At 35.2% G+C, this 136,855-nt stretch overlaps 6 protein-coding genes, 3 long non-coding RNA genes, 1 other non-coding gene and 1 pseudogene across 13 annotated transcripts; 7 read left to right on the forward strand and 4 right to left on the reverse strand.

The window, feature by feature from the left end:
- The first annotated feature begins 18,495 nt into the window (after positions 1-18,495).
- LOC142627434 (leucine-rich repeat protein 1-like) lies at positions 18,496-20,983 on the forward strand. The gene is made up of 7 exons (XM_075801298.1): positions 18,496-18,631; positions 18,742-18,874; positions 19,020-19,091; positions 19,565-19,708; positions 19,825-19,905; positions 20,632-20,684; positions 20,795-20,983. The coding sequence occupies exons 1-7, from the start codon at positions 18,562-18,564 to the stop codon at positions 20,839-20,841; spliced, it is 600 nt and encodes a 199-aa protein (XP_075657413.1). The 5' UTR covers positions 18,496-18,561; the 3' UTR covers positions 20,842-20,983.
- A 6,323-nt stretch (positions 20,984-27,306) lies between these two features.
- On the forward strand, positions 27,307-29,913 carry LOC142627436 (leucine-rich repeat protein 1-like; annotated as a pseudogene).
- A 4,467-nt stretch (positions 29,914-34,380) lies between these two features.
- LOC142628906 (uncharacterized) lies at positions 34,381-36,511 on the forward strand. The gene is made up of 3 exons (XM_075802936.1): positions 34,381-34,664; positions 34,784-35,424; positions 35,670-36,511. Exons 1-3 carry the CDS (start codon positions 34,381-34,383, stop codon positions 36,509-36,511), a joined length of 1,767 nt encoding a protein of 588 aa, XP_075659051.1.
- Positions 36,512-57,946: 21,435 nt separating this feature from the next.
- LOC142626656 (leucine-rich repeat protein 1-like) lies at positions 57,947-60,116 on the forward strand. Its single transcript, XM_075800367.1, has 7 exons — positions 57,947-58,090; positions 58,358-58,490; positions 58,639-58,710; positions 58,982-59,125; positions 59,222-59,302; positions 59,801-59,853; positions 59,937-60,116. The coding sequence occupies exons 1-7, from the start codon at positions 58,021-58,023 to the stop codon at positions 59,981-59,983; spliced, it is 600 nt and encodes a 199-aa protein (XP_075656482.1). The 5' UTR covers positions 57,947-58,020; the 3' UTR covers positions 59,984-60,116.
- Positions 60,117-69,261: 9,145 nt separating this feature from the next.
- On the forward strand, positions 69,262-72,825 carry LOC142626655 (leucine-rich repeat protein 1-like). The gene is made up of 7 exons (XM_075800365.1): positions 69,262-69,642; positions 69,819-69,951; positions 70,719-70,790; positions 71,777-71,920; positions 72,065-72,136; positions 72,225-72,296; positions 72,405-72,825. The coding sequence occupies exons 1-7, from the start codon at positions 69,564-69,566 to the stop codon at positions 72,478-72,480; spliced, it is 648 nt and encodes a 215-aa protein (XP_075656480.1). The 5' UTR covers positions 69,262-69,563; the 3' UTR covers positions 72,481-72,825.
- A 2,261-nt stretch (positions 72,826-75,086) lies between these two features.
- LOC142626657 (uncharacterized protein At2g33490) lies at positions 75,087-83,143 on the reverse strand. 2 transcript variants are annotated; one of them, XM_075800369.1, is made up of 11 exons: positions 82,779-83,143; positions 82,143-82,215; positions 81,197-81,274; positions 80,402-80,463; positions 80,246-80,314; positions 79,223-79,251; positions 78,874-79,081; positions 78,490-78,783; positions 77,363-77,407; positions 75,950-76,959; positions 75,087-75,367 (listed from the first exon to the last, which is right to left on the reverse strand). In XM_075800369.1, exons 1-10 carry the CDS (start codon positions 82,890-82,892, stop codon positions 76,000-76,002), a joined length of 1,932 nt encoding a protein of 643 aa, XP_075656484.1. In that variant the 5' UTR covers positions 82,893-83,143; the 3' UTR covers positions 75,087-75,367; positions 75,950-75,999. The 2 variants fall into 2 exon arrangements, with proteins under 2 accessions (XP_075656484.1, XP_075656483.1); XM_075800368.1 differs by having other exon boundaries at positions 75,087-75,373.
- A 6,420-nt stretch (positions 83,144-89,563) lies between these two features.
- Positions 89,564-91,973, forward strand: LOC142629691 (uncharacterized). 2 transcript variants are annotated; one of them, XR_012843096.1, is made up of 5 exons: positions 89,564-90,622; positions 90,727-90,783; positions 91,077-91,191; positions 91,264-91,416; positions 91,610-91,973. It is a non-coding gene; the product is annotated as an uncharacterized LOC142629691 (long non-coding RNA). The 2 variants fall into 2 exon arrangements; XR_012843095.1 differs by having other exon boundaries at positions 89,568-90,783.
- Positions 91,974-93,261: 1,288 nt separating this feature from the next.
- On the reverse strand, positions 93,262-102,352 carry LOC142627386 (pyruvate dehydrogenase E1 component subunit beta-1, mitochondrial). Of its 2 annotated transcripts, none has more exons than XM_075801231.1 (16): positions 102,160-102,352; positions 101,888-101,958; positions 101,693-101,746; positions 101,024-101,104; positions 100,908-100,934; positions 100,732-100,794; positions 100,505-100,591; positions 99,724-99,849; positions 99,410-99,543; positions 99,253-99,325; positions 99,076-99,141; positions 98,369-98,407; positions 98,165-98,289; positions 97,961-98,075; positions 93,823-93,928; positions 93,262-93,671 (listed from the first exon to the last, which is right to left on the reverse strand). In XM_075801231.1, the coding sequence occupies exons 2-15, from the start codon at positions 101,936-101,938 to the stop codon at positions 93,860-93,862; spliced, it is 1,110 nt and encodes a 369-aa protein (XP_075657346.1). In that variant the 5' UTR covers positions 101,939-101,958; positions 102,160-102,352; the 3' UTR covers positions 93,262-93,671; positions 93,823-93,859. The 2 variants fall into 2 exon arrangements, with proteins under 2 accessions (XP_075657346.1, XP_075657347.1); XM_075801232.1 differs by having other exon boundaries at positions 102,089-102,173.
- An 11,352-nt stretch (positions 102,353-113,704) lies between these two features.
- On the reverse strand, positions 113,705-118,297 carry LOC142629732 (uncharacterized). The gene is made up of 2 exons (XR_012843107.1): positions 117,980-118,297; positions 113,705-114,339 (listed from the first exon to the last, which is right to left on the reverse strand). It is a non-coding gene; the product is annotated as an uncharacterized LOC142629732 (long non-coding RNA).
- Positions 118,298-118,475: 178 nt separating this feature from the next.
- LOC142629731 (uncharacterized) lies at positions 118,476-120,097 on the reverse strand. Its single transcript, XR_012843106.1, has 2 exons — positions 119,729-120,097; positions 118,476-118,961 (listed from the first exon to the last, which is right to left on the reverse strand). It is a non-coding gene; the product is annotated as an uncharacterized LOC142629731 (long non-coding RNA).
- Positions 120,098-121,277: 1,180 nt separating this feature from the next.
- TRNAL-UAG (transfer RNA leucine (anticodon UAG)) lies at positions 121,278-121,357 on the forward strand. Its single transcript has one exon. It is a non-coding gene; the product is annotated as a tRNA-Leu (tRNA).
- Positions 121,358-136,855: the final 15,498 nt, after the last annotated feature.

The raw sequence follows: 136,855 nt of genomic DNA on the forward strand, positions 1-136,855 counted from the left end.
GTCACCTTTGTTGATACCGTATTTTGTCCACCCTCAATTTGCGCATCAAACCCCGAAAAATTCAAAATATTACTTTCTCTCTATGGGGCCGCAAGAACATTCAAAATGACGTGGCACACCCTGTTCGAACACCAGAGCACTCAAAGTGCCTTCTCCGGCTAATATGACCAAAATGCCTCTAGTCAACCCTGAGTTGACCGAAAGTCAAACAAAGTCAAAATCCCCCTCAAAACGGCACCTTTCATAGTTTTACATCAAACCCAAGCTTATCGGAGACTTTTGGCAACTTTGACTAAGTTTGACCTAGAGTTGACTCCTAGTGGGCCCAAAAACTCTAATTTTGATCCGACCATCAGAACGGGTTGAAACCAATGCAATTGCGAAAATTATCAAATTCTCAGTCCAACGATTATTCATGGGTCGAAATCGGAGTTAGAACGGCGAAGATATCATGAAAACCGAGCTAACGCATCGATCGATGCACCGCTAACTTTAGGGAGCCATAACTTTTCATCCGACGAGGTTTGCAGGTGGCAACCCTTGAAGGTGCGCCGCCTCGTAATCCAAGCCGCGGCTATAAAATGCCCTAGGCACCTCCAAACAAAAAACAAAAAACAAAAAAAAGAAAAGAAAAAAAAGAGAGACTTCCTAGCTGCCTGCTTTCTGCCTGGACAAATTTTGAGCTTTTCTCCTCTCTTCCAAACACAATAAACACATCAAAGCCTCTTGATTCTTCTCTTCACCAAAAATACAAGGTAGTGTTCATACCTTCCATCTTCCTCTCCTTGGTTCCATACCTTGGATTTGAGGTTTAAGGGGTATGGATGTAGCTTTTTAGCTACTATCCATAGCCCTCTTTCTTTAAATCTTTTTCTAGCATTTATCTTTCTCTTTTAGCCTTAATAACATGATTTATTGCTTTATCTAGCATACTTCTTGCTTTATTTTTCTTCTAGCATACTTTTTGGTTTATTTCCATATGCTTCCATGATTATTCATGTGCTAGTTGCCTTTTCTTCATGCTTTATGCTTTATGCCATGTTTAGATCCTTCTTTCTTATGTGTTGATGTTTGGGTCTACATGCTCACATGCTTGATATTATGTCTCCAGCTATGCCTTGCTTAGATCTACATGTTTGTATGCATGTTCTATGCTCCTATGCCTATGTCCATGTCGGTCGCATGTTTGTATGCTTGGATTTGTGTTCTTCCATGCCTTTATGTTTACGTATACATGCTTAGATGTATATCAACATGCTTACATGCGCATTTCCATGCTTATATGTGTAGATCGGTGTGTTTCCATGCTTAAATAGATGTTCTCTACATGCTTTAAGCCATCATCTATGTGCTTGCGTGCTTCACGCCATTTTATGTGCTTAGGCCTAGACCTTGTTTGTCATGCCATGTGCTATTGTAGCCATTTTGTTCCTTTTATCACATTTTCTTGTGTTTTGGCCTAATAGTTAGAACCCGATCTAGACCCTATGGTCTTTGTCATCGTCCATACACCAAGGCTCACATCAAAGGGTTTAGATCATCCTATTTGCATGTCTATACTTGCTTGCTTCTATGCTTTATGCTTGTGTTAGCCTCTCTAGTTCTAGGCTTTGCCATGTTTGGCGCCCTCAGCGGGCTTGACCTTATGTGGTTATGTCTGACGCCCATGAGGTCTTGTTCGTATATAACCATTTAAGAGGCATCTTCAGAAGCCGGGTTGCTTCGTGCGTACCCTTCCCTTTTCTACTTCGCACGATGGTATGCTTACCATGCTTATTTGTGCCATCCATTGGTTTTTTATGTATCTTTACAAACTTGCTTACATGTGCATGCATGAGTCTTGCTTGCTAGTGTGTCGTCCATGCTTTAACACAATGAAGTTATGGCATTCGATCCAAACCTATATTTGTCCCTCGCGGAAACCACCATTTGTTTGCTTTCTTTCTTGTTTGCCTTCTCGCTTGTTTGCTTGCTTTCTTGTATCTTTGCTTGCCTTCTTATTTCTTTGCTTGCCATGTCTATCATGTTTATCTGCTTTATGCCTCCTTCATATGCTCTTTGCATCTTTTCCTTCCATTGCTTGTCTGCCGGTTTCTTGTCTTTGCCTTTGCATGTACACACATGGAACGAGGACGTATGGAGCTAGGGCACGATCTCCCAGAAGCAAGCAAAAAGGGCAAGGATGCGAGCATGTGGATATAAGTCAAGCGACTATGTTCTGTAGATTTAGGGGTCTAGCCTCTCTCATTTGGTTATGTACTCTTTTAAACCCCCTTCCTTCCTTCCTCCTTTCTTTCGTAGATGGGTTGTATCAAGTATATCATGCCGTGTACCATTCGTCCTCATTTCTAGAGTATGGTGACCCCTGTTTACTTTCTTGCACCTATATTTTGGGCCATGCTTTAGGGATGTAGGCATTTACTTTCCTGCATCTATATTTTGGGCCATGCTCTATGGATATAAACATTTACTTTCTTGTTGTGTGAAAGCATTGTGCATGATGTATGTATATATATACCTGCTCGCCTATCCCGATGTGATTGTCAAAGTCCATGTCATTTAAGGCAAAGCGATGCCTAATTTCCCCCGTGAAAGTAAGGTGACATGTCGCCGGATTTTTGCCTTGGAAATATGATACTTTTCCTAAATGCCTTAGGAAAGCATAGATTGGGATCACACCCATTCAAAAGCCAAACCTCAAAGCCCCCCATGCATGCAAAGCCCTGAAAGCCAATGCCAAAATCATGTTTTTTACTGCCAATCTCCGAAAATTAAGGTTTTATCAAAACAAAGGATTGTCCTTGGACAGGCGTTGTGGGGTGCCTAACACCTTCCCCACATGTAACCAAACTTTCAGACTCAAGAATCAAGATTTTTTGCCATTCACATTAGATTAGGAAAAATGCCCTTTTTCTTAGCCTAGGATCGGTAACAAAATCAACTAGAAACAGGTGACCAATCACACCTTAGAAAAACCAATGATTGGTGGCGGCTTCACTTATCTTTGTTAATCACTTAAAATTTGGCCAAGATTCCTGCCACATCTCCAAAGGTAGACCTACCTTCCTCCCAAGAGAGAGAGCACCCAAAGCTCCGTGCAAACCACACCATCATCAAGAGGGGCCTCCAATGGGCCCCGCAAGCACGAGAGCATTACCATGGCGGGTGGTCAAACAAAAGCCCGATCTATTTTCCAGTCATTCAAGGCCCAAGCGTCGACAACCTTGTCCAAGTCCTCTTTGGGGTTTAAAGGTTTGTGTTGGACTTTCCTTCTCAAGCTGAGTGTTTGAGACTATGGTGTAAATGATCCAATGGACCCATTTTGGAGTAAAAATCACGGCCATCAATACAAAATTTAAGAAATTCCAATTAACCCTATCATATGTCACCTACTTCATATCTATCTTAAGGGCCAATTTCGTTGCTTCAGCCAGAAAAAGGGCCAATTTAGTTGCTTTTTTTTTTTTGATTGAAGGTTTCATACAACTCATGTGCAAGAATGATATTGTCTATAATGGATGTACCCTTGATGAAAGCATTTTGGAACGGGTATATTAATAAATCCATGAAACGTTTTAGTCTATTAACCAAAATTTTAGAGATGATTTTGTAAACAAAGTTGCTGCAACTAATTAATCTAAAATGAGAAATCTCTTCAGGTATATGAAGTTTACAGGGAAGAGTGATAAAATTGTGATTGAGCGGCTTAAGAAGAGCACTTGAGTGGAAGAAGGACCCTAGCAAAGTTATTTTGGTTAGAGCTTTTAAAACAAATAGAATCTCACACTTGGAAGGGAAAAGTAGTGGAAGTTGTTCACATTTAGGCTTTAAAGCATTCACATTAGTTCAGGCAAAAAAATTTGTCTATCTTAGCCTAAAAATTTACTTTTTCTATTTTACATACTCATTTTTCAAAACACCACCAATCAGATTATCTATTTTACAATATCATTTTTTATTTTTTTAATTATTTATCTTTCTTCACATGCTACAACTGTTATTTACTATCTTCTTTCATCCTTAAGATACGTAAAGAAAGTATAAAAAATTAAGTGCAAAATAAATAGTATTAATGTAAATTTACACAGTTACTATAGTAACTTTGCAAATTTACATATTTTTAGCTTGATTTGTTAGGACATATGTGTTCATGTTAGGAACATATGTCAACATTTTATGTAATTGGCTAATCCTTTGACAAAACGCACTTTACTTGTATTTGGATAGATCTAGGATGTGTTTAATGCTTTAACAAACAAGGTTTCAAGTTCAAGTGTTAAAGCCATGCAAGTCTGTCCAAGAATCAAGTAAGAAATGATGTTCATTAAAGCTCGATAGCTAGTATCTATCGAGGTTTAAAAAGCTGTTTCAGCCCAAGGCTCGACAGCTGCTTGATAGATAGGGTATCTATCGAGGTTTATGAAAAACAAATTTTTAGTTCTGATTTTCATCCAATCCATGAATGTATGTTTGGGCTTTCTTTTCTCACAACCCTAAACATATATAAGGATTATTTTAAGGGCCTTCACAGGTTGCATAGTTGCACAAGAGCACAATTGCACAAGTGTGAAGAAAAGTGTGACCGGAAACCTAGTTTGGCCTAGTTCATCTTGAAGAAGCTAATGTGTTTGTACACCGTAGGGTTTTGTGACCAAGCATCTTCATAATCTTCATCGTGTGATGAACTGAAGAACTTTGTAGCCAACATGCTTCTCAAGTTGGTGATAAAGTCGTGTACTAGGATCTACGCATCTTTTGGTTAGTCACGTAATGGGAGCCATGCAATACAAGGAGAGATTATCACTACAGAACAAGTCTAATTGAGTATTGGGGTAAGGGTTCAACTGTAGGTTGGTATAAGGTACTGAGATTCATTTACTTGTAACCGCTTGTTTTGATAATAGTAGATTCAAAATCACCCGGTGGGGTTTTTGCCTCGGAGATTTTCCCCATTTGTAAACAAATCACCGTGTTAACTTTATTTTCCGCTACATTATATTTTAGTTGGTGATTTGTTTGTGTTACCACGTACATTGCATGTTAATTTGATTAATTAATAAACTTGGGTAATTAATTCATCACAAGGGGTCAATACATTCTTGGCCTATCAAGTGGTATCAGAGCAAGCACACTCTGATTAGGGTTTAATCTTTGCTATGTGATCCATTGACCCCTGTTTTTCATGGATAGAGGACAGTCACTCATTGTACCTCCTTTATTTGATGGCACTAACTATGCATACTGGAAAGTACGCACGAGAGTTTTCTTGCAGTCTCTAGATGAGAAAGTGTGGCAACTTGTGGAGATAGGCTGGACCAAACCGAAGGAAGTGCCGGTTGACTGGGATGATGCAAAGATCAAGGTGGCAAACTTCAACAGCAAGGCATTGAATACTTTATTCAGTGCGGTCACAAATAAAGAGTTCAAGAAGATATCTTCCACTTAAACAGCAAAGGAAGCATGAACCATTCTATAGACAACATATGAGGGAACCAAGGCTGTCAAGGATTCGAAGCTAAAGAGGCTCACTACAAGCTTTGAAGAGATCAAGATGGAGGAGGATGAGTCGTTTGATGAGTTCAATGCCAGGCTTAAGGACATAGTAAACTCATTTTTTAATCTTGGGGAAACCATTCCCGAACCCAAAATTGTGAGAAATGCTCAAATCTCTGCCTGAGAGATTCCATGCTAAGATCACCGTAATTAAGGAGTCAAAGGATATTAACAAAATTCCATTAACAGAGCTAGTTGAAAATTTGCAGACTTATGAGTTGGGTTTGTCTAGGATCAGGAAGTCAAGCAAGAGCAAAAGCATGGCATTGAAGGCCAAAAGCAGTGACACAGATGAGTCTTTAGACGATGATGATTCTAAAATGAAGTCCTACATCACTAGGCAATTCAAGAAGTTCATAAAGAATGCCAATGCAAAGGGCTTCGACAAGGACCATAGGCAATCAAATTCTTCTCAGTCTAAGAGCCAAGACAAAGGGAAGAAGAATGCTAGGGATAGCAGTCAATACACTGTTCCCTTAGAACCCAAGTGTTTCGGGTGTCAAGGTTTCGGTCACATGAAACAAGAATGTCCTACTTATCTTAAGTCCATTGGGAAAAGTAAGGCACTTGCTTCAACTTTGAGCGACACGAACCTGAGGGTGATTTCAACAATGAAGATGACGGAATCTTAAATGCCTTCACCGCCACTGTCAATCCTACTAAAGGGATTGTAGAAGATGTGGATAAGGAAGAGGACTTGATGGAATCAAAGTTTGAGAAGATGGATGGGCAAGATGACATCCACACTGCCTATGCAAAGTTATACAAGGTCTCGGAAAAGCATGAGAAGTTGTATAAGTTGGCTACCAAGAAGCTCAGTGATGTGGAGTTTGAACGAGAACAACTCTCCACAAAGTTTGATGAAGCCAATCAGACTATTGGAGCGCTGAGGTTTGAAAACAATTTCTTGGCTGAGAAGATTAAGAAGCTTGAAGCAGATTTGTTCTAAGTTAGAGCTCAGTTGGAGAGGACCTCAAGTGCAAAGTTTGATAAGATGCTCAGTATTCAGAAATTTGCTTCCGACCAAACCAGTTTAGGGTATGATTTCTCTTCTCCTAATATTACTTCTTCTAGTACTATTTTTTTTGTTTCTCTTGCTAATAATATTGAATTTAAGAATAATGATGCTAAAACTTTGATAGCTAGTGAGAACATAGACAAGGGTAAATCTATCTTAGGAGCACCCGATAAGCTTGCTAAGAAAAAAACCAAAAACCCTAGGGCTAAGAAGAGTAATGCTCAAAAGTTTAAAAAGAAGAAGCAACATCTTTGTCATCATTGTGGAGCAGCTAGACACATTCGACCTAATTGCTATAAGTGGCAAGCCACTCAACAGAGCAACAGCATGGTCTCGTCTAGAAACCTGAGTCAGTTTCCATCCTCTCTTGCTCCTCTAGGAGATTTCCTTAAAGCCCTCATGTTCCTTTCGAACTTGAACGGTTGCAATTCTTCCCCCTCACCACCGGTTCAATGATTCGTCAAAAGGAAAGATACTTCCAAGGTGTGGAAGGAAAAGGGCACCAAGTGATTTAGTCACTTTTTTTCTCTCTCTCCCCTTCTTGTTTTTGCTTTGCGTTACTTGTGTGTTTAGTTTTCTTATTTTGAGTCAGTCTAGTTTTTATGTGTTGCTTTGTTTGTCATGTTTTTGTTTGTTTTTTTTCTGTTTTTTTTTTTCATTCATAAAATTAAAAAATTGAAAAATTAGAAAAATACAAAAACAGTATGAGTTTGTGTACATTGGTACTTATGTACATTAAATGGGCAATGAAACAAAGTTTTCTAAAATTTGTATCTCTTGTAGCTTAGATGAGCATCTCTATGCACAACTAAGCAAGTGAGTATTGTGGCTCTTTGTTTATGATGAGTAAGATTAAGTTATCTCTTGTACTTAACACTTGTGTCACTCATTTTAATAGGAAGGACTAGAAAATCCTAAGAGAAAGGCATAAATAACCATCTCACCACTGTTACCTGCCAATCATGAAATGACATCTGTATGCTTTGGCATAGCAAAAGTGCAATGTCAAAAAGCTTAACATAATTGGGTATTTATTCTCTCTCTCTTATATGTCCATGCATGATATGCTTAATGAAAGAAAATTATGCAAAGAAAATTAAAGCAAAGAAATCAAAATGCTTTAAAATATGATTGCAAGCGTGTATTTTAGAAGATGTGGGAGTTATCAGATGTATCTCGAAGGTGATAGTCTCCATCAAGAAGTTATGATCATGTGTGAGTTAAATTGATTTACTCATATCTTAAATCGTCATAACATAGAGACACTTATGCAATCTTGCGACGTTTTTCACACACAACACACAATATTCTTTGCTACTTTTGATACATGTGCAGGTACAAAGTGATTTGGCCATCACAAGGTTTCCATGTGTTAATGTATGCTCACTAAACTGTCTTAACTTGTTTTTGAAATATAAAATTGGTTAGACTTGTTTTGTGTGTGTGTGTGTGTGTTTTGGATCTAAATGCATGACATTTTTTGTTGTGAGATGATTTTGAGAGCTTGAAATGCTGGTTGGATCATTGGTTGAGTTGCATGTTTGATTACATTCATGCCGTGTTATTCTCTTCTTTGAAAAACTATTTTTAAAGCAATTTTGACAGCTCCTTGATACCTCTTGACAGCTAGGCTATCTATCGAGCTCTTCAACTTCTTTTTATCGCAATCTCGATAGCTTCTCGATAGCTCTTCGATCCATCGAGAGAGTTTCTGTCTCTTCGGTAGATTCTCGATAGTTCCTAGATCCATCTAGCATCTTTGCTGTGGAAATCTCTGGACAACTCCTCGATAGCTATTTCTCACTGTTTTAATTCTCGACAACTCTCGATAGCTCTCGATCCATTGAGAATTATGAGATTCCTATAAATAGGATCAACACAATTTTTGCTCATTTCTCCCTGATCTCTCTCGACAGAATCAGTCTCTTCACCTCCCAAAACCTCTCTCACTCACTCCAAACCTCTTCCCCACTCATTTTTCAGTCTCAAGATCTTTTTTCTCTAGTATGATGCTTTCTCACTCATTAATCATGCATCTTATATCTTTTAACTTTTGGGCTTTTTGAAATCTTTTGGGATTTTTCAAAATTGTTAAGGTTTTTGATAAAATTTTGGGATGGGTTTTGTTTAAATGATCTTGTATCATCATGCATTGCATCACATATGCATTATAACAATGATTCTTGCATTTTAGATGTGTCTTTACTTTGTTGCAATGTTGTGTGCTGGTAGGTTCGGATTGAGCTAAGCCCATGATGTCTTTACTGTTGCATATCACATGCTCATGCATACGTACCTTCAATTCTTTATATTATTATATATTGATTGTGTTGGTGTTTTTCTGCATGTCTCTCTTTCTCTCTCTCTCCTTCTTTCAGTTAGTTGCTCTATGGCACCTAAACAAAAATCTACTCCATCTCGGAACCCTCTTCGTTCCGGGGCATCCTCTTTTGATTCTACCCCCTCCCACATTTGGTCCCGTGATGATAAAGCGCGCAAAGACTTTTCAGAGAACTTTTCTAGACGAGGAATTCATTCGGAATGCCAAGTCATTTTATTTGACTTCTTCGATACTGACCTACCCACTGTCATTCACAGTAAGGGTTGGGAGTCACTGTGTGGCACCCCAATCACTTGTCCATTCGTGATCATTCAGGAGTTCTACTCCAACATGCACGAATTTGATAATTCAGTACCTCTCTTTGTTACTCGCGTTCAAGGTATGCGCATCGTGGTCACTCCAGATATTGTATCTGAGGTGCTCCATGTCCCGAGGGTAGCGCATCCTGACTACCCTAGCTGTGATCGTCTAAGGACAGTGTCCAAAGACGAGCTCATGTCGTCTTTCTGTGAGCGACCTTCTGATTAGGGTGATCGTCAGTTCACTCCTTGCTCGACCTTTGCTAAAGGTCCGAGGTTCATTAACATGGCAATGACTTTTGTTCTACATCCATTGTCTCACTATAACTCCATCACAAAGCCCCGTGCTCGATTTTTGCTTCCCCTTTTAGAGCATTCCCCTCTCATTTCATTCTATCCCTCATAGATGTGTATAGGGATACGGCGACCAATGATAAGCTCATCTTCCCTTTAGCTATCACGCGGATCATTCACCATTTTTCTGTCTCTTATCCCAAGTCGGACCACTTCTCAGTGATACGTGCCATAGACGCCGCTACCGTTAAACAGAGCGAGGCGTAGCTACGATCGAGATGGCCCGGGACAGCGATTCCTCTAGCTTCTACTGCTCCATCTACCTCCGCTCCTTCTTCTTCCACGGGTGGGGTGACTCTTGAGGACATCATGGCACTGCTTGTGCGCATAGATGCTCGCCTAGACACTCTCAATGATGAGTTGTGTCAGGTGAACACCCGTGTTGGTCGTATCGCACAACGACAAGCTATCATGGGTGGTTTTGTTGCTTCCTCTCCATCTCCACTGGCTTCAGAGGATGAGAATGATGATGGCTCCGGCAGTGTTGATGCCAATGAGGACGATGGTGCTAGCTTGCCCAGTGATGATGAGATGTCTACTTGATGTACTTACCCTTTGTCACTCGTGACAAAAAGGGGAAGTAGTCTTGGATATGAGAGTAGTCATACTCATAGGGGAAGGGTTAGTATAGGAGATTTTTGTTAAGGGGAGTGTTTATATTTTTTAGGGATGTAGTGAAGACTTATGTATCTTTTTCTTTTCTTTCTCTTTTAGATACATTGTTCATGTACCTTAGATCTTGTGATCACTTTGTGATAGCAAACCTTGTACTTGTTGATGATATATATACATTTGAGGTTGTTATTACAGTTCTTTCACCTATCTTTACATGTGTTGTTTCTTTTCTCTCTTTCTGCACATGATTCTTATATCTTGTATGCAATCTTTTATTTCTGTTTCACACTAAGATGCCTTGATGAGTTTTGTTTAAAGTGTTTCAGAAATACAGGTTGTCAAAGTCTTCATTGCCATGAACTCTCTTCTTGCAACATTTTTCAAGAGTTGATGTTAGGATATATATTATTGTATTCAACAAGTGAATATGAGTTGAGTGATTTATGACTTCTCTCATATGTTCATTTGTTTGTTGTGGTTCTGTCACGGATTGCCAAAGGAAGAGATTTTTAGGACATATGTGATTCATGTTAGGAACATATGTCAACATTTTATGTAATTCGCTAATCCTTTGAAAAAATACATTTTACTTGTATTTGGATAGATCTAGGATGTGTTTAATGCTTCAAGAAACAAGGTTTCAAGTTCAAGAGTTAAAGCCATGCAAGTCTGTCCAAGAATTAAGTGAAGAAGTGTTGTTCATTAAAGCTCGACAACTAGTATCTATCAAGGTTTAAAAAGTTGTTTCGGCCTGAGGCTCGACAGCTACTTGATAGACAGGGTATCTGTCGAGATTTATGAAAAACAAAATTTCAATTCTGATTTTCATCCAATCCGTGAATGTATGTTTGGGCTTTCTTTTCTCACAACCCTAAACATATATAAGGATTATTTTAAGGGCTGTCACAGGTTGCATAGTTGCACAAGAGCACAATTGCACAAGTGTGAAGAAAAGTGTAACCAGAAACCTAGTTTGCCCTAGTTCATCTTGAAGAAGCTGTTGTGTTTGTACACCACAGGGTTTTGTGACCAAGCAACTTCGTGATCTTCATCGTGTGATGAACTGAAGAACTTTGAAGCCAACATCCTTCTCAAGTTGGTGATAAAGTTGCGTACTGGGATCCACGCATCTTTTGGTTAGTCAGGTACTGGGAGAGGAGAGATTATTACTACAGAACAAGTCCAATTAGGTATTGGGGTAAAGGTTCAACTGTAGGTTGGTATAAGGTATTGGAATTCTTTTACTTGTAACCGCTTGTTTTAATAATAATGGATTCTTAGGAGTGGTGACCTTAAAATCACCTAGTGAGGTTTTTGCCTTGGAGGTTTTCCCCATTCGTAAACAAATCACCGTGTCAACTTTATTTTTCACTGCATTATATTTTAGTTGGTGATTTGTTTGTGCTGCCATGTACATTGCATGTTAATTTGATTAATTGATAAACTTGGGTAATTAATCAATTAATTCATCACAATGGGTCAATACATTCTTGGCCTATCATGATTGATATGGTTGATTTTGGGGTTTAGATGTGTAAACTGAGCCATTGTTTATTTTGCATTGTTTGGTGCAAAATGCACTATGGTGACAAATTTCATGATCCAATGGACCCATTTTGGACTAAAATTCACAACCATCAGTGCAGCTTTTGAGAAATTCCATATAACCCTATCATATCATATGCCTTGTTTATATCTATCTTAAGGTCACCAAAGTTGAATTTCCTTGCTTTTTTTTTGTGAAGGTTTCATACAATTCATGTGCAAGAATGATATTGTTTGTAATGGATCTACCCTTGATGAAAGAATTTTGGAATGGGGATATTAATGAATGCATGAAAGGTTTTAGTCCATTAATCAAAAGTTTAGAGACTATTTTGAAATCAACGTTGCTATGACTAATCTATATATATATATATATATATATATAAATGGAACCCTCTAAAACTCTCACAATTTTTCACGTCAGCACAATATTTAAATAAAATTATTTTTGTTTAGTCCAAATTTAACAAGGAGTGAAACTCTATCTCTCTAACAAGTCCAACTTAATATCAAACTCATCATTTTTTTAAACAAAATTATTTTTTTTAATCCAAACTTAACAAGGATTGAAACTCTACCTCTAACAAGTACAACTTAAACTCAAATTCAAACATTGATAATTTATCTCCAAATTTGCGAGTTTAATCATGAACACTATAAAAGAAATGCAAACTCCAATATTCATTTAAAACAATTTTCCACATCATTATTCATTTAAAATTCTTTTAACCAATATTTTTTTATTAAAGTTTTAAAAGCCAAGCATTCTATTTTTTCTCAACGCAAGCCCGCTAATACCTTCCCTCTCTCAAACGTTTTTTTTTTTTTTTTTGCTCCTCTCTCTTCCTTTTCTATGTTCATCTCAGCCAAAGCCTACAATTCAAATCATACTAATTTGATTCTCTCTACCAGGATAAGTAGCTTTTACTTTTGTGCTCAACGAGAAAGAGCCAAATGTTAACCTTTGGAGACTAAAACATATTGAAGAGGTAAGTGTAAGGAAACTTATTTGGTTTTTAGTTTATTAATTAATAATTAATTGATTTTTAATTATTGTCCCTCCTCAAACCTAAACGTTAGAGGTTAGAATAATCATCTCCTCAAACCCTAAACGTAAGACTCTTCCCTTCTCTTCCTTGCTCTATGATAGTCCCTACATTCCAACCAACACTCCCAAATCAATGCTTCTTGATTGCCCATCAGACTTGATGGGAGGCCTAGGATAAGTATTGTGGTGCTAAAGGTGGTGCTTTTATAAATCTAAATCTACAACTAACAAACCCTCTTCAAACTAAAGAGTTTAAATCAACTATTACTCAACGACATAGAGTTTCAAATTGACTACTACTTAGTAACATGGAAAGTTTTGAACCAACTATTACTCAACAACATAGAGAATTTTAAACCAAACTAAAGAAGTTTGACTATTAGTTGACCTTCTAATAAGTTGTCACATAAGTTTTGGTTGTCTCACAATTTTACTAATCATTTTTTTATTAATTTATTAATTATGTCAAAATGAGAGTTTTATACTGACCACTACTCAGCAAACTGAAGAGTTTTTACAAACCCTTTATTGACGCTCACTTTGGCAGGAAGGCCCAACAATATGGGATGGGATAAAGAAGAAAGACTTAGCAAATTGAGAAGGAAACTATCCAGCCCGTATGGCAAGAATGATGATCCATAGGCCCGCAAAATAGTAAAAGGGCCTCAAGGAAAGCAAAACAAACCCAAAAGAGCCCAAGGAAAGAAGTAGTAAACTCATGGGCATTATGAGAAATGGAAAGTAAGCAAAAAAGGGCTGGGGGAGCCCAAATGAAGGAACTAAGTAAATGGAAATGGTGGAAAAGCCTATAAACCCCAAAGTAAAGAATATGGTAATTTGGGCCAGAAAAGCCCAAAAGACTTAGGAAGAGCCCATAGGAAGGAAGGATTGGAATGGGCCGAGGATGCCCAAGGAAATGAGGCCAAGGATGCCCAAAGGAATAAAACGGGCCGAGGACACCCAAAAAAATAAAATTGGGCCAAGGAAGCCCCAAAGGAATGGAATGGGCTAACGAAGCCCAAAACAGCGTAAACACAGGCCCAAAAATAGTTTTGGGCTACTAGAACCAAATGGAGGAAAAGTGTACAGCAGGCCCAAAAGAAGGCCCGGCACGCACAAGTCAAATGACAGTATGGCAGAAATAATGGGGCAGCGTGGCAAAGGTGCCAATTGACCTACACAGAAAATAAAGGTTGAAATGAAGAGGGAAAGGCCCATGCCTAAGCAAGACCCAACCCAGGGAGGAAGCAAGGTATAAAGAAAGGAAGCCCAATGACTCATTCACGCCACAAAAAGTCAAGAATGAATAGCAAAACGCGCAGCAAAGGCCAAACAAACCACCAGGTCATGGCAAACGCATGAGTGGCAGACAAGCCATAAACGTACATAAAAGTGGAGCACGCACAAGGGTCAGACACCACCAACTTGTACCCAGCCAATATAGGAGTGGTGGGTCATGGGTCAAATGTAAGAAAGGGTATGGTCTGGCGGTAGGGAGAAGGGGAAAGCCTATTCTGAGGTTCCCGCTCAAACTCTTTTGGGGAAAATGTCCTGTTGGGATGACATACCACTCAAAAGAGGGAAAGATGAGCTAGAATCACTAGGTCCATGCCATAGGGTTAGTAAGAGAGAATGTCCACCTTTATCTGGATGGAAATGCCATGGAGAGCAAGAAAAAAAAATAAAATTCTTTTGTCTAGGAATGGAATGGGGCACTGCCAACACAGGTAAGTGGTGATGGCTAGGCAACCGACAAATCAGTGGGTGGTTTAGGAAGGATGCCCACACCAAGAAAAAAGCAATTAATGAGTAAAACTATAAAAATTCATCACGGCAGGCAATATAAAAAGGGCCTTTGCTATACACGGTGGGAGCAACAGGTGACAGAACAAAAGTAACGAAGGAAACAAAATAGAGAAAAAGAAAGAAAAACACGAAAAAAATAAAATAAAATAAAATAAAAAAGGAGAGAAAGAACAGAGTGTGTTAGTAGGCATGGACCAATAGGCTATTTCCTTCTCTCCCTCTAATAGCCTGCTCTCTCTCTCTCTCTCTCTCTCTCTCTCTCTCTCTCTCTCTCTCTCTCTCTCTCTCTCTCTCGTAAGGAGTAAGGAGTAAGGAATTCAAGGATAAATCCATCTATGCCCATTCTCTCAAAGTGGGTAATTTCTACGGAAGGACTTGCTTGTGAGGTTACCCACATTGAAGAGTGGTTCCCTTCTTGGACTTGACTCTATTGAGAAACCAAGCACAGCAAACTAACCATTTTCCTTTTCTTTCTTATTGATTAAGCATTAATATTATTATTTCCTTGTCTGTTATTGTTGTTATTAACTCTTTTCTGCCATATTTATATCACTACGTTACCCCCTTTTTATGCATTTGACTAAGTTTTTTTTTTTTTTGTCTTTGGCTGACAGTAAGCGTATTCTTTTTATTTTTGCTCTATTGCATTTGTTTGTCGTAACTCTTTTGTAACAACATCCTCTGCCGTGGGTACATGTCCAAGGTCACAACAGAAGGGTCTTATTTTGTGCAAAAGCTGGCCTGGGGTGTGTTGCAACCAAGCCAGTCCCAACTCCCCTACCAGAATCAGTGGACCGTGACGTGGAAGGAGACAACCCAACCTAAAAGTTACAAAAAGGCCCACCACACCCTTCTTCTTATGAAGACACTAGAGTTTTTACAGATGGAGTAAATGATAAAAAGAAGCTAAGAGGTAATGGATGTCACTAAAATATCTTGATTTTTTATTCTCATGTATATCTTTGTTTTGTTGGATGAATACTTTGTGTTATAGAATGTTATTTTTATATAACTTTATTTGCATTTTTTCCCTAAAAGCCTCGGTGAAATTTCGAAATTTCTTTTTGTTAATATTGTTGTTGTATTTTGTTTCCATATTTTACAAAAGTTTAAATATGATAGAAATATAAATAGCACACCTTTGTTTCATCTTTAAATATATATATATATATATATATATATATAATTTGGTTTTTTTTTTTCAAAATATGTGTATCTTTATTTCATATAATAATTATTCATTTTTAACTAATATATGTATAAACTATACTTTCATAAGATTTTATCTCCTGCATTGCATAATTTAGCGACTAATCAATCTAAAATGAGAAACTTCTTTAGGATAGAGAGTGATATAAGTATGATTGAAAAACTTAAGAAAAGCACTTCAGCGGAAGAAGGGCCCACAATTAGCAAAGTTACTTTCACTGGAGCTTTTATGGGTGAGTTTGGTTGGGCTTTTTGAAAAAGTGCATAATGAAAAAGTTGAGTTTTCAAAAAGTGCATAATGAAAAAGTGCTTTTTTAAAAAGCTGAGTGTTTGGTAAAAGCTGTTAAAAAGTGCTTTTGAAAAAACTGAGTGTTTGGCTAGCATTTATAAAAGTTGCAGTTTGAAGGGTAAATTACCAAAAAGGACAATGTAGATATAAGAGAGTTTATTTCATACTTAAATCAACTACTTCATATACTTAAATCAATTTTTCTCTTTCTAAAAATTTTTTTTTCTCATCAATATTAGCTAATAATAATCCACCACTTAAGATTTATTGTGAAATTATTGTGATAATTGATACTGATTTTAATTTGAACGTATTATTACAATTATTTTTTTCTCTTTCTAAAAAATTTATTTTTTCTCACCAATATTAGCTAATAATAACCTACCACTTAAGATTTATTGTGAAAATATTGTGAAATTATTGTGATAATTAATACTAATTTTAATTTGAACGTACTATTACAATTTTTTTTTTCTTTCTAAAAAAATTATTTTTTCTTTCTAAAAAAATTATTTTTTCTCACCAATATTAGCTAATAATAACCTACCACTTAAAATTTATTGTGAAAATATTGTGATAGCATTTCCTTATTTTAGGATGAGCCCAACGGATAGCTGAAACGCCCATGGACTTTTTGTTTATGGAGCTCCAGACCTCCATAAGCGTTTTGGGCGTTTTTGCCTTGGCCCAAAACGCAACTTTTACCCAAAAGTTGTGTTTTTGCCTTGGCCCAAAACGCAACTTTTACCCAAACGTTACATTTTTGCTTCACCAAACGCTCAAAGAAATCCAACTTTTAAATAAAGCTGCGTTTCAGCCCCTAAAAGCCCAACCAAACGGGCACTAAAACAAATTGAATCTCATTTTGGAGGGAAAAGTAGTGGGAAGTTGTTGGCCTTTATTGTTAACATATTGGCTACTGCCCTAATATTACTCTTAAATTAATGGACTGGTAACTTGTAAGCTCTCTCCAGCAGCGGGTCCAACTGCAAAAGAACGTTCCTTATCTTCAAACCAGAAACTTGTCCGAATGTATAATTGTCGATTTCCAGATATTATGATATTGAATTATTTTTGACGAACTTAGCTATGGCTTTAATCCTATTAAAATATTCATCTTAGTCAATCCTGGCAGGCAGGGGCGGCTTCAACCTGACTTGCAATATATATATATATACTTTGAAAAAAAATATTATACTAACAAAAATGTTAAAATCCCTAACTTGAAAATCATAAGAATTTGGGTACAATAAAAATAAGACTAATGCTACATTCACAACAAATCTTATATGTTAAACTATTACCAATTCTAATTTGGACACAATACTAACATCACTTTTTAACCCACTAATAATTGTTTGTCACATTAGATTTGTTATGAAAATATTGTGGGATGTAACATTACTTCAAAAATAATTTTGGTCTCTCAAACATAATTATTTACCGTTTAAAAAATAATTAATTACAATAAAAATTAGCCCAAATAATAGCAAAAATAACCCAAACAAAAATAAGACTAAACCAAATAATAACAAGTGAACAAATTATTAGTAGAAAGCCTATTCAAAAACAAAAACATTGCCCCATTGGGTAATAGTATTCAAACAACGAAAACTGTTATTTAAATACAACATATATTTTCACACACTTTTTTACCCACATGTATTTCCACAAAACTTAAACAACGTTACTAGAAATCTCTTGTCAAACGGGCCTAAAAAACTCTAATCATTAAAATTTATAACTCGTCCAACTCATTATTTAAAAATAATCTCTAATTTCATTTTCTTTCTTTAAAAATGTACCAATTAAGATAAATATTATGACCATGGATTTTCCTTGACTGATGTGTGTAGTTATGCTCTCTTTGGCTTTACAATTACAATAATTTTAATTCCTAATTTCATTTTCTTTCTTTAAAAATGTACCAATTAAGATAAATATTGTGACCATGGATTTTCCTTGACTGATATGTGTAGTTATGCTCTCTTTGGCTTTACAATTACAATAATTTTACTCTTTTTAGCAACTAGGTTCACCGTTATAGTAAATATCATCTCTCTCTCTCTCTAATATCATTCAAGTCTCTCTCTCACTTTGTTACTCTTATCTGAGCATTTTCGTTTTTTTTTTATTCTATATCAATCTCTTTTTTCTTTTGTTCTAGTAGAAAAAAAAAATTTGTAATACTTTATGTATTTGTATTTTTTTTTTTTTTTTGGTAATATTGATATATTTAAATTAAATTTTTATTAGATTTTGTGTAATTAATTTAATTTAAGTTTCTTTATTTGCCGCCACTGCTGGCAAGCAGCTCAGTCAATTGACTTGACTAGTCTTTTTTTTTTTTTTTTGGAGAAGAACGTTGACTTGCCTAATCTTAATCCTTAATGTGGTCCATTGATCAATCAAGCATAAGGTTGTTTATAAAAGGAAAAGCAGAAAGTTATCTCGACAACGTTGGTTAAATATAACTCCTACACCATGCTTACTCGATGTTTGGTTTGTTTCGTATTTGCTGTTGCTATTGCATCTGTAGATTGCAACTCGGAAGGTATGGAAATTTAGTTCGTACAGCTTTCTTTTTAGTAATTTTGTTTTTTCAGATATCAAGCAAATTGTGTGGATTCTCAAAATTTTGAAATGGGATGCTCTTTTCAACAGGGGATGCTCTTATTTCGTGGAAACTCAAATTGGTAGATCCTAACGGTATCCTTCAGAGCTGGGATCCAACATTGGTCAATCCATGCACTTGGTATCACGTTACTTGCAACCTCAATAATAGCGTTACAAGGGTGTAAGCATTCGTTAACATCTTCTGTTATTTTCACCAAGTAGCCCTATGAGCGGAATACAAGTCTACTGTCGTACTTTTATTACACTTAATTTGCCGCGCAGGCAATTATTTTTACTAAATTAGTTTAGAAGTTTAAAATTTGTGGGGACCTTGGCAATGCTGGACTTTCGGGACCACTCGTTCCCCAGCTTGGAACCTTGGCCAATCTTCAATATTTGTAAGTGGATTTTCGCTTACAGTGTTTGATTACCAAGAAAGTTTTACCGGAGAATATTTCTCACGAGAAACAAGAAAAAAAAAATTAACTTATACTTTTTCTTGTAGTAATAAGAGTAGACAAAGTATTTCATAAAGGAAATGCTAAGCAGTGATATCAGGAGATAACATATGTGAATAGAAAAGTATGATTAAAATTAAACAGAGCCTTTATGTTTACTCCATTTAAAATCATCTTCTGAATCTGTATGTATAGAAGCACTGATCTTTCATTATTCAGCTTTATTGCAAAAAATAAAATTTCCTGAATTTTGATGCTAAAAAATTGACCTATAATTCTATTAGACTGTCTCCAATTGATGCTTAAGTTGAACCATCTGAGTTAGAGCTAAGACCAAATAAATTATGCATGATGGTTTGTATATCACTACCTGACTAAACATCCTTGGAATAATCGTGTCAATTTACTGGTAGGGAGGTATTTGGCAATAATCTTACTGGCACCATTCCAATCGCGATTGCTAATCTAACGAAGCTTGTTAGCTTGGACCTCTATCAGAATCAATTTAATGGGCCAATCCCTGAATTTCTTGGAAACTTGGTGTCCTTATCGTTTTTGTAAGTACCTATCCATTTTCCTTTGAAGTTTGAACTACAATTCTAAAGTAAAAATTAAATGGGCAAAAATAATTAGAGGAATATTGTCTTAAACTAAGATTTTATATTGTTTGCAGGAGATTGAACAGTAACAAGTTTAGTGGCACATTACCAGTAAAGGTCATTCAACTCGTCCGCTATGGGAATTTGAGGATTTTGTGAGTAGTTATTCCAGGTTCTTGTTAGCTTGAATATGATATTTTCCTCCCATAAAAAAAGAAAAAAAAAATTTTGACATTTCCATTTTAATCAATTTATATATTTTTTGAAATTTTAACTTTTATAAAAAAATTGACCAATTTATTTGTGAGAAAAGCTGCAATCAGTTCATTTTATGTCATTGATAGCAACCCACGCATTAATATACACCACCCCCCCCCCCCCCCCCAAAAAAAAAAACCACCACCAAAGGATTTGTATTATTGAGATGCAACGATGGTGTTTTGCTACGAGAACAAAATACAAAACATTCACACCTTAAATGCTTTGCTGAAATTGAAGAGAGAGAGAGAGATATTACACAAATAAGCCCTTACCCCCTTCTTATAGAAACCAAAAGGCACAAACTACAAAGCCAAAGAATATAACTCTTTCGTAATAGGTTAGACTAAGCTCACTATTAGGCATACTCTATATAGGTTTGGTTTGGTCTAATATTTCTAACTACTATTTTACTCGAGGCAAATGAAATTTCATATGAGAATTTTCTTTCTACCAACAAATATTTCATAGATACTTATTTTACTTGCAGCAAATGAATTTTCATATGAGTACTCTCTTTCTTTTCTCTATTTTTTGGATGAATATTATATTAAATTTTTTATTAATTGTGTGCCTTGGTCCTGGTTTGTCTTATAGTAATTGGAATACTATGTTTTTATCAGGAATGTATCAGATAACCAGCTAGTAGGGACTGTCCACCGTAAAACTACATCTGGTACACATAATATTTTCTATTAGCTTATCACATTTTTTTTTAATTCAAATTTTAATCCTATATCAAATTTATTAATCTACAACTATCACATTTTCTTTCGTGGGCTGTAGGGTTTGCAGTTACTAAAATAATACAAGATCCAAGGGCTCAGAAGTAAATGAAGATTTAAATTACAATACCTTCATGCTACCATGTGGCTTTCAAATAAAATTGGGATTTTTGAAGCCCAATAAATCATGGCAATAAACCCCTATACATAACTGTTTTGCATCTATGATTCTATATATACTTCTTTTTTATCTTCAGGGACCCTGATTGGTTAATGTAGGAAGTTTATATCTTTGCGTAGCTCACTTTTCCTATTAACTTATGATGAGTGTACTATTAGGCTATGCCCAAAAATTGTGGACTGGATGTTGGTTAATCGGAAGAGCCTTACAATAATAGCGAAATCAAAGCAAAAACCTTTGATTTCCATATCTGATCCACATAATGGTGTGATTCCATTGGTTATGAATGTCCATGGGTTTTGGCAATACATTTTTCAAAGTGAATACAAAGGCCCCAGACAACTAGCAAAGTTTCTTTGGGTGGAGCTTTGAAAACAAATTGAATCTCAGTGTGGAGAGAAAAGTATTGGGAAATTATTGGCCTTTATTGTTAACATATTGGCCAGTTTGCATTATTCAAACGAAAAGATCTTTTTGACTCTTGCTCTTCCTTTTTCCAATCTTATCGTGGTGATCTTGAGCCCACAGCAAACCTTGCCACTTAAAACTCTTTTTGGATAAAATATGCATATGTTGCCTCTCCTTGATTTTTATTTTCTATTTTTCCTTTCTTTCTTTCTTTCTTTTTTTTTTCTTTCTTTTTTTAAGTGGAAGGTATGGAGGACTCTTTGATCAGCAAGAATATATGAAATTATGACCCCAGATGGAATAGAATTGGAAAAGAAGTAAGAAGTTTCTTGCCCAAATTCAAGTCCTTGAGAATATAATTTTGTTGAAATCAATTGATTTTGATGATCAGTGAACTAGGAAAGTAATATTAATGTTCATAACTTTCTTTCACAATTGGTAACTAACAAATTATGATCAAAGCCATGTTACCTTCTTTTTTTTTATATTTATTCATACGATTGCAAGAGACTTTACTAGTTAAGGCAATTGAAACTCAAAAGCATCACTTCTATAGAGACTACTATTATTATCACTTTTATTAGTACAATCTCAACAAGTATAAAATAGAATGGGACGATACTATGTCCATAATATTTTTACAACAATTTTGTAACAAATCATAGGTGATAAATTCTTATTAATTATAATCTAAATCCACTATTGATATTATATTTATATCCACCAATAAAAATGTCTCTTAAAATGTGTTGGGAAAATGTTATTACGTACCATTTTTCAAATAGATCGTGATGAGCCAATAATTGTTGACAATCAAGGATTTGTTGAGACTGATTCTCATTGTCTGTGTTGACAATGTTCATGTTTTAGAGAGAGGTTAATGGTCAACCAGCCTATATTCCCTTTACTTTTTTACCGTAGGGTTAATTGGCACTTTGGAGAAACCCGTGGAGTTGTTATACACTCAATTTAATGATCATTAATTGAAAGGAAATGGGAAGCTAGCACTGTTGTGTTAGGGCTTTGGCTTAGTCAGTCACTTCTTTTAAGGAGATGAAGTTGATCATAATATGAATATCTACATACATAGGATTACAAAGGCTCTGGCGTGTCCCACACCCATTAAAAAACCAAACATGCACATGCACATGCACATGCACATGCGCATGCGCATCTACTAAGCCTTTGCATTGAATGTTGAAGTCAAAAACGAAGATAAGGACTCCCAACAACAACAATAAATTAAACCATACGTTAAAAGACGTGTCTCTCACTCGCATCACATGCCAATTACCATTCGACTTTCTATATTATTAATTTAGGGAAAGTCAACAAATGCTCAAGTAGTTTAGAAAATATTTTTTGAAGTTTTTCATGGAAAAATAAAAATTAATTGATTTTTTTTACAAATATTTTTTATAAAATGTTAAATAATTCATTTATAAATATCCTAAAAAGACTCGTTAACCAAACCTATTATTAATAGTCATGATCCTTCATAGCTACTATACCAATGGATTCTAAAAAAAAAAAACTACTTTACTTGTATGGGCTAAAAATTGAGCAACCTAATTTGGGTTGGGCCTCTATCCAAGATAATTAATTTATAAGAGATGGCTTTTTGGGTTAGCAGTTAAGAAATAGAAAAGGACTCAAGTAAAGAGAAGAAAGTTTAGGATAGATAGATTATTGACAGAGAATATCTTTTATTTATTGACTTCCCCTTGGAATGTCCGAGGAGAGTTACTATTATGGTGTGAATACAAGATAATGCTCTCTTTACTGTTTACAATGATCTCTCTATTTCTCTCTTTTCCAACCAATCCCACAACATGTGGGATATTTTCCTATTTATAACTCTAGTGCTTCCATCTTAGTCATCCACATATAGAGTGGACAGTTCTTCAGGCAAGATACTTATCACATACTTCCCCTCCCTTCATTTTAAGGCTAAGCTGAGTAGGTAACAGGCTATTGGAACAATGTTCAAAGGGGTCATTCAGCCATTAATGTGGCATGTATAGTTGGTATAATGCATTTAATGTGAAGGGGACAATGGCTTCGTAAGAAAGCTTCGTCCAAAGCTTATTTAGACTAGTTACTATTCCTTTAGCCAATCATCATTGTTGGCATGGCTTGACAATCCTCAGTCTTCTTCTTGATACCCCGAGCTTCTTTCCTTCCTTAGTGTAATCCTCAGACTCATAATTTCCTTAGATTACTTGGGCTCAAACCTTCTTCAGAAACGCTTATATAGACCCCTTTCGGCTCCAATCCAGGCCTAGTATTCTTTAGCTCATCCTAGCCCACACAGTACCAATAGGTCCATTTATTGACTTGTTAATCTGGAAATGTCCTTCTTCTCACTGTTTTAGGTAGTGCAATTTTGCATTCAGAGTGTTATATTAAAAATAATTTTAAGTTATCATGCTTATCACAATTTTTGATATGATTTGTTGTATTTGAAGCAACATCATCATTGATATTATTTTATCATACATCTATCATAACAAATCATATAAGCATCACTAACATATTGTTACAATAATATCTACTTCTACATGGTAAAATTTTTATTAGCTTCTTAAAGTGATGTATTTTTTAAGATCTTAAAGTGGTTATAAAGCTCATTTTATTTATCTTAATTGTAATTTGCAGCCAACAATCTCCAAACCCATAAAATAAACAAATAATCAAATGAAGTGAACATAGAAACTCATATCTGCAAAGAAATTATGTAAACAAAAAATCATTTTTGTCATTTTTTAGAAAGAGGAACAAAAAGATGCAAACATACCTTGCCCCAACTCATTTATTGATATGATGATTTGAATCCTATCAAAAAGATATATATATATATATATATATATATATATATATATATATACACTTTTTTTTGGGATGATTCTAGAAAGATGGAGTTTGGTAGGAGAGGGTTTTTTGCCTCTTTGGAATTGTTAATTTATGTCTCAAATGTTGATGTAAAACAGATTTTTTGTTTTGTTTGAACCATTATTTTAATTTATTTTTAAAAGTTTGTTAGTGAAATGATGACTGCTTAATTTGAATCCTTATATTATATATACAACTATAAAATTAGATATTGAGATTTAAAAAACTCTATGTCATAGATTTTTTTATGAAATATGTTATATCAATCATTCACTCTTTACTCACAAGTTTATACCTAACGGCTAGGGGATCTTATTTAATGAAATTCTATGAATCTATGATTTAGAAAAAAAAAAATTTATTATTATAAACAAGACTATCCAAACCTCTTCGAGTATCAGATTATTCACTTGGTCATGTGCAATTCCTCCGTCTCACACACACCGGGTTATTATAGGGAGGAATCCCTTGGGGGTGGCCTCAAGATGCTAGTAAAAGGTCTCATGGATATCATGAGACCTTAAGAAACTGTTAACGTGTAATAGGCTTGTGGGCTTTTGGCTCACTTTACTTGTCTTGCTTGGCACACATACTTGTACATCATACTTACCTATTATATAAAGTAAAGACACCCTTGTATATGATATTAAGATTGTTGACACTTTAGTTGAACTTAATGCGCATCTGACTCCCTTACCTAGGAAACTACTGTCTAATCCCTCTTTTTATAGATGATTGGTAGGCAACTTATTTTATCTTACTGTCACTCATCCAGACATTTCTTATGTTGTTCACCCGGTGAGCCAATTTCTGTCTGCTCCACAAGCGACTCACTATGCTACTATCCTACGCATTCTTCAATACCTAAAGGGCACTTTTTTTCATAGCCTTTACTACTCTACATAGTCTCCTCTTATTCTTCGTACATTCTATAATGCTGACTGGACAAGACATCCCACTAATTAAAGGTCAACAACTAGTTATTATTTCATTCTTGCTTCTTCTCTAATCTCTTGGTGAAGCAAGAAACAAACCATTGGGGCCTGCTCCAGCAGAATATTATGCCCTTGCCGATGCCACATCTGAACTTCTTTGGCTTCTCAAGGATTTAGGTATGTCCACATCCTCTACTACTTTTCTTTATTGTGATAACTAGAGTGCCATTAATATTGCTTACGATGATGTTTTCCGTGAACAAACTAAACACATCGAAATTAATTGTCATTTTGTCTATTATCATCTTGTCCATGGCACTCTCAATCTCCTCTCAAGATGAACTTGCAAATATCTTCACCAAGAAACATCCTAAGAGACGTCTTCGTGCTTTAGTTGACAATTTCATGTTGATCTCACATCCGCCTTAAGTTTGAAGGAGGCTGTTAATGTGTAATAGGCTTGTGGTTTTTAGGCCCACTTTACTTGTTTTGCTTAGCACATATTTGTATAGCACACTTGTCTACTATATAAATACACACTTATAGATGTTATTACTTAAGAAATACAATACAATTTTCCAGTATTTCTAATAGAACCGATCCAAGTGGCTCCTTAAATTAATGGACTAGTAAACTCCTTCCAAAATCCCGCAGCATATTTTGTGCTTTGAAGTTGGAACTGGAACGGATTTCCTCTCAATACAATATGTTATGTGCTAGTTTGGAACTAAAAATGACATTCTTTTCTATCAAACTAGGAACAAGTCCGCATATATAATTTCAATTCATAAAAGGCGAAAATCACATTTTAGTCCCTACATTTTCAAGCGATTCCAACTTGAGTCCCTACATTTTATTTTTACCGTTTTTAGTCTCTATCCTGAAAAACGCTTCCCAATTTGGTCCCTGCTGTTACATCAGAGATGGAAAAAGGTGACGTGGCAAACGGCAGGAATAAAAAATATTAAATTATTGTCCACGTGGCCTATTTGCCCTTAGTTAGTTCCATCCCCGCCCTTACTTAGTCACGTGGCCCTCACATGACAGTCCTTAACCCAAAAAACCCCAAATTAGCTGACCATAGACTTGCACAATCCCTAATCTCTTACCCATTGCTCATCACATGACCATAGACTTGCACAAAAAAACCACAACAAGAGAGGAAGAGAGAGAGTGAAAGTGAGACACAACGAGAGAGAAATAGAGACACAACAAGAGAGAGATAGAGATAGATTGAAATTCTAGAGCAATAACAAAACACAACATCTCAAAATTCCCAAATTCTCAAAATTCCCAAATTCTCAAAACTCAACAGCTAAGATTTAGACCCAGAACGATTACCCAGCACTTAAAAATGGCATTCATAAGAGAGAGAGAGAGAGAGAGAGAGAGAGAGAGAGAGAGAGAGAGAGAGAGAGATATATATATATATATATATATATATATATATATATATATATATATATATAACCTTCGCAATCTGCTTAGCACAAACACTCCGAAGCTATTTGGGATTGTGCCAATTTGTGGTTTTTTTGTGCAAGTCTATGGTCATGTGATGAGCAGTGGGTAAGAGATTAAGGATTGTGCAAGTCTATGGTTAGCTGATTTGGGGTTTTTTGGGTTAGGGACTGTCACTTGAGGGCCACGTGACTAAGTAAGGGCGGGGATGGAACTAACTAAGAGTAGATAGCCCACGTGGACAATAATTTAAATTTTTTTTGTTTCTACCATTTGCCACATCACCTTTTTCCGTCTCTGATGTAACGGCAAGGACCAAACCGGGAAGCGTTTTTCAAGATAAGGACTAAAAGTGGTAAAAATAAAATGTAGGGATTAAAGTGGGAACCACCTGAAAATGTATGGACTAAAATGTGATTTCTGCCTTTATAATATTTTATCATTTTTTTACGGATTAACCTATGGAGAATAGACTTACCTATTAATATATCCATCTTTGTCAATCCTGGCAGGTAAGTTTGCACATTAATTGACTTGAATAAAACATAATCTTTCTTCAAAAATACAAAGACTAAATCTTAATCCCATCACTGTATTATGTGCTCCATTGACCAAGCACAAGCTTGTTTATATAAGTGAACAGAAAAGCTATTCGAGATTACTTCTTTAACGTTGCTTAGACATAAATCCTACATGATGGTTACTCGATTTTTGGTTTGTTTTGTATTTGCTGTTGCTATTGCATCTGTAGATTGCAACTCGGAAGGTATGGAAATTCAGTCCATGAACTAGTTCATAAATTTATAATTTTTTCAGATTTCCTGCAAATTGTGTTTACTTTCCAATTTTGGAAATGGGAAATTTTTATGAAGCAATATCAGGAAAATCATGTTTTTTAGTAAACAAGAAAATCACGTTGTTTAATAATAAAAATAAATAATTAACCTAGAGGCCCTCTTATAGAGGTTGGTATTTGGTGTCATAAGATATAACTGTGACATAATAAAATAATTTTTCTTTTTATAGAAACATGTCTCCCAATCTCAGTTAATTTGCTTCATCAGCAGGGGATGCTCTTCATGCGCGGAAAGCCAATTTAGCAGATCCCTACAACGTCCTTCAGAGCTGGGATCCAACATTGGCAATGCTGGACTTTCGGGACAACTTGTTCCTCAGCTTGGAACCTTAGCTAATCTTCAAAATTTGTAAGTTCATATTCACTTCCATTGTGTTTGATTATCAAGGAAGCTTTATTGGAGAATATTCTCACCAAAAGTGAAAATAGAAAGAAACTTAACTTCATAATTTTTTCTTGTAGCCTTATGAGTTGAAAGAAAGGTACTAAATAACAAGAAAGAAAACCTATTCGATCTATAATTCTATTAGAGAGGTATTTGGCAAATAAATTATACAGGATGATTTGCATATCATTACCTTACTTAACTTCCTGGTTATAATCGTGCTAATTTACTGGTAGAGAGGTATTTGGCAATAATCTTACTGGAACTATTCCAAGCTCGATTGGTTACCTAACGAGGCTGATCAGCCTGGACCTCTATCAGAATCAACTTTCTGGGTTGATCCCAACATCTCTTGGAAACTTGACGTCCTTAAGGTTTTTGCAAGTACCTAACCAATTTCCTTCAAAGTTTTGACTGCTTAGATAAAAGAAGGGGCGAAATAGTGAAATTTTGTCTTAAACTATGATTTAAAATTGTTCGCAGGAGATTAAACAGTAATGAGTTGAGTGGCTTAATACCATGGGAGATCATTCAACTCGTTAGCTATGGGAATTTGAATATGTTGTGAGTTAACTCATTCTATATATAGTTATTCCACAATTCTTATTAGCTTGATGAATTTGATATTTTCAATTTAATCATTTATATCTATTTTCACTTTTATAAAAAGTTGACAATTCATTTGATGTTTAATCTAAGAAAAGTTTATCTCTAAACTAGTTTAGAAAAAAAATTCCTCCAACCCACTATTTGCATTACAAAAAACGAGGGTTATAGCCGCGTTTGGAAAACGCAACTATAAACCCTAAAAACGCAACTATAGGCTATAGCCATGTTTCCAAACGCAGCCTATACTGCATGACAATAGCCCCTATGCAGGTCTATATAAACGCGGCTAGAGGTCCCCTATAGCTGCGTTTTTCACCCCTTTATAAATTGAGACCTATAGCTGCGTTTTGTAAAAAATGCGACTATATAATTGCTTTGGGCTGCATTTAAAACGCAGCTATAGATATAGTTTTGGCTGAGTTTTAAAAACGCAGCTATAGGTTTTTTTTAAAACCAAAAAAAAAAAATTCTGGGTTTTTTTTTTCCCCAAAAAATTCAAAATCAAACACAACATACTCACAATACAAACACACCCAGAAATTCAATACCAAACACAAACCCAAAAAATTCAAAATCAAACACAACCTACTCACAAAACAAACATATTCAAAAAATTTAAAATCAAACACAACATACTGACAATACAAACATAACGTGCTCCAAAATATAAAAGCACAAACCCATAAATCTCCTCTCATTCAACAAAACTAACCCAATTATCAATTGATAAAACCATCCACAAGTATTTTTAGTTATATGACCTATTTAATGTCTATTTGGAAATAGTTTATATAGCTAAAATTAAAAACTTTTTGCTGAAAGTACTATAAATAAAGCTAAAAAGTAACTGAAAGTACTGTAAATAAAGCTAAAAAGTAGCTAAAATAGTACAATGGAACTCATGAATAATACCAAAAAGTGCAATGGGGCCCATAAATAGTAGCAAAAATAAACTGAATAATAATAAAAAGCTAACTTTTTAAGCAATCTCAAACACACACTTAATGAGTTATATGATTTATTTAAATAATAAATATAAATGGTATGGCTTAGAGGAGATTCCTCCAAATTAGGTTGTAAGAAAACTCTAATGTTAATTTACTCCAAGCAAATGAATTTTCGCTTGAGAACTTTCTTCTTCTTTTTTGTCTATTTTTTTAATGAACATTAGATTAAAGTTTTTAATTAATTGAGTACTTTGGTCCTTTTTTTAAGTAATTGGAATACTATATTTTTATCAAGAATGCATCAGATAACCAGCTGGTAGGAACTGTCCATCGTACAAACACAACTGGTACACATACTAATTTCCCATTTGCTTATCACCTTTTCTTTTTAATTCACATATTAATCCTATATCCAATTCATTAATCTACAACTGTGACATTTTCTTTCGTGGGTTGTAGGATTTGCAGTTACTAAAATAATACAAGATCCAAGAGCTCAGAAGTAAATAAGAATTTGAATTACAATACCGTATGACTTTTAAATAAATTTGGGATTTCTGAAACCCAATAAATCATGGCAATAAACCTCTACGTCTGTTTTGCATTGAAGCCCATTACTTTTGTCAATAAATTTATATATACTTCTTTTCTTTTTGACCCTGAATTATGATGTCCATAACATAATTGCTTTTTATTTTTAATAAAATACCTTCCCTCCCCCTAATTTTTGCAAGGGCGACATTGGTAAATTCATTTTTATTGTTTTTGGGCCCTGGTTGGTTAATGTAGGAAGCTCAAATCATTTGCTTGGGCTCACTTTTCCTATTAACTTATGATGAGTGTAATATTAGGCTAAGCCCAAAACGTATGGTCTGGATGTTGGTTACCTCTCTGGAGGACCTTATAATAGTTGAAGGGAAAACTCTTGTTCTTCCTTTTTACAATCTTTTCATGGTGATCTTGAGCCCACAGCAAACCTTGCCACTTTGGATAAAATATGCATATGCTGCCTCTCCTTGATTTGTTTTACTCCTTTTTATTTTTAAGTGGAGGGTATGGAGGACTCTTTGATCAGCAAGAATATATGAAAATATAAGCCTAGGTGGAATAGAATTAGAAAAGAAGTAAGAAGTTTCCTTACCCAGATTCAAGTCCATGAGAATATAATTTTGTTGAATCCAATTGAGTTTGATGAGTGAACTAGAAAACAATATTAATTTTCATTTTGTTTTCACAAATGGTAACATAACAAACTATGATTAAAGTAATGTCACTTTATATACGGAGAGACACACTTTATGTGCTCAATGGATATACGCTCAATTATGTTATATTAATCATTCATTTTTCTCATTATTATTCAATGTAAGATTTCACTCACACATGTATTCTCAACAATCTCTCCCTCACATGTGAGTCTCTCCCTCTCTGTGGACTTCAAGACCTCTCCTTGGGTCATAAACAAGTATTATTCGCTCCCCCTTGCCTCATGGGCTTTTTCCTTCACTAGTGCTCCCATCCATGGGCCTTCACGCCTTCACATGTCACCTCGCACGTCTTTTAATCCTCCATAGGAACCTCACACCTCACCATTGTCTAGCAGCATTGGTAATAGTACTCATTTATTTGCCTTTTCCAAGATCGTTTGTGTGGGCTTGATGGGCTTTCTCGTCCCTACTCCAACTGTGAAAGGGACTAGCTCTTCTCCACTTGCAAAAGGGCTTCAAGTACACACAATCTATTCCCACTCTAACTACGAAAGGAACCTAGATAACCTTACCTCCTTTTTCCCTTACCACCATGGGCTCTAATACCACTTGTTGGAGATAAACACCTTTGGAAGCTTCCTTGAATAATTAATATGACATATAAAGACACACTTTAACCTAAAGGTCTAAGCCCAATGTATATGTGCTCAATTATGTTATATTAATCACTCATTCTTTTTATCATTATTCAATGTAGAACTTCACTCACACGTGTATACCCAACTAATAATGCTACATTCAAAATATTTTTACAAAAATTTCATAGCATATCATATGTGACAGATTTTCATTGGTTCTAATCTAGGAATTGGTATATGGTGTACCTGGCATATATGCCGGGTCACTCACACACTGGCGGGTCCCACACACTGTGGGGCCCGCCTCTGTGTGAGAGACCCGGCATATATGCCGAGTACAACATATAATTTTCGCTAATCTAGACCATATACTAACATAATTTTTTTTATCTACTAATAACAATCTATCACTTAAAATTTATTGTGAAAATAATATTATATACTACTGCTCATATAGATCGTGATGGGCCTATACTTGTTGACAATGAAGGATTTGGTGAAATTGATTCTCACAGTCTATGCGTTGACAATGTACATGTTTTAGAGAGAGGTTAGGTCAACCAGGCTACACTGCCATTACTTATTTACCGTAGGATGGGACCTTAGAGAAATTCGTGAGGTTGTTATTTAAATACACTCAATGATCCGTATAGAAAGCTTTTATATTTGAAGAAGAAGAAGAAGAGCTTTTTAGTGTTTCTTCCACCCTTTTCCCAATTTAATGATCATTAATTGAAAGAGAATGAGAAGTATTGTTTCGTGAGAGAGTTGTGTTAGTGCTTTGGCGTAGTCAAGTCCCTTCTTTTAAGGAGACGAAGTTTTTGATAAAGTTTTAAGGATACGAAGTTGATCATAATATCTACAAAAGATTACAAAGGTGCCCTGGCGTGTCCCACACCCATTAGAAAACCAAACACGCGCACATGCACGTGCACATGCACATCTACTAAGCCTTTGCATTGAATGTTGAAATAAAAAACGAAGATAAGCACTCCCAACAACAACAATAAAATTAAAAATTAAAAAAAAATAATAAAAAACGTAAAAAACAGTCTGCTACATGTGAGCAATTTTGTCAACAAATGCCTAAAGGCATTCATTTATAAATTATTTTTAAAACCTTTTTACAAGAAAAAAAATAATCAATTTTTTTAGGAGTTTGGCTTGTTTTAGGTACTTTTTTTAATTGGACATCTCATTTTGTTTTAAATAACAATAGCAAGAGGTAGTGGGTTTTAATCTCCACATTTTATTTAGTTAGTGAATGATTTGGCAGTTTCACATTAAAACATCTCATGGTAAGATTTCATATATTTGGGTGTTTTGTTTTTTTGCTTTTGTTGTCAATAAATAAAATTTTATTTTCATTATATTTTGTATAATTTAAGTTTCATAATGACCACTCTAAAAGAAATTCTTAGAGCCGCTACTTGCCGAGAATGCTTAGCAAGGTATGGTAAAAATTTCGAGGGACTATCAACAAGTCACAAAAGGCAACATCAGAATGGGGCAACAGTTACCTCCACTTTAATTGTAGAATGATTAGCCTAAATAGTATCACAGATCCAAGATCCCACTCAAATCCACAAAAGGCAGGAGGAGACACTTGATGGGATAGCCACCACCTTACCATCATCACATCCCACTGAAGATGGAAAACTCCTACACTATAAATAGGACCTTATCCCCAATTAAAGGGGGCTTAGAAAAAATTATTAGGAGAATATTGAGAATTTGGTGTGAGTATTCTCAGTTCCATAGTGATCCAAGAAGTCCTAACTATAACTTCAAATCTCCTTTAGCCCCGTCAACGCTAGACCAAATACGATCAAGCCCCACCATGGTCTGGGGGTGGTTCGAACCAAATCAAATGGTGGCATGGAGCCACATTTTCCCTCTTACTCCCAAGAGCAAGAAAAAGGGGTTTCTACCTTTGACAGACCCGGCCTGGCTGAACTGAGAAAACCCCTGGTGGAGATTCCCAACGGACATCCCATCAAGGGAGGAAGGAAAAATTCTGGGGTGGAGAGCACTGTCACCAAATTCGCTGGAGCAAATTTTGCCAAAATCAAACCTGTTGGAGGGAATAAAAACAAAGAAAATGTTAGGGAAACCAATCTCAATGACAAGTTTGATGGGTTGTTTGGAAGCCATTTCTCTAATCCAAATATGTGGGGAAAGTTTCCAAACCAACCTTCTAATAACATCCAGGAAGGAACCGATGGGATAATGGAGCATGCGATATGCTTGTCGAAGACTGAAGAATTGGCCACGGCCAACATGAGGAAATTGAGTTGGAAATTGCTGAATCAAGCAAGGAACCAACTTCAAATTAGTAAGGATCCGAAATTTTTTCCATCCAATATCAATGAATATCATATGTTGGAATTGTAGAGGGGAATTGAACTCTCGTTTCAAACCTACTCTGAATGACCTTATCAGAAAGCACAACCCACCTATGGTAATTATAACTGAAACCCGGATTGGAGGGAACCGAGCCAAGGATATCACTGATACTCTGCCTTTTGATGGAGCAATTCATACAGACACCATTGGCTACGCCGTAGGACTATGGCTCCTGTGGAAGTCTGAAGAGGTGGAAGTCATTCAATTGGCAAAAACTGAGTAGGAAATACATGTCATTATTAAGGTAATGTCCTCTAATCTTTCTTGGGTTTTAACTTGTATTTATTCTAGTCCTATATTTGTAGAGCGTAAAGTGTTATAGGGCGATCTCTCCAATGTTGCTTCCTTGCATTCTCTGCCTTGGTTGATGTTGGGTGATTTTAATGAAATTACTCTCTATTAATGATAAGAGTGGGGGCAACCCGGTGAATATGAGTAGAGCTCTCTTATTCAAAGACTGTCTGGACGCCTATGGTATGATAGATTTGGGTTTTCATGGAGCCCAGTACACTTGGGTAAATAAGCAGGAGGTTGGTCATTTTATTCAGGAAGGGTTGGACAGAGCATTTGCTAATTGTGCTTGGTCCAATCTGTACTCGGAAGCCACTATGAGACATTTAACTAGGATTTACTCTAATCACTGCCCTATCCTGTTATCTCTAAAGAACCCCCCCCCCCTGAACTTCACCTTCCTAGACCTTTTAGATTCGAACCAGTCTGGATGTCTCACCCCTTGTTTGGGAAACTTCTTTCGGATAATTGGATGGAGCATCATGAGTTGGATGGAAACTTGCAGAATTTTATTGAAGCAGTGAAGATATGGAATAAGGAGGTTTTTGGGAATATTTTTCAGAGAAAATCCAGAATTGAAGCAAGGCTTAATGGTATCCAAAAAGCTTTAGCCAATGGCCCTAGTAGCTTCCTCATTAACTTAGAAAAGCAGCTTAGAGAGGAGTTTGGGGAAGTTAGCAAACAGGAAGAGGAGTTATGGTCTATCAAGTCTCGGTAAACTGGCTCATCCTAGGTGACAGAAATACTGCTTTCTTCCATAATTCCACTCTAATTAGAAGGAAAAGAAATAAAATTTCCTGCCTTTAGGATAGGACAGGTAATCTTGTCCACAGGGAGGAAGAGATCGTCGTTTTATTGAGGGAAGGTTATTTTGCTCTGTTTGAAACTGGCCATGGTATGGCGCCGAGGGTTCCTTGGAACATTCCAAGCTGGTCTTACCGTTTATCGAAGGAGGAAATGGCAGTTCTAGCAGGGGAGGTGACTAGGAAGGAGGTTGAGGTTAGTCTATGGAGTATGAAGCCTTTCAAAGCCCCAAGCCCTGATGGGTATCATGTTGGGTTTTATCAGAGAAATTGGCATATTGTTAAAGACTCAATTGTTAAGCTAGTAGCTAAAATTTTTGAGAATGGGACAATGCCAAACCATTTAAATAAGACCCTCATCACTCTGATCCCCAAATGCCCAGGGGCTAACTGCTTGGGCCTTTTTAGGCCCATCGGCTTTTGTAACACAATTGACAAACTTGTCTCTAAAGTCCTTCTGCATAGACTGAGACCCATGCTGAACAATCTTGTTTCTCCTCTTCAGACTGCCTTTGTTCCTGGGAGGAAAGGTATGGATAATATGATTATCGTTCAAGAGCTCATTCACTCCATGAAACTGAAGAAAGGAAAGCAAGGGTATATGGCAATTAAGGTGGATCTAGAAAAGGCATATGATAGAATGGAATGGCACTTTATCCGTGATATGTTAAGTATGTATAATTTTTCCCCTAAGTTGATTAGCCTCATTATGCTGCATCTCTGGTTCCTCCATATATGTGCTTTTCAATGGAGGTTGTCTAGAGCCTTTCCTCCCATCCCGGGGTATCAAACAAGGGGACTTTCTCTCCCCTTATTTGTTCATCATGTGTATGGAGTTATTGGGCTTCTTGATTGATGACATGTGTGCAAATAACCTCTGGAACCCCTTTAAGGCATACCTTTTGTGAACTTTTAGGGCAGAAAGTCAACTTGAGCAAATCTAAAGTGTTATTTTCAACTAATGTTAATTCGGATACCCGAGAAACCTTAAGCAATATCCTGGGAATCTCCTTCACACACAACTTTGGGAAGTATCTGGGATTTCCCATTAAGTTGGGGAACTCCTCTTCCCATGATTTTGATTATATTCTTGACAAAGTCCAGGCTAAGCTTCAGGGTTGGAAAGCCAATCTGCTCTCTATGGCAAGGAGGCTAACCTTAACCAAAGCAGTACTTTCTGCCATCCCATCCTATGTTATCCAGGGGTGTTTTCTGTCCAAGGGGTGTTTTCTGTCCGAAAGATTCTCACTAATTTGGATAGGATTAATAGGGAATTTCTTATGGAGCTCCACTGAAGAGAAAAGGAAAATGCATTTGGTGGGATGGAACAAAGTAACAAAACCAAAAACCAGAGGGGGTCTCGGCCTTCATGCAGCCAAGGAAAGAAACCTCACCTTAGCTGTAAAGTTATGTTGGAGGATGAAGAATGAAGGGGAGAAACCATGGGTCAAAGTACTAAAACATAAGTATTGCAGGAAAATGGTTTCTAGCAAAGCACCAAAGTCAAGAATGTGGGTTGCAATTAATAAAGGAGCCCCTCTGTGTGAGAAAGGGTTGAAATGGATCATTGGTTCCAACAACCAACTCTTCTTCTGGACAGACAAGTGGCTGGACTTTGGGGCAATTAGGAGCTGTGTTGAAGGTCCTCTAAATAAGGGAGAGGAAGGCCTTCGGGTCATTGATGTCCAAAATGATGGAATATGGGATTTACATAATATTTCTTTTGAGCTACCCTCCCTCCTGGTTCAATCAATCTGAGCCATCCCCATTCGGGCTGCTTCAAGAAGGGAAGACCACTTATGCTGGATTAATAGTTCGAAAGGAGATTTTGATTTGAAAAATGCATATATTTTAGCCATCGGCTTAAACCCAAATGAGCCCAAATTTGCAGGTAATTGGGTGTAGAAGCTAAAAACATTGCCAAAAATCCAACTGTTTGTCTGGAAATGTCTATTGAAAAGCATCCCCACAAAATCCATTTTAGCTCAAAAAGGTTTTCATGGGGACACATCCTGTGATTGGTGTCATGAGGACCATGAATCTATTGCTCATGTGCTCAGAGATTACCCGATTGCTATCAGGTTTTGGGCAGAGTCTGAATGCCCCTCGCAAATCCGAAACTCCTTCGATCTTGACATTACAGAATGGTTAAGATTGAATGCATGCTTCTATTCCCACATGCCTGGTAAGGACCAATAGTGGGCAATTTTCTTTCTCTTTGGAATCTGGAATCTTTGGCTTTTTAGAAATAAGAGACTTTTTGTTAGACCTTCCTCTTATAACCTTCGTAAGGTAGTGGAGAATCAAGTGGTTGAGTTTTTCTACTGTGTGATGGATCATGTAAATATCACAAGAACCTTGCGGATTACAGTGGGATGGATCAAACTGCAGCCTTTGTGGACCAAGTTAAATACTGATGGGTCAACTCTTGGTAGCCCAGGTCTTGCAAGTGGAGGAGGCATAATTAGGAATTGTCATGGGGAATGGGTTAGTGGCTTTGCAAGATCCATTGGCTTTACCACCAACCTTGCTGCAGAAGTTTGGGCTTTAAGGGACGGGTTAATGTTGTGCCTAAGACTTGGGCTTAATGCAGTGGAAGTGGAAGTGGATGCCTCATACATTGTTACTTGCAAATGCAGCAGTAAATAACAGTAAGATTGCCTTACTTTTTGATGATTCCAGGGACATGCTATAGAAAATTCCTCAATCGTGGGTTAAGCATTGCTACAGAGAAAGTCACAAGTGTGCTAACAGATTAGCAAGGTTAGGAACTGAAATGGAGGAGAGTTTTGTTATATTTGATGCCCTTCCCCCTATTATTGTATCTCTTTTATTTCTGGACAAGCTGGGCTCGACCCAGGAGCGTGTTTGTAATGAAGTGGCTTTGCCCACTTATGTTTTAATCTAATATCCAGTTTACCAAAAAAAAAAAAACTTCGGATCTCCTTAATTTTGCTCTTGTTGAATTACTATCAGAATCTTTTTATCCTTTGGTTTCTAGGTTTTTTTCCTTAGTTCTCCCATTGTAAACTTATTTTCCCATTCCCAACATATTAGTTGTGAAGATTAATTTTTCTTCAAATAAAACATCCCCCACAATTACAATTTTGATATATATTATTGTATTTGAAGCAAAATCATCACTAACATTGTTTTATTATACATCTATCATAATAGATCATATAAGCATCAACAACATATTGTTCCTTTAATATCTACTTTTGTATGGTATTAAAATTTTTATCGGCATCTTAAAGTGGTGTTTTTTAAATAAATAAAAAAGGATCTTACAGAGGTGTGTGGAGAGTGGAAGAGTCCCCATCTGGACCTAAAGCTCAAATCTCACATGGGCCCCGCGAAGTAAGATGGGCTGGGCAAGTGAACTTATAGGTAGGCCCAACGGGTTGCATAGAATGGAGGAAAGACGGCAAGGCCATCCTCAATAACTTGAGGAAGGTAGGAACCCTTGCAAATCATACCCATGGAAAAGGTAGCAGATTAGATGGAGTCAAGCCATGTCCAAAGCAGAGTGCATGGGAAACCCACATCTTATTTCCAAAAGGTACCAAGAACTTTAGGGAGTCTTCCAAAACCTACAAGAAGGTTGAAGATATTTACCTCCACATTAATGAGGGTGTTTTCACCTAACTCCTGCCACATTGAATGCAAGTAAGACAACATGAATAGTACAAACACCCCTAAAAGTCAAAATTTCAGGATAAGGGAAGGGAGGAAACCGATAGGAGGAGGAGAAAATATCCCTAAAAACTCAGTTGGAGATAGGACAGTTGTAGAGATAAGAATGAGGCATGTACCTATATAAGGGAGGAGAGAGGAAAGTAGAGGGGGGTGAAAGATTACAGAAAAAAGGGAAAAGAAAGAACAATTGTCTATCTAAGAGAGAGAGAAAGTGTAACACCACGGGAAAGAGGAATTCTCTTGTTGTAATATTCTAGCTTTGTATGAATGATATGGTGTGGATGAGATCAATTGTTTGAGTCTCCCATTATAGGGCACTCATTACTTTTTTTCCCATTTTATAAATAGATTGTTTTGTCATTAAGACTTTATTTTGTGAATCTCCACGGGGGACCACGGTTTTTAGTTTTTTTACGCCCACAATTGGCGTTGTCTATGGGAAAACTCTACTAAGTAGTAGGCTCAAGCATTGATTTGCCATTTCTTCTCACTATGGCAAATTGATCTCAAAGTGGTCCCGCCCACCTAGTACGACCAAGCATTCTAGAAGAATCTGTCCATGCGAATCAATGTGTGAGATCTGAAGTTCACAAGGAAACTCAACTTCAACCTAGCCACACCCGCAAGAAGAAAGGTCTACTACCAACACAAAAGATTCCTTCTATTCTAGTAGGGAGAGGGAAGTAGAAAGGTTAAGGGAGCAAGTGGCTATGATATAGAGGGAAGCAAAGAGGAACGACAAGCTTTTTAGCCGTAAAGACAAAGAGCTTCATCATCGAAGAGGACCGAGTCCTGACCAAGTCAGTCCTGAGGAGATGAGCACGTGGTGGGTGATAGGAGTAGGAAGAAAGACAAAAGGCAATTCCATACCCATGGTGAACAAAAGCAATCTCCCCATAGGAAAAGGACAGTCTCTCCACCCCATAGGAAGAATAGAAAGGAAGAGCAAGATAGGGAGAAGCTTAAAGGGCCAATTCCTCAGCGCTCGATCGTCCCTAACTCTCGAGTCCAAGTGATGCCCCAAGTTTCCGCTTATGATGCAATAAGCAAAGCTTTGCAGTAAATATCTCAGTCCCCATTCTCAGAGGAAATTGAGAAAACAGATCTACCCCGCAAGTTTACAAGGCCAACCTTCACAATATATGATGGCAAAATGGATCCCATGGAACATGTCAGTCATTACAACCAAAGCATGGCCATATATTCTAGAAACAAAGCTCTGATATGTATGATATTCCCTTCTAGCCTGGGACCAATAGCTTTGAGATGGTTTGATGGGTTGGAAAAAGGGTCTATCCGAGGGTATGACGAGCTTATTAGAGCGTTTGGAGCAAGATTTGTGACTTGTAGTAGAACCCCGAAGCCTTTTGTCTCACTCCTTACAATGGCCATAAAGGAAGGGGAGACCCTCAAAGCCTATTCGAATCACTACTAGGAATTATATAATGAGATCGGGGGAGATAATGGAGGAATTGTGGCCAGTACCATTAAAGTGGGGCTCCCTATTGATTCCTACTTGAGAGCTTCGTTAGTCTTAAAGCCAATTACGGATATGAATAAGTTAATGAAGCGGGTAGAGGAGTACAAGAGATTAGAAGATGACCAATTGCAGGATAAGGCTAAAGCTAAAGTACTTGCCGTGGAGAAGAAAGAGGTTAAGGCAGATCAAGCTCCCTAACCTCGAAGGGACTTTTTCCCTCAGGCTCAAAAGCCGAGATCAAAGATGGTTAGCTCATTGTACAAAGAGCCGTATACCGAATTGTGGAAAAAATAAATAATGAGCCATACTTTCGCTGGCTGAACAAGATGAGTAGGGATGTTACAAGAAGAAACCAAAGCCTTTACTGTTCGTCGTATCACCGAGACCGGGGGCACACAACCGAGGATTGCCAAACCCTAAAGGACCATTTGCACCAGTTCAAGAAGATAGGTTACTTAGGAGAATTCTTAGTACGGGAAGACTCCTGCCCACAAGACCTGAAAGGGGCTTGCACCTCAAGAACCTTGGCCTTAGCTCGGGGGCTTATAGGAGTAATACATACGGCCAAGAAGCGAGTTGAAGTTACAAAAACTCCACCTCGAGTGTTGGCCATAAACTCAGCTTATGACTCAGAATTTGATTTTCCTGTACCCAAAAAATGACGTTAGGAAGACGAAAGCATTGGCTTTACTAGGAAAGACCTTGAAGATATTGTTCAGCCCTATGAAGATGCATTAGAGGTGACACTACAGATTGGAGGCTTTGACGTTAGAAGAGTTATGATAGATTAAGGAAGTAAGGCAGAGATAATGTATCCTAATTTGTATGAAGGGTTATGGCTTACCTTTGATGATTTTGACTAAGTATGATAGCCCCCTGGTAGCCTTTAATGGAACTGTGGTTATGCCAGCTGGACAGGTGACTTTTCCCATGGAGGTGGAGGAAGAAAGGAGTTGATCGATTTTATAGTGGTACACTCTTATTCCCCTTATATAGTGATCCTCGGACGCCCTTAGATCCGTTCCATCGGTGTAGTACCTTCATCTCTGCATCAAAAAGCAAAATTCCCTACTAAACAAGGCGTTGTAGAAATACACGAAAATCAAAGTATGGCATGAAGGTGCCAAGTAGTCCTCATGGGGCACAAGTAGAAAGAAGAGACTAAACTAGTGAACTCCTTGTAGCAATTGCAGTCTCCACCTGAGGACATATGTGACCAATTGGAGAAGATATCCATCGACCTCGGGGATAAGTATTTCCAAGTAAGGGCAAGCCTTCCTGATTCGGAAAAAGTAGAGTTAATTTTGCTTTTGGTAAACAATCTAGATGTATGCACATGGAATCCATATGAGGCACCTGTAATAGATCCAAAATTTATATGTCATCGACTTAACGTTGACCCCTGATTCCCACCAAAGAAGCAAAGACCTCGAAGGTCCTTGGATGTTTATGTTGGAGTAGTAAAAGAAGAAGTGGACAGACTTAAAGAAGCCAAGGCAATCAAAGAAGTCTATTATCCTAAGAAGAAGAATGAAAAGTGGCGAGTATGTGTAGACTTCCTGGATCTTAACAAAGTATGTCTAAAAGATCCTTTTCCCGTGCCAAAGATGGACCACCTAGTAGATGCGAATTTCAGGCATCCTAAGATGAGCTTTTTTTATGCTTTCTAAGGGTAATACCAGATAGCATTGGCCCCTGAGGACCAGGAGAAAACCTCCTTTATCACCCCAACAAGTAATTTTCACTATAAAGTCATGTCGTTCGAGGTAAAAAAATGCAAGATCTACCTATCAAAGAATGGTTACTAAGATGTTCAAAGAACAGCTGAGGAGGAATATGGAGGCTCATATAGATGACATGGTAGTGAAAAGTAAGGCCATGGAGGATCATCTCTCTAATCTCGCGGAAACCTTTAAGACTATGTGAAAGCACTGATTAAAGTTGAACGCCTCAAAATGTGCCTTTGGGGTCAACTCGGGGAAGTTTCTAGGGTATATGATGACTCATTGAGGTATTGAAGTTAATCTGAATCAAATTGTAGCATTGAAAAATTTGAAGCCCTCGAGGAATCCTAAAGAGGTTTAATGGCTTACCGGGATGACTACGACTCTCAATCGATTCATTTCGTGATCCGCAAATAAGTGCCGGCCTTTCTTCCAACTACTGAAAAAGTGGAAAGATTTTCAGTGGACAAATGAATGCCAACAAGTGCTTGATGAGCTTAAACTGTATTTTTCACAAGCTCCCATTTTATCAAGACTGGTGCCTGAAAGGACACTATATATGTATCTAGCTGTGAAGGATCATGTGGTAAGTGCCATCTTGCTAAGACTAGATCAAGGAGTTCAAAAGCCAGTCTTTTATGTTAGCAAAACTCTCGTGGAAGCTGAGATGCATTACCTACCCTTGGAAAAAGTGGCACTAGCAATAATCCATGCTGCACAGAAGTTGCCTCATTACTTTCAAGCCCATACAGTAGTCATGTTGACCAAGCATCCCTTGCAAGCATTACTCAGGAAATCAAATTTCTCAAGGAGGATAACCAAATTTCTCGGGGAGTATAGACCCTAAACCGCCATTAAGGGTCAAGTCTTAGTAGATTTCGTTACAGGATTCACTCCCAGGCATCCTGAAATTTTGTAAGTGGAAGGAAGTAAAACAGTGGAACCTCGAGAAAGAATATGGCAAATGTATGTGGATGGAGCATCAAACTGCCGAGGACCAAGAGTTGGCATTATCTTAATCTCTCCGGAAGGAATTTGAGTGAAGAAGTCGTTCAGATTAGGCTTCCTAGCATCAAATATTGAAGCAGAGTACGAAGCTCTCCTGTTAGGCCTTAGAATGTCTAGACAAGTGAGAGCAGACAAAGTATAGGTACATTGTGATTCTCATCTGGTTGTTGATTAGACTACTAGCGAGTTTGAAGCTAAGGATCAAAGAATGATGAGTTACTTAAAGGAGGTAAGGATACTAAAGTATCAATTTAAGAAGGTGGAAATTTTACAAATCTCTAGGGGCAACAACAGCCACGTCGATTCTCTGGCCACACTAGCCTCATCAGTGGCTGATCCTCTCCCGAGGATCGTATCAGTTGAGCACTTACCTTTTTCTAGTGTTACTCCTTCTGATAGGGATTTAATCTTAAGCATACATCCATCCGTGAGTTGAATGGATCCTCTTGTAGCCTACCTCTGAAATCAAATTCTGCCAGAGGACAAGAAGGAAGCTGAGTAGATCAGACGTAGGTCTCTACGGTATTAGGTGTCTAAAGAAGGGAAGTTGTGCAAAAGGTCATATTCAGGACCCTATCTGCTGTGCGTGCATCCCAAGGTATTTGAGGTACTTCTAGAAGAATTACATGAAGAAATATGTGGAAGTCACACGGAAGGAAGGTCGCTGGTACACTGAGCCCTCACTTAGGGGTATTGGTGGCCAAGTATGCAGAAGCAAGCACTGGAATTCTCCAAAAAGTACGATCAATGCCAAATTTTTGCTCCTAGCATTCACCATCTTAGGGATCTCCTCTATCCTATATCCAACCCATAGCCATTTGCCCAATGAAGGCTAGACATAGTAAGGCCTTTTCCAAAAGCGACGGGTAGTAGAAGATGGCTCCTAGTGGGAACGAACTATTTCACCAAAATGGGTGGAAGCTGAGCCCCTCACCAATATCCGAGATACAGATGTTAAGAGGTTCGTATGGAAAAATATCATGACACGGTTTGGTGTGACAAAAGTTCTCATATCGGATAATGGATTGCAATTTGATAGCAAGGCTTTTCGACAGTACTGCTCGAAATTAGGTATCGTCAACAAGTTTTCTACCCTGTCTTACCCTCAAAGCAATGGTCAGGCTAAAGCAACTAACAAGTCTATTGTGAATAGTTTAAAGAAAAGACTAGACGATTCGAAGGGACAATGGGCAGAAGAGCTTCTGAGTGTGCTATGGGCATACCAAACTACACCACAGTGTTCAACTAGAGAAACTCCTTTCTCAATGACGTACAGGGCAAAGGCCATAATACCCGTGGAAACAGGGCTACCTACTTCTCAGACTGATGCGTTTGAAGTGGGAAAGAATGATCGGCTGCTTTGCAAGCATTTGGACCTAGTGGAAGAAAGTCGTGATGATACTTTGGTAAGGTTGGCTAACTACCAGCATAGGATTAGCCGAGGCATCAAAAGTAGGGAGTCTACTTTAGGGGATTTGGTGTTGAAAAAATTCTTGAGAAATACTCAAGACCCTGCCATGGGAAAACTTGGGCCAAATTGGGAAGGACCTTATAGAGTAACATCTATCGCTGAAGCTAAAGCCTATGGACTTGAAGACTTAGATGAAAGATCTGTAGCAAGGCCGTGGAATGTGTTTAATCTAAAGAAGTACTACTTTTGATTATTAAATAAAAAGTATGCATTACTCATGCTTCGATTTTGTTTAAATTCAAGGCACAACAATATGTATCCGAAAAGCCTGACATAGAACGTTGAAAATGTCACAAAGATATAAACCCCGTGGTACTAGACCCTGTCTTTGCCTCGAGTAAGTTTTAAACTAAGTTTTCTATTTTAGTATAACTTTAGAGTCACTAACAGAAAACAAAATTAAGACTTTACAAAAAGAAGGAAATAAACCTCGTGGTACTAGACCCTGTCTTTACCTTGAGTAGGTTTTAAACTAAGTTTTCTGTCTTAGCCTCTCCAAAGTCACTAACAGGAAAAAATAAATAAATTAAAACTTCACAAAAAAAAAGGAAGAAACAAACCCCGTGGTACTAGACCCTGTGTTTGCTGCAGGTATGTTTTAAACTGAGTTTTCTTAGGCTGACTTCAGAGTCACAAATAGAAAACAAAATTAAGATTTCACATAAAGAAATAAACAAGCTCCACAACATTAGACACTGTCTTTGTCATGGATGAGTTTTCTATTTAGCTTGACTACAGGGGCGCTAATGGAAAGCAAAATTAAAACCCAATGATACATGAGAGATGAGCTCTACAATAGAAGTTTATGTAGATATCCCGAGCAAATGATTAACCAAACTTCTTGTTTTAGTTTGATCTAAAAGTCAACATGCAAATTGTATTATTGTATCCTGAAGAACAAATGACGTTCCTCCCACAGAAGAAACCATGAATGTTAGCCATAAATTGTCTAACTCAGGAAATGTAAGTATGAAGCATAAATGGATATAAAAAACTAGAAAGCATAAGAGTTTAAAGTACTTAAAGAAATTAAATACAAAACGAAAACCCCCAACACCGGGCAAAACTATAGAAATGTTTTTGGAGCAACATAAAACAGAACAAAATTAAACACAGGGTGGCTCCTCGGTGGAAGTTACCGCTGATGGGAAATTTAGATCCCGGTTGATAGAGTTAACAAGTTTTAAACTCAAGTTGTTAATTAGATTTATTATGCATAAAACTTATTAAAACAAACATCAATATCATGCACAACGGAAAATTAAATAAGGCAAGATATGATGACCTAGGAAAACCAATGAAATAAACTAGTTTCACAGTAAAAACCTGGGGGGAAACCTTCCCCAAAAGAAATCCACTATAATAAAGAGAAGTTTCAGATCTAGTACAAAACCTTTGTCCCTAAACTCTATAATCCTCATAGATGAACTCACAGCAAAAACCTTCTACCACTTCAGAACCTCCGAACTCTTCAATATATGACTGTCACCCTTTTGATGCACGAATCCCAATACATGACTAACCAATGATGCACAGCTCCCAGTACATGACTAACTCACCAGCTTGAAGAAGAATGTTGGCTGCAAAATTCTTCACTTCACTAACAATAAAGATCAAGAAGCACTTGGTTACAAAACCCTAAGGCACAAAAATGCAGTAGCTCCTTTCAAAGAGAATAAGGCATCGATCACCTTTTGTATGTGTTCTCCTTCTATTCTCTTATGTGAAGGCCTTTAAAATAAGCTTTATATATGTCTAGGGTTGTGAGAAAAGAAACCCTACACATACATGTCAGCATGGGCCGAAAATCAGACCTGAAAATTTGAAGTTCGTAATTCTTGATAGATACAGCTGTCGAGCTATCTGTCGAGCCTCGATAGATAGTATTTGTAGAGCAGATGTTGAGCTGTTGTTGAGCTTTAATGAATCAGTACTTCTTCACTTGTTTCTTAGACAGATTTGAATGGCTTCAATACTAGACTTGAACTCTTGTTCTTTTAAGTATTAAACACATTCTAGATCTACTCAATTGCAAGTAAAATGCGTTTTGTCAAAGAATTAGCCAATTCTAAATTGACATATGTTTCTAACATAAATCACATATGTCCTAACAATCTCCCCCTTTGGCAATCCGTGACAAAACCACGGCAAACAAATAACATATGAGAGTCATAAATCACTCAACACATACTCACTTGTTGAATACAATAAAATTTATCTTAACACAAACTCTTGAAAAACTTTGCAAAAAGAGAGTTCATGGAAAGGAAGACTTTGAATGCAAAAACAATTTTTCAAAGAAAAGAAAAACAAGATATGAATGCAATCAAGCATGCTACTCAACCAAATATCCAAACAACATTTTAAGCTCTCAAAAATATCTCTCAACAAGAAAAATGTCATGCATTAAGATCCAAAACACACATACTAAACAAGTCTAACCACTTTTATATTTCAAAAACAAGTTAAGACAATTTAGTGAGCATACATTAACACAAGAATTCCTTGTGTTGGCCAAATCACATTGTACCTGCACATGTATCAAAAGTAGCAAAGAATAGTGAGTGTTGTGTGTGAAAAATATCGCAAGATTGCATAAGTGTCTACATGTTATAACGATTTGAGATATGAGCAAATTCATTTAACTCACACAAGATCATAACTGCTTGATGGGAACTACCACCTTCGAGGTACATCCTATAACTCCTACATCTCTTAGAAGACACGCTTGTAATTATATATAAAGCATATTGATTCTTTTTACTTTTATTTTTCTTTGCATATTTTCTTTTAAGAATATCATGCATGGGCATATAAGAGAGAAAAAAGAAATACTCAATTATGTTAAGCTTTTGACATTACACTTTTGCTATGGCGAAGCATACTGATATCATTTCATGATTGGCTGGCAATAGTGGTGAGATGGTTTCTCTTAGGATTTTCTAGTCCTACCCGTCAAAAAGAGTGATACGAGTGTTAAGTACAAAAAGATTACTTAATCTTACTCATCACAAACACGAGCCACAAAGCTCACTTGCTTAGTTGTGTCTCATCTAAGCTACAAGAGATACAAAATTTAGAAAACTTTGTTTCATTAGCCATTCAAGGTATACAAGTACCAATGTACACAAACACACTGTTTTTTTTTTCCTTTTTTTTTTTAAATAAAAACTAAACAACCAAACAAAAATAAACCAACAACATGAAAGCATGAAAGAAAGATGCAAATGTATGAAAGCATGATTCCAAAAGCATATTAGAAATCAAGTAAAGAGAGTCTTACTTTAGATAGAAAGAATTAAAGTAGAGGACAAACAGAAAAGACAATTAAGTCTTAGGCTCCTTTCTCACCCACACAGCACGAGTTTTTGGCTGTGAAGATGAAAAGGCACATGTCCTAGTATGTCTACTAAATGGCACAGAAGAATTAAGATTCTCTTGAAATTAAGTTAAAAACCTCAAAGTTTTTAATAACTCTCCAAACAATGGTGTAGGTCCTTGAGAGGAAACTTGTGACCGTTTGGACACTTGCTTTTGAGGATACAACTTAAAGCAATTAGGACGAATGTGTCTAAAAACACCACAATGATGACAAACATGAGGTCAAATAAAGGATTTAGAATTAGCCAAATCAATTTTGGATTTCATACCTTTATCACCTTTTTCAAATTAGGACACAAAGACAGTCCTTGATCGAGAAGCCGTGGAAAAGGAGGGGCCGGAGGAAACAGCATATCCTAAGCCAATCTTATCTGAACTAGGATTTTGAGCATTCAATACCTCATCAAGCTTTGCACTAGACATACTCTCCATTTGAGTTCTAACTTGACTAAGATCTACCTCAAGATTCTTGAGCTTCTCTTCTAAGGAGGTGTTTTCCACAATAAGAGTCTCAACTAACCTTGTAGTCTCATCTAGTTTGACTACCAATTCAACTTTTTCAGTTTTTACCTCATTAAGCTCTTTTCTACAAAAATAAGAAGACTTTTCAGATTTTATGAATCAATGCATTGCTTATCATAGGCTTCTTGAAAGGTCATCTTCTTAGGTACTTCATCATCAGAAGAATCCTTACTGTCACTAGCACTCTCCACAATCTCCTTATCGGTTATGGTAGAAAAAGCCATAAAGTGACCACATTCATCCATATACTCATCGGAAGAGTCATCCTCAGTATCACTACAGGTAGTAACCAACTCTTTATCTTATGAATTCTTGGTCTTTTCCTTCATAAGATAGTTTGGGCACTCTATCCTCATATACCTAAAACCTTTGCACTCATGGCACTAGATAAGGGGTTTCTCATTCTTACTCTTCCTAGAAGATTTAGATTTCCTAAGAGGTTTGTCCTTATCCTTTTTCCTAAAATGAAGAAGCTTGATAATCTCATCAACTATGAAGGTTAAGTCCTCATCCTCATCCTCACCCTCATCTTCATCTTCATCTTCATCTTCAGAGTCATCACTCTCTTCCTCTATACCCTTCAGAGCTAAGTTTCTACCGTTTCCACCTTTTCCCATTAAACCTAATCCCATCTCATAGTTTTGAAGGTTCCCTACAAGCTCAGTCAAAGGAATTTGGTCAATGTCCTTCACTTCTTTAATGGCAGTGATCTTGACATGGAATCTTTCATGTAAGGACCTAAGGATTTTTCTAACAATTTTGGATTCTGCTATAGATTTTCCAAGGTTGAAAGCAGAATTCACAATATCCTTGAGTTTAGCATAGAACTCATCAAATGTCTCATCCTCCCCCATCCTTATTTTTTCAAAAATACTAGTGATTCTTTGAAGTTTCACAGTCTTTACTGCCTTGCTACCTTCACAGGTGGTCTCAAGAATTGTCCATACTTCCTTGGCAACTTCTGTGGATGATATATTCTTGAATTCCTCATTGGTTACCCCACAAAACAAAGCATTCAAAGCCCTACTATTGAAACTTACTGCTTTGATTGTTGCTTCATCCCAATCCACCAACGCTTCCTTTGGCATAAGCCAACGAACTTCAACAGCTTACCATACTTGTTCACCTAGAGCCTGCAAAAAAACTTTCATACGAACTTTCCAGTACGCATAATTAATGCCATCAAATGAAAGAGGAATCAAAAGAGATTGTCCACAATCCATGACAACAGAGGTCAAGGATCACACTCAGGAAATTAATCCAATCAGAGTGTGCCCGCTCTGATACCACTTGATGGGAAATTTAGACTCCGGTTGATAAAGTTAACAAGTTTTAAACTTAAGTTGTTAATTAGATTTATTATGTATAAAACTTATTAAAATAAACATCAATATCATACACAACGGAAAATTAAATAAGACAAGATATGATGACCTAGGAAAACCAATGAAACAAACTAGTTTCACAATAAAAACTTGGGGGGAAACCTTCCCGAAAGCAATCCACTATAAGAAAGAGAAGTTTCAGATGTAGTACAAAACCTTTGTTCCTAGACTCCTATAATCCCCGTAGATGAACTCACAACAGAAACCTTCTACTGCTTCAGAACCTCTGAACTCGTTAATATATGAACGCCACCATTTTGATGCACGAATCCCAATATATGACTAACCAATAATGCATGGCTCCCAGTACGTGACTAACTCATCAACTTGAAGAAGATTGTTGGCTGCAAAGTTCTTTACTTCATTAACAATGAAGATCAAGAAGCACTTGGTTACAAAACCCTAAGGCGCAAAGACGCAGTAGCTTCTTTCAAAGAGAATAAGGCATCAGTCACCTTTTGCATGTGTCTCCTTGTATTCTCTTATGTGATGGCCTTTAAAATAAACTTTGTATATGTCTAGGGTTTTGAGAGAAGAAACCCTACACATACATGTCAACATAAGCCAAAAATCAAATTAGGAAATTTAAATTTCATAATTCTTGATAGATAGAGCTGTCGAGCTATCTGTCAAGCCTCGATAGATAGTATCTGTTGAGCAGCTGTTGAGCTTTAATGAGTCAGCACTTCTTCACTCGTTTCTTGGACAAATTTGCATGGCTTCAATACTAGACTTGAACTCTTGTTCTTTCAAGTATTAAACACATCCTAAATCTACCCAATTACAAGTAAAATGTGTTTTGTCAAAGGATTAGCCAATTCTAAATTGACATATGTTCCTAACATGAATCACATATGTCCTAACAACTGCAACAGAGTTAGTCACCTCCCCTCCCAACACAACAATAGGACCAGTCCCTCCAACCTCACGGATAGGAGACTCATCGTTGATGATGGCCTGAATCTCAAAATTCAAGATAATGACTAGCAACTCGGGAATAGGAATGTTACTCTTTAGCCTGAAAGGAGATGAAACCTCCACCTACAGTTTATCCAAAGTTGCAACCCATCCTTTAGAGAAGTAGACTTGCAAGTTCTAGTGTACCTTAGGCTTCACTGTGGTAATGCAGTCATACTGGCCTTGGTAATAAGCCTCTTGAATTTTGGCGTCATCAACTGCCACGTAGCCTTTAAGCTCAGCATCCTTTTTTGCAAGAGCCTTCCTTGTCTCCTGCAATTCCTTTTCTAAATCCACAGCCCTCTTGGTGATAGCCTTGGTATTCTCCTCGGCCTCGAACCGTAGCCTTTCAGATTCAGAGACCTTGTTCATGACGTCTAAGATCTTCTTCAAAAGATCCTCATTGTCACAATTCAGCTCCTCGACCCTGGCCTTAGCAGCCGAAAATCTCTCTTCAACCACCACAGAACATTGGTATCCCTACCAGATAATAGAAATAATTATTAAAAAAGGAAGCAGAATAAGAAAGCAAATAAGGCAAAATAAAAATAAAGGAAAGGTGTGTTACCATGATGGCCTCCCTCTTCATATTAAGTAGTAAGGATTCATCATCCCATTTTTCCCAATGGTTCATGTCCTTGGGTAGGAGGAGAGCTTTGCCTACACAATCAACTACTTTGCCCCCACGGCCTTCCCTCTAAGGCCTAACCCTATCTATCGCGGGGGGGGGGGGGGGAGGGGGGGAACCCCATCCACCGTGAAGGTTTGAACGTAGGCAGGAGCATCCGTAGCATCAACATGTGAATCTCCTAGGTCAGGAGGAGAATTTTCAGAGTCAATAGCCACAGAAGATTGGCTTGCTCCCCTAGGTCACTTCCATCCAACCTTAGGTTCACAGGCAGGAGTCGCAGCTACTTCTGTAACTGGAGTAGCTTGAATGGCTGCAGGAATGTTGATAGCTTAAGTAGGAGAAGCTTGGGTTCTAGGCACAATGGGAGTGACCATGAGTTGGGCAAGCGTAACCCATCCTCTTTGGAATGACATCTCGACAGGAGATCCTTTTAAAGGAAGAGCAGTCTAGACTGAAAGAACTTCACAAAATGGAGAAGGGATATAGGAGAGGATGTTGCCTATTTTCTTCTTTCTTTGGCATCGTGGACGGTCAGTCGAGGTAGGAACAATAACAGTGACTCCTAAATCCATTAGAGTAAAAGGGGGAGGGGAATTGCTTCGGTATCCCCCTTCTTCTCATCGAGCTCATTCAGAAGGGGATAAGATATATCACTTACAACAAACGTCTATGTAAGGAAGTAGAGGATGATTCTGGGTGATGGCTTTCCCCACGGCTTGGAAACTTTGGTACACGGGAGAGTATCCGAGAATGAGATAGGCTACACAGAGCTGACCGTCAGTATGAGGATAAATCGGAGATCTCAATAGTCTGTTCAAATCCGAGGAGTTGATCAGTTGCCTTTTCTTTTGGAAGGCGTGGTCCTCTAGGAAAAGAAAAGAAGTGAAGGTTAGCCAAAAGTAATATATGTGATAATACGGAAATATACGAGTGTGTGCACAATAATGTGACAATAACAATAAAAGAAGTTCCTATGAGATCTACCCACCTACTCTACCCATAAATGTGGGGCAGTGGATTCTGCCGGGGTATCGATTCCCCGAGATAACCAGATAGTCTCCCTCTATCTCTTTATTAGAATCCAAAAGGCCTAAGATGTGTCTCACCTCCTCGTGCCGTATTTTAAAGTAAAATCCAGATGTTTTACTATCTTAAAAGCTATATATATAGTTGATGTCGTGCTTAGTAAGACTCAAACCGAGCCTTTTATTACGAATATCTACACTGCTATCAATTCTAAATACATTGGGAGTACATTGGTCAGGACAAACTTTGAAATTTCTTAAGAAATTAGCAAGTAAGGGCCCATTTGGTTTAGAGGTAGCTAAGTTTCATAACTCAATTTTCAAAACCCATAACTCAAACCCAAAACTCATAACTCCCTACTCAAACCTCACTATCACTCAAAAATTACAAAACACATGTTTGGACTCAGTTCTCAATTACATATCTCTACAACTTTTCCCCAATACCGTGGACCCCACCACTGATAGTAATGAGTGTTGCCTACTGTTGCTACCCGTGTCTCATTAACCCAAAAACGTCTTCTGCTTTACTTCTCCCACTAAGTCACCGTGGAACTAACCACTACCACCACTGAAACACCAGCCACCACTAAACCACAAACCCACCACTGAACCAACACCAGTCACCACCAAACCACCACTGCCAACACTAAAGCAAAACCCATCGAAGCATCAAAGCAAAACCCATCACCGAAGCAAAACTCAGCCAACACCCAATCAAAGCAAAACCCATCACCGATTCAAACCCAGCCAACAATTAATTGAAGCAAAACCAACACCGAAGCAAAACCCACACCAAAGCAAGACCCACCACCGATTCAAACCCAGCCAACATCGATTCAAACCCAACCCAGCCAATATCAACCTCCACGACTCAGGGCCATCCATGATCGAAATGACCCAAGAATTAAAACCCAGCCAACAATGATCCACCTCCCACGGCTGCCATCACTTTCAAGCCTCCTCCACACCAACCCCAGACGCAGCCACAACCCCCACGCAAAACCCATCTGCAACCCATACTACCACCATCAGCATCAGCTGATCTAAAGAGAAGAGAAAAGGAAAACGAAGAGAGGGAAGTATGAAAGGGGGGAAAATTTTGGCTGAAATATTTTGAGGGAAGTGAGAAAGAGAAATGGTCTTGCCTTGAATTTGCAACGGCAATATCAAATAGGTCTAAGCTGACAAGACAACACGAAAGCTGTGGGCTCCACAGAGGTCAAAAATTTACAATGGTGCCACTGAGTTATGTATCTCAGTTTTTGAAAATACCAGATTCTTGTTTTGTGTTTCCATCACTCTAACTCAAAATTTGTGAGTTTTGTGTGATGGAAACACAATGTGAAAATCAAGCCAAACAAAAAAATTTGTGTGGGTCCCATGTGTTTTGATAACTCAGTTATGAGTTTTGGATCATATCACTCAAAACTCCTCTAAACCAAACAAGCCCTAAATCATTCATGGGGATCCTAACTCCCCCTTCTACAATAGCAACAAGTGGAATTACCATTTTGCCCTCACCCCTCTAGATTATTGCCTCGGATTCTAGGCAATAACTCACTTCAACATTATTAGGGATGTTGTATATCTTCCTAAACTCAGCTAGTTTCTCAGGGGTGTCAACCATGGGGTTTGAACTTTCCCATTTTCTACAGAATGCTAATAAGTAGACTTGAGGAAAAAAGAAATACAAAAGGAAAAAGACGATAAGAAGATTGACTTACAAAAAAGGAAAAAATAGAAGAAGCGTGACAGAGGTTGCCTAAAATCCACTGGAGAAGTTTACAGTAAGAAGAAAGTTTCTTTTTCTTTTTGAAAGGAAGAAGATAATAAAAGGGGACCTCAGGTTTGCCCTGAGCTCCTCCTTATATAGAGGAATTAAAGTATGAAGAAAGGCGGAAGCAACCCTTCATTTCCCGCCCACTTATCGTTTTCCAAAAACCTCATCTAACCGTCCATCTTATAACACGTGTAAATGATTGTAGGGCAGGAAACACAAACATGTCTTTAGCATTTATTACTTAACGCCGCCACTATCCATAAATGCCAGTTAATGATTTCTCCGCTTTTCTTGAACCACGATCCTCGCTTCAATAATAATGACTTGGAGATTGTGGGGGGGCTATTGTGGGGAATGGAAAAGTCCCCGTCTAGACCTAAAGCCCAATTCCACATGGGCCCCTCAAAGTAAGATGGGCTTGGAAAGTGAACTTATAAGTAGGCCCAATAGGTTGCATAGAATGGAGGAAAGACGACAAGGCCATCCTCAGTAACCCGAGGAAGGTAGGAACCCTTGCGAATCTTACCCATGGAAAAGGCAGCAGATTAGATGGAGTCAAGCCATGTCCAAAGCAAAGTGCACGGGAAACCCACATCTTATTTCCAAAAGGTATCAGGAAACTCGGGGAGCTTCCAGAACCTGCAAGAAGGTTGAAGATCTTTACCTCCGCATTAATGAGGGGGTTTCCACCTAACTTCTACTACATTGAATGCAAGTAAGACAACCTAAATAGTACAAACACCCACCGAAGTCAAAATTTTAGGATAAAGGAAGGGAAGAAACCGATAAAGAAAGAGAAAATATCCCTGAAAACTCAGCTGGAGATAGGACAGTTGTAGAGATAAGAACGAGACATGTACCTATATAAGGGAGGAGAGAGGTAAGTAGAGGGGGGAGTGAAAGATTACAGAAAAATTGGAAAAAAAAGAAAGAACAATTGTCTATCTAAGAGAGAGAGAAAGTGTAACACCACGGGAAAGAAAAATTCTCCTGTTGTAATATTCTAGCTTTGTACAAATGATATGGTGTGGATGAAATCAATTGTTTAAGTCTCCCATTGTAGGGTGTTCACTACCTTTTTTCCCATTTTATAAATAGATTATTTGGTCATTAAGACTTTATCCCGTACCACTGCACACCCTTGGTGCGATGGTCACTCCACAAGTATAAGTATTTGTGGGGTGTGAGGGGCAAGGGTCAGGGTTCAAGTCTCCAAAAGAGAGCTCACACACATATACACTTAGATTAGACTAGAGTAGAATTCTATCTTTTATATATATATATATATATATATATATATATAAAATAAAAATAAAAAATAAAAAGACTTTATCCCGTGAATCTCCACGAGGGACCACGGTGTTTAGTTTTTTGACGCCCACAATGTGTATAAAGTTTGTTTTTTTTATCTTAATTGTAATTTGCAGCCAACAATATCCAAACCCATAAAATAAACAAATAATCAAATAAAGTGAATGTAGAAGCTTATATCTAGATTATAAACAATTATGTACGCAAAAAATCATTTCAGTCAATGTTTAGAAAGAGGAACAAAAAGACGCAAACATACCTTGCCCCCAACTGATTTATCAACATGACGATTTGAATCCTATTAAAAAAATGATGATTTGAAGATTTTAACTTGTAGAAGATGACAAAGATAACCCAAAAGTTGAAAAAAAAAAAAAAAATTGGATGATTCTAGAAAGATGGAGTTTGGTAGGAGAGGTTTTTTTTTTTCTTTTCTTTTTTTTTGGAAATGTTAATGTTGTTGTTGAACAGGGTTTTTGTTTTGTTTGCACCATTTTTTTTTTTTTTAAGTTTGTTAGTGAAATATTGAGATTTAAAAATCTTCATGTCATAAAATTCCTTATGAAATATGTTATATTAAGGCCAAAAATGCAAAAATGACCCTCTAACTTTTATCTTTTTTCATTTCAGTCCTCTAATTTTCAATTTTGTCAATTCAATCCTCTAACTTTCAATTTTTGTCAATTCAGGGCTCCATTACAACTCAGTTATTGCTGCCGTTAGAACCCTAGGAAGCACAGGTGCGGCGTTTGGGCCGCCGCACCGGCGTCCGACGCGGCACGACGCGGGGACGCGCAGGCAACACCGCTGCATGCGCGTCCGTGCCGCGTCTGCCTTTAAAAAAATAATTTTTTCGGCGCGATTCGCGCCGATTCGCGCCGATTCGCACCGAACCGGATTGTACCGACCGAATATCGGTGTGTTTCGGTCGGAAAAAGGAAATCGGCCATCTTTGCTTCTCCGTCTTCTTCGCTTCGTCTTCTTCGCGTGTTTCTGTTTCTTATTCTTTTTCTTTTTTCGTTTTCTTTTTTTGGAAGAGCTCTGTTTCTCTTTTTTTGATAACACCAACTTAAAAGGCTCTTTTTTTGTCTTTTTTGTTTGTTGTGGCTCTCTGACCAGTGACCAAACACGTGACAGCCACATCCTATGAAGCACGGGTGGATGTCACGTGTTTGGTCACTGGGCCACATCTATCTTCTTTTCTTTTTTTTTCTTCCTTTTTTTTAAAGAGAAACTACATTTATTTTAATATCTGTTATATATATCAAATTCGTGAGCCATTAAATCACTTTTTTAAAAAATTTATTTATGAGAAGCCTTATCTATTTTAATATTTTTGTCAATAATAAGTATCAAAAACTTTTGTGTACTTATTACTATCTATTTATTTTTCTATTATTATTATTATATGAGTTTTTTATTATTATTATATATATATAATGCTTAGTAATATATAAAATATATTTTTAATAATTTTTTAATCGCCGCACCCCGCCGCACCCGCACCCTATTTTTTTAAAAATTACCGAGTCCCGCACCCGCACCCGAATCTGGAAACGCACCCGTGCTTCATAGTTAGAACCACTAAAACAACGTCGTTTTGCATTTTTTTTTTATTCGGAATTAAAAGAAAAAAAAAATCTAGAAGAAAAAAAAAAAAAAAAAAAAAAAACATTAAGGGGAACTCCCCTGAATCAAAACAAAACAAAACGAAGGACCCAAATCAGCCTCCACGTAATCAACTAAGGCAAGTAATGGACTCCATTGAAGTTTTTGTCTCTTCTTCTCAGTAGCCAAACCAGAGCATGGTATTGACTATTGTCTTTTGGGTCTGTTTCTTTTTGTTTACAGAATTTTTTTCATGGTTAAACTAAAAATATTGCACACCATCTATTTGATGAAAAGCGTGAACGAGTTCTATTTTATTCTATTGCTTGTTGTAGGTTTTTTTTTTTTTTCCTTTGTATACAATACCTAGATAGTTAAACAGGATTCTTGCTTTGAATTGATGTTATATGGATTAAATTATATGGACCCAAAACATTTGGGTCCTTTGTTTTGCTTGGATTCAGGGGAAGGGGAACGTCGTTCCCCTTAATGTTTTCTTCTTCTTTTTTTCCAGATTTTCTTATTTCTTTTAATTCCAAATTTTAAAAAAATACAAAATAAAAACACATACAAAACGGCGCTGTTTTAGTGGTTCTAACAACAGTAATAACTGAGTTGTAATGGAGTCCTGAATTGACAAAAATTGAAAATTAAAGAACTGAATTGATAAAACTGAAAATTGGAGAACTGAAATGAAAAAAATATGAAAGTTTGAGAGTAAGTTTTGCATTTTTACCTTATATTAATCACTCAATCTTTCCATTACTATTTAATACTATAAAACTTTACTCACTACTGTACCGAACGCTAAAGAATCTTATTTAATGATATTTCATGAATCTAAAAATATGACATTACATCACAATGTAATGTAACACTACGGAACCAAAAGCCTCCTTAAATCAATGGGCTGGTAAACTGCCTCAAAATCCTGCAGCATATTCTGTGCTCCAAAGTACTAGTTTGGAACTGAAAATGACGTGTTCTTTTTATTCAAACCAGGAACAAAAAAAAAAATTGGACTTACCTATGGCGTATATATGGACTTACCTATTAATAAATTCTTCTTTAAAAAATTATTCATCATTGTCAAACCTGGCTGGCAAGTTTGTACATTGACTTGAATAGATATTAATCCTTCTTTAAAAAAAATTAAATTAAATCTTAATCACATCACTGCATTATGTGCTCCATTGATCAAGCACAAGCTTGTTTACATAAGTGAACAGAAAAGCTATTCGAGATAATTTCTATAACGTTGCTTAGGTATAACTCCTACGTGATGGTTACTCGATTTTTGGTTTGTTTCGTATTTGCTGTTGCTATTGCATCTGTAGATTGCAACTCGGAAGGTATAGAAATTCAGTTCATGAATTCTTATTCATTATTTAAACTTTTGTTTCAGATTTCCTGCAAATTGTGTTGACTCTCCAATTTTCGAAATGGGAAATTTTTATGAAGCAATATCAGGAAAATCATGTTGTTTAATAATAAAAAATAAATAATTAACCTTGAGGCCCTATTATAGAGGTTGGTATTTTGTGCCATATGATATAACTGTGAAATAAAATCATTTTTGCTTTTATAGAAAGTAGAAAGTTAATTTGCTTCATCAACAGGGGATGCTCTTAATGCGTTGAAAACCAATTTGGCAGATCCTCACAACGTCCTCCAGAGCTGGGATCCAACATTAGTCAATCCATGCACTTGGTTTCACGTTACTTGCAATAACAATAATAGCGTCATAAGGGTGTAAGCATTCTTCTCTTTTCCCGTCTTCTGTTTATTAATTTCATCCAGTAGCCTACTCGCAGAATACAAATCCTCTGTCTTACTTTTATGATATTTTGTCGCTCGGTAATTTATTTACTAAATTGGATTAGATGTTTAACAATCACAGGGACCTTAGCAATGCTGGACTTTCGGGACAACTGGTTCCTCAGCTTGAAAGATTAGCTAATCTTCAATATTTGTAAGTTCATATTCACTTCCATTGTGTTTGATTATCAAGGAAGCTTTATTGGAGAATATTTTCACGAAAAGTGAAAAATAAAAGAAAATTAACTTTATACTTTTTCTTGTAGTCTTACAGTTCGATCTATAATTCTATTGGGCTGGTTCCAAATTGATACTTAAGTTGAACCATGTGGGTTAAAACTAAAACCAAATAAATTATAGATGATGATATGCAGATCCCTACCTGACTTAATATCTTGGTTATAATCATGCTAATTTACTGTTAGGGAGTTATTTGGCAATAACCTTACCGGAGTCGTTCCAAGTGAAATTGGTAACCTAACGAACCTGATTAGCTTGGACCTCTATCAGAATCAACTTTCTGGGGAGATCCCAACATCTCTTGGAAACTTGGTATCCTTAAGGTTTTTGTAAGTACTTATCCAATTTCCTTTAAAGTTTCAACTGCTTAGATAAAAGAGCAGGGGGTGATTTTGTCTTAAACTATGATTTTGTTTTGTTCGCAGGAGATTGCAAAGTAACGAGTTTAGTGGCACAATACCATTAGAGGTCTTTCAACTTGTTCGTTATGGGAATCTGCATATTTTGTGAGTTAACTCATTCTTTCATTATTCCAATTTTTTTGTTAGCTTGAATTTGATATTTCCATTCTAATTATTTACATCTATTTTCACTTTTAACTCTAAACCTGTTTCGAAAAAAATTTCTCGAAGCCATTGTTATAATTGATAAAATTATCTACAAGTACTTTAAATTACATGACTTATTTAATAAGTTATATGACTTGTTTAAATAATAGACATAAGTTGTTTTATGAGCCTTTACATAATGGATTAGATGAGATTTCTCCAAACTGGATTGGAGGAAAACTTTGTCATTTATCCTATATCACCCCGGCAAATAACCTAACAAATACATTGTAGATACTTTGATATTATTTTACTCTTAAGTCAAATGAATTTTCACTTGAGAACTTTCTTTCTTTTGTCTATTTTTTGAATGAATGCTAGATGAAAGTTTTTGATTAATTGTGTACCTTGGTCCTCCTTTTTCTAATAGTAATTGGAATACTATGTTTTTATCAGGAATGTATCCGACAATCAGCTGGTAGGGACTGTCCACCATACAAATACAACCGGTACATACAATAATTTTTCATTTGCTTATCACCTTTTCTTTTTAATTCACATTCTAATCCTATATCCAATTCGTGGGTTGTAGGATTTGCAGTTACTAAAATAATACAAGATCCAAGGGCTCAAAAGTAAATGAGGATTTGGATTACAATACCGTGCGACTTTTAGATAAATTTGGAATTTCTGTAGCCCAATAAATCATGGCAATAAGCCTCTACGTTTCTGATTTGCATTGAAGTCAATTATTTTTTTGGATTCAAATCCTCTAGAGTTCCTAGGAACTCTACCAAGTAGAGTTCATTAAATCCTAACCACTCTTTAATGATTTAATGGTTTAGATTCTGCCATGTCAGCATTTCATTAATAATATTCTTAAAATAATAAAATAATGTTGTAAACAAAACAATTAAGATGATTGTTAATGAAATGCTGACATGGCAGAATTTAGACCATTAAATCATTAAAGAGTGATTAGGATTTAATGAACTCTACTTGGTAGAGTACCCTAGGAACTCTAGAGGATCTGAATCCTATTTTTTTCAATAAATCTATATAAAGTTATATACTTCTTTTCTTTTTTGGCCCTAAATTATTATGTCCATAACATAATCGTTTTTTTTTTTTTATCTCTAATAAAATACCTTCCCTCCCCCTAATTTTTGCAAGGCCAACATTGGTAAATTCTTATTTAGTGTTTTTGGGCCGTGATTGGTTAATGTAGAAAGTTCATATCGTTTACATGGGCTCACTTTTCGTATTAACTTATGAAAGGTGTAATATTAGGCTAAGCCCAAAACTTATGGACTGAATGTCGGTTACCTCTCCGGAGAGCTTTATAATAGTTGAAGGGCGAAATCATGGCAAAACCTTTGATTCCCTTATCTGATCCACATAATGGTGTGATTCCATTGTTTTTGAATGTCCATGGATATAGGAATAATATTTTTCAAAGTGAATATAAGGGCCCCAGACAACTAGCAAACTAGCAAAGTTACTTTAGGTGTAGCTTTGAAAACAAATTGAATCTCACTGTGGAGGGAAAAGTAGTGGGAAATTGTTGGCCTTTATTGTTAACATATTGGCCAGTTTGCATTATTCAAACAAAAAGATCTTTTGACTCTTGTTCTTCCTTTTTCCAATCTTATCATGGTGATCTTGAGCCCACTAGCACCTTGCCACTCAAAACTCCTTTTGGATAAAATATGCTGTCTCTTTGATTTTTTCTTTTTCTTTTTTTTCTTTTTATAAGTGGAAGGTTTGGAGGACTCTTTGATCAGAAAGAATATATGAAATTATGACCCTATATGGAATCGAATTGGAAAAGAAGTTTCCTTGTCCAAAATTAAGTGCTTGAGAATAAAATATTGTTGAACCCAGATAAGTTTGATGAATGGTGCTAGGAATACATTAATTTTCTTCCTTTTTTCGCAATTAATGATATAACAAATTATGATTAAAATAACATCATCATCATCATCATCATCATCATCATCATCATCATCATCATCATCATCATCATCGTATATAATTACTATTAACATCACTTCTATGTAATACTATTACTAACCTACAATCTCAACAATTATTAAAAGAATTTGGTTAAGAAATGTCTTTAGTCACTCTCAAAAAAAAAAAAAATGTCCTTAATGCACTTGTTAATGGTTTTTAAAAAAGTTTAGATATTACTTTTATAGAAAAATTGCCATAAATTTGTTAGTGAAGAGTAAAGTTTGCGGTATACTTTTGTGTTAGAAGTTAGACTTAAAACTCATTTCTCACTTTCTTGTAAGTGTATTGTTTCTGAAAAACAAACCCAAAAAAAAAAAATCTAAACAACCGTTAACTTTTCTCTGGTTAAAAAGATTGTGATGCGCCTATACCTGTTGAAAATCAAAGATTTGGTCGGATTGATTCTCACGGTCTATGTGTTGACAGAGTAAATGTTTTTACAAAGTGGTCATTAATGGTCAACCAAACTCCCTTTTTAAGTTTTTTACTGTGGGGATGGGACCTCGGAGAAATTCGTGAGGTTGTTATTATACACTCAATGATCCGTATAGAAAGCTTTTTTTATCTTTGAACAAGTAGAAGAAGAAGAAGGCCTTTTTAGAGTGTTTCTTCCACCCTTTTTTCCCAATTTAATGATACATTAATTGAAAGGAAATGACAAATGAGAAGGAGGCAGTGTCAAGTGCTTTTGGCTTAGTCAAGTCACTTCTTTTAAGGAGATGAAGTTAATCATAATATAAGATTACAAAGGTGCTCTGCGTAAGTGTCCCACTCTCCCACTACAAACATGCACATGCACCAGGTCCAAGTAAACCTAAGCCTTTGCCTTTGCCTTTGCCTTCGCCTTAGAATGATGAAGTCAAATCTAAGATAAGGACCCCCAACAAAAACAATAAAACCGTTCGTTAAAAGACGAGTCTCTCATTTCACATGCCAGCAAAGCAATTTCCGCTCTACTTTCTATTGCTAATGGTCCTTATCCATCATTAGCTACACAGCCTACACTACCAATATGTCCATTTATTGCGCAGTTAATTTGGAAATTTCCTTCTTCTCCACTTTGGATTTCACTGTTTCTGTAGTGCAATATTGCGCTCAGCGCATTATTTCAAAAATAGGGAAAAGTTAATGGTTTTAACTTTTCCCTGTAGAAAGGAAATTAGTTTTATAAATGTTTTTAGAAACATTTCATTGAAAAAAATAAAAAATGCGGTGATGCAGTCCACAATAATTTTGGGTTCGTTGGACCTGGACTCCAATTAATTTGTTTGTTATTAAAAGATATAGCCCACAATAAAAGGTTCCAAAAGAAGCTTGGCTAGAAGTCGATGGTAATAAATGGTTGTGAGGTAGTCTGTTGCTAAAGATCCAACTACCCAAGGAGGATTTCAGATAGCCAAAATACCCCTTCGGCATCCGGAGCTAGGTCACCTTCCCCAAATATTAGTTGATGTTTTTCTCTCTTTTTCTCGTGTTTCTCTCCTTTCAAAATGTTCTAACCACCTTTACTGGCCCTTCCTTCTTCTTTATCCTCTTCTATTAGTAGACCTGTAAGGATGAGAGAATTTTCTACTAACATATGAGTTCCTTCACCCACAGTACCTATCTGGTCCTTTAGGTCTTGACTACTATTCCAACGTGTCGAATCTTGTACTAAGAAGTGTGATCCATTGTTCTACTACTGAAATGATTTCCTAGTAACTTGAGCCTAATGCCGAATCTCATGCTCAGTTGGCGAACTTTCCCAATACATTACTTCGCTTCCTTAGGGGACATATAAGGTCTATTCAGATGCCATAGAGAATGCAATGGCTTATGTGTAATCCAACTTGGGCCTCCTACTTGTGGATGAGCTTGGGATTGGTGGTCCTCAGCCTAAGTTTGGTATAGGCTGAGCTTTATCCTTCCACAAAGATTATAGATTATATCAGTAATTGTAAAAAAATGTTATGTCTATAGACTTATTTGTCATTGTCATTTTAATATCTACTTCGATGTAGAAGGTATTTGTCAAAATGTTAGCACAAATTTAGGATGAATGAAAATGTTCTCACTCTCACCAAGAGTAGAGCAATCAAATATCTATAACACATTTTTAGACTTATACATGATGAGATCAAATTACAAACATTTGAATTCCTCTCTAATTCCTATCGCCTATTTTGTAGCTTAATGATTTTGATTTCAAGAAAGATTTTTAAAAAAAATAGTTATAATAATATTGCTAACTCAGCCGCTCGAACTATTTTCTATATAAATTTCAAGCACTTTGCACGCAGAAATATCTCAATTAAGTTACAGGCTTTTAACAAATTTAGAGATAGACTTGATCGTATTATCTTGATAAGACTCTTAAATATTGATTTGAAACTAATGGTGATCCAACGGAATAAAATTTTTCTTGGCTTCCAAAAGTGGCGTATAAAGTCTGTTTTATCCATCTTAATTGTAATTTGCAGCCCACTTTAGATTAGATTAGATTAGATTATGGTTGTGGATCAGCTAGCCCGGTAATGACTACCATTAGCATACTGGTTGGCATGGGAATAGTTTTTTTTGGACCAATTCCAAGCTATTCCCTCCATACAAATTGGTTGAGTAATTGTATTGATACTCGAATTTTGCCCCTTTAAAATTGGGCCTCTCAATACCGAATCTGTGTATCAACTAAATATTAAAATCAACGGCCAGAACAGGAACAAAATTATATTGGGAGATAATAAATGAATAAACTATAGTATATGTCTGCCCGACCACCACAAATATCCAAGCTACATTATTCGCAAATGCCCGTGCAACTTTATGATTTGTCTAGACTCTAATTTATTTATTTATTTATTTCTATATGCTTTATTAATAAATAAATAAATATTGGAATGAAAAACATTGAAATGCGTCAAAGTGGGCAAGTGTCAGTTTGCAGATGCCTGGTTCTCAATTATTCTGATCTATCAGTTTTGGCTCCGACAAGGTTCAAAAGATTTTTGGACCAAAAAAAAAGAATTCAAAGGATATGTCTGGATTCTCCCACCCAAATTCCCTTTTCAATGCTGGCATGCACGCAACCCTTAATTACTTACATTGTCTGCAATTTTTAAATTTTTTTTTTTTTTTTAGGAAAAAAAAAAAGCACAAATGGCCAAAGAGGGTGGGATTTCATTTTAGAAAGGAATTTTTTTTTTTCTAGACTTACTACTAAACAATCTGCTCCCTGAAAGAACATATTAAAATGACCAACGTAAGTGATACTTTTTTTTTTTTTCTTTTTTACAACCATGCATTTTCACATCTTGTCTTCTAGTAAGTGTGAATGGATTAATTACAATCATTTTTATATGGGACCACACCTCATACCAATTTCATTATGCACCAAATACATTAATAGTTACGGAAATTTGTGTCCTTAAGCCTATTGAATTAGAATAATATCATGTAAGGAAAAAAAAATTCAGTTAGAGTGTAAATTATAAAATGTTAGTCCATAAGATATCAACATGTTCATCAAAAAAGATTTTTTATCAACATTTTCTCACCAATTAAATAAAAACATAAAAAGGGGCATGTCTTGGAAGTATTTCATAAAATTTCGCCATAGGAGTTAGGATTAGTTTTTAAAAAATAAAGAAAATAAACAAGGTAGGACGATATCTTTACCTATTTTTCACATGCCATTAACTGTAGTTCTTTATGCTAGCAGAAATTTTTGTCCCACCTAACATGACTTTGTTGTGTTGTCTAATCACCTGTGAAGGAAAAATGTTATATCTACAATTATTTTTATAACAAATTATAAGTGATTAGTTGTTATTGGTTCAAATTTGAATTTAACACTAAAATTACTTTTTTGTCCTAATAATAACAACCTGTCACTTAAGATTTATTGTAAAAATATTGTGAAAATATTATGAACATATTATTTATCTTCTTTTTAATATGAAATGGTGGCTGAAATATCTTTATTTGCTATATATATATATATATATATATATATATATATAATAATAGAGTTATGGCACACATTAAGCCGTCTATTTTTTGAAACATTTTATGGAGAATTGAAAAAGTTATAAAATTTTTCAATTCTCAATAAAACTTTTTCAAAAATGGTATACTATTGTGTGCCCTAAGGGCAAACGCTAGTAAAATCCTCAAAATATATATATATATATATGAAACGGCAATCAATGCATCCAGCGCTATTTATTGCACACAATTCACATGTTCACATTAAAAAAAGGGATTCAGATCTTCTAGAGTTCCTAGGAACTCTACCAAGTAGAGTTCATTAAATCCTAACCACTCTTTAATGATTTAATGGATTAGATTCTGCCATGTTAGCATTTCATTAATAATATTCTTAAAATAATAAAATAATATAGTAAACAAAACAATTAAGATGATTGTTAATGAAATGCTGACATGGCAAAATCTAGACCATTAAATCATTAAAGAGTGGTTAGGATTTAATGAACTCTACTTGGTAGAGTACCCTAGGAACTCTAGAAGATCTGAATCCTAAAAAAAGTAGAAGGTTTATAAATATTTTGTTATATTGCATACATTGCTCAGCTGTCGATTCATACTTAGAAATTAGAATAGTATGGTTAGCAAATAAATAGTAGTCGTCTAGAGTTTTGGAGTTCGACTTATTCGTATTTTTTGATGTTTTGATAGGAGATACTTAGAATTTAAATTCTTACTCTCCCAACTATTGAATTACATTAAAAAAAAAGTAAATACATAATGTAATACGGACGTGCAATGCAATATTTTCTTAACTTAATTACAAATCATACCATTTAATTAGTTTAGTTCTTTTTCACATTCGTTCCTATTGTTTAGATATTTTTCAATTTCGTCATTCAATTTTTCAATAACTGTGTGCAATACAGTTCTAAAATATAAATATTATTTTCCTTTTAAAACCAAAACATGTAAAAAACCACGTCACCTACTATCTCCATATTTTGATTCAAATTTTAGTTTTTTCAAGATATCTAAGGTTCAAATCACCTCCTTTTATCCTCCTCAAAGTATCAACAACAAAAATGTACCAATATTATGCTATATATATATGCACCAAGAAGAGGGGTGTGGGGAGTAAAAGGACCCAAGTGGGCATATGGGCCTTTGGGCCTTTGGGCTATAGCAAAGAGGGTCGACCTGCTCTTAAGCTAAGAATTTGTTAGTACTACGAATCGGTCCATACGCCGAGGGTCCGAGGACACATCCAAGGGTAAGTTTCTCCTCGGATAGACCCAGGAGAACTCCAAACTTCACTATAAAGGTCAAGGGAATATTCCGGAAAGACTGTTGGTTAAAGGGGGGAAACCCTGAACCTTCGAGGTACCGGTGTTAGAAAAATACCAAAAGCAAAGGCTGTCACCTCCACATTAAAGACTTTGCACCTACCTCCCTGGCCGCATTAATAGGGAAGTGACCCCTGAACAGTAGAACTGAAACTTCTTGTCACTATTCAAAGGCACTAAGAAAAGAAATATCTAGGAGGGAGGGGGTTGGAGCAACACGTGGATAAAAGTATCAAGAAAAGAAGTATTTAAGGGGGATGAACGCCAAAGAAAATGGGCGGTCTGGAACTAAAAAAGAAATTAAGAATTGTAACTTTTAAGAAAGAAAGAGAAATAATACAGAAGTAGTCCTCGGCTTATGTCCGAGGAGGCCTATTTGCAATTATCGTTTATTATTTACAAGTGTTTGTAACTTTTAGCCTGTTATCAAGTTCTCAGTACTTCTAACCTAGGTTTCAAGCCCACACTCTACAAATTTCATTGTTTAAGGCTCATTGGGCCTAAGCCCGTAGTTGTCTTTGGGTCCAGGTGCAATTGTACTCTTACAAGGGATTAATTGTTCAATTTTTTCAACTAAAAAAAAATTGTTCAAATCAAAAGTCTAAGGACCAAATTGATATTTACGTTGAAGTCCATAGATAACACTTAATTTATTAATTAATCTTTCTTTTTAATTTTAGAAGTAGGAAAATATCAAAATTACAGCATTTCATGAGATAAAACCATAATGATCAAATATAAGTCAAGAAGGTTAACATTTATCATAACATGCTAACTAGGGATAGCAATTCATATTCGCGTGTCGGGTTTGTGTTGTGTCAACTCATGAGTATCCGATTATATGAGTAAACACTAACCCGACATGTTTATTAAACAGGTCAAAATTCCTCAACTCTAACACAACCCATTTATTAAATGGGTCAATTGTGTTAACCTGTTTATCAGATTTTATCAAAATAAAAAAAAAATTATAAAAAAACAAGCAAATAAATACTTTTAATATAAAATTCAAAACTAACTAGTAACTACATCACAAATAAGCATTCAAAATGAAAGCATACCTTAATATAACAAATAATTAATCACAATATGTTAAAGAAAATAAACCACAACAACTAATAAATTTATATACTTCGGGTTTGAAGGGTATATTGGTAAAATGTCATTTAATTAAACAAGTCAAACAGGTTCCATATGTTGAACACTAACTCAACTCGATTATTAAACAGGTTAATCGTGTCAACCCGAATATGACACAAATCTATTAAACTTCAACCCATAACTTGTTAATTTCGTGTTGTGTCATGTCATGTCATGTCGGGTTTGCGAGTCATGTCCAATTTTGCCCCCCCTAATGCTAACACAATGATTGTGAACAAAATTATACACTAAAATTCAATTTAGCCCCTTAACCTTTACTTCAATTGTCAGATTAGTACCTATGTTTAATATTTGTCAATTTGGTCCCTCACTTTGTAAAATTGAGTCAATCTAGTCCTTCCATCAAAATTTGTTAAGAAATAACGTAGTTTATAACTTTAAAAAAATTAAACTGAAAATATTCATAAAATGCATCATATAATAGATCATATTCTTTGATGAGTTTATTTAAAATAATAATAATAAATTCAAATAATTTCATTTGCTAACAAATTCTGATGGAAAGACCATGCAAACTCATTTTGACATGGACCAAACAAAAATTAAACCTTATGAACTAATTTGATAATTGAAGTATAAGTTTTTTTTTTTTTTTTGAGAAACAATTGAAGTATAAGTTAAAAACACTAAATTGAATTTTAGCCAAAGAATAAAACTTAGATATAATTTCTTAGGCATTATATATTAAATTCTCCAAGTAAATTAAATCATATAATTGTATTAATTAATAAATTACTTAATCGAATCTTTAAAAAAAAGATAACATTGCTCCTTAAAAAAAAATATTATTGTTTTTATTGCACTTATGCTCCGTTTGTTTTGATGGAAAATTTTGTGTAAAGATAGTTTTTCATGTTTTTTAGTGTTTGATAACATAAAAAAAGATGAGTCAAAGGAAAACTATTTTTGGTCAACATAAAAAGTATGACTTATTTTTAGAGATTGTTTTCCATTAAATTTTTTTGGAAAACAAATATACCTCACAACAAGTTAAATAAGAGAAGTTAGGAGGTTATCTTATAACTTATTTAAAATTGCTACCAAATATTAGAAAATGAGATAATTTTATAGAAAATACTTCTTAAAAAATGACTTGTTTTTTAAAAAATATTATTTCTGAAATAAAAAGAGCCTAAGTACACCTAACTAATCAAATTTTTAATGAACAAAACTAAGGCGTACCTAAATTTTGTCGTTTAGCCAAAAATATAAAAAATTTCCCTATCAATCTAATCAATAGAGTTTCCCATCCCGTTAATGATATGGACGTGCACGTTATATAGCGAAATAATAAGATAATAAGAACAATGGCTATTATCAAAAAAAAAAAGAAGGCAAATTGACAATACCCAGCACAAAAAAAATATGTAGTCAACTTTGCCCACCTCATTAAAACTTTGGCACACCCGTACCAATAATATTTAAAAGTATTGGAACCGTTGTTTTGGTTTGGGTACACAACACAAGTAGTAGTCCTTTTAGTTTTATGGGCTCTATAAATCTCCCACCAAAGTTTTGATTCCTTGCCTCCTTGCTAAGAAGAAAGAGGCAACTCTCTCTCTCTCTCTCTCTCATACACACTGTATTCATAAGGATCTTGACTCTTTAAGTCCCTTAAGGCTCCTGAGAGTTTTAGTCTCTGTGTTATTCATAAGAATCTTAACCCTTGAGGACCCTTTTGAGGCTCCTCTCAAGTTTTAGCCACAGCTAGCTTTCAAGGTTTGCTATTGAAGATGAGGGCAATGTTTCATCTTCTTGCTGCTTTTCTTCTCTTATCAACCCTTTTTGCACCTGCAAATGCAAACTTAGAAGGTACAAAAAGAAATTACAATCTGGGTATTTTTCATAATAATTTATTTATATTGAACCTAGCTAGCTACTTTTTCTTGGTTATTGTTCAAAATGATTTATTTATATTGAACCTACTTTTTATTGGTTATTATGCTATATATAAGTTCTTAATGCTTTTTATGGCTTTGAATCAACAGGGGATGCTCTGTACGCGTTGAGGAGATCTGTGAAGGATCCAAATGGTGTTTTAGAGAGCTGGGATCCGACTTTGGTTGATCCCTGCACTTGGTTCCACGTTACTTGCGACAGTGATAATCGAGTTACCCGACTGTAAATCATCTATTTTCCCTTTACTTTTTTTTTTCAAAGTTTGTTTAGTTGATTGTAGCTTGTGTTTATTTAATTATTTCGACTGGTTGTTCAGCTGTTTTGAGTTTTGAATACATGTCTTAATTTTATATCTAGTACTATATTTAGCTGTAAAGAAGCTGGTATTTATTTCAAATGATGGTATTTGTAAAAGTAATATGAATAGTCAAAAAGGAAAATATCATTTTATTTTATTTTATTTATTTCTCCTTATGTGGATGTATTGATTCCCTTCTCTCGAAGCTAATAGCTCTCACCCGTGAAAACTCTGATTTGTTAGTAAAAGACAAAGGACAACCTGAACTCTTGACTTTGACCATATTTTCCATATATGCAAGTCTTATTTTTTATTTTTTTGATGAACCATATCTGCAAGTCTTATCTTATGAGCTTTAAAAAAGGCCAATTTTTTACTAGTACTTTACTCTTTCAGAGCTTGCAGTATGATGATATACCTTCATACTCTTCCTAAATTTTGTATTAAAAACACTTAGTAATAATTTGAAAGACACCTACATCACCATTGTGCAACATAAAGAATGAATTTTATTAATATATATATTTTTTAAATAATTACTCATTGGGAATTCAAGTCATATTTACTTTGGTGGTATGATTTTTTTTTTTTTTTTTAGTTTTGGTCCGAGGTCCTAGGTGGTTAACTTTGAATCATAAATTTATATGGAATCTTTATCCGTAGAGTTTAATTGAGTATATGATATGTGCAGTGACCTAGGTAATGCAAAGCTGTCAGGCAGTCTGGTTCCCGAGCTGGGGAATCTCGAGCGTCTTCAATATCTGTAAGTACAACTGTAATTTTATCCAGTTCTTAATAATATTTATATCTATATCACTCTCACCAATCCAAAAGGTTTATAATTAATTAATTAGCCCTCAAAAAAATAATTAATTAATTATATATGGATAAAAATTTAAACACAGTATTTTAGGTAATATTTTTTAAATTTCTTTTAAGATTAAGTTATGTGACTATTTAACTAAAAATACCGTTCCGTTCCATAAGAAAAAATTCAACCACCAAGTGTGGCTCAGTGGCTTGTCCACCACTAGGTAAAGCTCTAGGGTTCAACTAAGTTTGCTCTCCAATTCGAGTCTCAACCGCTGCAACACCTTGTGTCTTGCGGCAGGCTCCCATCGCGAGCAAGGATTAATCAAGGTGTGAGTAACCTAGCTCAAACACCCAAGGGGAAATCAAAAAAAAAAATTCTAATTTTAAGAGAGAAACTTAAAGAATATCACTTTATTAATATACCTAAATTTTATCAATTATATATAAGTTGAAAATTTTTAATTTGCCGGTGATAATTAAAGTCAAGTCAAATGGTTGCCTCGGCAACACTTACAAATACAAATAAAAAGTATGCAAACATTTTTTTTTTTTCACAACAAATCTTAGGTGACATATTATTATTGTCTACTATTGGTGAGCAAAAAATAATTTAACTGATTAATTTAAATTAGAACCAGTAATAACTTATAACTGCTTAGAATTCACTGTGAATGGACATAACAATTCGCCATTTTTTTTTTAAAATTCATAATGAGGATGTTAAATGGTCCAATAAATACAAACAAAATAATTTGCTTGAAAGATGTGCTATATATGCAAGTTTGTTGGATACTATAACTACGAAAGAATATTTATATTGTCACCTACTCTACCAGCCAGTCAGTGCCAATGTAACATCACCAATTGGATTACATATTAATGTGTTGCATTTAATAAAAATTGAGCTGGTTGGTATTTTGTTCACTATATATGCAGGGAACTGTACATGAATAACCTGACGGGTCCCATACCAAAGGAACTTGGAGGATTGAGAAGCCTCGTTAGCTTGGATCTTTACCACAATATCCTAACTGGGTCCATCCCAGCCTCTCTCTCTAAGCTCTCTAATCTCAAATTCCTGTAAGAATTTTACTGCTCTCTGATCATAAATTATGGTTGGCCCATTATTGTGGGACCAAAAAATTGATATAAAGTTAAACATTTTTTACTGTGAACTGTAAATATGAACTTATTTTGTGACTGGTTCACGTTATGTCCATGCAGGCGATTGAATAGCAATAACCTGACTGGAAAAATACCAAGGGAACTCACCAAACTTGGAAGCCTCAAGATCTTGTAAGCTATTTATAAAATAAATGCCTGAAATATACTCTCTTCCTTTAGTTTTTCTTGGCTCTAATAAAAGTCCATGTGAATCTTGCAGTGACGTGTCAAACAACGATTTGTGTGGAACATTTCCAACCTCTGGATCCTTTTCTAAGTTCTCTGAGGAAAGGTAATTGATCACTTACACAGTCTAATTCTAATATTAAGAGAACAATAAGAGCTATATTTCTCTTTATTTTATTTCAAGATTTAATTTGTGGTTTTAATTTGGATGCAGTTTCATGAATAATCCAAGACTTGAAGGACCAGAACTGATGGGATTTGTGAGATATGATGTAGGAGGAAGCTGCTAATGATGTACCAATTAATAGGCGATAATGTGTTGCCATTCCACCTGTCTAATTTCTCTTTATATGGGACGAGTTTTATGTTTAACTGATATAATTATTACTTAGCATAATTACTAATCACCAAGAAAAAGCCTACTTATATTTAGTGCAGAGATTTTCCATCTCCATGTTTTCTTTAAAATTTCAACTTTCGACCACCTATTTTTCCATTTTGATGATGTAAATCTATGTATGTTCTGCTCCTCTCTTGGAGCTATCAAGGTGGTTTGGTTCTGTGGAAGCATGTTGTACTTGTACCGTTTATATACATATATAGAAATCAATGAAGTATGAACTTTTGATTCCCCAGTTTGTGGAAGCTACGTTACATTATATTCTCCAATTAAATTCAAATATTAAGCTACATTGACTATTAAGATAAGAATTGTATTATCTTTTTAAAAAATAATTAAATTTAAAACAACTAAGTGTTTGAATTCAATTGTAGAATATAATATACTAGATCTAAGGTAATAGGTAATGTATCCCATCACGTTATATTAAATTTGTGATACCTAAGACCTTGTAATTTCACTGATAAGAAATGTCTAGAGTTCAAATCTTTTGTTCTCTAACTTTTTTTTTTTTTTAAACCTATAGAATTGTTAAAAATACAAAATTTTCAAATAGTACTAAGCATGGTCTAATTTGTAAGTCACTGATTGATTACTTTAAGTTACAAAAAAATTTGTCGTCCAAAACACGAAATTTTCATATGTGCCCGTCTCATGTGCCCAATGTGAGACTAACATATAGATCCCTTGCAAATGTTAATCTCACTTAGGATGCATGAGACGAGCACAAGACATACCTTCTTATCCATAAGAGCTAACTAGCTTTTTGAATAATGATGCTAGCCGGTCAACTTTGTATTATCTTTCCAAAATGATTGTCCTTCAAACTATAGCTTATTGGATGATTTGTGGACTGGGCTAGCCCTATTCTCTCTTGAAAATAAGAATAACAAATCACGGCTTTTGCTTTAAAAATTACACTCTTTTAACGTTCATGGCTTTGCTTTAAAAAACAAATCATCCAAATAGGTGCAAGGATGCAAAAACACAATTCCATGTCTTGATGTTTAGCCATTCTGATTTTGTGTGTCCAAACTTCTAAAACTTTTGGAATTCCGCAAGCAAGATGAGCTAATATTTGCAGAATCTAAATGATAGAAGCAGAATGACAAAACAGAAATGTCGAGTTTATAACCACAAATTTAGACTACTAAACAGGTTGATTACTGTTAAAAGTAGAATTAAAAGTATGAGCAAAAAATTAAGCTGTAGAGTGTGCAGCTGCATGGTGGTACTTTTTCTGAAGCATTCCAGTCTCTTCGCGTTTAGCAGGTCACTTACATTGCTTGATCAAGTGATGAGGACAATTTGGTTTTCCATAAAAATAATAATAATAATAAAAGCATTCACACCAGGCTCGGTGAGAATTTAGCCAAATTTAGCCAACAAAACTATTTTAACATACTCATTTGTATATGCCTTACATCAGGCTCAATACTCTATTATTAAAATATTATTCTCTTATTATTTATTGTTCTCTCTCTCTCTCTCTCAACCCAGAACATCTCACAGAGAAGACAACACCACCATCGCACCAACACAACACCATTATCATCGCAGCAACACCACACCAACGACCCACTCACACCACCGCCAAATCCCCTCTCCCTCCACTTGCTGCCATGATTTTCCAACCTCTTTCACAACACTAGTGTCAACCCATTTACACCTCTACCACTGAAACCCCTCTCCCTCTTTACTTGCCGCTGAGATGTGGGTTTTGGATTTGATGGGTTTGATGTTGGTGGTGGTTGTATCTAATGTTGGGTTTGATGAAGGTGGTTGAGAGAGAGGGAGAGAGAAAAGAAAAATAATTTTTTAACATTGACAATGAATAGTATCATGCCTCAAGTAGCATGGTACTGTTCATTGTTAAATTTTTGGGGTATTTTGAGGAGGCTGATGAGTGTAGTTTTTGTGTGTTTTTAGCTATATTTTGTTCTGTACATCATATTATCTCAAAAATCTCCACTATGAGGCCGTTCAAAAGGGCAGCCATTATCACAACAGAAACAAGGGCATTGGATAAATTCCGAGGAAGGAAAATGAAAAAAATTCCACTTCACATTAGTTTATGGTGTTGATAGCAGCTTTCTTTAATGGGGCAGATTCATGTTGTTAATAGCATAGCAATTATGAATGGGGCAGATTCAAATTTCTTGCAACAACAAAACAAGCCCTAAGAATACTCTTGATTTCTCCATCCCTCCTGGGAGTTTTTGAAACATTCAACTCTTTATATATATATATATATATATAGGAAAGATTCAAACCCTGGTCTCCTTACCAGACAAAGACACTGAACAACTAAGCTCTTGACGTGAAATTCTACAATCAAGTTGGGGCCAATGCATTAATTGCTTCTTGTTGATAATGAATAATAAATAATAAATAATATAAATAAATACCACCTAGAAAATACAAAATGAGGCAGAAGATCAAGAGCCAAGGGAGCCAACATGGTTTGTAAGAGGGAAAAAAGAAAAAATAAAGAAAGAAAAGAAAAGAGCAATTGGCAATTGATTGCATGGAAGATACAAAATTTCTCAAATGATGAAAAATATTTGCATTTATTAAACTAATCTACCCCGTGTGCCCGCCCATCAAACAAATTAATTGGTGACTATAACATAAGATAAGAAAGAAACAAAAATTATAGATAAAGGACATATTTACATTATCTGCAGCCGTACGATATGGTGAAACAATTTGCTCTCAGGACTTTGGGTTGCCAAATCAAAAACGAAAAATTATCACTGAAGATGAATAGAATCAATCTGCACCTGCATCCAAATTTATCAACACTAAGAAAAAGAAGAATAGGTGTTGCACCCATAGCAGGTGGAAAGAGTACTAGACACGCAATAAATTTTCAACACTTCCAAACACATCTTTAGCTGACTAAAGTTCTGAGTATTCGTAATTAAAATAGGTTCACAACAGGAGACAAAACAGGCAGCTTGTAGACATACATAGGCCGATACAAAGCTTGCTTAATAAAATATCCAAGTCATTAAAGCCTGTGTCTCAACATGAAGTTGAAGATGGTTTAAGTGAGAAAGCAAGTAGGACTTATGTACTAGAAGTGAGTTGCTTGAGTTAGTTGTTGATATAAATAGAAGGAACTTAGCTCATTGTATTTTTTAAAGATAAAATTAGGTCACAGCCAAAAGAAAGCCATGTTATACAGTATTATGATCATCTCATCAAATGCTTACATGGATGTATCTATCAACTACTGTGTCATCAGTTTGTTCTTATGCATCCCTAGGTGTATATCACATAAGTAATATAACTCATAAGTAATATTTAAGCACAATATTACTTAAGTAAAATAAAGGAACAGGTTTCTAAATTACCTCTAATTTGAACAGCCCGAGTGACAGTCTCAAAACCAAGTTGATGACGGCTAGTTGCTAGAAAGGGTTATTGGTGTCAAAGGGGGTGAAGTAATGACTTCAGTCATCTCTGAGCTGTGAGGAGTTTCCAGGGGCTTGGATACATTTGAATTCGTCGCCTCAGGACAACTTGAGGGAATGGAGAAACTACGTGCTACAGTTTGAGGAGGCGTTGGAAGCGGAGACGCTGCATTTAATACAACTGATTTATTTGTAGTAGAAAGCACTTGATCCCTTGACCCCAAGGGGGCTGAATGTCCAGTAAAATCCTTAGGTCTTGAAGACTTGGGGGTTGAACTTGCAGGGGGCCGTGGAAGTTCATGAAGCTCACTTATTTTAGGTGAGGACATAAAAGTAGGAGAAGTACTTGGAGAAGCTTTTGGTGATGTTGATGGCGGTTGAGACATTGGATTTCGCAGAAGAGGTCCAGAATACAAATGGCGACGATCCGCTGAGACAGGCTTTGTAGGCCATGGCTTACTTGTCAATGGACCAGAAAAGGCATATCTTTTGAGTTTTTTTGGTTCAGCAGCAGCACGTGTGTCATGCCATGAAAATAAAAGCCCATCAGCCAAAGGAGGGGGTAACCGAGTGGATGCAGAATTGTTGTTGCTCTCTTTGAGTACAGACTGAGCATTTCTAACAGTGGGTCCAGAAACTTTCTCATCTACTTTAATTTTTTCCAACTTATTTGGTTCCAGTGGGGAGGAATGCCACAACTGCTGAGTACGCTCTGTTACAGTAGTCTGTGTTTTGTGAAGCACTGGATTACCTGATCCTGTAGAAATTGAACTCCTTGTATCAACTGGAGTGGGTAGTACATATGTGTGCAACTTTCGTGTTGATGATGGCTGCATCTGTCTTGCCTTTTCAGTAGAATCAAATTTAAACTCGGCAAAAAGTGGGGCTGATTGGCTGCTGGGCCTAGCTCTATAGGAAAAAGAATTCCTACGGAACCTACCCATATTTTCCTGCCAATATGAAAGGAAGCATATGCCTCATAAGTAACCAAATGTTGTTTTCTGAATCTCAAAGATCAAATATTTAAGAAGGTAAAGTAAATATAATAAAATGTCCAGGTCCTGGAGTTGCTTCATGGGACAGAATGCATTATATATGTATGTTTTTCTTAACCGATCCAATCTGCTGAAAACTGTTTTAGGAAAACAATTTTCAATCCTCATCCATAAGTTTGACCAGATATGTTATCTGACTACACACATGCATATACAACAGTTACTTTTGTCATCAGATCAAGCATATACAGATCGTTAGCAGAAAATTATATTGCAACAACATAAAAAATTCACTAAATTGTAATGTATATATTGGTCATTGTATATGAATTAATTAGTGACAGATTGGGCTCTTTACCTTCACAGCTTCCATATTTGCAACCTGGGGAAATGTAATGTCCACCTGATCCAGCAGCATAAAACATTTTATGATTATATAACAAGTTAATATGAGATCCAACTTTGTGGCAAAATGTAATGCTGCAGAAATTTGACAACCAAAAAATAAAAAAGGGAGGCAAATAGTATGGTCACTATCTATTTTATTTTCATATTAGTGCATTGACTGGCAAAAAATGAAACAGTTAATCCTCAAATCATTGCAGTAGCATTTCACTACGTCACAGCACAAGAGTCTTAAGAATCATAAGAAAATTAAAGCATCTATGCTATCATATGCATGGCTTGGTGCATTGAGGAGATTGAGTCCCCAACGGGAGACAATCTGAGATTGAGGAGATTGGTTTTTGTGGATTGGTGCATTATGTGCCGTCATGGTGGAGAGACGGTAGATCACCTTCTTCTTCATTGTGAGGTGGCCTATCGGTTATGGAGCTTTGTTTTTATAACTTTTGGCTTGGCTTGGGTTATGCCTAGTTCGGTTCCAGACTTGCTTTTTGGATGGTGGAATTGGTTGGGGAAGCATTCGTCTCAAATCTGGAATTTAGTCCCGTTGTGCATCCTTTGGTGTATTTGGAAGGAGCGGAACCGTAGGACTTTTGAGGATTTGGATAGCTCTAGGGATCAATTGCTTGCTTCTTTTTGTGGAACTCTTTTTGATTGGTCTAGGGCGTGGGGACTCACGTCTAGTGATTCCCTCCCTTCTTTTCTTTGTTCCCTTCTCCTTTTGTAATTTCTCTGTTGTTTGGTTTTCTCTCTTGTTTCTCTCTTTTTGTAATTTCTCTGTTGTTTGGTTTTCTGGGTTGCTATGTGTTTTTCAGGCATAGAGTAACCTTCGTATATATATCATTCTTACTTATCAAAAAAAAAAAAAAATGCATGGCATAGAAGCTATCATTACTTAGTATATGCTCTTATACAAAATTATTGTATGAGTGCATCATGTGGATGTAATGCATCAATGTAAGTACTTATACATGCTACCAAAACTTTTTTTTTGTCCAACACTTTTATATATATTTCAAAAGGTGAAGAGACATCTGTTTAGAATTTCTCAACTAGAAGCAGAAGGAAATAAGGAGTCACCTCCATTGGGCTTTGTGTCGTAGAAACATCGTGCTCCTGATCATCTTGTCGATAATCGAAACTCAATTCCCCATTATCACGCATATCATTTTCGTCATAATCCTCATCATCCTCATCCTCATCATCATCCTCATCTTCTTCTTCATCATTGTCGTCGTTGTCATCATCATCATCATACTCCTCCCCATCATCAAGTCCACTGAACTGGTAATCAATGTGTTGCTGTTCAGTTACCAATTTCACATGTGGTTCTACTGCCTCAAGAGTCTTAACTGCCTTCTTGAAGAAGCACAACTGTTTTCAAACAAAAAAGAGAGCATTATGCAACATGAAGAAAGACAAATTTTTGAAGAAACAGACAGTCAGAGAAGAAAAATGGATAACCTGAGCCGCATGGTGGCGAGCTGCCTGTGTCAGAAGACTTCGAGTCTGTCCTTGCTTTAGAGATTTCAACCGGAAAACAAGTAAGGTTGATTCCTCATCATACTCCTCGCGAGCCATTTGTAACTGCTGCAAAGAAAAATTCTCTCCTTTTCCACTTTTCGATCGCCCTTTCTCTCTCTGTCTTGTCATCATATAATCATATACATCTCTGTAGATCACATACCAAAATTAGAAGAAATTAATTCCCCATTTATATATGTACACATACAAACAAGCACACACATTTATGAATATGTGTATGGTGTGTATATATATATATATAGAATTGAGAAGGTATAAAGTTTTGAACCTTTTCTCATCACATTGTCGCTTCATTTCCTGCATCAATATGAGAGGGAAAACCTCATTGACTATTATTTTATATGGCCAATAAAAAAAACATTAATGCAATTGAGAAGCAACAAATACAATGTCCAAATTCAGCCCATGAAAAACTACACATTTGGTGCAGATACTCATATTCCGAAAAAGAAAGTAATCACTAATAACAGAAATATACAAAATGGGAACAACACCACTAAAAAGAGAAAATTTAAATCCAATTAGTCTTAACAATGCGATATATAGTCAATAACACTAATCTGAATTTTCATACATTTAAACAAGTCATGAAAGACAATTTGCAAAGTAAGCCTTTTCAATGTCAGAAGCATCTGAATTCTTTCAAGGGTTCCATGGCTTATCAAAATCTTTTGTCTATCTCTCCAAGAAAAGGTCCATTGGTTGGTAGCATACTTTGGAATGGATAAGCACCAGTATTACATAGCATTTGTTTTTCTTTTTCTTTTTCTTTTTTTTTTAGAATTACAAAGCATTGATCAGGTCCTATCCCCTTTATAATAACATGAAGCTCTATTGTAGCACAAGGTCCCCTAAATGGTGCATATCAAATGACAGTTGATCCTGATTTTTTAATCAGCTGGTTAAGCTGCCATACATTAATGCTGCCTCTAATTAATTCCTGACTTTACTGTTTACACATTGAGATTAAAAGACCAATGACGCCTGCCCCACCTAGGTCGGACTAGCCATTGTGTTCCCTTGAGCTCAAGTATGGTTCCCTCTTTTATTTTTTCATGTTAAAGGAGAGGTAATAGAGCCATTCATTGAATTGCCACTTCCTTCAAAAGAAGGAAGCTTCAGGTTCTGTCTCCTTCCCTCATTGGCACTCAACTACAATCCTCTAGTCAATCTTCCAAGTTTCAGTATCTAGGATACAAAACAGCCAGATAATGCAGAAATTATGCATGGCACAAGAACAAATATAAACTTGTCATAAGCTGATTAGATTAAAGAACCCATATGAACAAACCTCAACCGTTCGAAGTTCATTAAGAAGAGACTCTGATGGGATTGTGACTGTCTGGAATATATGAGAGCGCTGTAATATGTAAAGCAATAACTCATTACCAAGGAAAAATCAAGGAGAGATTTCTTCAATATTTTACAGATAAGACTAAGGACTCACATAGCTATCAACAAGTTTCTGCAATTCAAACTGTATTTTTCCTAGCATTAGCAAAACTCTGCCTGCAAGAGAATAAAAACAACTAAAGATTATTTCTCCACTGATTGGGATGAAACAACTACATTGTAATGGTCTGCATTTCTCTGAAAAAAATTTAGTTCAAGTAATATATATGATCAGAATCAATAACCATCTTGTGTGTGAATTACCATAGGATATACAGAAAAACAAAAATTAAAAGCAGTATGAATTCCTATAGAACTACACAAAACCAAGTTTACTTTCTGAGTGCGATAACCACACAAAACTGCAAGTCAACCTCGTTGAAGTCATAATGTAAAATAGCAACCCAACTAGGAGCCTGTATGGCTCTGCATTAAACAGGATCCTTAAGCGCTTCATATACTGTTCATGCTTTGTAAACCCAGCACTTTAAAACACTGTTCACAGTAATTTGCCAAACGCTCTAAATGCTAAAGATATTTGCCGTTAAAACTCTACATCGCAAAAGCTCTGCCACTAAAATTTTAAAATTAGAGCAGTACATCCTACAACAATGCCAAACAGGTACTAGGAGAATTATATTCTAAAGAAATCAAAGAAATTAGTTGAGACATAAGCTAGAGTTTCTAAACTTCAATATAAGTTTTGAACAAATTTTAGACCAAAACAAAATCCAAAAGCAACATTAAAATCTTGCCTACATGGTCGGGTGGGCCTGGGGTATGTCTTATTTTCAAATCTGGCCTACGAAAGAAAAATTAAATTAGTTAATAATGTTTTCCCTTGACTTACCACTTTCTTCATCATCATTATTCAATGCAGTTTTCTCAAGAAGACAAGCACCCAATTCTCGCAACGACTCCGAGAATTCTGAAAAATAAATGGGATTACATAAGTATACTACTTGAAAACAAGACATAGACACTAATTCAAATTTTAGTATGAGAAAATTCACATTTCATCGTGCTAAAACTCAAATTCAAAACTTAAAATACTGTGGAATCATGGAATCAAACCATTCCCATCATCATTTTACAAACACAATTAACATAAAACTGCCATACCCAGTGCACAAACTACTTTTTAGGAAGTCTGGGAGAGGAGATTGGTTGATAGCCTTACCCCCAAATTTTTTTTTGGAGAGGCTGATTCCCAAAAGTCGCCATATATGCTAGTTCATAATACTAACAGCCTCCAAGGAAGAAAATAAATAAAATAAATTTGGCATTTCTAGACATAAATTATAGAAGATTCAAGCCATTTTAATACAACGTCCCATGATACCCATCTTCAAGCTCTGTTATGAGACCAAATCTCCAAAACTGATGTAGCATTGCTCTAAGTCATGTATTAATACTAAATCATAGGTCTTAAGGAAAACTTAAACTCTAGTGAATGTCCTCCTAGCAACAGACCACAATGTACTGCAACATCTACCGAAACTAAGAGGGCGAAAAGACAATGTAAGGCAACTATATTATTGAATTCATTAGTAGCAACCAACATGACCACTGCCCGGCCTTGTCCATGCATTTTACAACTAAACTAAAAACGGAGCCAAATCCATGTTAAAATCAAAACCCAATTGCCAATTCATATCATCATGCTAATAGATAATGTGCATCCGTAAAGACAAGCATACAATGATCATTCCCTTCTCTAATGCATTTCTTTAATGATACACACAAAAAGCATATCCAGCGCTCAAATAAAAAACCAAATGAAGTCATGGAAGTACCATAAGCACTATTTGCAGTTGCCGCAGCCGCAGAAAGTAAGCTGTCATAGCAATCTCTCATATCTTGCATATCCTGCAATAAAATAAAATTTTTTTTTTTTAAAACTATAAATTATAAGCAATCTATACAAACCAAAAATAAAAATCCATCAGAAAATAGCTGCTATTATACATTTCCTAGTTCGGGCAAAAGAGCATCTATATTTCTAAATGTTATTAAAAAAAAAAAAAAAAAATGGTTCTATGAAAACAAACAAAGTTCCAAGCGTTATAGAATTATAGTTCTTCAATCTCAACCAAATTAAAAATTGAATTCGTTACAGCAATTCATAAAGCCCTAGAATTTGGGGTCAAACGCTGAATTTAGAAAGAGCAACCAGTCAAACTGAACGCCGTACAAAGAGAAGAGAAACCAAAACAAACCCTAGCAATACGTTTGGCTGCTGAGAAACCATAGGAAAATGAGAACAAAGCTAAGGAATTCACAACAGACAAGGTTGTACAATACGAAATGGTTATTCCGATATTCATACTTCCATTTCTTTTCAAATTTTCTTTCTTTCCTCTTTGTTAGTTTCTCAGCAACCAAACAAAACACAAACAAACAAACAAACAAAGAAGAAGAAGATAGCCGACCTGAGAAGCCTGAGCGAGCTCGTCCAATTTTGGCAAAGGCCGAATATCTCTACGCTCCTTGGCATCGTTTTTGTGCAGTGCGAAACCTCGCAACTTTTTCAGCGAAGTCTTCATCGCTTTCGTTTGGAGCTCTGCCAATTCAAAACTCAAAGCGTCTCTCTCTCTCTCTCTCTCTCTCTCTGTGTCTCCGTGTGTGTGTTTTTTGAGCTCTGCGAATTCAGTAATTGAAAAAGCGTATTTTATGAAAAACAAAAAACGAAGAAAGATGCTCAAAAATGGAATAATAAAACAAATAATATTTTCTTCTTCTTCTTCAGCTCTTCCATTCTATTCTATTCTATTCTATTCTATATTATGGTTACGTCACGAACAGAGCGATGACCATGATAGTTTAATCAAACAAGTTTTTCTTTTTTCTTTTTTCTTTTTAAGTATTTTATTATTTTTCAATTCCTTTGCTTTTTTCTCGTAGATAGACTGGTAAAAATACTAAAATTGAAACTCTTTTTTGTTTTTACTTTTGGATTTGTATATATATGTAATAGAATGCAGCGAAAATTTAGTAGAGTTTTGCCGGTGGCACGCATTATTGTTGTGTAATCAATGAAATTTTGCCACCATCTCAACCTTTTTTTATATATAATTAAAAAAATAGGGGTCCTCGGGATTGACTAATCGACCTCACGCCACGTAACGATATGGATAATATCACGTGTTTTTGTTTAAAAGAAATATTACTTTCACAAAACTTTTACAATAAATCTTAAATAACGGATTGGCAAGAAAGTAATTTTAATGGTGGATTCAAATTAAAAATCGTAACAATCTGCCACTTAGGAATTTATAGTTAAAATATTATAAACGTGTTAAGTCTCCTAATTTCTCTTTGTTCAAACTAATCATTATTAGAGTTCAGTTTGTTTTTATGGTGTTTAATCCATCTACTTTCTCCAACCACTTAAATTGCCCCAAAGAGCACTTGATATATATCGTGTACTAAATACCATGGGCCCATTTGTTACCGTTATTTAAAAAATAGTTTTTAGTGTATAAACAACATTACACGTATTTTTACACACTTTTTCACCCACACGTATTTTCAAAAAATACAAACAGCGTTACTAAAACAATATTACCAAACGGGCCCATGTTTCTTGTTTTGTAATTTCTTGCCTTGTAAATGGAAAAAAAAAAAAATTTGAAAATGTGATGGTGGTAGGATTTTTTTTTTTTTTTTTTTGGAGGAAAAAAAAAAAGAATCATTGAACCAAAAAATTGGTAAAAATAGATTGAGGGGGGGGGGGGGGGCGGAGAGGAGGGAATGACCTTTGTTTTTTCTTTTGAATGAGTAATCCAAAAAATTTCATTAAAAAAACTATCTAAATAACAAAATTAATTTAATAAATTTGGTAAATATCTTTCTATTCTTCTTCTTTTTTTGGCCTTTTTAATTTAAAGGAGTAAGGTACAATTTATTTGTTAGTAAAAAACCGTGCCACCGATTTGCTCAAAAATAAATCTTATATTTGAAACAGAAAAGTTAGCATCAAAAGTACATGGACCATTGGTTAAGAATCTTAAGATGAATTTCCTGGCATTTGCATGAACACGCTTCTTAACCCGCCCCTTAAGAACTGCTTTACCTTTACACATAATAATTTGGTTGGCCTTCAAAACAACTAGTGAGCCGGCACTTTCGATTTTTGATACCCTAAAATAAAACCCAATAGAGATGTGGACTTGTGGTAAAAAGACAAGCTAGATAAACCTTCTCTTTTAAGTTAATGCTAAACCTTGTCACACGCTTTTTATTACACACTCCCTGTAAAATTGTGTTTTAATTTCTATTCAAATTGTGAAATTGTGTTTTTCTAAAGGCATTGATTTCACAATTTTTAACTAAAAACTTGTGTATTTTCACAGTTTCATCACCCGTATGTGATAATTATTACCCGTGTGTTAAAATATAAAAAGATATTGTTTCTCATTCAAGGACCACAATGTTGACCGGTGACCACTAATTAAAAGTGCAATGGTTTTTTCTCGTCTATAAAATTATTTTTGTTTTACTACCTTTCTCATTCAAGATGTGGCAAAGTAAAGTACGCAGTAGTGTTGCGGAGATGGTGGTAGTTTTGCTTTTTTGTGTGAATGGCTTTTTTCTCAATTAACGGTGTCGAAATTCAAAAGTTTCTGTATGGGGATGGCCCCATGACCATTAAAATGGAAGAATACGAAATTCCACTTGTAAGAACAAAGTGGGAAGGCATTGGCAGACTTTGTCAGTCAAGTCAACAAAGCGTGTTCCGTGAGGCCTAAGTTTGTCTCCCTCAGTCTCCTAGTATTTACTTATACACTTCCTTCATCGCCCAATGGCGGCCATCTAGAGGTTCCAATCAGTTTGTTGAGGTTGAGGGTGTTTAATTAATTATTTGGGAAGTGGACCATCCCAATTCCTGGTATAGATTTTCACTACCATGCCTATAGATATGATATGATATGCTATCTAATTTTTGGCACGGTGGAATGTATGGTATCTAGTTAGGTCCTTATGACTTTAACCTTAGTAAGTTCAAAGTTGGGTTGCAATCTATGCAAGTAAAAGCCCAATGTTTTTTTACCCTGTGGGCTGTGGGTTTCAGGTTAGAAGTAGGGGCCTTGACAAACTAAACACTTCTATCAAGAACATCAAAATCTTATTTCAAGTAGTCTTGCAATCGGCTCCAATATCATTTGTAGGAGCAACATGCTTAGTTGCATTTTCAAATCTAAGATATTAATGGCTTATATTGTTTGAGACATATTTTATGTAATTGGTAAATTCTTTGACAAAATACACTTTACTTGTAATTGGGTAAATCTATGATGGGTTTAGTACTTCAAGAAACATGTTGTTCAAGCCAAGTATTAAAGTCATGAAAATTGGACCAAAAAACAAGTGAAGAAAAGCTATTCATTAAAGCTCAACAGATTCAGTATCTATCAAGACTTAAGAACAAAACTCGATAGAAGCTGAATCTGTCAAGATCTACGAAATCAGAATTTCCAGATCTGATTTTTGACTCATGCTGACATGTATGTTTAGGATTTCTTTTCTCGCAACCCTAGACATATATAAGGCTTATTCTAAAAAGCGTAATACATATAGAACATATGCAGAAAGTGACCTAGTGCCTTAATCTCTTTACAAAAAGTTACTATGTCTTTTACGCCTTAAGATTTTGTAACTAAGTACTTCTTGATCTTCATTGTTGATGAAGTGAAGAACTTTGCAGCCAACAACATCTTCTTCAAGTTGCTGGAGTCAGTCACGTACTAGGATCCAGTTACGTACTGGGATTCGTGCAAAAGGGGTGGCATTCATATATTGAAGAGTTCAAAGGTTCTGAAGCGGTAGAAGGTTTCTGCTATAAGTTCATCTACGGGGATTGTAGAGTTTAAGGATAAAGGTTTTGTACTAGATCTTAAACTTCTCTTTACTATGGTGATTACTTTTCGGAAAGGTTCCCCCCTAGGTTTTTTACTTTGAAACTAGTTTGTTTCATTGATTTTCCTAAGTCATTATATCTTGTCTTATTTACTATTCTGTTTTGCATGATATTAACATGATATTGATGTTTGTTTGTTTTAACAAGATTTATTCATAATAAATTTAATTAACAACTTGAGTTTTAAAACATGTTAATTCTATTAATCGGGGTCTAAATTTCCCAACATATATAATTCAACCTGCATATTGGATTGAATTATCCCTACAAGAAAAGGAAAACTTCTGTGTTGGACGTACTTCCACACAAAGGTTCAATATTTCATTTTTAATCAATCAATAAGAGATTAAATTCTATAAGAATAGGGAGTTTTACACCCTCAATCCCAACATGCCATATCATTTTATTACATATTTAAGAATAAGCACAATCATACTCAATTAATTCTAACACTTATATATAAATCCAACCAAATTAGGAGTTTATTAAGATGTTCTTAAGTGTGTGGTAGGATGTATTAAATTTTAAGTAAAAAACTAATGCGGCAATCTCTTATTAAATTGTGTAAAACATAGATTTTACACCTCATCCTTACTAAATTAGGACTCAATCAAAAATATCTCAAAACAAGCAAAATATATATTCTGATAGTGTGTTGAATAAGTCATTAGCTTGATAAGATAATAATAAAATAATAGATCAGCTTACAAAAGAAGCTAAGTACAACTCAGCCAAAACCAACAGTCACAAACTACTACAAAAGCCCAAGAAAAAAAATTGCTGAAAAGAGAGAAAAATAAATGGGCCAAGGTAAAATTTATCTAGATTCACATGCATGAGATAAGACACGATGGAGCAAGGCGATCATGTATAATAAAGATAATGCTAATGTCCACTCTAGACCTCATATCTTAAGCTATCAAAGGAAGTTCACAGTATTTTATAAACACAAATATGAGTACTTCCGATCCAATGTGGAACTCACAACAAAGACCAAGTGTTTGAAACACACACCCACGCCAACAATCCTTCACAAGTTACAAACACCCGTTAGGAACAAGAAACTCAATAAAATATGCACCACTATGGTACTAAGGTTTTAACATACCTAGGATTGATAAGTATGAACTAGATTAGTCGTGGTGAAATAAATAGACCCTTTTAATCAACTCATTAGGTATCTTAACTTATCATCCACATAACTTTCTTTACTAAGCTTAATCTTTAAGTAGGTTGGCACCTTATACAAGCCATGCGCCATTGGGTTTCATAAGATCTTTAGAGATCTACCTAATTGTCTCACTGAAAGCAACACCACTTACACTCTTACATAGGGAGCATTAATTAGGAGTGCTTGTAATTAACACCCCATCCCAACAGATGGGATTATGGATCCATCAAGAGCTTAAAGCTCATCCTCAATCACTTTGCAACTTAGAATTTTCTTACTTTACAGCGATGGACTCATCATTAATCTCCTTAGAAAGATAGAGCAAAACGCATAATAAAATGAAAATGACTTCACAGGGTCACTAATGACCAATACCCATTTAACTTCGTGATATCACTAATCACATAGGTTGGGCAGCAGCCACAATGTCATAGTTTGGGTATCAATCATATCTCCCTCAATATTTCACTCACTAGTGGTTTGGACTAAGGATTGACCAAATTTCTTTTTAACCTCAAAAAGTCCAAGACATAATGTCATTATCAATAAATTGCTTCACAATAATTGCATACCTATTTAAAATAAACAAACAAATGATAAAGAAAAAAAAACAATTTGCTAGATCAAAAGTGATTATCTATTATATTGACTAAGAACTCTCATAATGGTTGGTGATGCAAAGAAACTTCATTGGCAATCTTGAAATTTTTTCCAGGATTTTTCACTTGAATAAAATTAATTATATGATAAGAAATTGGAGCATCAATTTTTACTTTTGTTTGTGTTTTCATAGATTTGGTTAAATAGTGTTTGTAATTAATCAGCGTGCTTGTTTATGTTGCAGCCAGGATATATTCAGCTATTGAAAGAAAAAACAAAAGAACAAGAGCAATATCGTGAGGTAGTGTATGAGAGAAAAATTGCTAAATAGAGAAGCAAAGATGACCAACTCTATGCAGACAAGGACGGATTTGTGACAAGTGCTTACAAACAGAAACTTGAAGAGCAGAAGAAATGGATGGTGGAAGAGGGTTTCGTGAACGCCAAGGAGGATGTATGTCTAACTTTTGCCTGGTCATGTTTTGATCTTACTCAACTGGTGATTAACTTATCATGGTTCTTGCTTTAGACGACTAAATTTCTTAGTTCGAAATAAATCAAACAAGTAAAATAGTTTCACAAATACGAATTTGTATTGATAAATGTGTAGTACAATTCTCTGTAATTATAAAAGAGTGATCCTCTTATTCGATCTCCTTGAAAGATTTATTGATTGGAATTGTGGTAATGTGATTTTGATTTGAACATAAGATATTCTTCAATTTGGCTGAGAAATGGATCGAAGATCTTTGAAACAGAATTACAATGAATCTCTGGCTATGAGCTTGTTAGAAATTCTTTGTTCTTCGTGTTCTTCGTGTGTTCTTCGTGTTTGAAGGTTTGTGGTAGAAATTCTTCGGGGTTTTGGAGGCTTGAATCCGTAGAGCTTCACCAATTTGTGGTTTGTTGGGGTTTTTGGAGGCTTTTGAGCTTGATTCCAGTGAACTTTGAGATCTGGACGAGTAGTTTGGATGATTTTGCTTCGAATGTTGTTTGTATTCAAGGTTGAAGTTCTTGGAGGCTTTGGGGTTTGATCCTGGCAGAGCTTCTGGATTTTTGAACTCAAGATATCTTCTTCCTTCTCTCTGTGTGTCCTCCTAAATGTCTTAGGAATGCTTCTATTTATAGGAGTTTAGGGCTAGGTGAGCGACATGTGGCGGAGTCTGATTGGTGACACTTGTCACAGCTGGATTGGTCCACTTATGTCATCGCTTACACGTGCTGGATTGCTTATGTCATCGCTTACGCATGCTGATGCAGTTTCATGCCATTATTTTTTATACTTGGCAAATTTCTATTGGAATCTAAATAGTGATGGCAAAACCTAGCAGCAGTACGTGGCGTTTTGTAATTGATTGTATTTTGTGGACTTGGTAGTATGATGTGTCAGCTTGTGATAGGTCGAGAATTTTCCCAATCTACACTTGCTTTATGTTACTTTACATGTGTTCTATGGTTCAACTGAAAATTGCCAGTTTAGAACTTTAGATTATGCATTATTTCTTGCATGCTCTTGTGTTCTATACTAATTCTTTTTTATCCTGTTTACTGCACATTGGCATTTTCTTTAGGTATTTCTTAAATGCTTTGAATCCTTATTAATCATTTATATTTGCGTTGTTGTTTAAAGGTTACAAAGAAGAGTGAGTAGAGTGATTTTTTACTTCAAAATTGGGGAAAAAAAGAAGAAGAAGAAGAAGAAGTTGCTTTCGGTGCAAAAGATATTGAGATGAAGAAACCAGAGACGCAGGTTAAGTCAAAGAAGCCAGAGAAACAGGCCTAGTCAAGGGAGCTAGAGAAGCTTAAATTAAAACGCTCTGGTGATACATCAGATAAGGGTCAGTCACCAGATGCATTATATTCACCTTCGGAGGTTCAGGCATGGAAGATAAACATCAAGGTGAAAGTCCCATTTTGCCAAAGAGAAGCTTCATATCCTCAGATGCAAAGCCAGTTATAAAAAGTTCACAATCAACAGAACAGCCAAAGCATGACTATCATAAGAGAAGTAGAGATGCCCTGGCTGCAGCAAGAGAACGCTTTTTGGTACGGAAGAGGGAACAAGAACAATAAAAGCTCTATCTTGGAGCATTAAAATACAAATTTTAAGCACTAAGTTTTTTTTCCTAATTGTCATCTGGAATACCTGTTAAATTTTCCATCAGGAGCAGATTGTGGATGCAATGTTTGGTGTGTGCACAACCTTTTTGTTGTCTTTGCATCTTGGCCTCCCCATCAAGGAGTCTAAGTTTTATGAGTGATTTTATGTGTAGTATCAGGCTTAGCAATCAAGAAGTTGAAGAAAGAAAAACATGAAAAACCAAGGTCTTGGTCTCTGTTGTTTTATTCCAGAACTGATTTTATCTAACCTGTCTAGGAAGCACCTTGTAGCCAATGGCCTTTGACGCATCTCTTATATTAAAAAAATTATTCGAAAATACTGGGTATGTTTTGTTTTCTGTTTTGTTTGTTTGCTAAGCTTTGTGAATTCCAGGAGGCAGAATTGAGGTTTATAACTTCGTGTAGTGGTATGTCAATTACGGGAATAAACAACAATGAATAGCAAATAACTAACAAGAGGAAAGGTATACGAAACTTCTTCTTCTTGTCTATTCTATTTTTCCTATTTTTTTCAAACATGTGAATAGTTCGAGTCATGTTTTTCTTTTGTCAAGTACTGCTTGGAAAGGTAACCTTACAGGAAATAAATTTCTCACGAGTGGATGAGACCTGCAACTATGTTAAGGCTGGATATGTTTTATCTAATGAAGATGCATTTTTACTTTTGCTTTCCTTCTTGTGCTGGGGCTGGATCAATTTTTACTTTTCACCAGAATGATAATTTTTTTTAAGTGCTTTCTACTATGATTTCATTGGTTTGGTTTGCTCAAAATAACTGCTACCTCTAATATGACACTAATACTAGTTGCTGACTGGAGTTGGACTGCCTTTGCTGGTCTGCTCATCAAGTTGTTCATCTTTTTCATCTTCTTTTTTAACATTTAACTTTCTTTGTTCTCTGTTTTGTGAATGAAGCAGGTTGATTGTTACAAGGGGATATACAAGTGTTAAAGCCTGACCAATGTCTTGATGCTTATGAGTGGTGCTTGACTATTCTTTTGATCCCTTGAACCAAGACCACGAAAGGATCAAGGTTAGATTTGGACAATATTGTCCTTCCATTTGTAATGTCCTTATAATAACAAGCTTATATTTATGGAGACAGGGTGAAGTTGAGCTTGCGAATGGACTTCCTTACATCAGATCGATGGGACAAAAGCCTTGGAACTTGCGGGCTTTAATTTCTTGGGCCTTGCTCCTGAGGGCGGCCGAAGAGTTCGGTCTTTCTTAGTACAAGCAGCAGAAGCTCTTGTTGAAGGTGAGTTTCTTTGCGTTCATGTCCCATTTTTCCTTCAGCCTATTCACACAAAATATAAGAATATAAACCTTAAAATATAGTGTTCTAGAATCCCTTCAAATGTGCATGAATATATGTTTACATTTTATCACCTACAGCATGTCATGGATTCGAGTATGGTATATATCACTTGTGTTTATTCATTGATCCCTAGGAAAGGGATCTTCAAACCAATGTACTTCTTGGTGCGATTGCAACTATCTTCCACCCAAAACAGCATGTCATGGATTCAAGTATGCAAATCTGCCTAAAAAAAAAGTTAGGGGGTAAGGTTACCTACCAATAACCTCTTTCAGACTCCGCAAAAGTGAGAGTTTTGTACACTATGTACAATATTTTTATAGTTTATTCTTAGAATAGGGATCTTCACATCAATGTACTTCTTGGTCCATAAACTTCATTCATAGCCAGAATTTGTCAGGTGCAACTGAAGCTTCATAAAGCTTATGATGTGTTCTTCATGTTACTGCCTTGCTTGAACTCTTGTAACAAAAGACTGACTTCAACAAATTACAAAACATTTTGTATTAGCAACAGAAAACTAATTAAGTAGGCAGAATCAAGGATATTGTCTTGTGAATGATATAGTATTCCTGGGTAAAACCCATACATTTTCACCACCTCACCAGGAACTGGAAGGCTAAACAGCTAAAAAATAATCTCTTCGTTTTAGAATCTTATCTTCTTCTTCTTCTTTTTTTCTTGAATTATGAAAAAGATATTATTAATAAAATGAAAAAAAGGGAGAAGAAAAATAATATCCTAAAGAAGAGAGCTAAAAAAAAGCTTGGAATGGTGGGATGGGAATCCTTCCCTCCTAAAATGCCCACCCAACAATGAAGTGGGCAAGGGAGTTAGTAGCTTAGAACAAGAGATGCTTTCCATTACATTTAGAGCATCCCCATCTAGAAGGGAAAATCCTCATCTTTCAAAACTTGGACCACAATGATTGCAATTTAGCTCCAGCCCACATCTTCTTAGTCGAAACTAGAAACCAACACCACCTCCACATTATGATCTCCACACACCATATCCAGTCACATTGAGGAATTTTCTCACAGCCACATCAAAATTAACCTTTACTATTCATGGCAACAACGAAGTCCAAAAATCCAAAGAAATATTTATGTCTAATTGTTTCCCGGGCCAGTTTATGGTATAAGTATACTTGTTGGATGTCTTGAGCAAGGGAGGTCAGATCAATCACTTAAAAACTTTTTAGGGCCATTCCGATAAAGATAAAACTTTTAAGGGCTATTCCGACAATGACTGCGCAGAAATATAGCTTGGTCTTCGTCGGTGGTTCCATTGCTTGTACCATAATCTTTTGGTTCTACTTACCGTACATCAGTTAATCTTTATTTTGCGCTTGAAATATTGGATATACAGATTTTAAGCATATTTCATTCGATATTAAGCATTCAATACAGATTTTAAGCATCTTACTTGTTAGAAATTTAGACTTCCTAAACCATCGGTATTAAAAAGATCACATCTCTACGAAATGAATCATAAGCAATATGCAGCGCTCGACAATCTTTAAGAACAGAAGATCGTTATAGATTACAAAAACATAAATCCCGTACCACCAATTATTGCAATTGCACATGAAATTTTTTTTTTTTTTGGTTTAAGACAGAAAATGTTAACCTAGGCATTTCACATGATATTTGATTCTTTGCCTAACAAAGAAGGTTCATTAGGCTCTGAGACGTAGTTAAGTGTGTTGCCTACCATAATATGCTCATAGAAATGGTAACCTTGAACTTAATATGACTGACTAGTAAACATCATCAAGAATAAAGATTGCAAAAACTCCAAACTTTATTGTTTTTTCTTTAACGCCCCACTGATAATCCATGCATCTAACATCCCTAAGGCTAAGGGGCGCATGAACATATATATGATCATTCCAGCCAGAGAGTTACCAAATTAAACAAACAATGATCAGAAGACCAACGCTTAAACAGTACAAGAGGCGTTGCAAGAAAGCAATGTATTGGATGGAAATTGAATTTTTTTTTTTTTTTTTTTTTTAAACCTTTGAAATATGGTTTTTTTTTTCCTTTATCATAATGGGTTCCACGTCCACTGCCAAATTAAAATGACAAGTCACAAAATTTCCCGCCTTTGTGTCAATTTTCTCCAAGTTATTTCAGCAACGTAGCTTCTTCCCCTGCTATGAGAAATGAAAAAATGTACACTCTCTATATCCCCTGAAAAATTCAGCAAGCATTCATGCTAATCAGAAGCTTTCTAAACTAAACACCAAGTCATCTAATGAACTATGAAACTCATCTTTGATGAGAGAACTTCTAAACCTCAAAGCTAGTATTATACACAAGCAGCAACCAATAGAACTATCACCTGGATTTGGAAAAGTTTCTGGATGGGATTGGTTGAATTAAGCAGCCGCAGCCAATGGTACAGATCTGTAGCATGCTCTCTTTGCAGCACGAACAATGTCTTCAACCTGCAAAACCCATAAACCGAGAAAAAAAAAAATTAGTGCACAATCATAGTTAGTACTTATACCCATAGTTGTCAAAACGTAAATTGTCTTGTAAATTGAGTGTTTATTTTCTATATCATGTATCATAAGATACACAAACACCTAAAAAAAATCATAGATATACACATAAAAGTTGTATTTATTATAAATTCAAAATATATAAAAGTTGTATTTATTAAATAATCACTACTTATGTAATAATATTTAACAAAGTTAACTAAATAAATCAAATTTATATATGTTTATAACATACACGTTCAAATTGATTAAACTCATAAGTGAGAATACATGGTAATTTCTTTTCATCATATTGCCTAATCAACTTCATCTAATAAGTCTATGTTATCATCATGTTCATCATCTTGCAAAATTATTTCCTCATTGACATTTTCTTCATCATCATCAACATTTACTATCTCTTTTCTTATTCTTTTATTCTAATAATTTTTTTTTTCTTCTTGGCATTCTAGCTTCTTAGACTTATAACAATAATAACAAAATAAAATTAATATATTTTCATTAATACATTTCATAGCATATGTTGCAGGAAACCAAGATTTTATGTTTTAACTTGCAATTTTTTTTTTTTTTTTGAATTTGGTTATTAATGTTGAGGGTTTTTAGGGATTTAAATTAGATGTTTTCCATGTTGGTGTAATCTCCTAAACCCTATTTAACTAGTACTCCTGTAATGCTGAAAAACAAATGAATTTGAATAAGATTAATTATTATGAGTTGAGAAATATGTCCTCTCCTCCCTTGTTTTCTCAGTTTGGTGGTGATGCCAAATGCCCATAGGTGATGATGCCTAAGGCTTGTAGGCAGATTCTAGGTGGTGAAGCCTTAGGTTTGTTCTGTTACTTTTGTTTCTCTTTTATCTCCTATTTCCTATTTGTGCTGCATCAACTTGGTATCAGAGCATAAACTCGATCCAATATCTGCACGGCCAAGAGAACCTTGTCTTGCCAGCACCCATCAGAAAAACCCACCAGAAAATTTCATACCACAAACCATCAATCAAAGCCAAAACTTCTGACACCCCTAATCACCATATCCACCACAACTGACCCAAAAGAAACCACCTTTCAGAAACAAGCCCAACCCACATACTCTGACCACCGCCAAAACTGACCACCATCGAAATACCCATCAAGTCAGTGGCCTAGATGTACTACAGCCCGACATTACTCCCCAGCCACGCCTCTGAGGACGATTTGAACCCAGCACAGCCTTGCACCAGCACTGGCCATCGTATCTCTGGCGTCGGTTAAAGACCTCCTCATGGTGACCCACAGTCCGATGAGCTCTGTTTCTCATCGTGCAAATGTTTTTATCCCCTTTTGTGTCAGTTTTAGATTTTGAGTTTCAGTTATGTACTTCTGCTATTTGTATTTTCACTTCATTTAAAAACAGAAAGAAAAAAAAATCATGAGCAGTGTTGTGCCAGTCCATCCAAGTACTTGGGCTCTTATGTTATATTTGCCCCACAGCCCACAGACATGAAACTCCTGTTTTCACTTAGCAACCCATGCACCAACAGAAAGGTTGGCAGCCTACTTGTGCGCTTCAGCCAGCTTGCAGTCCAGGTAAGCAAATCCAAGCAATTTTGGTTGAATATTATACTAGTGCACAATGGTGATTTTAGAGGCACCTAGTTTTGATGGTGGTTCTTCACCGAGTGGTTATATGAGATAGATGAGTTTTTTGGACAAATAGGTTTGTCATATGTGAGAAGGGCTAGGTTTGCCAAAATGAAATTGATAAGTAGAGCTAGGGATCATTGGCAAGATGTTGAAAGGGTAAGCCTCCCATAACTGATTGGGAAGAAATAAAGGAAATACTCATTGAGAGATATATTCCCCCATCCTATGAGCAAAGGAGAGAGAGATGTTTCCCCATCCTATGAGCAAACAAGAGAGAAATACATTCCTCCATCCTATGAGAAACAGAGAGAGAAATATGTTCCCCCACCTTATCAAAAAAAGAGACAAATAAGGGATAACAATCTCAATCAATGGGATAGACCTGCACCTGGCCATGTATCTCAATTTGAAGATGAGATAAAAGTTAGAACAATTTCTAGTCCAAAGCCTAATGTGACTTTTCATTCAAAATCTGGTCCTAAGCCCAAGGTGAAATTTTGTTCAAAATCTGGTCCTAAGTTCACTCCAATGCTATCTTCCATTGAAGTAAAACACAAATTCACAGAAGCAAAACACAAATATACTGTAATAGAACACACTTGAGAATCTCATGAAACTAGTTCAAGATTATTTTGCAATGCTCAAGAAACCTGAAGTTGGGTTTGATACTTTACACGCTCACCACAAGCCCTTAGTGGCAACGGAGATTGCCTCACCTATATGACAAGAAGAACCTACTAAGGAGCCTAAACAACAAGGTGAAATATCTGAACCATGTGTAGCAGATTTAATTCAACCTATTGAAGTGTCAGATACATTGCCCATTGTTGAAAAGGATGATTCCATTATCCTTGATGAAGAGAAGGTTCCATAAAGAAGTGTAACATTAGAGGGTGCACATGATGTGGAAGTTGATGGATTTGCTTCTGATCAACCTTTCATAGTGCATGACGACAAACAGTTTGCTAAAGTAGAGAAAGTGGATACCTTGGTGCTTCCTATGGTTCAAGATAATATTTTGATTCAACATTGATTTTGTCATCCCAGGAAAGTTTACTGATGTGATGGAATGCAAAGCTTTGTTATTCTAGTGCTTCCAAAAGTGACTATTGCATTGAGGCAAGTACTACATGCTGGAGTTCTAATCCTACTTCACTTTAAAACTTGAGGTCGAGTTTTCTCCGACCAGAGGAGTATGTTGCAAGAAACCAAGATTTTATGTTTTAATTTGCAATTAATATTGTTTTTGAATTTGGTTATTAATGTTGAAGGCTTTTATGGATTTAAATTAGATGTTTTCCATATTGGTGTAATCTCCTAAACCCTATTTAACTAGTACTCCGGTAGTGGTGAAAGACAGATGAATTTGAATAAGATTAATTATTATTATGAGTTCAGAAACGTCTCCTCTCCTCCCTTGTTTTCTCTATTTGGTGGTGATGCCAAACGCCCTTAGGTGGTGATGGCTAAGGTTTGCAAGCAGATTCTAGGTGGTGAACCCTAGGGTTTGTTCTGTTGTTACTTTAGTTCCTCTTTTTATCTCCTATTTCCTATTTCCTATTTGTGCTGTATCAGCATAGAAAATAAATTTGCAAACATAAAAGTGAAGTTTCAATCATATGGTACAAATTTTGTAGGAGATATAGGAGGGAAAAAAAAAAAACTAACGGACATGTTATTTTATTGGACTCAATTAAGTATCCCAATAATTTTGAGTTGAAAAAAAGTATAACAAGCTGTTTAAATCAAATAAAATAACAAATTTTAAACAAACAAACAAAAAACTTATTTTAAACCCACATGTCTATGTATCATACGATACATATGATTCAATGATACGATACGATTCATACAATACATGCTTATGTATCAAACGATTCATGAGCACTTACAATACGCCCTGATGATACAAAACCTTTTTGTACACAATATGATACACATCGCATATTGTACGTTACTGACAACTATGCTTTATACCCACAAACCAATAAAAACTTGTGAACATTTAAACTTAAAACACTATCAAAGTATCAGATTCATGAGCACTTACAATACACCCTGACAATACAAAAATTTTTGTACATGATATGATACATATCACATATTGTACAATATTGACAACTATGCTTAATCCACAAACCAATAAAACTTGTGAACATTTAAACTTAAAACACTATCAAAGGCATAAAATCTCATATCTCACAAATCCAGCATCCTCGGCTATTGCATCTAACAGGCTTACTAAAAATTGTGTTATTAGTAGTATGGACCTTAAGCCCATAACCACCCATCATGCTACACTTATTACTCATAATAGATATCAAGCTTAAAGAATTAGAATATAACTGACCTGTGGGACAGCCAATCTCTCAAGATTAGCTGCATAAGGCATAGGAACATCAGCCCCAGTAATTCTCTCAACTGGAGCATCAAGATAACCGAAGCTTTCCTCAACTACAGATGTGCTGTTTAAAGGAAGAAGCACAATGTAAGATTGGTGGTTTCCAGAAAAACCGATCACCAAGAGTAGATATATCAGTGGAAAGAGATAAACCAGATTTCGGCTCCAACACCATGCTGGGGAAAACCTTCTTCGACTGTTATGAGTCTGTTGGTTTTCCTGACAGAAGCATTAATTGTGGATCTATCTAATGGCCGGATTGTGCGCAAGTTTATAACCTAAAGTGATAGGAATAATTATAAATATGTCCATAACTAAAATAGAACTAGTTGTAAGAATATTGTGGTCATTCTTTACCTCAGCACTGATTCCTTCCTTTGCAAGAATCTCAGCTGCCTGAACATAAAGCAATACAATTATTTGCAGTTGGATGCACAAATCACAGAGAGTGAGAGAGAGAGAGAGAGAGAGAGAGAGAGAGAGAGATGAAATCTAAATACAGCCTATAGATTATTTTGATACAACTTTTAGAGGAAAGTATAAGAAAAATTACATCCCCAATGTATAGTGCACAAGTCAAACAAAAGAAAGTTCCCACGCACAGTTCAGTACTTGCAAATTTGAACAGTTGAAAAAGATCCCGCAAAACCAACAATTCAAGGAGAGCATTCCTCAAAACTCAAAAGAGAAGTGGGACATCATGGTACAAAAACTAACACCTTGCAACCAGAATCAACTCCAACCATCCAAGGGAATTGCAGAACAATTGCATATCTTGGACAGGAATAGGGACTCTTGACAAAGCAATAATCAATTCAAAGGATGCTAGAACCCAGAAGGGCCAGAACACCCAAGAATTGTTTCTACTATGCATTTGCAACAGTAGAAACCATTACACCAAATGCAAAATTTCACAACTAACTTCACTTCTTTGGGTGTACATTACACATTTCTCTCTCATTTTCTCATCTTCTATTCATCATACAACTTCCAGGTCAATTTATTTCTCACAAGAGAAAAAATTACATAAAATAATATCAGCTGGGGTAGTATAGCAGACAAACCTTGAGAGCATAGCCCACCATTTTTGAAAAAGCTGTAATAGTCACATCCTTTCCTTCTCTCTCAATCTGTGGACAACAGAAAATTACAAGGTGAACAACAATTATAGTATCAAGGGAACATGGTAGATAATAGGGAAAAAAAGAACAATATTCTTGTAAATAATGTCTGAAAGTCACCTTAGCTTTCCCTATTGGTAAGCAAAAACTGGAATCAAGAACTTCAGCTGAAACGGGGAATGACTCACCATATCTGAAGCACAAAGTTCCCATCAATATGAACAATGTTTAACACGACATGGGCAATCCAAATAAATCAAAATCACAATCTACTTACAACAACTCATTTTCAAGAAAAACAACAGGATCAGGATCTCTTATGGCAGCTTTTAGCAGTCCACGAGCATCTTCAGATGAGTATGGAGTTAACACTTTCAACCCAGGGCAGGAGGCATACCACGATGCATAACACTGCATATAAAAATACATAGAGCATTGCCAAATGTTTGTTTTTCTAATACTGTGAAATGAAATCTGAACATGCTGTGTCATACGGGACAGAACCAGGACCAAATTGGAAGGGCATCACACAGAAGAAGAGCAGGTAACAAAAAAGAACTGGGTACAAAAATAAAGCCTGAGGAACCATACATGAGAGTGCTGGGCACCAACACCAGCAGCAGCACCATTAGGCCCTCTGAAAACTATAGGAACAGATATCTGGCCTGCAGACATATAGTTTGATTTTGCAGCAGAATTAATGATGTGATCAATTGCCTGCCAACCAAAGCAAGAACTGATACTCAGTAAAGGAAAAAAAGAAAAAGAAAAAGAATTATAATATTTAGAAGAGACAAACAGGTACAACACCGTAGAAATAATACAAAAAAATCAAAGAATGAACTCTTTAAGTTACCTATAAACTAGAGAATGCACCATAAATAAATGAACGAAAAATTGTGTATAAATTTATCAGCAATTTTGAATTACCACAGGAGGCAATCCACAATATCCTTCAATTCAACTAACAAATGACTTCTGTGTGTGTGTGTGTGTGTGTGTGTGTGTGTGTGAGAGTGAGAGAGAGAGAGAGAGAGAGAGAGAGGGAAACAGAGAATTCAGAAACTACATTATCCTGATATTATCTTCTTTGGAAAAAAAAAAGGCCTAAATGGCTTTAAATACTTTGAACTCTACTTGATACTTGAATAGATAAAGATGCTATTATAGGGTTTTGGAAGGTAGTTGAAGGATTAAATCAATTGAAACAGCACCATACAACACAAAATCCATATTTAAAACAAACACCTAATAAGCATTCATAACCCATCCAAACTAGACCATTCAGATCGATATCAACCATAATTCTGACATCAGTATATCTCTTAGCATAAGGTTTCAGAATATTGTATACAAATAGGAAACCTCTAACCTGCATAGAAAAGTTAAATGTCATGAACTCAACAACAGGCCGCAGACCATGGTAAGCAGCACCAACTCCAATCCCAGTAAACCCAGCCTGCAAAACGTTTAACACAAAAATGCAATGAGCCAACTGTTACCATAGAATATAAACAAGAATTCTAATCTACTTGACCAACCACAGAAGCAATCAAAGAATCAAGGAATGGTATGAGCAGCTCAAGTAATAGATATAACCTCAGTGATTGGTGTATCAAGAACCCTCTCGGGACCATACTTTTCCAAAAGCCCTTTGGATATCTACACAAAACAAAGATTAAGGCCCGATTTATAGACAAGTGTATAAAATCAAATTAGCCTTTAAAAGGCAATAGAAATCTGCGAATTCATCTCTTCAATTGATAAAGTCTAACCTTGTATGCACCTTGATATTCACCAACCTGCACTCCCAAAAAATAAGGGGGAACATAAGTAAAGAAAGAACATCAAGTTTAGGATATACTAGTAATTTCTTTCCATATATCCTCACCTCTTCACCCATCAAAAACACTTTCGGATCAGCAGACATTTCCTCATCAAGCGCAGAATTTAGAGCATCTCTCACTGTCATCTGTACACAATTATCATTTCAAAAGTAAAATTCAGTAAGTTTGTAAAGACTAATCCTTTATCCAAGCAAAAGAGAGAGCTTTTCAAATTACTATGACAACAATCAAGCCTCAGTCCCAGAATTTTGGAAGCTATTCATATTACTACTTCACCAAAAATGAAAGGTTTTCAGGTTCCTAAAGGTCGGGTCTTGGTGCGATGCCAAGTCACGAATTCAAGTCCCAGAATCAGCTTCTCCAACAACAACAAAAAAAAACAAAAAGGGTGTAAGACTTCCTACCAATCAACTATCCCAAGCCCCGCAAAAGTGGGAGCTTTATGTTCTGGCTACAACCCTTTTTTTTTCTTACAAATTCTTACCCTTTTGTTTTTTTACAAGGTCCCCCATCAAAGAATTTCAATCATATCCCAGCCTCCCGGGAAAAAAGTTGAGACATGCTTAAACATCATACATATACATAATATAATATAAGCTCAGCTCTGGTATAAAAAAAAAAAAAAAACCAAAACACAAACAAACAAGGAGTACTAAAAGTAGTCTAATAAAGCCAACCGAAAAGCATAGAATTGACACAAAATCCACCATTACCTCTTTTCCTGCTGATGAGTAGCTTCTCAATGCCGACACGGCAGAACGTGTCCTCTGTACAAACCAGCATTACAATTAATCAAATCCAAGCTAATTACAAACAAAACAACTATACGAAAACAAAGATTTCATTTTCATTTTTTATTTCACAACAAAAACACATAAACAGCTAATTAATGATTCGATAAGGCGTACCAGAAGAGAAGCGCCTCCGGCACCGACTTTTTGCCTTATAATCCCCAACATCTTTGTCTCTAAATATTGCTCTAAAATCAACCAAATCGAAAAATCACAAATCAGATCCTAGCAAATCAATGAGTGAATCACAGTGCTACTCGACATTTATTAACAACAACAACAACAAAAATGAATGACAGAAGGAAAGAAATGAAAAACCTTCAAATTTCAGAGATTGAGATTTTGGGTTTGAGGAAAAAAAATAATATAAAAATATAAAAAGTAATGACCTTGGAATAAGTATGGTGTTGGATCCGATCTTAAGACGCTCGATGTAGAAAATGAAAATGAAGGCAGCCAAACAAGGCTTTTTCACTTTAGTCTACTAATGGTAATAGACTAATAGATAGTAGTATATCTTTTTTCTTTTTCTTTTTTAAGACCATGTATATTTTTTTTTTTTCCGTTGATTTTTTTTTTTTTTTTTTGAGTGGAATAAATATCTATATTAGATTATAATAATATAGTGCGGCGAAAGAGGAGAGTACAAAATACAATTTTGTTTTTGTTATGATGTGACAGCGATAGGCTTGATAGGATGTGGTTAGGTTTTGTTGTGCTGTGGTGTGCCGAACAAGTGGCTGGGTGAGGTTTGATTGCAAAAGCGAAACGAAACCAAGGGTTAGGATCATTTGGTGTGGGTTGCGGGAGGGTCCCCACTGCTTTGCCTGAGAGTGCGAGACAGAAAGAAAGTAATGAACATGCAGCAATTTTTTTTTTTTTTTAGATATATGAAAAAAGTTTGGATTTCAATATGTTTGGAAATATTTTTCTTTAACTCACTATGTGTCGATTGAAAACATCATTTATTTGTAATTTTAGTTATATAACTTTTTAAATAAGATTATTTATTTGTGATGAGGCTCTTTTTTTTCCTAGTGTAATAATTTTTCTTTTATATCAATTTAGGGTTTACACATTTGTCGGTTAATATCACACATTTACATACAACTGACACAGTCAAAACTCGAAAGTGTCACGAGGCTCCAAAAAATGAACAAATCTACTTAGGAACATATAATTTTGATGTCATTTTAGTGTTCATTTTTTTTAAGCTAGCATCATGACATTTCTGGATGTATCAGTAGTTTACAAATGCATGATATTAATAAACAAATGTATAAACTCCAAATTGATATAAAAGAAAAATTATGACACTAAATTTTTTTTTTAAAAAAAAAAAACTTTATCACACGCTCAAAGCACGTATAATGATGCTAGTATTATTTTAAGGTGATAAGATATAAAATTGAAATAGGATGTAGATATATTGTTAGGAAGGAATGTAAAATAAATAACGTAGTGTTTTAGGATGCAAAATGCATATGTTTTCCAATACAGGGATGGGAATGCTTTCATGCAAAAGTCGATCTCTTTATTCTAATCCACTGTTCAAAGCATCTTTCTTGACGTTGTTTGGCAGCTTACAACCACATAAATTTTTTTTTTAATAATATTTAACAAAAACTAGCAAGTGCCGCAAGGCTTTTTTTGTAGCAAAAAAAAAACTTATGTTTTTATTTTATATATATAATTTTTATTTTACGAATCTATTTTTTAGGTAATGTTTTAGTAGAGTTAGAGTTATATTTTTATCGGATTGTCCTTTAGCATTGTTTCTACTTATACATAGGGATGTAGGGCCATTTTTAAACAAAAAAAATAAAGATCTCAAACAAGAAAAGCCCCTTAAGTAGTAGTAGTGTGTGTCTATATATATATATATATATATATATATTTGATGAATAGTATAGATATATGTTATTAGTTTAGCACTCGTATACATGTATCACATAAAATTGTAATCAGTATTGACTAAGGGTAGGGATATTTATTTTGATGTAAAAACTATTGAATCACAAAATATAATATACAACCAATAAATTACATGAATCCTTGATATTCAATTATATAAGTTGTTTCTCAATAAAAATAATAAAAAAAAAAGTTGCATAAGTTCTTTACACACATGAAACTATAGGGGTGTGCAAAATATCCACTTAACCCGCCAACCCGCCCGACCCGCACCCGACCCACCCGCCCCATGCGGGTCATTAAGTTAGGCGGTTTGGGTTGGGCGGGTTAGACCCCCAAAATTGTAGATTGGATTGGATTATGGATTGAAAAATTGACAACCCGCTACAAACTGACCTGCCCGCTTAATTATACATACATAATATATATATATATATATATATATATATATATATATATATATATATATATAGTTCAGATTGTTAAGTATTTAAAGTTATACAATTCACCTAATAAATTTTTATAACTAATCAATAATCAATTCCCTAAACAAAACTAGCCTTCAAAAAATTTCTTAAACAAAATCTAAAAAGTCAACATTGAAACCATAAACACCTCTACCTACCACCCATCCCATTTACTTCAGCCGTATATACATTATACACTTTGTGGCTTTAGCTCTCACTTTTTCTTCTCACCTTTTACTTTTGGCTTTCACCTTCAGCTATTGTCTTTCCCTTCCTCCTTCTTCTTTAACCTTCTTGTAGCCTATTTCTTATCATTTCAATTCTTCACCGACAATCACAAATGTATGTAATTGCGTTATTGTCTTCTATTGTTTAAATATTTTTTGACTTTTTTATTTCAGTATATGTCATTTGATCCATTTATATATTATTAAATGTGTTATAATATTACAAGTAAAGTCATTTTGTCAAGCAGGTTCATTGTATATTCAAGTAGTTCATTGTATATCCAAGTTAAATATGTTATATATTACATGAGAATACAGTTCATCTAATTCTTTGTCTTTGTCTAATTTTTTTTTTAATCCTTGATGTGACTTTGGAAATGTTAAAACTTTGAGTTTGTTGATTTAATTTTCCTAAGTTGTAAGGCAGAGCCTACTTTTGCTAGAGATGATGTATCTCTTTTTCATTGACCCTATATTTATGTTAGAATTGAGATTATTCAATGAAATCTACCTTTAGTTTTTTTTTTTTTTTTTTTTGTGCATTAGTTATATTTTGAAATTATTCAATAAAAAATTGTAGTTTGCGATAATTTTTTTTTTAAATGTTGGTAATGGCAACCCGCCTAACCCACCGAGTTGAAACCACCAAAATTTGTAACCAATCCACTGGATTTTAACTTTGGTGGGTTGGTAGCAGATTGAAATTTTTCTAACCTGCTAGTGGCAGATTGGATAGAAATATTGGCATTTACCCGTCCAATTCGACCCGCACACACCCCTACATGAAGGACTTGCTATGTGCATAAGTGCATTATTGTCCTAGCACCTATATCATTTTTCAACCACCCGATCAACCAAAATGAAGAAGAAAGAGAGGAAGCTGTGAGTTTAACTGTCTTTGATAATTTGGTAGAGCAAATCTCAAACCACTCTTCTTAATCTAACAAATCAACCTGAAAATAAATTAAATAGTGAGTTACTAATTATATTGTTTTGGCTGCTAGAAAAAAAAAAAAAAAAGAATCCTCAACAATTAACTAAAAATAAATATTTCAAATTTCCATTCATTTTCCATGATTCTGAGTCACCTAAAAATAGCATAAATCTAAAATTCCATAAAAAAAAGTATTATAATGCAATTAAAAAAGTAAATAAGATATAAAAATTGGAAACAAATTTACTTATGCTCTATTTGTTTCGCTATAAAACCTTCTATAAAAATAGTTTTTTACATTTTTCAGTATTTGGTAGCACCAAAAAAAATTAGTCAATGGAAATCTATCTCTAGTCAATGAAAAACCCTAATAAAAATAAGACTTATTTTCTATTTGTTGTTTCAAAAAAACAAAAAAAAAAAAGGAAAACAACCTCCATGGCTCTCCCTCATGCGTCACATCTCCTATAGATATTATCTTATTTTATAACTTCTATAGCTGCAAGAACAGAATTTTTTTGGGCGCCTTCTCTCTCTCTCTCACTGTAAGCTCTCATTTTTTCTCCCCTCATATTCTCATTGTCACTCCCTCTAATCTCTTCTCTTCCCACAAATTTCTCTCTGTCTGTCTCTCTTTTCTCTTTTTCTCCATGTTTCCCTTCCCACAATGGAGAATGCCTGAATTGATTGTTGATGCAAAAATTGATAAAGGAATAAATCAAAAGGAAAGTTTAGAAGACAAATAAACATAACCACATTATTTTTTTTTTTTTTTGAGAAACCACATAACCACAACTTTGAAGCTCCACTATTTTTGAACTTTAACAAAATGGTCATATAAAAAATGATACAAAACTTTAGCATAAGGCCTCTAAAGGACTATCAAACAAACACAAAACCATATAAAAGAATTTGGAAAATGTAGTAGTTCTAAATTATAATAGATGCAAATTATTAAAATTTACCCAAAAAATTAAAGAGCACCTGAGCACGCACGTGAGCACATGCTTAGAGGTTGGTGTTTTTTGTGTGTATTGGAATTTGGTTTTCTAATTTGTTTAAAAAAGGATTTTTTTTTTTTTGAATTGGGTAATTGAGAAAGTGGAAAACATGGTTGGCAATAACTATCATAATTGTATAAGTTTTCTACTAATAAAAACAGATAATTGTATAAGTTTATCTCCTAAAAATTTTGAATTTGATTTATAATTTGTGGTTAAAGGAAAAAAAATTGAATTTAGTAATTGAACATGTGGGAAACGTGCTTGGCAAATTAAAATCAATTTTTTTAGGAGTAAAACATAGGAAGTGAAATTTAAATCTAATCGGTTGTAAAAGAAAAAAAAAATTTGAATTTGGTAATTGAAAAAATGGAAAAAGTTGTTGTCATATTAAGTTTTTTTGTATACTTATATTTTTCTTTTTTAATACAAGTTTCTATCTTTTCCATAAAATAAAAAAAAAAGATAAAAAAAAGCACTTTTTTAGAAGCAAACACATGGAAAGTGGAATTCAAATGAGTATTTACATTTAAGTTTAAATTAAATATCTCTAGCTTAAATTACTTTTATGCACTTGTTTATTTTTTGTTTAGTGTAGTGCTTAATAAATTTTAGGGGTATTTTGGATATTGTAGGTAGATGGTAGCTAACTTTCTGAATCGACTTAATATATAGAAAAGAGATAATACACATAGATAATCTTATAGATCGTATATTAGATAATCTTATAAATCGTCATGTAATGGGTTAAAACTTAAATAATATAACTTCAAACATATTTGGAATCAAACTTTGTCTGCCATGTATATTTACTGAGGTAAATTTTATTAACCTACCCTAAAGTTTGGGCTAATGCCCACAAGGTCCATTAGATTTCAAAATTGACCAACTTGGTCCTAAAAATTGTTAGTCCCCATTAGTCATTTTTTCTCTTTTCTCTCTTAGACCTATCTATTCTCTATCTCTACTCTCTATATTCTTCTCTCTCTCTCTCTCTCTCTCTCTCTCTCTCTCATCCTTCCCACCCACCCACCAATCAAAGCTTGGGTTTTGTTAGAAAGGCAGCAAGTAATGGATCTCCAAATAGAATGTGAGTAGATATGGATCGGGTAGTATGTGATGTGGAGCTTAGTGGCAACACTTAGTACTTTAAGAAATCTGTAGCATTTAAGCAACTTGATGCAGTGGTAGTGATTGTGTAATTCAACAACATGGTAGGCTTATCATTTGGTGTATTAGGTTTTTTTTTTTTTTTGGGTTGAGATCATTAAGTGTGTTGTGTTAGGGATGGGTTCTAGCATAGTGGTTCACAGTGGTTTTACAAGTTTTGTGCTTTTTTTTTTTGTGGCTAGAGTTTTAGTGGTGGAAAACACAATGGTTTTTTTTTCTTGGTTTTGGATTGACCACAGTGGCTATATTGTTCAAACTGAGAGAGAGAGAGAGATCTGGTAAGAGGAGGGATCAATGGAGAGGATAGAGTCATAGAAAGAAGACAGAGTGAAGATACAAGTCTGAAAGAGAAGAGGAAAGTGACTAACATGGCTAATGGTGTTTAGGATCCAAATTGGGTTTAGTGACCAAGTTGATCAGTTTCGAAAAGTCTTGAACCTGATTAGTATTAACTCAAATCCCATGGTAAGTTAATGAAATTTACCCTATTTACTAGTGTCCTAAATTGGATATGGTAAATGGCATCTGTAACCAATATCCACTCTCTCATGTAAGTGTGAATCTTACACGTATGAGAATCATTCTTATATGAAATGAGGGTTATACAGGTTTTTCCTTAGACTAGGTATCAAAATTCAAAATTCAAAATTCAATTCCATCTTCTTCTTCTTCTTCTTTTTTTTTTTTTTTTCCATAAGTGCAAATGGTTATAGGTGGGGCAAGTGTAACGTGGGTAATAGTTAAGGGAAGTATATGTGCATTCTCATAATTTAGGGGTGTAAGAATAACAAGGGTAAAGTGTGAATTCTCATAATTTAAGGAGTAAGTGTAAAATGAGGTATAGCTTAGGGGGTAAATGTAATTCCCCCTTAGTAACTTAAGTGCGTAATGGGATTAGGTTCAGTCTTTCAAGTAACTAAGGTATAAAACTCAAACCCTAATAAGTTTAAAAATTTAAACCAAAAATCATTAAAAAAATCTAAAATTTGGTTGGGTCGTGTAAAAAAAACCAACTAAAGATATGTTTGTTTACCTTAGAATCCCTGCTTAGGTGGCATTTGGATTGCGTTTTCAAGGGGCGTTTCAGCGTTTGCATTTGGATTAAGGTGGGACCCACACAAATAGTAACAACGAAAAACACCGAAAAACACCAAGTCTGGGAACTGAAACGTGAAGCTTATTTTTCCTTCAAAGCGTGTACTGTTTCAATCAACCCAAAAGCTTCTTCATCCAAGAACAAGTCATCGGTCTTTCTCACTGCGACGTGCACCACCACCAACACCGCACCAATCAACAACGCCACCAAGATGTTCAAACGCATGCGTGTTCTTCATGTTCTTCCCAGAAAACCCAGCAAACCCATCAAAACAGAAGATCAAAACAGTGAAACCAAAACCATATGAATCAAACCCATGTGAAAAAAAGTCAAACCCAGCAAACGCAACCGATCAAACGGATCTACCCAGCAAACGCAACCGATCAACCCCAGAAAACGCAACTGATCAAACCAAGCAACCGATCTACCCAGCGAACGCAAATCAAGCCCATCAAACCCACCGCCGATCAACCTATCCACCACCATCGAAGGAACCGGATCTTCGTCGACGTCGGATTGGGTTGTCTTCCTGGCTTTTCACCGGCGTCAGGCTAGATTGTCTTCCTTGTGGATTTACATTCTGAGCTCTTCGCCATCGTCGCTTCTTCTCTTCCTTACTCTGGTGGGCGTGGAACTCTCTAGACACAGGCGTTAGCTAGGGTGGGTGAGGAGTTAATAGAAGAGAAAAAAAAAAAAAAAAAAAGTAAAAACGCGTTTTCAGCTGAGCTATAGTACTCGAACCCAAAAATGATCCACACGCGTTTTTCACTTATTTGCTACAGTGTTTTCAATTTTCAGCATAATAAGCAATATCTAAACGGGACATCATTTTAGTTTCAATAACAGCCCATGACAATTTTTTAACTCATTATATTTTCTAGGTAGAGTTGTACTTTTACACAACTTATGTTTTAAACAAAAATAATCCAATAAAATAAGTTCATCTAACAACACTCTAAATTTTATGCATTTCCTTCCCTAAATACAATCAACGATTTAGGGATAAAATTTTTAAAAAATATTATTCAAGAATATAAAAAAAAAATCATCATTAGATTCAATTAGCTCAGCTGATAAAAAATTTTTTTTAATTTTTTTTATACAAGATAGAATTCTACTTTAGCCTAATCTAAGTGTAAATGTGTGTGAAACTCCCTTTTGGAGACTTGAACCCTAGCTCTTGCCCCCCACATCCCACAAGTTTTTATACTTGTAGAGTGATCACCGTACTAAGGGTGCGCGGTGGTAGTTGATAAAGAATTTAAAGTACTTCATTATTAAGTAAGAAACATTGGATCAAATCACTCCTATTTAAAAAAGAAAATCATTAAGTGTTATGGCATGAGGGTAAAGTGTAATAAAGTAATCATCATAGAGCCTGTGAGTTCAAACTTCTTAATAGGTTTTTTTTTTTTTAATTTTAAGAATCCATTTGTGCAATACTCTTTTCTAAAATAAGTTGTTGTTTGGACTCTTGATATGCAAGAGTTGCAAAAAATTAACAGTTACAACAATGGATTTTTTTTATGAACCAGTTACAACTATGGATAAATCATGGGAATGAGTCAAATATATTTTAGAGATTTATTTTTTAATTTGACTATTTTATACTTTTTCCTTTTTATTTTATTCAAATTTTCAAAAAAATTTGCGTTTTTGAAAAAATAAATTTGAAATAAATCACCATATTTTAGGAAATAGTGAAAAGTGGATACTAATAAGCCAATAATAATAATAATAATAATAATTTGATTTAGGAAATTTTTCATTTTAACTTAGGGTATAACAAATTAAATTCTATAATTTCAAAAATAAGAAAATAAACCCCCAAGATTTAAAAAGTAAAAAATAGTTTAGAATTTCAAAATTAACAAAATTTTTATTGGTTAAAATATATATATATATATATATATATATATATATATATATATATTCTGTAAGAGACTTTACCAACTAACCTAATTAGAACTCATAAATACAATTCATTAAAATAATATAAACAACCACAGTATATTAATTTATCTATAACCTCTCTCTCTCTTCCTCCTTGACCCATGATAATAAATGAATTAAATAATAGTAGCAACATGCTACATCGGTCTACTACTAGTAACATATCAAAATTGTTATTTTTACTCGTTTGATATAGCATGTATTTTGATATTTGAAGTGCTAAAAATAGTTGTTTTAGTGATTTTATAACCACAACTCATTTACTAGATTTTTTTTCTTAATGGATACCCTACTTAACGAATTGGCTTACTAGAACCACATTATATAGTTTGTCAATTGTTTCACTTTCTTTCTTTTTTATTAAATGTGTGGAGGCATACGTGATAGATTAAAAATGGTAGAGAACTTAGCCACCAAAAAAAAAGAGCGGCTGTGGTTGGCGGTCAAATGGAGGACCGGAGAATATGAGAATTGAGAAGTGACAATCTAGAGCTTGAGAGTCGTCGCTACTCACAAGCCACATAAGTCTTTGTTCTAGGAGTAGTTGCCAACGAAAATTGACAAACTTTAACAACCTTGTTAAACAAAGTGACAAAAACTTTAAACGTAGGTACTACCGTACCAGGGAAAAACCTCCAAAAGAAAATGAAAATAAAGAGTGGAGAGAAAAACAAAGAGTGGTGTGCATGAAGTATTACTAAAAGGAAATAAATTAAATTAAAAATTAAAAAAAAAACTCAAAAAAGTTGTATATAGGTACCAGAAAAAACCTCCAAAGAAAATGAAAATAAAGAGGTAGAGAAGGAAAAAAAATAATAATAAATAATTTTTTTTAAAGAAGAATAAAAAAACAATTTTTTTTTTTTAGCTGAGAAACAAATTTAAATATATAGAACATACATCGAAGTAGGTGTATTGTTACGGTTATGGACACGGGACATCATGTTGTTTGTGTACTCCCCCACCTACACCTACCACCCAAGTAGTGATTGCAATTATTTGGTGGAGGATAACTGCCGCTACCCCCCATTTTTTAGGTCCCAGCGTGACACGGATGGCACAACAATTTCACCTAACACTTGGTTTCCTTGTTTGGTATATTTTGTGAATGATGTGGTAGAAGCTGGCTTTGACTCTTCAATCAGCTATTCAAAATTGGGAAAATAATAAGAAATTATATTCAACAATCTTGGGCTTATTTGTTTGTTAGTTTGTAAAACGTGTATTAAAAATTTCTAAAAAAACTTTTTTTTGAGATAGAAAAACAAAAAAAAAAAAGTTCTATTATTTTCAAATGAAAAAATATCACTCAGAAAACAGATTTTAGAAAACAAAAAATTGAGAACTTGTTTAGTAAAAAAAAAAAGAAAAGAAAATTGTTCTATAAATCTTTACTTGTATATATTATATATAAAAACACCAAGTTGTTTTCTTTATGCTTCAGTTTAGAGCTATGAGCCTTATTAATGCATGATTCACCGTGTTTAATTTGTTTCGTTTAGGGGTGTCCACGGGTCGGGTCGGCTTGGGTTTGGGCTCAACTCGGAACCAACCTGACTCTATCGGGTTGAAGGATGGCAGACCCACTACCGACCGCAAAAAAACTACGGGTCAAGTCGGATCGGGCTCGGGTGAACGGCGATTGGACCCAACTTGACCAAAAGATAGAAAGCAAAAACGAAACTTGGTACAAATTTCACAAATCTTAAGAACAAATCTACAAACCCAAATACCAGTAACCATTAATCCGAAGAACCCAAATAGAAATAGAGAGAAATAATAGCATATTTGAACTTGCATGAGACTAAAATGAAGAAATAAAGAGTGTTATCGACGATGGTGCGATGAAGGAGATTCGTAGCTCAACGATGGTGGAGGTTCGAAGATCTAAAGATTTAGATCGGCAATGGTGCGATGAAGGAGAATCGTAGCTCAACGATGGTGGAGGTTTGAAGATCTAAAGATTTAGATCAGCAATGGTGTTGGCTGGTGATGGTGTTGGTTGTTGAGTGTGAGAGAGATCGAGAGCATGAGACTCTGAGGCGGGACTGAGAGAGCAAGTGGACAGAGAAACTAAGGGTGAGTGAGCCAGTGAGGGTTTGAACTAAAGTGGAGAATATAAAATGACTAAAAACTGGGTTATATGCACAGTCGGGTCGAGTGGATTGGGTTTTGGAAAGGAAGACCCGCCACTCGACCCGCCGGAATCGGTTTGGGATGGCAGGGACCCGCCACTAACCACCAGGTAGTTAGGTCGGGCAGTTGCTGGTTTGGTTTGGGTTGGGTTTATGGTTTTGTTGGACAAACATAGTTTCTTTAGCACTGATATCTAGTATATTGAATCTTGACTAATTGCATCTGCTCAACGATACACACTTTTTTTTTTGGCTGAATAACGATACAAACATTTGATGGCAAACATGTGAGTTTGCTAATTGCTTTATGTTGTGAAATTTTAAAATACTCGCAAGTGTACGAATCGTACCGAAGTATAGTTTGACAAGAACGAGGTCAAACTCACAGGGACTTGAATGTACGTAGGAAAATTAATTAAATCTTAACCAAATTAATCCTAATCTAGTTTAATAAAAAGTGGTTGTTTTGAAATTAAATAAACTAAGTAAACAATCAAATTAAGCAAATACTTAAACTAAGCAAAAGATATAAAGTAATAAAAAGATGTAAACAATCAAGAGAAATGAATTAAGGTTTTGGAATCCGCCTTGTAAGTCATATCAGCATGTATTTATGATCATTAATTTTTCTCAACTCACTACATGATAATCTAGAAATCAATCTTGCTATCATGGAAAATATTCTCATTAAAATTCTTATTTTAAAAATCAAAAGCATGTTCTTTTTCGCTTCATAAGTATAAAATCAAATCATCAATTGTATCCGTAACCAAACAAATCACAAGATATATCCAATTCTAAAAATCAAATCATAAATTGTATCCATTGACAGACAAATCACAAGCAATATCCAATTTTATAATCAAGAATTAATAAACCAAGCATTCAATTAATTAAGATAAATCCTAAATCATGAGAAAAACATGATTGAACTCATATCTAGAATCTCATCTTAGTCAATTGATATGAAGCAAGAACAATTTAAATCACTAAAGAACAATTTAAATCACTAAAGAACAACTATTGTGGGAAAATCAAATCACATAAATATTACTGATAATCCTTAACAAGGTTTCATCCTTAACCCTAATTATAAATTTAGCTACTCATAGTAATTGAAATAAAACACAAGAATAAAATACTAAACATTAAACTAGACAAATAAAATAAAACTAACTACCATGGAAGAAAATCAAAGAAGTAGCCGCACTCTCTATGTTCAGCCCCCAGCCCTAGCACTACCCCCCTTAAATTTTGCCCTAAAGAGCCTTTAAATAGGTCAAGGAATCCTATTACAAGTTGAATTCCCGTTTGGGGAAAATTCCAGATTTGTAGGCTTCACTTAAACGACGATTTTGACCCCTTTAACATCATAATTCGGACTTTTGGTAAATACAAAGTTGTAGCACTTTAAGTTAAATTTCCAGTCTAACTTGAATCATCTCGATTGGATATCTGAACCGAAAGTTATGTCAAAAATACTAACTGATGTGCAGGCTGGAATTCCAATCCGAATTGGACTTGGATTTGGTGCAAATTTCATTTGATTCCCTGCTCCAATTGGACTTAAATTTAATTGGGTCGGCCTTCTTTAACTTCATCATGGCCCTTGTAAAAGTAAAGTCCATTAGCTTTCTTCTTTGCACAAATCCACTTATTTAATTCCATTCTCCTACAAAAGACAAATTCACGCAATAAGATTCAATTAAGCACAAAATTGATTATTCACCATTATTCCAAAACCAAATATAAAATGCATGAATTAACTCAAAATAAGTATGATAATGCTTTCTAACAATAATATAAATATACAAAATTAAGCTATTATCAATGCACATCACTTTAGGTTATCTATCTATCTATCTATTGTTGTCATGGTCTGTTCAATAGTTTTCTCCATAGTTGCACTTTGTAATTAAATGCATTGTACAATTTGTAAATTGCAAAGTTCATAAAGGAAAACCCTCAAACTCCACCATCAAACTTACTCTTTTGGTCAAAATGTTGAACTTTGGGCAATTTTAGCTCAATTTTTAAATTCGATTGAGTATAATTACGAGTTTTTAAACATTTTGAAATCACTTAATAATCAGATTAGTACCTTTTAATATATTCATGTTGAACAAAACTTAGGTACAATACTTAATGTTGGTCCTTAGATTCTCCTCTTAAAATTTTGTTATGTGTCTTTTTTCTTATGGGATAGAAGTACATTTTTTAGTTAAGTAGCCACACGGTTAAATTTTAAGAGAGGAACTTAAGGAACAACACATAAGACTATACATAAGTTTTGTCCATTTATATTTTTCAAATTTAAACAAATCACATTTTTATAAGATATATAACTGATTAAAATATCAAAAATCATAGCCATATCAAGGGTTTATATATTTCTTTTGTTACACTATTGTTTAAAAATTTAATTATTCAAACTAAAATAATTTTTTGACATGTAATTGATTCTAATTAATGAGTAAATTACAAAATTAGTCTCTATGCTTTACACTATATTTCAATATGGTCCCTACCTAACCTTTCAATTGTGTTAATTTAGTTCCTAACCTTTTTAGTGTCATGTTGATTTACTCTCAGTTGTTATCTTTGGATGGAAAAAGCTGATGTGTCAATCAGAACAATAAAAAAATTATTTTCCATGACATGTCAACTGCCAACTCATATTATTAAAAAAAAATACGAATTAAAATCTACGGGTGATATAGAGTACCTAAGACCAAGATATCTTTTTCTTTTCTTTCATGTTCTAGGAAACCAAAAACACAACAATAATCAAAGAAAATCTCAACTACAACAAAAAACATGGAGATCTTAGCTTCAATTTTACATCACTTTCTTGACAACCAAACACTATTGTTGAGGACTCTTTTTTCGCCCCACATGACATTACTTTATTAGCAACCCAACCACATCAACATATTATTGAATTTTGGGTAAATTTCCTTTAAAACTCACAATAAGCTTATATCTTATTCAATTACATGGATTGAGCTCACATGGCCCACAAGATCCATACTTTAAGAGGTGGATTCATAGTCCACATTTTCTTTTCATCAATTGGGATCATAACACACGACATCATCAATATCAACATATGGATCGGGCTCAAGTAATGAATCAAAGTTCACGGCCCATATTACCTCTCTCATATTCTTGGAAAGTGGCTTCTCCAACAAAATCCTAAATTTATACAAAATGACAACAAAGTCCAAGGTACGTCATCTCATCTTTAGTTTATGATCCAAGCCCATGAGTCTCTTTGGGGAAACTTTGGGAGTCATGGTTTGGAGGGCCAAAAGGTATGTTTAGTAAAACTCAAGCGGTTTAAAGTTGATAAAAGAAACATGTTATTTAGCGTGTCTTCTCCAACTCCCTGAACTTTGACAAGTCAGTGTGTAGCGGGTAACATATGGTAAGCCTTTCTTATCATATAGCACTTCAAATGATAAAACTCCCCATTACTCTTTCCTTAAAACTTAATATTCATCATATGACAAATACTTAATATCTCCAGCCATCTAAATCCTGACAAAATAACTATTCATTCAATCTCTAGCTATTCCTATACGAATTTGGAGACCTAATCATATTTTTCTACATAAACTATATTACTACTTCAGCTAAAATCCAACTCAAACACATGGCTAAATCTGATTGACTATCTTTAATCTTTAAATATAAAATATTCATGATATCTCTAATACCTAGTTGCCATCTGCCACAATCAGACCAATTATTTCACTGTCAACTGCCAAAGCAGAGCATTAAATGCTTTTCTTGCTTACCAAGATTAAGTCACAACACAATGAAACCTTGACTAGATTTCTAAAGTTTTATTAACTATCAATTAATCATCCTATTACTTACTAAAAATGTATTGTAATAGAATCTTGGACCAAAAATATAAATACCCAAAAGAGGAAACATTTCTAGCAAAACACTAGCAATGTATTCTGCACTTGACATCTGGCTAAAAGTAACATCACCAACCATATAATGCTCAATCCTAGTAGCCAGCTCCTATACCTAAAATAGCAAAATATCCTTGAAAGAGATCTTACTATTTTTAGCTAAACCCAATAAATAAATGTTGAATATTCTCTCCAACAGCTTGACATCATCTAGTTGATCTCATCTACTTCAGCCCCAAGCAATAGCTGTCTCATAACAACTGTGACAATTTTTTCAGACAACTATGACAGTTTTTTCAGACAGTTAGGACAATTGTTTCAGAACTAATGAGACAGCTGACCCAACAGCCTTAACATTACTAAATTTCCTTATTTAGCTAAAGCCCAAGACCAACCAAAGAAACTATATTTTTCTTACTAAAATCCTTTCCTTTTCTACTGGTCTTTCCTCCAGGTGCTATTTCCCAAAGCAACAAGAACACCTTAAAGCTGAACATACTATTCTTGGCCAAATCCTAAAAATGATTTTCTGAGAATTTTCTGAAGATTGTGACAAATTTGGCAGAGATTATTTGCTAAAACCCTCCCTTGAACTTAGCTATAAATAGAACCCCTCGTTAACGCACCAAAACACACCAATAGAGAAGAACAACACTCTCATAAACTTCTTTATTTTTCCTTCCTTTAATTATCTTATTAAGCTTTTAATGAGGTTTTGAGCTTTTGATTTCTTAGTTTCCAAATTAGAAACTAAGCTTTTTAGCCCTTAGCTCACAAAATGCCCCTCATATTACTACCCATAAGCTCTTATCCACCCTTAGTAGAAAATCTCAGCAACATAGCTAAATACTCTATTACACCATTACTCTTCTTATGCTTATTCTCTCACTCTCCATATTTAGAAAATACATCTATCTTACTACTCGTATCTCCAAATATCTAAACACATCTTTATACTCTTCTCTTACAAAATCTTTCATCTTGGAAATCAATTACTACAACTTTTCCAACATCTAGAATCCCATATTTTTACTATCTTTAACTTTTATATCTTTCAAACTTCCATATATCTTACAAATTATATATCTCACAAATACTACATCCCACAAAACATTTATATCTTTTACCATTTCCATACTTCTCAAAAGATATCAAATACTCATATTAAAAGCTTTTCTCATGAAAGACATAAACTTCTTATTTTAAAGTCCTCCTATAAGGCACAAATACTTCTTACAAAAATCTTTCTCATGGAAGGCACAAACCTATTTTACAAAAGTCCTTCTTATGGAAGATAATACTATTCATAACTTAATAATAGCTAAAAGAGTATTATCAAGAGAAAATTCATTTAAGTGCATGATAAATGGGACAAACTTAACTAACCTCTACACACAGCTAGACATACTCTCTCTCATTCTAGTTGCATCCATTTTTTCCCTTTCAATCTTGAAGTTATCATGGCAAATTGCCTCTCCACCACTGGAGTCATCCTGCTGGAATGCTATCAACTCACTGATGCTATATAATTGAAGGTATAAACCATACAAAGATAAGTCACCACGTTTCCATATCTATAAATTTACATTATTGAATACATAATTACTTCACCTTTAAATACATATTACTTATTTCAACTATTAATCAAAACTATTATATCAAACACATATCATTTATTTATTCAACCATTATAATGATTCTTAGACTTTGGATTTTACCAATTTTGTAGGCCTAAAAATACGCTAGAAGCCATTAGACTACTTGGCCCAATGTTGAGATCTTGACGCTATTGCTATGTCTGTAACATTTTCACTATAAATTATAAATAGCAAGCTATTAGAGCATTTCCATCAAAGGTTTTAAATTTTTTAGCTTTTAATAACTCAAAAAACTACTTTATTTATTTTAACACCTCGCTATACAATCCACCCAACGTTAAATGCTTTTATTTTTTTTTACCGCTTCATTCAAATATTATTTTTTATTCTCCATCTGCGTCTCTTTCTCTCTTTCTCTGTGTCTCTCTTCTCCCAAGCAAAAACAACCAACAAACCCACCACTCACCACTCACGGCTACCGCCAGCCACCACAACGATACCACCACTTCCACCCACAAGTCACAACCACCTATCCAACCCAGTCATAGCTTCCGGACTAGCCACAGCCACAGCCACAGCCACAGCCACAGCTCCACCAAACTAGCCACAGCCACCACCCACTAGCCACAGCCACAGCCACAGCTCCACCAAACTAGCCACAGCCACCACCCACTACACATCCCAGAAAAATCAAAGTCCACCCACTACACAAACCAAAACCCACACATGGTACAAATCGAAACCCACACATGGCACAAACCAAAACCCACCTGTAAGTGCACAATTGCACCTGGACCCAAAGACAATCACGGGCTCAAGCCCAATGAGCCTTAAACAATGAAATTTGTAGAGTGTGGGCTTGAAATTTAGATTAGAAGTACTGAGAACTTAATAACAGGCTAAGATGTGCACACACTTGTAAATAACAAATGATAACTGCAAATAGACCTCCTCGGACGTGAGCCGATGACTACTTCTGTATTATTTCTCTTCCTTTCTTAAAGGTTACAATTCTTTTTTTCTTTCTTTGTTTTTTTGGACCACCCCCTTTTTCTTTGGCGTTCATCCCCCTTAAATACTTCTTTTCCTGATACTTTATCCACGTGTTGCTCCAACCCCCTCCCTCCTAGATATTTCTTTTCTTAGTGCCTTTGAATAGTGACCAGAAGTTTCAGTTCTACTGTTCAGGGGTCACTTCCCCATTAATGCGGCCAGGGAGGTAGGTGCAGAGTCTTTAATGTGGAGGTGGCAGCCTTTGCTTTTGGTATTTTTCTAACACCGGTGTACCTCGAAGGTTCAGGGTTTCCCCCCTTTAACCAACAGTCTTTCCGGAATATTGCCTTGACCTTCATAGTGAAGCTTCGAGTTCTCCTGGGTCTATCCGAGGAGAAACTTATCCTCGGATGTGTCCTCGGACCCTCGGCGTATGGACCGATTCGCAGTACTAACAGATTCTTAGCTTAAGAGCAGGTCGGCCCTCCTTGCTACAGCTCAAAGGCCCATATGCCCACTTGGATCCTTTTACTCCCCACACCACCCACTGCACAAACCGAAACACAAGCCACCACACACGACACAAACCAAAACCTCCCACTGCATAAACCGAAACACAAGCCACCACTCACGGCACAAACAGAAACCCACCCATTGAACAAACCGAAACCCAATCAACCAATAACCAAACACAATAAGAAAGAGAGATTTTTAGCCATATCAAATGAAATAAAAAAAAAAAAAAAAGAAATGGAAGAGGAGTAAGAACCGTCAGTCGCCGATCTCAACCACCAGAACGTCACCATTGCCGATTCCAACAGCCACCACAAGCTCACGAACCGCCACCACCACAATCGCACATTTTGCCAAGAGGTTTTGAGTTAGAGGAGAGAGAGAGAGAAAAAAGAAAAATTTTTTTAAGGAAAAGAAGAGAGAGAAGAAATAAAATATTAGTTTGTATTATAAGTTTATAGTTACAGTAAGCTGCCAGTAGCTCCATTTCCATTTTTTTTTAATTTAAGTATAGAACCATTGTTGAAGTCTGCATTTTAGTGTTTTAGTTACTAAAATAGCATTTTAGCAATTATACCTCACTTGTTGCAAATGCTTTACTTGTTATAATTTGAACTCATCACTAACTTCACTTGTTATTCTCTATTAATAATCTATTATCTAAAATTTATTGTGAAAATGTTGTAAAAGAATTATAGACCTAGTATTTCTTTTTTAAAATCTTATAATTAATTAAAGGGTAAATTGCAAATTACACCTCTAAAGTTTGGGTGTGATTGGATTTTGCACCCTAAAATTTTAGAATTTGAATTTTCCCGCTTGAGAATATTTGGATTTTACACTTTGACGTTTCAAAATTTGGATTTTAGCTTCTATATTTTAGGGGTGTTGGATTTTACCTCATAAAGTTTGGAGGAGTTTGGATTTTACACTTTAAAATTTCATAATTTCAGGGTGTAAAATCTAAACACTCACAAACTTTAGAGGGTAAAATCCAAATTCTGAAACGTCAGAGTATAAAATCCAAACACTCCAAACTTCAGGAGGTAAAATCCAAATTTTGAAATTTCAGGGTGTAAATTCCGATCACACCTAAACTTTAAGGGTACAATTTACAATTTATCCTTAATTAAAATAAATAAAATTCTCTAATAAAAAATAAAAAGGCCAACAGAAAACTTTTTCTATTTTGCTGTCCTTTATATTCTGAAACATGTTCCTTTTGAATTGCAGAATCATGCATAATGCAACCGTTAAGGTTGGAAACCACAGACTTTTGTGTCGTACCTTTGACACAATATGTAATTAATTATGAGTAATGGAAAATAAAAATAATGAATTTACGTAAAATTACTCAAGCCGAAAAGGCAACATGCTGGAATGCACCTGGCTTTTAATAAGCAAAGTTGCCCATGTCAATTGTCAAGACAAAATGAATAATTGGTCTGTACTAAGGCCCATTACTTTCTTGCCCAGCCCAACTAGAGGTTTCTCATTGGCATTTGAATTCTAGTAAGAGGTGACAATAAATTTTATGAGCTAATTGATTTATAATATTATCAAATGCTAACAGCCAGTGTGACAGTTTGGCCGAGTGGTCTAAGGCGCCAGATTTAGGCTCTGGTCCGAAAGGGCGTGGGTTCAAATCCCACAGCTGTCAGCTATTTGTGTAAAATAGTTTTCACATCAAATGATGATGATGGTTGAACTATCTGCCCCTATGGATTTTGCTAAAACATTTAGTGCCATTTTTTTTGTTTCTGTTTTGGAGAATCAAGCATTAGTGCGACTAAATGATGATGATGGTTGAACTATCTGCCCATATGGATTTTGCTAAAACATTTAGTGCGATTTTTTTTTTCTTTTTTGGAGAATCAAACATTAGTGCGACTTTTTTTTTTTGGGGAGAATCAAACATTAATTAGTACGACTTAAGCTGGGTCAAACTGTACTCAAACAATTATAACATACCAAACTAAACTGGGTGAAACAATAAAATAAAAAAGAGACCTGAAAGCAACACAAAGGAAGGCCAAAATAACGTCTGAGTAATACTACAATTATAAATTATTTTATAATATTTTTATAAATTATTAATGTGACTTTAATAATTTTTAAATAATTATTAATAAATATAAATATGATGTTAGTGGTAGACTCATATTAAAACTAATAAGAATTTGCCACATTAATAGTTTATAAAAATATTGTAAAGTAGTTTGTGACTGTAACATTACTCATAACGTTTAGTAGTTAAGTTTCAAATGAGTGAGTGCTATTAATCCTTACATTAGACATGAGGGTAAAAAAAAAACACGCTAGTGAGCATTGTGCTCGCTAACTTCCTTTAATTTCTTTGTCTATATATTCAATAGAGTAATAATGCTCATTTTAAAACTTCAAGGACAGACTAAAAGTGCTAATTTTTAAAATTTCAAAAACTAATAACACTGATTTGAAACTTCACATACTAAAAACATAATTGATTCTTGAAGTTTCAAATAAACGGTATTGATCTCTCCATTAGTTGATACGTAGGCAAATAATTTTTCAAGTGAACATCATTGGTCCATTCGTCAATTGATCTGTAAATTTCTTTGCCTATGTGTTTAACAAAGCAATAGTGCTCATTTTTCAAACTTCAAGGACCAATTAATAGTGCTAATTTTTAAAATGTCAAGGACTAATTGCGTTTACTTGATGAAACTTCAAATATTAAAAGCACTTGCTTATTAAATTTTAATTGTTAAAAGCAGCCAAAATAATTTGAGGTTGACATATTCATAAAATTGTGCCACGTAAACTTTTGAGACTTTATAGTTTTACACTTTATTAATCTTAATATATTTTTAATTAGAATTATATTATATTCTATAATTAAACCCTCTATTAGCATCTTAACACGGGATATTTTCATTAAATAGTAAAATATGTAGTTTTATAGACAAATAGTGAAACGTGGATACTAATAAGCCAATAATAATAATAATAAATGCATATTAATTACTATTGTAATGATCAAATTTTATATTGAAAAATGTTAGAGATACAAACTTTTTTACAAAAAAATATACAAACGGCTGAGGTGGTGAGTAATTATTGATAAATGAAAAAATGATGTTAGTAGTGGATCCAGATAAAAACCAGTAAGAAGTTTGCCACAATAACAGTTTGTGTTATAGAATAGTTTGTGACTATAACATTACTCTTTTATATTTAGACCAAAATAAAAAAATAAATTAGAGAAAAGAGAGAAATGATGTCCATAACATTTATACAACAAATTCTAAATGATAAGTTGTTACTCCCTGTTATTTGTGGTAAAAAAGCAATTTCACTCCTAGGTTGAAATTAACAACCTAGACATAAAAAATTAAAAAAAGAGATTATAACAAATTAACTTTGGGAGCAAGATAATTGAAATAAGAGAATTTGAGCAATGAAAAGTGAAAACACGTTAATTAATTGGTAAATATGTATGAAGCCTAACTCAGTACTACAGCAACCAGCTTCCTTTCATAAATGTTCATCATCCACTTTCCATTCATACATATGTGAGCATGCCATTTTAGACGCACACAGCGTGGCACTATCACTCCTTTAATTTAGATTTGATGGTGCCACGCCAATGGGCGTCTAAAGATCTTGGTCTTACTCGTGTTTCTTTTTTCTCTTCCTCGATCTCTTTCTCTCAACTCACACACAAATACTCATTACCATAAGAAGGTATCCATATGATCGTGGAGTGTGGGGATTGCTCTATTTATAACAGGCCTCGTGACTATTAAGAACTTGGAAGCGTTGCAACATATACAGTGAATCAAGCTGTGCATTTGAATGCTGGAAAAAAGTCGGTATATAATACTTGAAAAGAAACAAAACAAAACCTGCGCATTGGGAATGATCGAAAAAGTTGATCCTAGAGAGTGTTGATATGATATTTTTTTTTTGGATATGATATGATATAGTACTATACTTTGGCTAGCTACCAACTGGGGGCATCAAATCAAAGGGACACGCGGCTACCTATATGCGGTGAAGGTTAGCTGGTTAGTCACTAAATCCTATATTCATTCATGAAGGAGTAGTCTGTGACTCTGTTTAGCCAGCCTTTTGCGTTTCGGCGCCAAGTGGCCATTGAATAATAGCTGATTTACTATGAAGGATGCTCTACAGCTTACAAGTGGAAAAAAATAAACAGTATTGTTTTTTGTTTTTCTTATGGTGATAAGTACTGGCAGAACTGCAGATTGAACAGTAAGTTTAGGTCAAATTAGAATGCGATAGCATTGAATGAATGTAAACGGTGCTAGATATGGACACACGATGACCACAGAACAGAAAAAATATGGGAAGTTTAGCGCCGTTTGATAATGGCTGTTTGAGGAATATTTTTTAATTTATAAATAATATTATAAGTCTTTTTATATATATTTTTACTATTTTTAAAATATACAAACAACTTTATTAAAACAATGTTAGAGCATCTACATCAGTTCTTCTATTTTACACATCTATTTTTACACTAAAAACCTACTTTTTATATTTTACACATTTACTTTTACAAAATACCCACATCAGTTTCTCTATTCTACCCATCTTTTAATTAAATAATCAATACTCTCACAATTTTTTATTATTTCTCCTAACAACTTTTACAAAACGCGCGCTCTCTCTCTCTCTCCTTTCTCATTTCTGATTTTTTTCTCTCTCTATTCTTTCTCATTTCTGATTCTTTTCTCTCTCGCTCTCTCTTTCTCTCCTTTCTCATTTCAGCTTTTTTTTTTTTTCTCTCTACCCATTTCAGATCATCTCTCTCTCTACCGGTTTCAGATCATCCTGTTTCAGATAAACTCTCTCTCTTTCTCAATTAACTCTCCGATCCGCTCGGATCCATGATTCACCAGCTCCAAGCTCGGATCCGCTCCGATCCACGAGCTCCGATCCGCTCCGATATACCAGCTCCGATTCGAGCTTGGAGCTCCGATCCACCAGCTCTGATCCGAGCTTCGAGTTCCGATCCACGATCCACCAGCTCGGAGCTCCGATCCACAAGGTCCGATCCACGATCCACAAGCCACGAGCTCCGATCCACTATCTGTGTGTGTATCTCTGTTTTTTTTTTTTTGAGAAGTGTATCGCTGTGATGATGTCTGTGTGTTTGTGTGTGAGTGTGTTTGTGTGCATCTGAGGAAAACGAAGATGAGCAGTTAACTGGGTTGTTGAGCACGGATAGGAAAGAGAAAAAAAGGAGCCAATGGAAATTAATAAAAAAATGGATAAACGAGCTACAGTAACCGTGTTAATATACACGGTTACTGTAGCTCGGGGATGAATTTGCACAATTTTGCATGTTTTTACACCTACTGATATGTGCATTTTTTGGCTCAAAATGTGTAAAATTGGTAGTTTTTTGTGTTTTAGATGATTTTAACTGGACTGATGTGGATGCTCTTAACGGTCTAAACTACTCTTAAGATCCATAAAACTAGAATATCTATTGTCAAATGGCCTTTCATACAATTGGTCCATGCATGTCCAAATCCCTGTGGTGGAACATGTCGGGGGGATTAAATCCTCTCAAACCTTCACGGATGTGGACGAATTACTTTTTTTTTTCCCTCCATTTTGAGGAGGAGAATATAACTTTTAATTTTTCAACTATTATCTTTTAACTCTTTTTTGGGTTTTTAAACTTTTTAAATTTTCTCCTCAACTTGTATTGCATCAACTGGACTTGGCTTATTAGCCTCTGCCCAACAATCCCACCCCTATCATTTGCACATGCGCATCAGGGAGTTGAAACCATGATTTAGTTCCATTACCAATTGTTAGGATCAAGTACTTATCCACTGCATTAAAAACTATAGTTGATGATAATGGCGCAACTTTATTCCCTTAAAGGGTGGTAGCTCAGCGCCAACAGGTTGATTGAGACTTGGCCTAACTTGGCCTCTACCTCTAGCAAGACGTTGAATTTAGCTCACTAGGCCTCCGCCCAACAACATTAAGCTGAATCCAACCTCCACCTAACAAGAACTACGAGCTACACTATAAGTACAATTACATATTAAATTAACAAATTTATAGATATAATAATTTTTATAGATTTGTAACATAACATTTAAGATGAAAAATTGTGATTAGTCCAATATGATTTCAAATGGTACCGTTAATATCAATTTTATTACACATCATTTATAACCAATCACATCAATAGTTACGAAGAAAAATTGTGAAATGTGTTGTCTATCTACACTTTTTATTTTTATTTTTTATGGGAGTCTATCTACACTTATTGATAAAGTTAAAGATGGGTTAATTTGTTAAATACGTAATGGGCCCAAGTATATTATAAGTTCAATTAGGGTTACTTAAACTCATATATATACTCACCTTATGGTATATTATATACACAATTGATCACAATAAATCAGTACTTGATTAGTCGTTCTCCTATGGATGTATGTCATCATGTCGAACTATGTCCATCTATATGTTCTCTCTTTTGCTTCCACTTTTCTCTTTAATATTATATATACTATTTCTATTAGATTTTAACATGGTATTATAGTTAGGGTTCATCTTCAATCTTTCCTCGTCCATAATGCCTCCTCCTAACACTAGTTTCATCATTGTTGAAGCATTGTCCTCCTTGGAAATTGACATTTTGTGTCTTCTTTCGAACCTCCCAATAAATTGTTCAAAAGAGCTTAGGCCGATCTACATGACATCGCAATAATCTATCTAAACTGAGCCTCCACGTGCCCTCATGTGCCACCATAAGTTTTGGTGTGTCCATCATGTACGCGCTTCCACGCACCACCACATCTCCCCACATGCCGACAACTTCACTCACAAGCTCTCTCACGACATGCACCCTGTAGCTTTAGGATACATGCGCCTTATGCACAAAGCACTTTATGCCTCTTCATGTTGTGTCTTGTGTCACATTATCAACCACATCATGCCTCAATAATCACGCCAGTAATCACATCATGTTATCATCCTAAGCCATGACATCATTAGTGCCACGTCAACATCTAATGTTGTTCTTCATGGTTTAGGTTGACCTGACTTGACCCAACTTGACCTAGGTCTAATATTTGAATCATACTTGCTAATCAAACCATTTAATGAAACTGTTGACCAAGGTTGATGAGAAAGCTGATCAAACCATATATTGACCAAGGGTTTTTTTTTTCTTTTTTTTCAATTGAGTGTATCTTACTCATTTTTCGCTTAAATTCATATTGTGGGGTTTGTTTTCCTGTATGAAGCTCTTAAGTCACACAAATTGGCCAAGATACCAATATTTTTGGGTTCAACCAATGTGAAATTCGCTAACTCACTCGCGTACCTTATCATGATTGTCGATATTATATTTTGTCCACACTCAATTTATGTATAAATATTTTAAATTGAGCCTAAAAAATATATTATTTATATTGTTTTATTTGGAAGCCAAGGGAATCACAATGATTAAATCGATTTGTCCCAATTGAATGCTAGATTGATCAATTTTATGAATTGAAAGCTAAAATTACAAAATTATCCAAATTTTTACCAAGTTTGACTAAAGGTCAAAGAAGCCCGAAATTTCACCAAAATGCCAAATTCCATCTTATCACATTTTGAAATGCTTTTACCAAGTGTTTTAAGTCTAGCAACGCCTTGACAATTAAAGAAATTTTGATGTGGTAATTTTAATTAGGACCTTTAGGAAAAGGCAAAAAGTTGTATGGATAAAAAAATTCTTAGGTACTCCTAAAGTATGGACCTAAGAATTACTCCGATGGACATTTAGTTGTTGTTGTTGTTTTTTTCTTTCCCCTTAAAATAGGAAAACTTTTTCTAAATTTGTATTGAAACTACTTTCTATATAATAAACTACTATTATATACGAGTTTTTGGGGAGCTTGAGGTGGTAATGCTCACGTCTCCCCCGCCCCCTTAGCCCTGCCATTAATGAAATCTAAAAGTACGATTGTACGAGTATAATGTCCCCACAAATGTACAAATATGTTATCGCAAATAAGTTATCAGTCCATCAGATGACGGAAGATCTAATGACTTACTGCAAATGTTACATTTTATGTCCTTGAACTAAAAAAGAGAGTCCATAAACTATATATTCCCCCTCCCCCTCCCCCTCCCCCTTCAACTATTGAAGAAAGTGCTTTGAAAATTGTTCTTTTAAAGTTTAAGGATGAAAAGTGAAATTCATGAGACTTTATGGGTTGTTTGGATTGAGGGGAGGAAGGGAGAGTAGAGTAAAGTAGAGTAAATTTAGCTAAAAATTAGCTTATTTTTAGCCAACTCTACTCTACTCCCCTCTACCCCCTCCATCCAAACGGGCCATTAGGGACGGAGACAATATTTTAGCCTATTACTATAAATCAAATCTCTTTTCTTGCAAATTTGATTAGTGACTCTCTATTATATACTCTTGGTTGTTTGAATTTATGAGAAATTAGATCTTAATGTTTGGTAATTTTCATGAGAAACTAGTTTTATAAATTATGAGGGCCAAAATGGGCTTTTGCCATTTTTACGAGAAAAAAAATCAGCATGTTGCCCCCTTTCCGAAACTAATTAGGGAAATGCCTCTCTTTTGAAACTTGATTTTCTCAAAATCGAGTTAAGCCCTATAGCGATGTTTTAAGGAGCCTATAGTGACGTTTTTAAGAATCTATAACAGCGTTTGTAAATCGAGCTAAAGAAAAACTTGCATGTAACTCGATTTCATGTAAGTCGAGTTACAAAACGCCGCTATAGGTCCTTAAAACGTCACTATAGACTCCTTAAAACGTCGCTATAGGGCTCCATACATTTTTTTTTTTTGAAACTCGATTTTGAGAAAATCGAGTTTCAAAAGAGAGGTATTTCCCTAATTAGTTTGGGAAAGTGGGCATTTGCCCATTTTTTGTGTGCGAAATGGGCATTTTGGCCAAATTTTATGAGAGTTTAATGTAGATTTTTTGACTAACTAGAATTTTATTGAATGGAAATATCTCATATTTTGTGACTCCACGTAAACAAGTACACTTGCGTGTATGTAAATATTGAATTTCATCCATAAAGGAAAAAATATCTCAAAAATAAATAATAGTAATATGAAACTTAAATATATGTCCATTATCAAAAAATTCAAAATCAAACAAAACTACAAATAAATCTATTTCAAAGTTAACACGAGTATAAATTATTTCAATACTTCAGTAACCATCTCTTTTGACCTTTTTGCAACAACCCATCAGGGTTTTTTTTTTTTTTTTCATATAAATATGCTATGGTGAAAATTTCTTGAAGCTTAAGCCACAATATTTTATGCAATTTATATTTGTAATGTAGACATAAATCATCTGTCATTCATTCAATTTTATACTTATATCATGTGAGAAGTATTTCGTTACAAGTTTCCAAATATTCAAAAACTATTTAATAATCATTCATTTAGTTATTGACTTTTGTTTTAAAATAAAGTTATTCTGTAAGTTCATAATAAAAACTGTGTAATGCATGAGCCTTCAGTTAATATATATATATATATATATATATATAATCAATTATATTAATTATAGTTGTAATCTCAAAACGATAAACTGGAGCCGTGATATTTCATTTCCTTAGCAAAATTGAAACGGACTTCGGTGCTATATTGATAACTTGCACATGTTTCGTTGCGACATAACCAACTTCTTAGGCTTGCTAATGCTAGTGTTTTCTAGTAGATGCAACCCACCACATTTTGTTCATCGACTAATCAAAGGACTTTTTAGGGCCCCAAACATGAGGTACATGGCTTAACACTATATCATGCCTAGCATTTCACTTCAAGCCGTTAGACAAATGAGTCTTCACATACTGGCTTACTTAGTTTAGGTGCAAGAAAAGAAACAAGCCTGGGCTTAAACCTAAGAATGAATTGACCTAACAAGTGAAGCATGTTCCTACACATGGGTAGCTTAACCCACGTTTATGCATTGCACTAGGATTGTGCAAAAAATTGATGCATCGGATGTATTGACTGAAACCACGGAAAAAATGGGCTTTTGCCTTTTTATTTTATTTTATTATATTTATTATTTTTAAATATCTAACAAAATACCTCTTGTGTGAAACTATTTAGGAAAATGTCTCTGTTTTGAAACTTGATTTTCTAAAAATCAAGTTCCAATTTAAAACTCAATTTTTGGGCAATCAAGTTATAGCGAATTGAAAAAAAAAAAAAAAATTGTGGAACTCGAGTTCTAGAATTTTTTTTCCTAAGCCCAATTCCGCTATAACTCGATTATCCAAAAATCGAGTTTTACATTTGAAACTCAATTTTTTTTAAATCAATTTTCAAAATAGAGACATTTTCCTAAATAGTTTGAGAAATATGGCAAAATGCTGAAATTTTTTTTTGAAAGGGGTAAAACCCCATTTTGGCTCTTAAACCACATTAATTTGACATGTTGACGCATTTTTGTTGTTATTGTGCAGTGCATTTTACTTATTTATTTATAATTGATTTTGGTTTATGGTGAGGATGTAGCCATGTGGGGGTTTAAAAATGTGCATTGAAATATACTGACATGGATTAGTTTTAAGCACAACATGACACTTACAAGTGCACGTAACTTGGTGGTTAAAGCCTTATTTTTTCAAGCCCTTGTGTCACTTTGACATCTCCGTCATTAAGCTTCATAGGTTTGCCTTTTCAGTCTTATCATTATCATTTTCTTAGAGAAAATGTTGCTTTGTTCTTGAGCCTAATTTACTCGTTTGTCTTGATGATTTCCTTTTTTTTCCCCCCTTCAATCATAAGAGTATTTTGAGTTTTGCCATTTATTCACTATTTTTTTTTTCTTAGATTTGCTTATATCTAAGTGTTTGTCGACCGCATTGAACCGTGACTTTCACCTTAGTATGATGTGGTTTTGTGGGTGTATTGGTTAGTTTTGGTTGCCAAAATAGAAAAACTAGGAGTCTCGGTTTCGGTTGAAAATTTTCCTTAACACTGACCGTATTGCACTGAACACACTCCTACATTGCACTCTAAAAACCCTCAAAAAGATTTAAAAAAAAAAAAATTACATTTAAAACCCTATAGTTTTAAAATTAAAGAAATTAAACTGTAAGAGCACGAAATCTGGGTTACCCAAGCTCACTTAGAATAGTGAGATTGATGTTCCTAAACCTGGCCCAAATCAATAGATATTTGTAAAGAGAGTGGGATGAACAAGTTTGGACTTCGCCCGAGGACACAGATAGAGAAGGATGAATCAGAAGTCTGAAATTTAAATGGATAGATGAATCTTTACAAGCTTGCCCAAGAACATTCAATGTTCTTGGTTGTTACATACACTATTCACTCTCTTTCTCTTAGTTATTGTTCCAAGTCTGATCTTTTCTTGATTCTTTTTCGATCCCCTTTATGAGAGTCTCTTTCCTTTATATACTCAATGGCCTCTTGCATCGTAACCCTCCATCTTCAATCCTTCTAAATCCTCTTAGGATACTTGTCCCATTAGACTTCTAGTGAAGGTGGTGGAAGGAACTGCTGAGTTGTGGATCTACTATTCAGGTCACTTCTTCATTAATGCAGCTGATAAAATTGTTGTCAGCCATTTAATGCGGAGGAGCAGGCAAGACCTTACAAGAAACCTCCCACAAATATATTATTTATCCCCTAAGGCGCCCACCTTCACCTTTTATACCCCCAAGAACGCTCTGTCACTTCCCACTCTCTTCTCGGACCAACTTACTCCTCGGGCCATGGATGCTCCTTCATAAGGAACGATTGAAGGCTACAATGGTACTTCCAATCTTCGGTTCTCGGACCCCCACAATAACCCCCTAAAACCTTGCTATTGGCCCTGAGGTAAAAAGTAAGGTTTTAGTATTATCAACCTAGTTTGTACGTGCCAAATGTCTCTTCACTTGTCCTCAGCACGCTTCTGACGCTTCGGTATCCACAATGCGTCATTTATTGTGTCAAGCGGCTCCTTCTCTACCCACGTTCTACGGTGAGATGATGATCCTACAGTCCTCGTTCACCCTAATTTATGAGCAAAAAATTTACCACTCATTTTTCACCCTTATATAAGGAGCGGTTGAAGATAACTTTGCCCCATTTAACCATTTTGCAATTTTTCGTTGAAGCAGCAGTCTGAGAAGAGATTCTTCTATTGCCTGTAGGTGCGTCCAAACTCATTTATTTTTACACTTAGATTCTTCATTACCCACACCAATAACATCCATGGGTAGATTTTCTAAGTCAGTAGATACTCTCGAAGGCATGATTGTCTTTAGGGCCAAATATAGGATCCCTGATGGCGTTGTACTCCAACACTGTGAGTTAGGAGAATGATTGGTCCTGAATAGACCTCCAGGTTTAGTGGTAATTTCGATGATCACCTTCATAAAAGGCGGGATGGGAATCCCCATGGGTAGGGTCACTAAGGACTTCCTTATGAACTATAGGTTAACTCCCACACAATAAACCCCCAACGTATTTAGGGTCCTCGGTAGTGTAGATATGATAAATCGTAAGATAGGGACCAATCTCACATGGCATGAAATAAACTAGGTATATAATTGTCAAAGGGGGCAAAAAGGGAAGGAGACCAACTACTACATCAAATGTAGGTTCCCAGCTATTAGGTTAATTTCGTGTGTGCCTAAGTCAAACAAGGGTATGGACGAGGATTTCCTTTTTGTCTCGGGAGATTGGCATGATGGATTACACTGTCCCATCTAAGAGGGGGAACCAAGTAGGGTTTCCACAGACACTAGACACGAGTAGGATTTTTTCATTTTTGTAAAGAATTTTTTTTTATAAGAATCTTTCCCTAACACATAACTGATGTTGCATGTTTATTGGCATACGAACATCATACCGCCCTGAACAAGCACTTCGTGAACTTCCCTGATCTAAACCGAATCCTTAGATAAGAGATTTTCCTTCACAAGGACGATTAGCTTTGGGTGGTGCACGTGATCCTCGAATTCAACCCCATTTCCAAACGCTTCCAAAGTCCCAAGCACGTAATCAAAGCTAAGGACCCTAGGCTAGCTTTGATTGACGTAGCAGTTCTCGGCTTCTTGACAACAAAGCCTTCTCCACTTGGAACTCAAGACGCTCAACTTATAGCCTCGCTCGTAACCAAGCTCCTTTACTCTTAGGAACAACCAATTCCTTCAGACAATGAAGTAGAGGAGCGCGCTTTGGAGCCCACTCAAGAAGTCACAGATGAAGACTTTGAGGTCTCCTACTAGTAAGAAGATCTAGAAGGCACTCCCGGCCCCTCTCGTTGCGGTTTACTACCTGCCCAAGCCAACAACAGACAAGAGGAAACCAATATCCCAGAAGGAATGGTGCTCAAGGAAAAGACTCCAGACCTTCTGGCATTGCTCAAAGCCCACGCTGGGGATGCTTCCCCAGCAATTTCAGTGCTACCGGTGGTGCCCCGACCAACAACTCATGCTTCCACGCATGCGTCCTTTGGTGACGCTATAGACAAAAAGATAAAAAGGGGCTAAGGAGGCAAAGGGTTCAAGGGGGTTGAAGAGGGGGAGGTTTGCGCTCGTCGCAATAGCCCCTAAGCAAGGAGCCTAAATAATGAGGGCTCAGCAAAAGAAGGGCGTCTCTACCTAGACCTCCAAGGGTTCAAAGGGGGGACAACCTCCAAAGACCTTCCCCTGGAAACCAACATTCGTGTTGAGCTCGGGGAACCTCGTTATGAGTGACGCTACGCCAAGGGACACACAACATGGAAGATCAGGCATTCTTTCTGAATGCCTTGAGAAGGCCCTTCTCTTTCTCGAGGATATGCACGAACTTCAATTTCTAAGGAAGAAGGAGGTCTTCTTGTCCCTTAAGAGGGACCTTGCTAAGTTACGAATTTAATTTCTTATTTTGATAAACTTATGTCTCCATTGTATATATATTTACACTTGCCATTGTTCCAGTCGGTTCAAGTAGCCTTCGTGGCTGAAGAGTGGGTGGACCCTGCCCTAGGCGAAGCCTGTGATGCTGGTGCCAAAAAGGAGGCAGCTAAGAAGGCCCAGGCTGAGGCAGAGCAGAAAGTCGAAGACACTTTGTTTCACATGGCTGAGGTGGAGAAGTATAAGAAAAATGTCGAGTCTGCCTTAACTGGTTATGAAAAGCAGGCTGCAGAGGCCTTGGCAGCCCAGAGAAAGACTGTTCTTAAAAAGTCTGAATTAACCAAAAAAGAGATAAAAAAATCATAGAGTAAGGATGAAAACATGTCTAGGTATAAGGACCGGATCAAAAAACCCTAAAAAGAGACTCCAAAATGCATCCGAACACGAAAGTGTGTTCGGCATCCAAGAGCACCATTTGGGCTTTGGCCCAACTCCTTTCGGGTGATGATAAGACACATATTTTTCGATCTTTTTGCAGAAGGATAAGTCTCGATTCGTGTTCTACACGTCAGAGTTATTTTTTAGAGTCTTTTGGCCTCTATAAATAGAGACTGGATCTCATAATTCAGAGATTTTGTTTTTGTGCTCTGAAAGGCATACGCTTTTAGGCTCTTAAATTGCTCATATTTGCTGATCCATTCTGATATTTGCTGCTAAAATTATGGTTTTTAGGTTTCAAAGATAATTGAATAAATTTCTTTGAATCCTAAAACATCATCTCAAGAACAAGAAATGCTCCATGCAAGAGGTTGTTTTCAATCACCCTATTCTTTATTTTATTTTATTTTTTTTTTATAACTTTTATGATTCTTGTTTATGATGATGCATGTTTTCCTTTATCCATAACATGAATTGTTCATTATTGTTTTGTTAAAGCATGATCTTGATTTTGTTTATGTAATTATTGTATCTTTCTTAGATGTAGATCTAAATTTTTTTTTTAATAAAAAACGGATCTACACCTTTATTAGATGTAGATCTAAATTTTTCTCAAATCAAAAATTGATTGTATCTTTCTTAAATATAGATATGATTTTTTTTTTAACATATGTAGATTTTGAAACAAAGAAAGAGATTAAACATGATTGTGTTTATGGTTGTTTTGTTTTATTTGGTTCATGTACCATAAATTTATGTTATGACTGAAATTCTCTTCATATAAAAAAACTTTTTCATATTTTTTAAAAAAAACATATTAAAATAGATCTAATTTTTTTTTGTTATCAAAAACCATTTTTTTATCATCACAAAACAGATCTAATCTTTTACAAACTTAAAGCCATTTTTTCTACATGTTAAAATAAATCTGATTTTTTTACAAACTAAAATCAATTTTTTTTATTCACCAAAAAATATGTGAGTTTTTCTCTCCAAAAATACCACTTTTTTTTTTTTTTAATTACAAAACAGATTTGGCATTTTGACAAACCAAAATCAATTTTTTTCTAATCACTAAAACATATTTGAATTTTTTTAAACAAAGAAGAGGATTCATTCATAAATAAATTTGTGTGATTTAGTTTTGTTCATATATAAAACATGTCATTCATAGCATGCATAAATGGTACATTGGTCACAATAGTCTAGAAGACCAGACTCTGTCTGGGCAGAATGGGTGCCTAACACCTTCCCATTCCGTAACCTAGTCTCCGAATTTAGGTCTTTAGATAAGTAGATCTAAGCCTTGTCTTTATCTTTTATTTTGGGTAGAATGTAACTAGGACAAAAAATCATATAATTATTTGGTAGTTTGTAATTAGGACCAAAAACCATGTAATTTTTAATTTTTCAAACATGTATTTTTTTATTCAATCAATGAGAAGGATACTATTCAGTCATATATTTTATATTTATTTTTTCTCATTTTTTTTGTATAAAAAATAAGTGGCAACTCCACACCACTTATCTAAAATGAGAAGTGCCCTAAAAAGTACCAAAATCTCTTTTTTGAGAGGCACCCCCAATTTTGGCAGTCTCTCACAAAGAGAAGGGAAAAGAGGCATCAGCCTGACTTAGTCATAGATTAGGAGTTACTTAGCCAACTTTTGTAATCGGGCCTAAGTTTAGTTGATGTCCCATCTTTCTTTTATTGTAATCCGACTCTTGAACTTCAATAAACATGCTCAATTTTTATTGCACTTTTCTATTTATCTAGGTCTAATTTAGCCAAGTACATGTTATACTATCTCTGTTTTTTACTATTATTTGAAATATGCCATCCTGTAGTTATCCTAATTTATTCCTAACAATATCCCATCCAATCTTGAATAAACTTGAAGAAAGTTATAGGACTAACACTTAGGGCAATTTGCATTAGTATTCTGTCACTTAATAGAAATTTCAAGCAACACTTACTTTGGACTTAAAAAGCTAGGAGACCCATACACTCATTACTTATGATCCGAGGAAATAGGCAAGACTTATGATTTTACTGAACACTTAGAAAATTTTACATAAGAGTTGAATGGTCCAAGATTTGTGACTCGAGGAGTCGAACAAGAGTGAGGTTATGTTTAATACCTACAACTTTTACATAAAGATTAATCTACCCAAGAGCATCTCATGGATATACTTGCAAGTGTTTTAAGTGATGCTCATGGGCATCCCTTCAATTAGGTTATTACGATAAGGGTCTTAGTCATCCACTGCAAATAGATCAAGCACTAATTTACTCAAGGTATGTGGTTCGAGGAATTAATCATGACCAAGATTCCATTTAGTACTTAGCATAGTAGGAAAACATTAATTTACCCAATGTATGTGGTCTGAGGAACCATGCATGATTAAGGTTTTGTTTAACATTCAGAAAGATAGAAAAACATTAATTTACCCAAGACACGTGGTTCGAGAAACTAGGCATGACTAAGGTTCTGTTTAACACTTAAAAAGATAGAAAAACATTAATTTACCCAAGGCATGTGGTCTGAGGAACCAGACATGACCAATGTTCTATTTAATACTTAGAAAGATAGAAAAACATTAATTTACTCAAGGCACGTGGTTCAAGGAACTAAGTATGACCAATGTTTTGTTTAACACTTAGAAACTTTCTCTTCAAGTAATTAGGAGTTGAGCCACAGCTGCAATAATACAGAAATAAACCAGTAACAAATGAAAAGAACATCATATTATTAATAGTAATAACGGCGTAAATTATTTACATTCTAAGGATGTGGAACCACATTCTTGTCCAAATCTTCCAAGTAATAAGCCCCAATCCCTA

The sequence above is a fragment of the Castanea sativa genome, chromosome 3 (genome assembly GCF_040712315.1).
Source record: "Castanea sativa cultivar Marrone di Chiusa Pesio chromosome 3, ASM4071231v1".
Lineage (NCBI taxonomy): Eukaryota > Viridiplantae > Streptophyta > Magnoliopsida > Fagales > Fagaceae > Castanea > Castanea sativa.

Coding starts and splice junctions, on each gene's coding strand:
- LOC142626655 (XM_075800365.1), top strand. CDS start 69,564: ATGAGGGCAATGTTTCATCTTCTTGCTGCTTTTCTTCTCTTATCAACC. Junction 69,952..70,718: donor GATAATCGAGTTACCCGACT/GTAAATCATCTA, acceptor TGATATGTGCAG/TGACCTAGGTAATGCAAAGC. Junction 72,137..72,224: donor CTTGGAAGCCTCAAGATCTT/GTAAGCTATTTA, acceptor TGAATCTTGCAG/TGACGTGTCAAACAACGATT.
- LOC142626657 (XM_075800369.1), bottom strand. CDS start 82,892: ATGAAGACTTCGCTGAAAAAGTTGCGAGGTTTCGCACTGCACAAAAAC. Junction 80,315..80,401: donor AGAAACTTGTTGATAGCTAT/GTGAGTCCTTAG, acceptor TACATATTACAG/CGCTCTCATATATTCCAGAC. Junction 76,960..77,362: donor CAAATATGGAAGCTGTGAAG/GTAAAGAGCCCA, acceptor TCATATTGGCAG/GAAAATATGGGTAGGTTCCG.
- LOC142627434 (XM_075801298.1), top strand. CDS start 18,562: ATGCTTACTCGATGTTTGGTTTGTTTCGTATTTGCTGTTGCTATTGCA. Junction 18,632..18,741: donor TGTAGATTGCAACTCGGAAG/GTATGGAAATTT, acceptor TCTTTTCAACAG/GGGATGCTCTTATTTCGTGG. Junction 19,906..20,631: donor TATGGGAATTTGAGGATTTT/GTGAGTAGTTAT, acceptor TGTTTTTATCAG/GAATGTATCAGATAACCAGC.
- LOC142628906 (XM_075802936.1), top strand. CDS start 34,381: ATGTCTCACCCCTTGTTTGGGAAACTTCTTTCGGATAATTGGATGGAG. Junction 34,665..34,783: donor TTATGGTCTATCAAGTCTCG/GTAAACTGGCTC, acceptor TCTTGTCCACAG/GGAGGAAGAGATCGTCGTTT. Junction 35,425..35,669: donor CTTTATCCGTGATATGTTAA/GTATGTATAATT, acceptor GTGAACTTTTAG/GGCAGAAAGTCAACTTGAGC.
- LOC142626656 (XM_075800367.1), top strand. CDS start 58,021: ATGGTTACTCGATTTTTGGTTTGTTTCGTATTTGCTGTTGCTATTGCA. Junction 58,711..58,981: donor TTAGCTAATCTTCAATATTT/GTAAGTTCATAT, acceptor ATTTACTGTTAG/GGAGTTATTTGGCAATAACC. Junction 59,854..59,936: donor CCACCATACAAATACAACCG/GTACATACAATA, acceptor CGTGGGTTGTAG/GATTTGCAGTTACTAAAATA.
- LOC142627386 (XM_075801231.1), bottom strand. CDS start 101,938: ATGTTGGGGATTATAAGGCAAAAAGTCGGTGCCGGAGGCGCTTCTCTT. Junction 98,408..99,075: donor TGGTGGGCTATGCTCTCAAG/GTTTGTCTGCTA, acceptor CTTTATGTTCAG/GCAGCTGAGATTCTTGCAAA. Junction 98,076..98,164: donor GGTGTTGGAGCCGAAATCTG/GTTTATCTCTTT, acceptor TCCTTTAAACAG/CACATCTGTAGTTGAGGAAA.